The sequence below is a fragment of the Halichoeres trimaculatus genome, unplaced genomic scaffold (assembly GCF_033239565.1).
Source record: "Halichoeres trimaculatus isolate MK-OKI-2021-1 unplaced genomic scaffold, fHalTri1.1 fHalTri1_scaffold_22, whole genome shotgun sequence".
Lineage (NCBI taxonomy): Eukaryota > Metazoa > Chordata > Actinopteri > Labriformes > Labridae > Halichoeres > Halichoeres trimaculatus.
In genome coordinates this window covers 17062880-17190500 of record NW_027437200.1, presented here as the reverse complement: position 1 = coordinate 17190500, position 127621 = coordinate 17062880, and the positions used below count along the sequence as shown (strand labels likewise).

Sequence of the window (127621 nt, the reverse complement as noted above, 5' to 3'; positions counted from 1 at the left end):
CTTCTTAGCTTCCCGATTGGGTCAGGCACATAGACTGTAAAAAAAATGGACGTCCGCTTGCTCGACTCGACATAAGGTCTCCACAAAAACTGCTCCCCCTGGTGGCTGGCTGCAGTAGAGGTTAAAAAATCCGTCTCTCCAGCCATTCCAGATGGGCTGTGGTCAAACTTTAAAAATTAATACTCCTTGTAGAAATGTTTCTCACATCCGATTGTTGTGGTGATTTGAAGATATAATGGGCTGCCTTGCATTCAAGTCCTCTTTTTTCTGAAAAGTTTGGTTTTCATTGGTTATAAGAGGTTAAAAACGAGGCTGTACGTCACATTTAACGATGATTGACAGCTGCCGTTCTCATGTATTTTTTTGGGGGATAGTAAAATATGTCAGGAGGTAGAATCAAGAAGTGATTAGACTCCGAGAATCCCTCAGTGTCTCGACTGCTCAGACTCTGGCTGCACAACTGCTACAATGGCTACGCCTGTGACGGGGCTCTTTACACAGTCTATGGTTAAGCAGAACTGGATTGATCTGTGGCATGTCCAGGTCTCTATGACAACACCACGTGGGCTGACCAATGTTAATGGTGAGAAGAGAGATCTGTTTTTCTCTGCTTAAACAATTTCTGTGACTAATTTTGTTGTGATGGTGGACACGAGAGCCTATCTGCCAAACAGAAAAAGGAAGAGCAGAAGAAAGCTAAACAGGGGAGTGATACAGCCCGAGCTAAGGGCTAATTAGCCTGTAGCTGTATCACTCTATAACACAGGGGCTAAGTCCTCAAACCCTCTTTAAGCCAGTTAATACAGTCAGAATGTTTACGTGCATCTTAAGAAATTGGACTATGAGCGTAGTCAGACTGAGATCGAACTGAGCACAGCTCGATCGACATATGTAGGTAATGCGATTGCTATAAGACTGAGGAAGAAGATGACCATGATAAATTAATAGGGTTGCTGCCCTGCGACATAAAAAACAAACACAAATATTAAGAGTCATGGTGGACCCAGTTTTTAATCGAATGAACACACATAGTATGTATAGCCTTGAGATACGGAGACAATTAGTGGCCAAATGAAAGACTGAATTTGTTTAATATTTGTCTTGTTGTAGAAGTTAGAATGATAAGAGGCATCAAAGAGTGTTTTGATATGTCCTGACTCATTAAATCCACATATACAAACCTCTTGCAGGCAGCAGGGACACCAGCAGGAGTTGCATTGAAGAGGTCGGATGAGGCGGATCACCTCCCTGTCGTTGTTGTCCTTAATTGTGATTTCAAGGGGACGGAGGGCGTAGCAGCAGGTCTTGGAGCATTCATCACTCATCTCTATGGCTTGGAAGACTTTTTGACCGGAGGAGTTTTTTATCTCATACTGACTGTTAACCCTGGCTCCCAAGAATGCTGGGTGTGGTCAGGAGATGAGGAAAAAAGGAAAAAGGGTGGAAAGGCAAAAAACAACATGTGGATAAAAGGGAAATGATAGGGGTAAATGTCATTTTATCACCTGATTTACGTTGAGAAGTTAGAAAGTTCAAGGATGCGGTGGAAACTGACAGCGTGTCACAACTTACTTCTACCGACTTCCATTATGTGGTGAACAAGGACCTGGTCAACCTGAAACCAGCAGAGAGAGTTTACGGTAAAAAGGCTTCAACAAAGTTCAAAATATTTATAGATTCTGCTTTTTAAGGTCAATGACTTATCAGGGTGACACTTCTTTCATAAAACAGCATTTCTTCCGAACACGGTGGGTTAATCATCAGTATGAAATGTAAGTGTAGAGGGACCATCCACAAAGTGATGTACCAAAAATATGAAAAAGGTATCACATTATTAAGTTTCAACATGTCTCTCTGTGTCCTACCTGTAAGAGGTACTCCAATCCCGGTGCGACCCCGACAGCACTGAAGGGTGCCGGGGTCATCCCTCCTGGAGGAGCACCGTATTGTTCTGAGTATGGTCCAGATCCCTCCTGACCAGGCTGATATGTTACGGGAGGTGTGCTCTGGTTGAAGCCATATGCTTCTGGAGCAAGAGGATAAGGGGCTAAGGAGTAATCGCCCTGCTCTGGCATGGGGTACTGTGGCTGGTTGTGAACACCTGAATAACCTGGAAGAAAGATTTAGTCAAAATTTCAACATCAAAGCAGAAAACATTCAGATAAAACTTAACTTCATTTTCACCATGAAACACATAAAATAGCAAGAAGACATTCGCAAAGTACAAAAATGTGTCAGTAAAATACCATTTCCAAAGTTTGATAACGTTAAAATCCCTCATTTCATCCTCTCACCTTTCAACAAAGTCAGCAGTGACAGTGCAGCACGATGTGCTCGGGACACTGCTCTTCTGATGTAACTTGAGCTGGGTGAGCCAGCGTGTGTGTGTGTGTGTGTGTGTGTGTGTGTGTGTGTGTGTGTGTGTGTGTGTGTGTGTGTGTGTGTATGTGTGAAGCTGAAGGCAGTGCTTAACAGTATGAGTGCATTTGGTGTGTATCAACGTCATCATCAGGGGTTGGCACAGCCATTAACCTACTTATTTACCCAGCCACAGCCTGAGAGCTTTCAGAGGGGCGGAAACGTGGAGGCAACAATGGACTTGAGTAAATAATGACAAACGTTTGTTTGTTAGGCTTCTATTAAACATCTTCACAAATAATGAGTCCAACTTTCCACAGCCGGGACTTATAATTAGTTTTGTTTTGTTTTCTGAAGTCGTTTCTCCTTGCATTCTGAATTTAATAACAGAAATCTGAGACAAAAAGTCATAATTCTGCCTTGCTTTTTCAAAACCTGAAATTCTATGAAAATTCACCAGAAAATTTCAAGAACTGTAAACAGAAAAATTTTCATATATTGTTTAAGTATGAACTGAAAGTTTTTCTTGAGGAGTTTTAAAAGGTTTTTATTTATTTATTTATTTATCTATCTATCTATTTATTATACAAAATGTTTCCACTATAAAAGTTTTCAATACTTTTTTTAAAGAACGTATGGATTTTTACAGGAAACCAATTAACTACAGAATTTTTTTTGTAACTTTAAATAAAAGATAAAAGGAAACAATATGTTTTATTAAAAAATATCTCGACAAGAAAAAAATTTAAAGCCTTTAAAATTTTCTTAAACTTATAGAAACCTTCATACAGTTTAATTTACAAAGTTTTTTCAAGACCTCAAAATTTTGACTGAAGTTGTTTCTGAAAAATATTGAGCAGATCAATTTTGCAGATTTTTTCGTAAACTATCAAGTTGCTGCAGTGGGAACTATCTGTGTATTATAGTTATTACAGCTGCAGCTTGACAAATTTCTCGACTAAAACAAAAGTCAAAACTCTTTCCTATCTGAACTCTGAAAAAGTTAAAGCATCTGGAGATTGAATCAGAGTTCTCTACAAAAATGCAGAATTCTGATTTTAAATAAAGAATTATCATTTTCAAATTGTTTACATCTGTCATAATGTTATTTATATTGGGTTAGAAACCACCTTGGATATCCAAAGCTGGAAACCTGGAGGATCTCAGACCAAAGGAGCCCAGTATGGCTACAGCTAGAAGCTTCCACTGCTGGGAACTCTTCACTTTGGACCCTTTTGTTTTGTGGCTTTACTTTAGCTAAAAAATAAAATAAAAATGGAACTTTATCTTGCAAAAATTCCCTACAAATAAAATTTTCCAATGTTTTTATAGATTCCCCCTTGTGTCAGAATCATGAATCATTACAGCCTAGACAGCTTGATGGGGTGTATTCCAAGATCAAACTTTTTTTGACACCTGCAAGTTAGACATTACGTAGGGAATAAATAGCCACAATTTCAATCCACCCCCCAAAATATCTTCACTCCACTTTTGAAAGTTCCTCTTGTGCTGGCTTCAAAACATGCTTTATGTTTTACTGATGGAAAAACTGTGTTTGCACAAACCCATTACACAGAATAAATCAGAGAGTATGGAGACCTTTATCGGCATCGAGACATTTACGCGCTTTCATGGGATGGGTTTGGTGATCTCAGAGTTGTACGTCTTTCAACCATATGTTCATGTCACTTACCTCACACCTGGTTACTCTTGTGATAACAACTTTGAAATACTATGTAGTTTTCCCACTAACAAAGAATGGAGGTTTTGGGGCTGTCGTTAGGCAATGCAGAGTTTCAGCTCCCTCTAAAGATTTTCTATTGGGTTCAGGTCTGGGGCCTGGCTAGGACACTCCAGCTCCTTGAAATGCTTCTTATGCTAATGCTACAGTGCAGCTGTCCTGTCCCTTTTGCAGAAAAACACTCCCAAAGTATGATGTTCCACGGTTGGGATAGTGTAGAGTTTATTACCAAAAAGATCCGTTTGGGTCTCATTAGACCACATGACCGTCTCCCATGCCTCTTCTGGATCACCCAGATGGTCCCTGGCAAACTTCAGACGGGCCTGGACAAGTGCTGGCTTGAGTAGAGGGATTTGAGGGCACTGCAGGATTTTAATCCATTTTTAATCCAGCGTGTTACCAATGGTAGCCTTTGAGACTGTGTTCCCAGCTCTCTTCAGGTCATTACCCAGGTCCTAGTAGTAGTAGTTGTTCAGGGTTGATCCCTCACCTTTCTCAAGATCACTGATGCTCCACTAGATGAGATCTTGCATGGAGCCTCGGACCGACTTTCTTCCATTTTCAATGATTGCGCCAACAGTTGTTGCCTTCTCACCAAACTGCTGGCCTATTCTCCTGTAGCCCATCCCAGCTTTGTGCAGGTCTGTAATTTTGTCCCTGATGTCCTTAGACAGCTCCTTGGTCTTGCCCATGGTGGACAGGTTGGAGTCTGGGTGATTTAGTGTTTAAACAAGTGTCTTTTATTCAGATAACAAGTTCAAACAAGTGCAGTTAATACAGGTAACGAGTGGCGGGTAGATGAGCCCCTTGAGGACAACCTAACAGATTGGTGAGAGCTAGGATTCTTACTGGTAGGTAGGTGGTCACACCCTTATGTAATGCATGCAAATTAATAATTCAAAATCCGTCAATATGCTTTTCTGGATTTTTTTAGATTCTTTTTCTCACAATAAAAGTGTAAATAGGATTAAAATTAGACTCCTCTATTCTTTGTGAGTGGGAAAACTCATAAAATCTGCGGCGTATCATACTTTCCCAGCAGCATATCCCTATATGAACTAGCAGCACTGATGGTTGTGTGTGTGTGTATGTGTGTGTGACAGAGGGGGAGAGATATAGAGAGAAGAGTCAAAGCAGGACATGATTAATTTCTTTGCCCCTCCTCCTCCCCCATTTGCAGGAAATGTAAACACACATTTACTGGAAAGCTCCCCTCAAGTTCACAAGCAGCTGTGCCAAAACAAGGACACTTTTCACCTCCCTAACTGCTCCTTTTCCATCCTGAAGGAATCGTGTGTTGGAAAAACAAGGGAAATCAGATTTCATGCAGGAGTTTGAGCAATTTCCTCCCGAAACAGGATAACATTCATGATGAGTGCTGACAGAAGGCTCAGAATTACTCCAAAACAATTCTCAAATAATCCAGCATGTATCGAGTTATATATAGCTTCACCTTAGTTACTCAGTTTTATCAACTTACTGGGAGCAGAAACCTCCAGAAGGAAGCTGAAGCTTTTCTTGATGCTTCTCCTGAGTGCAGAGTCACACTGCAGCCAAGCCAGACCACACCCTGAAAAAGATATTAAAGCCAGCTCCCACTTGTTTTGCAGTGCGTGTGTATTCTTGGTATTACAGTAACAGGGTGAGACAGAGTAAAATTCAAAATAAAAGCCACATACAAGACCTTTTAATCAGTAAGTCTTTGAGTCACAAAGTAATTGAAGTAGCATTTACAGTGCATAGGAGCCAATTCTGTACGTAGCATTTCAAAATAAAAGCCTCTTAAAATCTTGAGAGGGGCTCATTTCAATCACTCATTTAGATCAAATTAAAAAGGCTAACACAAATAACCAATGAATCCACTTTAGACTGATAGTACACCATCTCAGGATGACACTCAGCAAGTATGAGCCAATTCTGATGCGACATTCCAAAATAATCTTGAAAAGGAGATATTTTGCTCACCAATTCAGGTCAGGATAAAAAGACTAATACAAATAAAAAATGCTTAGTTTTCACTCTAGGTTTTTCGGGTTCTCCTTTTTATTCTTATCTGAAATCAAGAGCAAAATTTGCTCCTGTTCAAGATTTCAAGAGGCTTTTATTTTGAAATGATGCATCAGCATTAGCTCATATTCACTGAGCGTCATAGGAAAGTGGTCCATCAGCCTGAATTGGGTTCGTGATTGATTATTTTTCGAATCCATTTTTATCTATTTTTCTTAATTTGTGAGCAAAATCATCCCCTTTCAAGTTTTTAAGAGGCTTTTTATTTTTTATTTTATTTATTTTTTATTTTGTTGATCGGAACCGGCTCGTCGTATTCACTGCTACTTACGCCAGAATTTAATAATTACTGTGTGACTTAATGACTGTCTTAATGTCAATCCTGTACGTGGCTTTTATTTTGAATTTTGGTCAGTCTCAACCTGTTACCGTAATGCCTATAATGTGTGCACCGCTAAAAACAAGTTAGGGCTGCTTGACTATCTTTTTTCGAAGTGAAGGTTGGCTTAACGGATTTAAGTAAAGTGAGGCAGGGTGAGCAACAAGACCTTTTTTTGTTTTTTGTTTTGTTTTGAGAAGCCAAATTTTCATTTGGTCAGGGATTCATTCTTAGAATTTCCACTGACAGGAAACATCCTTAAACAAAGGTCGACTTTTTTGTTAGTATCACTTACCTTGTCTAACGGACAGCATAAGTAGAAATGGCCCAATTTACAAGACTCTATCCCACATATTGCTGTGAGCATGTAAAAGTATACATATATTATTATTATTATTATTATTATTATTATTATTATTATTATTATTATTAGTGTACTTTTGTGTATCTGACAGCTGGATGCGCCCAACATCAGCTAATCGCCCCCTGCAGTACATTAGCTCTTTCAAAATGCTAAATGAAGGCCTACACTTTGCCCACTGGGTGTCACTATGAGATCGTCATATTTACGGCATCAGAAGCTGATCAACCTTAAAAATAAATCCTTTAAATTCACCTGTGTTTTAAAAGTAACCCAAAAGTTCAGTTTAATTCCCAGTTTAAGAGTCTAACTGCGTCATCTGCCAAACCTTCTTGCTAATAAGCTAACAGGTGAGTTCAATCAAGATGGCGACTTTTTCGACAGCTTTAACATCAAAAAAGTGGTCTTTGCGCTTGAAGACCAAAGATACTTTACCCTACTTTTTGTAAGTGAGTTTTTACATTAAATTTAGTGAACTTCTGTGCCAAGACCTGACAGACGTTTTTGTTTTAGGGTGACGTTTCTCCTTATTTTACCTGTTGTTGGTGGCAGCTCGACGTCGACAGGTAAGACCAAACACTGTGTGGTACCAAAGGTCCACATTTCTACCATAGTCACGTTTTGGGAGGATTAAACGAGGTGCAGTGAGAGGTTCTGTCAAACAGAAAATACCAATGTTGCCTTGCTAATAAGATGTTCAATGTGTCACCTGCAGAGTTCTGTAAAGCAGTAGAAGTATAGTTGTACACCTGATGGAAATAAAGCTTCTTATTGTGAAAATGACCTTTGCTAGAACAAAATATAAATTGAAACAATTTGTTGAAGAAATACTTTTTTTTTTTTTTTTTAAATAAGGTGTCTTCATTTTGGATTTAAGGAACTGATAGTTTTAGCAGGGTTTTTTTATTTTTTTATTTTTCCTGTGAGTTTGTTTAAGATATTTGGATCATAAAAACTAAACACTGCTTCTCCATGTTTGGTTCAGACTGGTGACAGAAAGTAGACCTGTTCCAGATGACCTTAGTGGTCTTGATGGGTCATACTGAGTTAGGAGATCACTGATATAATTTGGCCCTAAACCAAGTTTTTTGTGACCATACACATGGATTAATTAGCACATTCTGATAAAATTATTGTGCCATGAAAAGAATCTTTACGTCGAATAAGACTGTTTAATTTTTTGTTTAAGTGTTAAAAAAAGGCTATTGTAAAACACATGACTTATGTGACTTTAGTTTAAATTGAATACACTCTATACAAAATGTACTTGAGTTTGTGTGTAAATTAAAGCCATTCTTAATATTTTCAGGAGCATTTCAGACCAGATGTCTTGAACGACATTTTTTGCTTACTGTCAAGTCCAGCATCCTCGGGTCAAAGACTCGTTTTGACATAGAAGGTATGTTTCTTTCAGTAAAAGTATCTGCTGTAGGTATTACTCCTCCTTACCTTCTTCTGCCATCCTTCAGACCAGTACGGACTCCACTTCCTGTCACATCAGGAAGCCTCACTCTGTGGTTACACTGTCTTACTCAATGATGCTGGAGACCTGGTGTTTCGGGCCTCTTTCCTGGCCTGTCATGTCCAAAGCAAGGTGTGCTTTTTTTTTTTTTTTAGTTCTTATGCTTTCATGTGTTTTGTTTATAACAATATGACACTTCCTTTTCCCTCTTCTGCAGACAGGCGCAGAGTATTGGCTGCATTTATGGTTTGTAAACCTGCAGGCTGATGGGAAGGTTGTAGCATATCCTTTCCAGCTTTCTTGTCCCCTTCAGGGTCGGTGGAGTCCTAGAGAGATTGTGTGTGAGGAAAACTACATGGAGGTGAGTTAAATTCTAGTTTTTCCTGCTTTTCTAACTGAAAATACAAATGTCAAGATTCAGACGAGGGTAAAAGATGGTTAAGAGATGTTAAAGTCTGTGCTATTTGTGGAAAATGAAGACATAACTATTTCTAACCTTAAAAATCCTGACAAATTAAGCAGTATAGTATCACCTTTTTGTAAAATGTTTGTTTTTGAAGACATGGCAGGACTTGCACTTCTCTGAACACATGCAATGGTTGGTGATTTGAATAACAAATGTTTTTTCCCCTTTAGGTTTCAGTACAGGATACTATCCTGCATCATTTACCATCCAGAAATAAGAAGCAGGTGAGGAACAGATATTTTTTTATCTGATTTTAGTCAACCTCTTGGGTAGCAAAAACATCCCAATGCCATCGTTTTATGTTATTGGTAATAAATTAGGCAGGGAAATGTTTCAACTTCACCTTAAAGTGTAGCTGCTGCTAGCTAGTAGCAGGCTAGTTAGCAGGATAATGTGTGGTGAATGGGTCAAGACCAAGGGGCAGCATCCAGTTTAGACCACCTGCTCGCCCTGTCAGGGTTCTTACTTGAACAATCACCCATTCATGATACACTAGCCATCTCAAAGTTATTCAGGTCGTAAAAACGGATAACCCTCATCTGTATCCTCGCAGGGAGCTGTCAACGCAAACCTGGCGGTGAGATTTCACAAAGCAAACCAACCCCAAGAGGAAGCCAGAGTCTTGTCCCTGACCGAAGCTGCTGCTCTGGGGTACCATGTCTCAGTGCATGGCTCACGTGTCATTCTGCGCTCTCCCTACTCCTCTGCCTTCTCATACTTTCTCCAGGTACTCAAAGAAAGTTTTGTTTACGATGATCAGGAGCCGCTGTATGTGCTGGGTGTTTCTTTTTCTGCTGCTCCCAGGAGAAGGGAGCACATTTAGAAGTTGTCAGAGCAACAATCTTGCACCGAGTCCAGAGCAACTTCCAGGCTGTTGATGTCACTGTTGCCTGTCCTCACAGTGAGTATGGTTCACTTGTGCAGCCTATTATTTGTTTGGCACCAGTAAAAGTGATTTCACCTCTCCCTGTCTCTCTTCCCTAGACGAAGCTACAGTTAATGGGTCCAACCTGCTGTGGACGCTCCCTTATAACCTGTCTGTGTTAGTCCACGGTCAGTTCAGGGACCGAGGTGTGAGGATGGAGGTGAACAGCCAGGGTCTGAGGGAATCTGACTTTAAAGAGAGGGGATTTAAGTTGGGTCTGCAGGATGGGAGAGCGGAGCTAGGGATCCCGTTGGGAACCCACGGACGACACATCAAGGTATGAAAGCATCATACTCACTGTTATCTACCATCGAGCAAATCTAAGGGGCTGCATGATGTGTCTGTGGTGATTCCTTCAGAGTGGCGTTTTCAGAGGACAGTACAGCCAGTCTATGTCAGTGGATCTGTACGTTTTGAGTCAGTGGGAGGACGAGCGCTGGCCTCTAACACGGCACTCCTCCTTCAGGCTTCTCAAGACCCCTCTAATCCCACAAATCCCCCTTTTCACTCAAAGTAAGGCTTATTTTGAGGGCATTTGTAAGTTAAAGTGGACAAGATATTCTCTCATCTTTTTTTTTCTCTCCACACAGAAACGGTCTCATCTGATGGATTATTTTCCATCACTTTAGGCGTCTTTGCAGCTGACGTTTCCCTCCAGAAGGTGACAGTCGACGGCGGGGGCGACCTTTTAACCTGGGTTCACCGCAGCATAACTTTAAACAACACGGACATCAGCGTGTCCAAACTCCCACACCCCAATGGGAGCCACTCCTACCAGCTGTATTTCTGGCTGTCACACCCAAAAATCATCCCAGAGGTGAGATGAATTTGACAGTGTTGTTGTGTTTAGCTGCAGAAAAACTTCCAAAGTAAAGATCCTCTCTGATGTCAGCATATAGGAGGGGGCGTTATGACGTACGGCTTCTCATTTGTGTTCACCTTCATCATCCTGCCAAGTGGAGACGTTTTTTACCACCAGGCCGCCGCAGAGCAAAGTGTTGAGCATGAAGGTGAGCATTTTGAGTCCTTGAATCACACTTAGATTGGATTCCATCCTGATGGAGTTGAAAACTGGCATGTGGTGCGACAAGTCAAAATTTGATATTTGTTTTGTGTCCATAAAAAATTTGCCAAACCTTTTCTTAAGATGCAGAAGCTCTTGTTTTGAGACTGTGATACCCCCAGTGCTGACAACCAGGTGCCTGATTGGCTCCTGTTTGTTAAATGAATGTCTTGCTTGCAGCGTGAATGCAGACCGATATCAGATTTTTTCGGTGGGAGTCCGTTTATTTGTGTTTTTGGTCAAGTAAAATATGGCCCCGTCTGAGTGCAGAGGAAACCAGCAGAGGAGCAGGGAGGGGGTGTTTGGTGCGTGCGCCCTGGGCTTCTGCTGCACAAAAACACTGCTGTAGGGGTAATTTCTGCCCTAAACCTTGTGGTAGGACCCAACTTGTTCCATCCCGGAGTATCACTTTAAGTTCACAAGCCTCACTAATGTACCCTCCCTATCTCCTTGCAGCTCCAGCTTCTCCTAAACTTGAAGGAAAGTGCACAGAGAGCAGCCTCCTGGTGCTGCTGCACCACGGGGCCCAGCCTGAGCTGCAGTGGGAGCTCTATCTCGGTGCCAGGAAGCTGGACTGGGACTTGGTGGAGATGGGAGGGTGCGTGATGGATGCAGAGGAGGACTACTTGTCAGTGGAGATCCCTTTGAACAGCCCTGTGATGAAGTTTCTGGTAACAAGTCATTATTATTAAATCATATGTGAGGGAATATTTTGGCATCTGTAGTTTATACTGAACCCTTATAAACTTACAGGATATGTTAATTTTTCCATTTTTTATTCCCACCCAGGAGCTGACTTTGCAGGGTCTTGTGGCTGAAGTAGAAGTCTCAGTTGTTGATGCAGAGTCTCTGAAATCAGAGGATCACCTCATCCATAGATGCACCTTCCCTGTTCGAGAGATGCTCTGTACGCATCAAAAACTACAAACTGAAGCCAGAAAACATTTTTTTGAGATAATTTAACATAGCTCTAACACTCACAGTGCTTCTTTGTCAGTATGTTTGCCAGAAGGGAGGATGGTAGCAATAGTTGACACCACCCACACAATCCCGCCCATTCACCCCAACCAGACCGCCTTGTCAGACTCCAGCTGTGTTCCTAAGGAAACAGACAGCTCCAGAGCCCTGTTCAGCTTCATCCTGGACTCCTGTGGGACAACTGTGACTGTGAGAAGCTTTTGTTGTTTGAAATTACTCGAGTGTCTTCACCTGTTCTCTGACTTCCTCTCATTTCCCCAGACGGAGGGGAATTTCCTCGTCTATGAAAATCAGATCAGCTACGCTCAAGATCTTCTGCCGTTGGAGGATCCACTCATACACAGAGATTCTTCATACAGGTGAGAAACAATGACGCTCAGTCTGCCCTCCAACACAATAACGAAGTTGAATCTTTGTGTTGCAGGCTGACTGTGCAGTGTCGCTATCCAGTGAATGAAAGTCGCACTGTGGATTTCATTACCTCCCCATATCCAGTGAGGCCTGAACCACAGGTGTGTCTAACTTGTGATTTTAATAAGTCCTTCTAAACCAATGCTTAAGATTCCCTCCTTTGTATGTGAAAATGATCAAACTGAAAGGAGGGCAAACTCCTAATTCAGATGTCGTTTTGAAGTCTCTTTTCTTCCCAGTTTCAGCCTGGATCTCTCAAACATTTGTCTCCCTGAAACTTCCCCTGATGCTGCAAACTCAATTTTTCTCCAGACTTTGCTTGTATATTGAATAAATAAATGTTGGCTGGTGTATTTCATGACTTATTGTGATTTATCTGTGAACAATTTATGAATATGAAGTATACTTGTCTACCACAAGTACATAATACAAACATATTTTTGGCATTATAAAAATATTTTACTTAAATAACAAGACCGTTGGTAATATGTTAGAAAATGTGAAATAGAGAAAGCCCATCTCAGCTGGTCAGACTGAAACACCTTATCATTTACATATACAACAGGTTTTAACTGTAAACCCTGATAAACAACCCTGGCTATGACCATAGACTGGCTGCAGTATAGGTCAAAAAAATCTGATTTTCCAGTCATTCCAGATGGGCTGTGGTCAAACTTTGAAAAATTAGTACACCCCTCTAGAAATGTTTCTCTCGTCCGATTGTTGTGGTGATTTGAAGATATCATTTGGCTGTCTTGCATTCAAGTCCTCTTTTTTCTGAAAAGTTTTGTTTTCGTTAGTTATACAAGGTTGAAAACAAGGCTTTATGTAACATTTAATGATGATTGATAGATGCTGTTCATATGTGTTTTTTTCTGGGATAGTAAAATGTGTCGGGAGGTAGAGTCAAGAAGTGATTAGACTCTCGAAAGAAAAATATATATATATATATTATTTTTGTCACCCAGCTCCACTCAGATTCTCCCAGACTCCCTCATCGTCTCTAATGCGCAGACTCTGGCTCCAAACTGCTACAATGGTGGCGCCTGTGACGGGGGTATTTTGGGTTCAAAACCGTACAATGATAAATGGTGGAACCATGCTGTCCACTCTTAATACAGTCTATAGCTATGACCAAACTGAATCAGTCGACAAAAGCTCTCCCTCCCCCTGAGGTTTGAGGGGGTTGAGGTACTGAGTCCATTTGTGGAAAAACACATATATTTTTAGATGTTTACGCTTGTCATTCACCCAAAACTGAAGTTTTAAATCACTAAAAACTTTGTTTTCTGAAAATTCCAGTCAAAGTAAAGAAGATTTTTGAAAAATTTGTTTTCATGGTTTTATGTAGACCCCAGGAATCAAAGTTTACGGTTATCACACGTCATGGATGGGACTCATTTATCTGAAAAACACTAGCCTGCTTTGTATGGACGAAAGTATTTTTAAAGAAATGTTTAGCTACATGTGTATAAAGCCTCAGTGAGAAATACCATGAAACTTCTTGTATACGTGAAATTAAACACTTACATGATGATTCATAATGTTCCCTAATGTAAGCAATTGAATTGTTAATCTCTGCCATAGCCCATAGTAGAGCCGTATTATGACGCACCAATCCTCCATTTCCACCACCAAACTGTCTTTTACTCATTCATGGTTTCTTAAATTACGATTTTCTGTACATTTTCCCTTCGAGCTAAATAAAGGTTAGCTTCAAAATGTGTTATGTGCTGTCAGTTTTTGGTATCCACTGTAGAAATCCACTGCCAAAAAATGTCAGTTACAACTTTCCAAATGGCGCGCTTTGACGACCCGTTCAAGCTAGCTTGATTGCTAATTAGCTGCACCTGCGGCTCTACAGCTTGAACGCTCCTCCTGTTAGCTACTGGTTAAAGCGACTCATCAAAGCTGGCGTAGCACACAGGCGTAGCAAACAGCAGCACTCAGTCGGTGCCAGTTTTGCCAGAACAGACCAAGGAGGTGGTTCAGTTTAGCTTGTGTTGGTTAGCAGGTGTAGTTTTTAGCTAGCATTTAGCTGGCTCTAGACACTACCAGCACATCAGTAGCAATGGATTTGAGGTTATATCTCAGGTAAGATGGGAGTTATTTTCTAACTTTTGATGTTGATGCTAGTTTCCTGCATCTTGTGTTTGTATACTTTTGTCTTCCAGTGTGGGCTTCCTCTTGTCCATTTGGGCTGCAGCTAAATGTGATCCAGTTCCTGATGGTAAGGGTCAAAGGTAGTGCCTAACAGCATACAAAGACCCCCTTAGTTCTCCTTTGTTTGACATTTGTTTTTCTCTATGCAGGAGTTCTTCATATGGAGTGTCATGATCGCTTCCTCATGATAGCTGTTGATCTCTCCTTCACTGGGAATGAACCTCGCTTTGAGGCTGTAGGTAAGTTGCACAAGGCTCCAGTAAAGCTAAGAACCATAAGAATCATGCATTTTATTTGTGAACAGCGCCTGATATGTTAATGTTTAATTCTTTGGATGGAATGTGATTGTTTTCAGATGAGACAGGCGTGCATCCGATCACGACTCGCTATGCGTCAGAGTGTGGATACTGCATTAGAGTTCTTCCTTTGCCGGACCGCATGGAGCTCCGTGCTTCTTATTTCAGCTGCCACACTGACAACAGAGTATGCACATCCTCCAAATAGAGCTGAACGCATGCAGGTTGCTCTATTCTGACGTGTTTCTTATCTTAAATTTTGTTTGTCAGGATGACAAAGTGTTCACATTCAACTTTAACCTGGTAGCAACACAAAATGAAAAGGAGGTTACCTATGCGTTGAACAAGACCTGTTCTCCCTCTCTGCCCTGGGCTCCCAGAGAGGCTACTTGTGAGCTCAACTACATGGAGGTAAATCCAAGGGGAGGGGTTTCAAATTTCAACATCTACGAATTGTGTAGTAACCACTTGTTTTCCGTGTAGGTGTCTGTGAAGAGTGAAGTCACCTGTCCATCCGAGACAAAAAAAGACGACTGGAATGCTGCGCTACGTCCTGTAGGGGTTAATTTCAGTACTACTTTTATTTCAAGGAATATCGCTCAAACTTGAGTTGCCACAACTTTGTCTAAAACTTCTTGCATTTAGGACTCTACCTCAGCAACGTCTGACTGGCAGGTGATGCTGCATAGAAATGGCGAGCAGTTGATACCGATGAGCCTTGCTGAAGCTCACAAGCAGGGCTATGTGTTTGATCTGACGGATGGAAGGCTTGTGTTTCGTGTACCGTTTGGACAACCTGACTCTTTCAGCACTGAGGTGAACAATAGGCTGAAAATTACAGGATGGTATTGAAAGCGCTAAAGCCCTGAAAAGTCTATGTAAAAACTCAATCTGAAGTAGAGTCTCTCCTCAGGTGAATGGTGTCCCAGTAGAGGTCGTCCATGCGACCCTGTTCTCCAGACAAAGCTGGGTCGTCCTCATGGTTGACATGGTGGCTGCTTGCCCAACGGGTCAGTTCATCAAACTCTCTCATTGTAATCATTTCATGGTAATCACAAAGATTGTAATTCTGTTGTACCGTCAATAGATGAAGGTGCATATGACGACAGTGGCTACATGATGTGGACAACCCCTGAGGTGCTGCACCCACTGGTATCTGGTCAACATAAGATGCAAGTCAGCATTGGAGTCAATGGGAAACTTGTGGAACAGCCAGTTGCAGAGGAGAGAGGCTACATCATGGAGAAGCACGACACCACAATCCAGATCAACATTCCCTACAATGCCGAAGGAGGATACAGGAAGGTCTGACTTCACTTGTATGGAGTCTTTATGGTAAAATAAAGATCAAACTGTGAGAAACTTAAAGCACTTCCTTCACATGTGTTTCAGAGCTACGTGTCAGGTGGTCTCTTCGAGTACTACGTCTTTGATCTGTACATGGAGAAGATCTCTGGAGATGAGGATCATGTGGACACCAGACTTCGTGTTCAGCGGACGCTGTCAACTCCCCTGCTGTCTCGTCCTCTTTACACAGAAAACAGTAAGTTTGATGATTCACAGTCCGACAAGTAGACCAGTTACATAATCTGACTGTTTAAATTCCAGGAACCGTTCAAGAGGAGCTCACCTTCACAGTCTACCTTGGAGATGTCCCTGAGGATGTTGTGTTGGCTTCTGTCCATTTGAACGGCCAAGAATTCACAGTGCCGTTTCCTAACACGAGCAACCACACCATCATGCAAGTTGTTCATCCCAACAACACTCATGGCTACACTTTGAAGGTGCCTTTTGATGACCCTGTTGTCCTCAAACAGGTAAAGACTTTGTTCAGATGCAGCTTTATAAGACTTTGTTTCTATATCCTGCTCAACTGAACCCTGTAAATTTGTTCCCCAGATCTCAAAAGAAGATGGTTTGATGCAGCACAGGCTGGACATCAACTACACACTGGTTGTGCTTCCTGAAAATGAGCCGTTCTCCCACCTGGACTCAGTTAATGTACTAACAGACATCTGTAAGTATACGAGCAGATTTGAGGGTTAAGCATTCCTACTAGAAAATAAAGCTACATCACTCTTTTGTTTTGTATTCAACAGCTCCTCCAGTCTTCGACATTGTCTGTTCTGAGACTGGGATCACCTTCAGACGGGACCACCGGCCTATTGACCACATGTGGGCGCTCTGTATCGGCACAGACCTGCTGACACCAGAGCTGGCAGCTCAGCACGGCTACATCATGAGCAACAACAGCCAGAGTCTGCAGCTGGAGGTGCCACTCTTCACTCATGGCTACGAGTATAAGGTGAGGAGAGGACAACACAGTGGAAGCGTCAACTCAGTGTGTAAAAGTTGTCTTCTGGATCAATGACTGAGCTGCCTGTGTGTTCCAGGATGTTACCTTGAAGGGATTCTTAGGCACTTTTGAGATCCTGATTCAAGATCGTGAAACGTCTGAGGTTCAGGGCTCTGCCGCTAAGACCTGTCCCTTCACAACTCCTGAATTCATCAGTGAGAACATCTTTGATTTTACTTCATCATGATCAGGTGTTTTGATCAGACTTGACATGTCCTGAAACCTCTGCAGTGTGTTCAACTGATGGGAGGATGACTGTGGTGGCTGATTTGTCTCTGGCCATCCCAAGTGGAGGAAATCCAGCGAGAACCAACCTCATTGACAAATACTGTGGCCCCAAAGAGACGGACGGCACCAGGGCCCTCTTCTCTTTCCCACTTAACAGCTGTGGATCCACTGTCAAGGTACTGCTGCTCACTCCTTGCTAAAATGTGATCATAATGTCTTTTTATTTATTTTCTTTTTCCCCCTCAGCTTGGTAAGGAGTTTGTGACCTATGAGAATGAGATTTTCTTCAGTAAGAAGCAGCATGCTCTGAAAAATCCAGCAGATTCAAGCAGTGATGTAGAGAGGTGAGTGTTTACAGCCACAACGACTAAAATTCATGGTACTACAGGGAATTCAAGGCCAAACTGCTCCGTCTTGTCTTGCAGGGTGTCGATGCAGTGCACATATCCTCTGGCTGGACTGCATCGCCTCTTCTCAGTGTACAGGTTTGAGTCAGACGCTGAAGGTGTTGGCCATATCGTGCATTCTTCGCAATCCACTGAAAGTCCCACCATGAAGCCCTTCACGGTGTCCACGACCACCAGACGTACTAGAAGACCTGTCTCAGTACGACCTGGTTACTATCCTCCAGCTCAGCACATCAAAGTTTCTGGCTTCCTGAAGAATCTTCCCAAAAAAGGTTTGTTGCTCATTGAAGTTGGACAAAATAAAGTTTTCACCTTATAACTTCTCGAATTCTTTATGCAGGAACCAGCGGACCATCACAAACCAAAGGGCTTTATTTTTGATCAAATATGTACATTTAAATAAAGTTGAATTTTGTCTAGAACTCCTGTTGAGTAATTATTCAGACTGGGATGAATGGACTGTAAATTTTAGACACCTGAGTTAGTGCATCTACGAAAGCACAAAAAGTTGGTCACAGGTATCTGGAATTGCACAGTAACATATTTTACTTTGATTGTCACAACTTCTCAAGATTTAAAGCCATTCATGTAAACATTATCTCTCTTTATTCTAAGTGTATAGGTTAAAAAAAAAAAAACTGTTGTGTCAATGCATAAACGGTGGGATTTCCCCAAACCTCTTATGTGTAGTTTTGGTCTGCCAGCCATATGTTTGACACCTCTGCACTACAGCCTTTTGGCTAACCTGGTTGCATAAAGGGAAATTGTTCAAAGTCTGAAGGTACCGTACAGGTGACCTCTAGTGTGTCTTTAAGAATGGTAAAATGTAAAAGCTTCGTAGCATAATGTTAGCCCACTCAAAATCAGTGGAGTAAAGCCCCACTGCCAAACTGTTCAGTTCCGTACGTCTCAGTTTGGCATGCATTTTGTGATGTTTCCTTTTACAAAAAGCAGAACAGGTCAATTTACCAACCCTTACTGTCCCACTATTTGGTTCCCTTCTGTTGGCGTGCTGGCACCACGATCCAGCCCCAGAAGGTGAAGCTAGAAACACTGCAGTCCATCGATTGGTTGAAAGAAAAGCCATTGCCCGTGCATCAGTGGCAATAAAGAACACATAACCCTGCCATGTTTGAAGCTCAGGTTGACTTTGTCTTCAACTGGCTGAATGTCTTCCATCATTGCTCTTCGTTTGCTGTGTTTTCCCCTTCATTCATTTGTCATGCTACGGCCACACCGGATGCGAATTGGCAAATTTAAACGCACATCACGCCTGAGGCTTGAAGCTGGACTATTTTGACAAGCTAAGGGGCAACTCGTGATGCTTTATCTGTGTGCATATTCATCTCTCAACAAACCTCTACACTCAATCCCTGAGGGGCCTACTGCCTTTCCCTGGTAATCCACCTCCACTGGCCCTGCCTGGCTGTTCCCTGCAACCTAATCCTTGACCCCCCAACCCATGTTCCCGGAGGTCACCCTGGGGATAATGAAGGGGTCGAGGAAAGAGAGGACCCCAGAGAACTTCCATCTTTTCCCTGGCTCTGCCCCTGCCCTGCTTCTCTTTACCTGCTCCATCCTCCTCTCTTTCAGGATGATTGCGCTGACTGTTCAATATTTTCAACTTGAGCGTAGAGCTGTTTGACGCCCCAAATGCATTAGGTGCTGCACCGAACGTGTCCAACACGCCGGCTAGTGCAAATCTGCAAACGCGTCTTTGCATTGACTTTGTATATAATCTTGATGCACATCTTTGCGAATTTGCGTCTGTGGCATTGGAGGGGTACACTGTGTAGCGCTGCTATGGCGTCACATTGTTACATAGCTGATGGGGCTATTGGCATCCTGCTAACATGCAGCCTACTGAGAAGGCCATGGTTCAGGGTGGAAATGCAGTGAACTGTACTGATCCATACTGGCCCACTTGGTGGAAAAGGGCTCAAGTATCAAGAGCCTTAATTGTCCTAACTGTACATCTGCAATTGCATTAAATTTTGACAACTTGTAGATGAAAAACGGATTTTCTTGCATGTCAAGTACACAGTGAGCAGTCCTGGAATATGTCAGTTTATCTTCACTGACAAAACTACTATGGAGTTACCTATCCATGCTTTTCTTATGACCCAACAAGCAGGTTTTGTTCTGTGGGAGGAAGATTGAACACCCGCAAGGAACTGTAACATGCTAATCCACACAGAAAGGCAGCCAGAAACTGTACTAAGAACTGTCTTGGTATTGACTTTACCATGTTAGATCTATACCTGGACTGAAATAGAGCTATGCAATCCAAAATGATACACATTTGGGAAGTAAAGAGGTGGCATTCATATTTAAAGACAATCATTTATTTAGATTTCCACTTAAAAGTTACAGATTTTTCAAATTACAGCATTCACTTTGATTTGTGGTGATCCTCTCACCCCTGTGAAGAGAAAAGACTTTGTTAGAGATACTTTGCTGTCAAAGCTGAATAAGTTTCAATTTTATACCAACCTTTTTTAGGAAGATTCTTCAGGAAGCCAGAAACTTTGATGTGCTGAGCTGGAGGATAGTAACCAGGTCGTACTGAGACAGGTCTTCTGGAGCGTCTGGTGGTCGTGGACACAGTGAAGGGCTCCATGGTGGGACTTTGTAGGCCTGTAGTAGGAACCATGACTGTTTTAGTATACAGTGACATTTCTGGTATGTTAGTTTCAGGTAATCCTCTGACCTTCAGTGGAGTGCGAAGAATGCACGATACGGCCAACACCTTCAGTGTCTGACTCAAACCTGTACACCGAGAAGAGGCGATGCAGTCCAGCCAGAGGATATGTGCACTGCATCGACACCCTGCAAGACAAGACGGAGCAGTTTGGCCTCTAATTCTCCAAAACCCATGAATTTTAGTCATAATTGTGGCTGAGAACACTCACCTCTCTACATCACTGCTTGAATCTGTTGGACTTTTCAGAGCATGCTGCTTCTTACTGAAGAAAATCTCGTTCTCATAGGTCACAAACTCCTTACCAAGCTGAGGGGGGAAAAAGAAAATTAATACAAAGACAGTATGATCACATTTTAGCAAGGAGTGGGGAGCAGTACCTTGACAGTGGATCCACAGCTGTTAAGTGGGAAAGAGAAGAGGGCCCTGGTGCCGTCCGTCTCTTTGGGGCCACAGTATTTGTCAATGAGGTTAGTTCTCGCTGGGTTTCCTCCACTTGGGATGGCCAGAGACAAATCGGCCACCACAGTCATCCTCCCATCAGTTGAACACACTGCAGAGAGGTTCCAGGACATGTCAAGTCTGATTGAAACATCTGATCCTGAAGAAGTAAAATCAAAGATGTTCTCACTGATGAATTCAGGAGTTGAGAAGGGACAGGTCTTGGCGGCAGAGCCCTGAACCTCAGACGTCTCACGATCTTGAATCAGGATCTCAAAAGTGCCTGAGAATCCCTTCAAGGTAACATCCTGGAACAAACAGGCAGCTCAGTCATTGATCCAGAAAACAACCTTTACACATTGAGTTGATGCTTCCACTGTTTTGTCCTCTCCTCACCTTATACTCGTAGCCATGAGTGAAGAGTGGCACCTCCAGCTGCAGACTCTGGCTGTTGTTGCTCATGATGTAGCCGTGCTGAGCCGCCAGCTCTGGTGTCAGCAGGTCTGTGCCGATACAAAGCGCCCACATGTGGTCAATAGGCCGGTGGTCCCGTCTGAAGGTGATCCCAGTCTCAGAACAGACGATGTCGAAGACTGGAGGAGCTGTTAAATACAAAACAAGAGTGAAGTAGCTTTATTTTCTAGTAGGAATGCTTAACCCTCAAATATGCTCGTAGACTTACAGATGTCTGTTAGTACATTAACTGACTCCAGGTGGGAGAACGGCTCATTTTCAGGAAGCACAACCAGTGTGTAGTTGATGTCGAGCCTGTGCTGCATCAAACCATCTTCTTTTGAGAGCTGGGAAACAAATTTACAGGGTTCAGTTGAGCAGGATATAGAAACAAAGTCTTATAAATCTGCACCTGAAACAAGTCTTTACCTGTTTGAGGACAACAGGGTCATCAAAAGGCACCTTCAAAGTGTAGCCATGAGTGTTGTTGGGATGAACAACTTGCGTGATGGTGTGGTTGCTCGTGTTTGGAAACGGCACTGTGAATTCTTGGCCGTTCAAATGAACAGAAGCCAACACAACATCCTCAGGGACATCTCCAAGGTAGACTGTGAAGGTGAGCTCCTCTTGAACAGTTCCTGGAATTGAAACAGTCAGATTATGTAACTGGTCTACTTGTCGGACTGTGAATCATCAAACTTACTGTTTTCTGTGTAAAGAGGACGAGACAGCAGGGGAGTTGCCAGCGTCCGCTGAACACGAAGTCTGGTGTCCACATGATCCTCATCCACAGAGAGTTTCTCCAGGTACAGATCAAAGACATAGTACTCGAAGAGACCATCTGACACATAGCTCTGAAACACATGTGAAGGAAGTGCTTTAAGTTTCTCACAGTTTGATCTTGATTTTACCATCAAGACTTCATAGAGGTGAAGTCAGACCTTCCTGTATCCTCCTTCGGCATTGTAGGGAATGTTGATCTGGATTGTGGTGTCGTGCTTCTCCATGATGTAGCCTCTCTCCTCTGCAACTGGCTGCTCCACAAGTTTCCCATTGACTCCAATGCTGACTTGCATCTCATGTTGACCAGATACCAGTGGGTGCAGCACCTCAGGGATCGCCCACATCATGTAGCCACTGTCGTCATATGCTCCTTCATCTGTTGACGGTACAACAGTATTACAATCTTTGTGATCACCATGAAATGATTATAATGAGAGAGTTTGATGAACTGACCCGTTGGGCAAGCAGCCACCAGGTCAACCATGAGGACGACCCAGCTTTGTCTGGAGAACAGAGTCGCATGGACGACCTCTACTGGGACACCATTCATCTGAAAAGAGACGTTAAATCAGAACCTGCTACGGATATAATGTACCAGATAATGTTTCCAAGTTTACCTCATCGGTGAATGAGTCAGGTTGTCCATACGGTGTACGAAAAACAAGTCTTCCATCTGTCAGGTCAAACACATAGCCCTTTTTGTGAGCCTCTGTGAGGTTTAATGGTCTTGGATACTCCCCCTGAAACATCACCTGCCAATCTGATGTAGCTGAAGTGTAGGCCTAGGGAAAGATGTGAAAGCTTTTGTACCTTATACCCTTTTGATTAAAGGTTTGGGCACAGAAACCCACTTTTAGTGGAACATACAGTTTGGACGGTTGAATCCCAGTCATCGCTCTTTGTTCCAGTCGGACAAGCCACGTCACTTCTCACAGACACCTGCCAAGAAACATATGTTACCAAGTATCCTCAAGCATCATTATTAATAATTGAATTAAAAGTCGTTTACCTCCATGTAGTTAAGCTCACAAGTAACTTCTCTTGGAGACCAGGGCAGAGATGGAGAACAAGTTTTGTTCAAAGCATAAGTGACCTCCTTTCCATCTTGTGTTGCAACCAGGTTAAAGTTGAACGTGAACATGTCGTCATCCTAAAGGTACCAATGCCATGATCTCAGAAAACATTGACAGGACGTAGTCATTCAGACTGATGGGTGACTTAAACCTCATTGTTTGAAAGTTTTGCCTACTTTGTTGTCAGTATGACAGCTGAAGTACGAGGCTCGGAGCTGCACTTGTCCAGGTACAGGAAGAACTCGAACACAGTATCCACACTCTGCTGCGTACTGAGTTGTGATAGGGAACACACCCGACTCATCTGGAAAACAGTGTAAAAATTGTTAAGACTTTCAGATTATTAGATATTTCTAGGTATTTATGATGCTTACCAACAGCCTCAAAGCGAAGATCATTCCCAGTGAAGGAGAGATCAACAGCTATCATGAGGAAGCGATCATGACACTCCATATGAAGAACTCCTGCATAAAGAAAAATGCTCATATCTTAACAAATGCAACACAATTTGCATGTGTTACAGAAGATATTTCAAGTCTTACCATTGGGGATTTGATCACACTTTAAAGTTATCCACATGGATGCTAGCAAAGTCGCACTGTAAGATAAAATATTACATCTTCAGAAATGCAACTGAGCATCAAGATAATAAAGTGTTACATTGAGCCAAAGCATTGTACCTGAAGTAAAACTTGAAATCCATAGCTAGTGGTGTGCTAGTAGTGTCTAAAGCTAGCTTAAATGCTAGCAAACTACACCTGCTTACCAACACAGGCTAAAGAGACCCACTTGTTTGTTGGTCCTGACTGAACTGGTACCTTGAGGTGTGTCCTGCTCTACCTGCTTATATAAATCACCTCCCTGACTGGCTCATCTTGGCCTCACTGGATGTTACAGCCACATGTGTGGCTCATTAGCAATCAAGCTAGCTTGAATCAGTTACAGCTGATGAGGTTTGAGTTTCAGGGAGGAAGAAATGGTCCATAAAAGCTGGTGTAGCCGAGAGCACATGCAAGTGCTGGTGTGACCAGGAAAAACCAACAAATTGGTTTGTTTTAGTTTGTGTTGGTTTGCAAGTGTAGTTTGCTAGCATTTAAGCTAGCTTTAGACACTTACAGCACATTGGTGGCTATGGAGCTTAGCTTTTGCCTTAGGTAGGTTTTTATCATTGTTACTCGAAGGCACCTGAGCTTCATTTTTATCAACATAATTTAGAAGTAGCTGGTTTTTGTCTTACAGGTTGGCTTTGCTGGTTTTTGTGTGGTCCAGGACACGTAGTGCCAACATTCCAGATGGTAACGTTAATATTGGACTGCATATTTTTTAAAAAATTCAAACCACATTTTTTTGCAGATATCTTGCTCTTAATGTGTGTGTTCATGCAGGAGTTCTTCAGATGGAGTGTCATGATCGTTACCTCATGATAGCTGTTGATCTCTCATTCAGTGAGGAGGAACCTCGCTTTGAGGCAGTAGGTCAGTGTTTCACGATGGCAAGTTGCACTTATTCAAGAAAGGATTTGGTGTACTTGTGCTTTGAGAAACTTCTTTGGAAATCTCCTTTATGACATTTTTGTCTTCCAGATGAAAATGGCGTGAACCCCATCACTGAGAAGTATGCCGCAGAGTGCGGTTACAGCATCAGTGTTCTCCCTTTACCGAACCTTATCAAGCTCAGGGCCTCATTTCTCAGCTGTCACACTGACAATAAAGTATGTTTAATTTTTATTTTTTAACAGCACAATGAAAATCAGCTTGGTGTGCTTCTCATACAACTCTTACTCATTTCAGGATGACGAAGTGTTCACATTCAACTTCAACTTGATTGTGACACACGATGGCAAAGAGGTCACACATGCCCTGAACAAAACCTGTTCTCCTTTGCTGCCCTGGTCTCCAAGAGAGGTGACGTGTGAGCTCAACTACATGGAGGTAAGCTTGCTCACATCTTGAACTAGCTTTTCTCTGTGGATTTTTCAGATAACTTGGTTTTGTTTCTCTGCAGGTGTCTGTGAGGAGTGAAGTCCCCTGTCCATCAGGAGCAAAGAAAGAAGACTGGGATAACATCAAACGTGTAACTTGCATCTGGAAAATTACTTGTGTTTCTATTTGAAAGTACTTTTTTAAAGTCTTGTATCCCTTTGCAGGCTCATAACGCCACCACTTCAGACTGGCAAGTAATGTTTCAAAAGGGAAATGAGCAACTACCACCCCTTAATCTCTCCGAAGCTCGCAAGCAGGGTTACGTATTTGATGTGACGGATGGAAGACTTATTTTTCGTACGTCGTATGGACAACCTGACGCATTCAGCACTGAGGTAAACTTGGGGACATTATCTTCATTATATCCAAAGCAGGTTTTAATTGCATGTCTCTCTTCAGGTGAATGGTGTCCCAGTAGAGGTCGTCCATGCGACTCTGTTCTCCAGACTAAGCTGGGTCGTCCTCATGGTTGACCTGGTGACTGCTTGTTCAAAAGGTCCGTAGACCCTTTCTTTCTTCATTGTGATTCTGAATTCACGTCATCACACAAGTATCTCCAACAGATGAAGGATCCTATGAAGACAGTGGCTATATGATGTGGGCCACTCCTGAGGAGCTGTACCCCAGTACTCGCAGCCAACATCTCCGTTTCGGACTTGGTGGTAAACTAGTACAGCAACAAGTTGCAGAGGATAAAGGCTACATTGTGGAAAAGCACAACAACACAGTCTACGTCGGCATTCCTTACAATGCTGATGGCGCATACAGGAAGGTCAGGAGATTCAAGCCTTGCGTCTCTAAATCATTTGGCAGGCGAAACCAAACACTGAAATATCTTGTGTCTTTCAGAGCTTTGTTTCTGAAGATCTCTTCGAGTTCTACGTCTTCCACCTGTACCTGGAACAGATCCTGGTGGATGAGGATCTTGTCGAGACCAGGCTAAGGTCCCACAGGACATTAGCCACACCTTTGCTGTCACGCTCTCCTGTCACTGAAAACCAAACCGTTCTTGAAGATAAAGTGTTCACAATCTTCCTCGGAGATGTCCCTGAAGATGTAGAACTGACTGCTGTAACTCTGAATGGGCAAGAATTCACATTACCATTTGCAAATACCAGCAGCACCATCAAAAGAGTAGGTCATCACAACAACACTCATGGCTACACTTTGATGGTGCCTTTTGATGATCCTGTTGTCAGACATCAGGTAAGAGGACTTTTTAATGAGGGCTTTGGATTTTATTTTCACCTTTTCTGAGCTCTTTTTTTTTTTTTTCTTTTTTCTAGTTCTCAAAAGAAGATGCAGTTCTTCAATACAGACTGGACATCAACTACACACTGACAGTGCAGCCTGAAAACGAGACTTTTTACCACCTGGCATCAATTGAGGCAGTTTTCACTGATGTCTGTAAGTTATGTCTCATGAACTGCAGGCATAAGTTGCTTTTCAACATTTAGTTCCTGGAACTTTTTAAATGTTTTTGTGGCCTCTCGTTTTTTACTTCTAAAGCCTATTTCCTGCTGGAAAAATCTCAGTTTGTCAGCAGGCTGGGGTAATGTCTATTTATAATAGACAAGTCTTCAGAAAGGCTAATGCCATTCTGAATTGTCCCAGTCATCCACTTGGGGACGAGTTTGAGCTTTTCAGGCTGTCGTTTTAGGGCTCCTATGAAGAGGATTAAAAGACTTCAGGTCTCTTTTATCCCCAGTGCTATTCATTTACTTAATGGCAGTTAAACCTTAGGTTGCTCTTATTCTTGCACTTTTACGGCTCCTTTGCACATCTGCACATTTCACTTTTAAATTACTTGGTAGTAAATTTCCATTTTGGTATGAGCTCTGAACTAAACTTTTAATGTTTTTGTGTATTTGTATGTTTCATAACTTATGTTTTTTAACCATGTTGTTGTTACCTTGTCTTTTATGTGCATTGCTGCAAAACTAATTTCCCTCCACAGGACAATAGAGATTCTGATTCTGGTCTTGTTCAACAGCTCCTCCAGTCTTTGATGCTGTCTGTTCTGAGTCTGGGATCAGCTTCAGACTGGACCACCGGCCTTTTGACTACATGTGGGCGCTCTGCATTGGCACAGACCCGCTGACGCCAGAGTTCGCAGCTCAGCATGGCTATATCATGAGCAATGACAGCCAGAGTCTGCAGCTGGAGGTGCCACTCTTCACTCATGGCTACGAGTACAAGGTGAGATTTCATTACACTCTACTTCAGTACCAGGGCTGCCTTGACGCTAAATACCAATAACTAAATTGCTTTTGTTTCATAGGAAATTACTCTGAAGGGATTCTCTGGCACTTTTGAGATCCTAGTGCAGGATCGTGAAACACTGGAGGTCCAGGGCTCGACTGTCAAAACTTGTCCTTTCTCTCCTTCTGAATTCATCTGTAAGAAATCTGTTGTACTGTATTCAAAGTGCTTATATGGTGAAATTACATATGGTGACTTAAATACTTTAATGCATGTGTCTGCAGTTTGTTCAACTGATGGGAGGATGACGGCTGTGGTTGACTTGACGATGGCTATGCCAAGTGGAGGAAATCCTGCAAGGACCAACCTTGTTGACGGATCCTGTGGCCCTAAAGAGACGGACAGCACCAGGGCTCTCTTCTCTTTGCCACTCAACAGCTGTGGATCCACAGTCAAGGTACTGTGGGTAAATCAAAGTCTTCCCAACATGAGGCTTTAAACAGTTTTTGGACTTGGCTTTTCTTTTTGTTTCTCCAGCTTGAGAAGGAAAATGTGACGTATCAGAATGAAATCTTCTACAGATGGAAGAACCTTGATAAGAAAAATCCAGTTTCTACCAAAGGGTTTGTATCAAATTATTTTCAATGATACACACCTGGGCTGATATCTGGAATCTTCAGTTTGACATTTTTTCTTGCAGAGTGCTGATCCAGTGCACGTATCCTCTGGCTGGTCTCCATCGCCTCTTCTCAGTCTATAGATTTGAGTCTGACACAGTTGGTGTTGGCAGCGTCATTCACACTGAGCAGCCATCTGCAGGTACAGTTGCTCCTTAACCTGTTTGACATTACAACTTGTGTATTTTTTTCCCTTTTTTTAATAATTCCTGTGATCTGTGTGCTCCAGTTATGCACAGCCCTCTCATTGAGCCAACCACACCTGCAACTAGAAGACCCTTTAGACGGCCTGTCCCATACAGACCAGCTGTCCACCCTCCTGCCCACTATGTCAAAGTCTCGCTGTCTCACAATTTTCCAAGTGTCGTAAGAAAAGGTGAGAACATCACATTTTAAAGTCGACATTAAAAAGCTATGTCATACTAACTACTTTTCCTGTGTTTTCTTTACAGGTGCAGAAAGAAATTCGCAAGAAAAAGTTGATGTTTCCCAAATTTAATGGGAATAAAATTTTAAAAGAAATGGAAATTTAATAAAGTGGTTTCTTAAATGTTATGCATGTCTTTCTCTTTTCTTGCTACAGTCAAGATTTTTTTTTTTTTAGCATTTTCACTGCTAAAGGGTTGTAAGGTGTTAACTCTGGGTATGCTGTAGACCACTCATTCTCAAAGGATATAAATGGAAACTTCTGGAAAAGATATAAATATCCAGCTAAACAGCTTTAGTCTATCAATACAATATGAAAATGGAAAAATTCCTGCTCCAAATCTGAACAAATTGTTCCAAACTGTTTCTTTTGCAGGGTTATTGGATTTGACTTGATAAAATAACTTGTTCCAGCGACAAAGTAGTAGCGTTACTAGTGAATAGCATTTCTATCTTTTACAGACAAATATGTCTGTTCAAGAACCTGGTAGAGCGCCGAGGTCCTCACACCAACTTTTGCTAGAAGTGCCCAGGTCAAAATACAAACACTGGAGTGATCAAGCCTTTTCTGTCGCTGCTCCCAGGCTTTAGAATAAACTCCCTGTTGAAATGCTTCTAATTTCTGACCTTTTCAAATCCAGACTGAAGACATATTTATTTAGGATGGCTTTTAATACTCAGTAGTGTGGTGACACTTTTACTTTTAGTCTGCTTTTAATTTTTTTTAATTGTATTTTATTGCTCTTATTGCGTTTATTATTTTCATTGCTTTTATTGTTTTTATTGCTGTTATTGCTTCTATTTGTTTTTAGTTGTTATTTATTGCTTTTTTCTCCCAACTATTGTAAAGCACTTTGGTTCACTGAAAGGGTTGTTGTAAAGGGTTGTATAAGTAAAGAACATTTACATTTAAGTTTACAAATACAGTTAAGCTAATCAATAGGTAGCAAGTACGCATTGGCCCATTAATATGGCGTTCTGTTTATTCTCCAAAGTTCAAGAAGTACAAGACACACAGCCTAAATAAAAACGTTGAATGTATTTTACCTGATTCTTATCTCATCTTAAATTATCCTGGAAAAACCACATATTTCAAGCAGAAATATGTCATTTTTTTTGTGATAACGAGTCATTTTTGCGGCGGGGGCTAGCTTAACGTTCACAAAACAATCGACTGTCAGTTTAATCAATGCTAAGAGGCGAACATACGGGGTCTCCCAAGGCGACCAGTAAGGGGCGCTAATTTCCCGCTCGCTCAAACAGGAATCAGAACCAACTGTTTGTTTTTCTCATAACTCAAGAATTTAGTCCGACAGAGCTAATTTTTTCCTACCAGAATTCAATTATGAGCTTCAAAGAAAAACTCCGTGCCGTGAGTTGATAGTTATCCAAGAGTTAAACGAAAAAATGGCGGAGATATTTGTGTGCAGCAGATTAATCTCGACGTTTCTTCTCAACCAGGTGTCCAGACAGTCCACCTTGCTCCCTATCTCTAACAGGACCCTGTATCACCCCTCTGTCCACCCTCTGTACATGATTTCAGGCTTTGAACACCAACAGAGCAACAACCAAACAGGTGAGTTAGTTTCAGCAGCCTTAGTTTAATTTAAAAGCCCTTCACAGCCTCTATGATGGAGTTAATCATTGTCATTTCTCCAGGTTATCCCGTCCTCACCCCGGCTGAGTTGTTCTACACTGATCCCACTTTGGGATGTGGGGGAAGGATCCCCAACTTAGTCAGTGAGTTGGAGGTAAGTGGAAGCAGGCTGTCATAGGTTCCCCAATTCATTAATCAGCCATACGTCAAAAGCTACTGGCAAATTATATTCTCAACAAATCTTATCATACTCTATTACGGAAGCGTATTGGATTCACTTGAAGAAAAAAAAAACAACTCAGGTTTTTCAGAGTAATTTATTCTTCAGTTTGTTTTTTGTGGTAATTAATTTTGTTTTTCTGATTAATATTTTTTTATTGGTTTTTTTTGTGATAACTTTTTCTGTTTTTATGAGTAAATTTTTTTTGTGGTAATTAATTTTGTTTTTCTGATTAATAATTTTTATTGGTTTGTTTTTTTTTTTATATTTTTTCTGTTTTTATGAGTAATTTTTTTTGTGGTAATTAATTTTTTCTGATTAATATTTTTTATTGGTTTGTTTTTTGTTATAATTTTTTTCTGTTTTTCGTGGTAATTTTTTCCTCCTGTTTTTAGGAGTAATTTTTTTCCTGAAGTATCGAACTTCTTCGAAATGCCGCGAGAACCTCCAACCTGCTGTTTTTTGTGGTAATTTTTTCCTCCTGTTTTAAGGAGTATTTTTTTTTTTTCCTGAAGTATTGAGCTACTTCGAAATCCCATGAGAACCTCCAACCTGCAGACACTCCCGTGGATGTGTGGTGGCTCCTGTGTCCCGCACATAGGCTATATGCCTTATCCTTAATTTTCTACCGGTCTGTACTGGGTCAATAAAAGTAAGGTATTAGCCACACACAGGGTAAAATACCCTTGTTATGTTTTCGGCTTTATCCTTATATTTTATATAAGCCTATTGTTTAATGTAATACTTAAGGAATAGATGAAGATGTGGCATTAAAAAATGCACTGCTTCTAGACTGGAAAGCCGGTAGAAAGTTAAGGATGAGGCAAATGTGTCAAACAGGATCTCTGATCCGTGCGGGACACAGGAGACACCACGCATCCACAGGAGTCGTCTGCTGGTTGGAGGTTCTCACGGGATTTTTAAGTAGCTCAATACTTCGGGAAAAAAAATTACTCCTAAAAACAGGAGGAAAAAATTACCACGAAAAACAGCAGGTTGGAGGTTCTCGCGGGATTTCAAAGTAGCCCGATACTTCAGGAAAAAAATTACTCATAAAAACAGGAGGAAAAAAAATACTCATAAAAACAGAAAAAAATATAGCAAAAAACAAACCAATAAAAAAATATTAATCAGAAAAACAAAATTAATTACCACAAAAAACAAGAATAAATTACTCTGAAAAACATGAGTTGTTTTTTTTTTTTCTTCAAGTGAATGCAATACGCTTCCGTACTCTATAGATGTAAACATGATAGATAATTTGTTAAAAGATGTCCTTCAAATTTGTGTAAAGATAGTTAAACTCAAGGAGAGGCTGAGTTGCGTGTGTCCTCAGGGGTTGCAGAGTTTAAGGAGAGGCCCAGACAAGGGAAGTCATTTTAATAAGATCGGCTCAGTCCTGTCAGACAGAGCTAAGACCCTGACCAGGGGGGCAAAAGGAAATTGAGACTCAGGAGGAGTTTATTTTGATTTGATATTCAAAAATTACTCTTGCATTAATCATAGACTTTTAATTCAAAATGAAAGCTATGATGGGAAATTCAGAGCAGTAGCGTAAAACAGGACACACATAGCTTTTTAAAAAATGACCATGACAGTCTCCCCATCAGGTGTTAGACTGCTTCCAGCTCAACACTCCTCAACCTCGTATGTCAGCCTGCCAGGCCCCACCGGCACGCCCAGACCCGTTCAGATCCAGACCCCATCCCATCACTGATCTCGGCGGCCTCACTTTGCAAATCAGCAGCCCTCACCCTTCACTGCAACAGAGCCTGTTCGTCCTCCAACTCACCCAGGAGGAAGACGACACCGTGACCAACCTACTGAAACTGCACTACCAAGAGCCTGCTGCGCTCAAGCCTCTGCTTCTGAGTGATGAGGGGAGATGTTGGTCAGAATCAGAGCTGGAGGCAGCGAACACGCTCTTAAATGGCTTTAGCCTGATGGAGGATGATGAAATGTGGGGTGAAAATGAACAAAAATCTGACCTCCCTGTGGGATCAAAGACAGTCCCTGGATTCAACACCCCTGGTTGTGATCAAAGTGGGGCCAGTTCTCGTGGTGTAGAAGAGGATGGAGGTTGTGGGGATTTTTTGTCACAGAGCAGGTCAAGTGTTTCAAAAGATTTGCTCTCTGATTCGGAGGGAGATGCTGTGAATGTTCTCCTGAGCCTCTCCGACCTTCCAGTATTACAATAATTTTCTTTCACTTCCAGGGCGTTCTTGCCCCTGGGTGCGTTCTTACAGGCTTTTACTTCCACTTTCTAATTATGTAATCTACATTTTGATGGTTCATCTATCAGGTTGCTTGAAAAGTTTGAACATAATGTAATTAAAAACCTTGTCGTTGTAAAACTAGAATGTTTGGAATACTGCATTTTGTTTATTATGGTACAATGTTCAATAAAAAAGTTTGTCGCTAGAAAGAGTCCATTTCTTTATTAAAAGCACCATCACTGTTTGAGGGAAACCTCCTATTATTATTTACAACTTATTTTACATTTTCAGCATATCCACAAACATCCCATCATCTGTGACAGCAAACAGCAGGGGGCGCTACAGCTTTATTCCACAAGCTGGCTCAAAACTAATTTCCATGCACTTTCAAAGTCTCATGAAGTTTTAAATATTCATTCTGGGTTTTGAGTTTATTCAAGGCACTTCCTGATTAGATTTGTTGTCTTTTGATAAAATTAATGTGAAAACAGGAACTCTTGATTTTCAGTCGAGATATTTTAAGTCTCTAAAAGGTAGTTATATAATTCATTGCACCACGTCTTGCGTCCTGGATTCCTGTATTGTCGTCAGTAATGATAGGATTTCACTCAGGTGACAATTATTATGTAAGAAGTGTTAGCAGGAACAACGTTTCTCATTCCTTGGCAGCATATCTGACATTTCTGCAGCTGGAATGTGTTAATACGCAGCTCCTCGGAGGAGGTGACTTCTGTAGGTGTGGCGTGTAAAATGTTGATGCTTATTACTTAACGCACATGCAGGAGTTCTTGAAGTGTCAGTTAATGATCAACCTCACTCTTCCAGCTGCTTACTGGAAGTACACGACCAGGCGCTCCTGTTGTAAAGATAAGGTGATGATCACAACGTCTCATGATTGTCCACCTTTAGTTTTTTGTCTTTCATTTCCTGGTTGACAGAGGCTTACATCCTCGTCGAGTCCACCTGTAAACAAAATATATAACCGTCCTGGATTCGCTGATCCTAGTTGGTGCTCGCTTTGCTGTTTGTCACAAGGCTCGCCGCCTGCATGACTCTGTAGCGCTCTCGAAGGTTCCTCCGCCTCACGTGCTCGTTGGTGATCTCGATGACGTTGCTAACAGGAAACCAGCCCTTCTGACCGTCTGACAGGCGGATCCCTTCGTAGCAGCCTGAGAGGGAAAGAAAGGAGAGGACGAGGGTAGGGGGGGGCAAACAAAGGGGAGATTGGAGGTTTCTGTGTCGTTCATGCAAGAGAAGTCAGACGAAATTAATAAACTGCTGAGGTAGAGTGGGGAGGATGGAGGCAGTTATGAGGATCAGGGTTTGTATACAGGCGGAGTCGAAGGAGGGGTGGGTTAATTATACAGAGGCAAGTCAGGAAATTAGACCTTAAAACTCTAGAGTCTACGTTTAAAATCAAGTTTTATCTGGGATTCCCTCCTTATTCTTACCCTCGTTGGTTTTACGGATGACGTTGATGATCTCAGTGGGCTCCAGGGTGAGCTCATCAGCCTGCTGGGCGATGTACGGCTCCACACACTGCACCTGAGGACAATCTGACACACACATACACACACTGCTATAAGAAATGTCCCATTATGAAACACACAGCACTATCGGTATGTGTGTGATGTCCTCACCCCAGTCCTCGTAGATCACTTCATCGTCGTCTCTGTCGGGGTTGGTGGGGTTGGGGAAAGCTGCCATCCACCTGTGCATGTCTGACCTGTTCATGAGAGCACATTCAGAGGGTGAATCCTCATGTGGTCCATCAGGAGTTGGTCTTTCACACAGTACTGCAGAGTTACTCACTGAGACGGAGCTTTGATCAGCCGCTCTATCATGCGTCCCTGGTGGTTTTCCAGCAGTGTGATGTTGAAGCAGTTCTCCAGGGGGCTTCCACTGCTCCCACTTTCCTCTACTGGCTGCACCTGCACCAGAGAGCGGTGGGCGTGGTCGAGTACCACAAAACGCTCCGTCCTATTCAACAAAAATATAAAGTTAACTTACATTTTTATCTGAAGCATCAATCGTTATCTGGTTTCTACATATTAAACCTGACTTCTTATTGTAAATGATCTGATGTCAGTAAGAATGTCCACCACTCTTAAAGAGAGGGTATGTTGCTTTCCCATACATTAAAGAGGAGTTATGTCACTTTCTACTAAACATGGATACAAAGTAACAATGCTGGATTTTCAGACTAACTTCTGCAGATTATCAAAGCAATATATATTCATAAATAGTAGAAATCCCCAAATCTGTCTGTAAACTGATCAGATCAGTTGGTTGTGAAAATTGCACGAGATCTACACAAGATCATTACAAGATCTTCACGAGACTTGCTGAAATGATGGCACATGATAATGGCACAAGGATCTTCTAACTGACTAATGACACATTGAAAGAGCGGGCCTCAAAAACACCAAGGTCTGCCCATAGCTCTGTAGACAGCTGGCCAATCAGAGGGAAGGGGTTTTAGAGTGGCCTTAAAGAGACAGCTCCTAAAATGTTTCAGACAGAGGCTGAAATAAAGGTTTTTGAAATCTGTATGAGACAAACAACTGTAAAAAAAAAGTGGACGTCATCTTGCTCGGCTTGAAGTGAGGTCCCAATAAAAAAACTGCTCCCCCTGGTGGCTGGCTGCGGTATAGGTAAAAAAATCTGTCCCTCCGGTCATTCCAGATAGGCTGTGGTCAAACTTTAAAAAAATTATACACCTCATAGAAATGTTTCTCACGTCTGATTGTTGTGGTGGTTTGAAGATATTATTTAGCTGTCTTGTATTCAAGTCCTCTTTTTTCGGAAGAGTTTAGTTATACGAGGTTAAAAACAAGGCTTTACGTCACATTTAACGATGACTGACAGCTGCAGTTCTTGTGTATTTTTTTTTCCGAGATTGTAAAATATGTTTTGAGGTAGAGTCAAGAAGTGATCAGACTCTCGAAAGAAGAAAAAATAATTATTCCTCACACCTTCAAAGCCATACAATGGTAAATGGCAGAGCCACGCTGTCCACGCTATATACAGTCTTTGAGACAAATATGGATCTTTCTGAGCTATAAATCATGTAAGGGCACCAGAGGAACAGTGTGACACTGGGAAACAGCATAATTCCCCCTCTTTAAAGAGAAAGTGAGCAAAGGAAAGCTGTTCATTTTTCAAAATTGAATCCTGTTTCTCAAAGTAAGTTTTAGTTTATATTCCTCCCAACCAAAATTTTACTTCCATTCAGAAGAGTTGATATTAAATATCGCTTTTCTCCTCACCCTTTCTTGGCTGTGATGATGAGCAGATCGTTGAAGAGGAAGAGGTAGATGGGTGTGAATTTTCCTCTCATGTTGAACAGAGTCGCTCCTTTGGACATTTCCTGCAGCTCTCCTTTCTTCTCCAGATATCGGTTCTGGGAGATGATGGGGATGGCCTGGATGGGATGAAAACAAACACACACACACACATTCATCCCTACTGTTTTTAGAATGAGAAAAAACAGGCAGTCGTTGTGTTTCTTTACTGAATTTACCTTCAGCTTGTCAAACTCCAGTGTTTGAGAGACGTGGATCAGCTCCTCCATCTGCCTCATCTTTCCAACCTGCGTGTTGCACTCGTCAATGATCTGTGTGGGGTTCAAAGAGATGTAGAAATATCATTATAAACCTGTTTGACAGTGGAGGGTAAGAAACCTTGTGTTCCCTTTTAGCAGTGGGTATAAAACTCTCACTGAGAGTATTAGGTTCACTCCATCAGTTATTTCCTTTTTTGTGCAAACTCTGCCTCACTCTGCTTTGTCCTCAGTGACACCAATGACTCACTGTCGTCGCTGCTCAATCAATAGAAAAGCCTTCACCCAAACAATGGCTGACGTCAAATTTCCAGAGGCATGCAAGGCACTCGAGGCTCAAATTATCTGGATTTGTTGGCTGAGAGGAGGGTGAGGAGTGAGGAGGGTTTACCTTCGAGACCGAGGCCAAAGCCTTGGAAGCTGTCTGCTCCTCGGCCGTCCCTTCCTTTGTCCTCTTCAGGATGTTCTGAAACAGACAAACAACAAATTTCCATTTCTGCAGCAGACAAACATTTTTCCATCTGTAAGCAAACAGGGTCATGGGCCGAGAAGTGGCTGTTTGGTCAAGATGCAATGACAAGAGATTAAGTAGGAATGAGGATGTTTCACTCAAGCTATCTGCTTTCAATCTGTCAATATCTCGCCGCAGGAGGTCAGATTTAGAAAATGTAGAGCAGTGTTCAGTTCAAACACCAGAGGAACTAGACTCAACGGCATTTTAGTCACGCACCAGTAGCAGAGCTTTCACTCTGACCCTCTGAAGTTTTTCTCTCGCGGGGTTAAAAAAAACACAACAAACATTTCTAATGAGCCGTGACACCTGCAGACCGTCTCAAACCACTTTTAACTTAAAGTAGAACTCTGCTCTCAGTCTGGGTTTGTGGTTTGTGCATTACAAAGACTAAATGAAGACAAAAATATCAATGGTTAGTATCACAGTGCTTGAAATAATTATTCACCAATTTCCATTCTGAAACGTGCACAAGAAAAATGACGTATTTTTCAATCAATGAGGGATTTAGAGGTGAGGGTCTCGATCACGTAGAAAAGGTTGGTACCACATTTTTCATACCTATCAACCCAAAGGCAGAAAGTGAGAAGTTTAACTTAAGATCTTTCTTTAACAAGCTAGGCTAATCAACACTGGGCTACTTTAAATGAACAAGTGTTCAGAGTTGACTGTGAAAAGAAGCTGCACAACTATAGTCTTAATATCTAGTAATGTAGCCAACTCAGCTGCATTGTGTCTGGATGTACAATAATCTACTGTATTACATCCCAGTATCCAAACATGTTATGTACTGAAACATAGTGTATTACCTGCAACATCTTATTTTAAGATATCATATTGAGTTGTATCCCATCACACTGTATTATGTAGTACAGGGGTGGCCAACCAGTCAGAAACCAAGAGCTACAAAAACTACCGTGGTACAACAAAGAGCCACATCACACACTTGGTCTTAGACACACTTCCTCTCACACATAAACGAAATCACATAATAAGGAGAATCAATACATTTCCATCTATGTATGTATGTATGTATGTATGTATGTATGTATGTATGTATGTATCTATCTATCTATCTATCTATCTATCTATCTATCTATCTATCTATCTATCTATCTATCTATCTATCTATCTATGGTAGATAGCTATGAGCACATGAGAGATTGAGAGGAGCACATGTAGAGAAGAGAAACCGAAACTTAAGTATCAACCTCATCACCCAAGTATTGATCAATCAACCTAATTGTAATGTAACAAAACAAGTTGTATTGTGACACAAATTGTTTAGTGACATATCTAATTGTAGTGTAACAGGTCCAAATGTATGAGACGTTTGTTGTATGCAGTTGGATCTAACATGCTGTAATGTGCTCAAAATGAGTGCACTATCTTACTGTAACGTATCATATTGCATTTAATTGCAAAGAACTTTCATACTGTATTGTTTTGTAACATATTGGATTACATCATCACATACTCTGTTCTGTATCGTATTGTAGAGTGCAAAATCTTTCTGTAAAGTATCATGTTTTATTAAATCATATTTCATTGTATAATTATATATTGAACTGTAGTAAACAAATCACGTTTTGTATTGTTACATATTATCTATTAAAGCATAAGAAATTACATCCTAACATTGTTTAATGCCTTGAAAAATGTTACTCAAGATGTTGTATTTGGGGATGGGTATCGAATTAGGTACTTTTATAGGTACCGACCGAGTTCTGTCAAAAGTACCGGGTACCGATTCAGGTGAAAACAAAAGGTACCATGTTTGGGTACCTAAAACGTCCTTGTGACTGTGAGGGAGTGAAGAGTAGGTGATTTTTTTATGCTGGACATGAACACAGCATTGCAAGGTGATATATTAAAGAATAAATATGTTCAATTGAAAATAATTTACATTTTATTATTAAACAAATTGCTATTTTTTACCACATACACACACAAAAGTACCGGAAGTTGGTACCTTTGAGTACCAATACCAATTGCCAGGTACCGGGAATCGGTACCGTATTGTTTCAAATGTGAGGGGTACCCATCTCTAGTTGTATTATAAATGAAATGTAGCGTATCGTATCATATTACGTTGCATTGTCTTGCATCACAGTGTGCCCAGTTTGTTTCACATCATGTGGAACTGTATTGAAACACATTAACACATATTAGACTGAATCCAATTGTACAGTAACATGTTTCCCCGTAGCATATCGTACTGTACTATACTTAATCATAGTGGTTTGTACTGTATCATGTGGAATGTTATTATGACCTTTTTGGTATTGTGTCATATCATGTCATATTGTATCCTATTGTAGTGTAATGAATCATCCTGTGCTGTATCATATACTACTTAGGGGCTAACATTTTGTGGGACACAGGATTCCCGTGGGATTCCCGCAGGATGGGAGTCAACTTTACTATTAATCACAGGATTGGGACGATACAGGATAAAAAGTTAATGGGAGCAGACGGGAGCAGGAACCAATCAGGAAGATTAAAATAAATTACATGCGCTGCCATTTGTAGTTTATTTACAATAAGCCCACACTCTAACGCATGTGAAAAGAACTACACTTCCCAGAAGCCAACAGTAATCTAAAAAAGAATGGAGAGAAAATCTAATCAAATTCAATGTATTGCCAAAAAATTTAAAGAAGGTGGAAAAATGGGAGCAGTACAGGAGTGGGATGGGACAGGAGAGAAAAACCACTCGTGTCACTCTCTAATGCTACTACTGTACCCCGTTACAAGATTCAACTTCTGTTTACAACTTTTCTCACCTCAATGAGCATCTTGATGCGTGTAATCCTCTGGAAGGGCAGCAGCAGAAAGGACATGAAAGGCAGCCGCTGGCACTGAGGCGACTCCTGTAGACGACTGATCACTGTAGCAAACTGTACATTGTTTTTCCTGGAGACACACAGAAATGTTGGCGCTAAAATATTTACAGAAGCCAAAATAAATGTTCTGGATTATGTTTTAGTTTTGTGTGTGAAGGCATAAAGTAGGATGGATGTTCCTTACATTAATGTAGTGTAGGTCTTTTCCTGGTAGATCTGGTTGCGGACGTAGTCGATGTAGGCAGGGAAGTTGTGCTGGGCGTGATAGTGGATAATGTCACAGATATCAGGGAAGACTAAGTCCTTGAAAATTCGGTCCTCCAGGTCTCTTGAGAACCTATAAAGCCAGACAAAGACTTCATTGATAAACACACACACACACACACATTCTTTTGACCCAGAAAGAAGTGATCCAGGCCTGAAAATGACTCAGAGAATGACTCAGAGCATTTCTGCTCTTCCTTCCTATCTCTGGGTCTTCCTATCTCTCAACCTTGTTGTAGCTGCGCTCATAAATCACCGTCCTATTTCCCTTTTTCCCTTTATCTCCCCTTTCCCCTGCTGAGGCTTCTCACCTCTCGCTGACCTCCCTGACCCGCAGGATGTTGGAGAAGAGGGTTTTCTTATCTCTGATGATCATCGTCTCCTCCAGGTCCCGGCTGTCCAGGAAGTGTTCGGTCAGAACTCGCAGCGATCGGAGGTAAGAGGTCTCTGATGTCAAAACCTCAAACATGCTCTGCCATGGAAAAAAACACAGTAAATGACTTCAGTGTTTGGATGAAACATGAAAAGTTGTGCTTGGTGTTGTAAAGTTTGAGCAGTGACTGTAAAAGCTTTGGATCAATATGTTACAGCATCAGTTTGTGATGCAGAGACGGTGAGTGGATCCTGATTTATATAAAACCCTCACATTATGACTTCAGATGTAATTTAAAATACATGACGCAGCCTCTCTCCTCTCTGCTCCTCTCTTCATTGATTTTCCTCGCTGCATTAGCCTCTCACCTCCTGGTACTTGCACTGCTCAGGAGTGAGCTGCTCCAGCACTCCGCTGTCCCGGACGCTCTGGAGGTCTTGCCACAGGGTGCTCTGACCCGGCGTGGGCACGGGGCTGCTCCTCAGCGTTCCATTTCCTGTCCCGGCCCCAGTCCCAGTCCCAGTCCCAGTGCCAGAGCGACGGGCTGTCCAGTCCACAGCAAAGTCTGCGCTGGTTTTGCTAATGTTACGGCAAACTGTCTGGCGTCGGATCTCCTTGGTGATGACAGTGGCGCGGTACGTTTGGTACAGAGGCTCTGAGGGGACACAAGGCACAGGGATTACTAAGAGCACAAAACTGCTCTCACAAAGTATTTTATTTTGAAGTCAATCACATCTGAGCGGTCAGCCCAGCTTCAATCCAGTGTTTCCTCTCTAAATAAAGATATATAACTAAAACTGGTGCAGTGCAGTCATTTTTTAGAAAAAAGCCAACATTGATTGTGGTTAGAAATATTCACTTTCAAAAAGGTACCAGGGAAACTCCATATGCCATTAGGAAGCAGTCCATTATATGATGTAAACATGAGTTATTAACTGTAAAGAGCAGATTAAAGATTTGACTAGCTGCTCCTCATGTGTTTATTATTTATCCTCACCATCCTGCAGCCGAGACTCCCAGCTGAAAGACGCCTGCCTCCTGAAGGAGCTACTTCTGTCTGGGTGTCTGAGACAGAAAGTAGAGAAGGAAGAAAACAAAAATGAAACAAAAATGTTGAACAAAGGATTTAATTTTACAGTTTCATTCTTACTGTGTGCTCAAAAAGTCAGTTTGATAATGAAACATGAGATTTAGAGAGTTGGAAAGAAGACTCACGTTTCTTCTGCAGCGTCGTCTTTATCTCCTTCATTCCACCCGTTCTCCCCTCCCTCTGCAGATATGAGATGACCCTGTTATTTCTTTTGATCACACTGAAGATTAAAACTCCTGCATCGTTTTGTTCAGTTACCTTTCCTCTGAGTGAGTGACTGCAGCGAGGCGCTGCTCAGCCTCTTCGGGTCGGTCTTTGGTGGTGGAGGCGGCGGCCTGTGAGGGCTGGCAGGGGGCGGAGTGATGGCTCGATGGGGGCTCAGGCCGCTGCCGGTGGAGCTGTTGGGAGATGACGGCCGCAGGTTGCGCCACTCCTCCACTGTGGGCTGAGGGAGAGGAATCCCCGCGCGGTGAATGGGCGTGAGGCTGCGGCTGTCCTGATTCAGCGGCATCCTGGGCGGGATGGCAGGCGGAGCATCCTCCGGGCTTGAGACCGGTTTGAGGTCGTTCTGAAACTCTGACGTGGGGTCTGAGGTGCTGTAGGACAGTTTGGAGCGACGGGCTGGTTTTCGTACCGTGATAAGCGGGATGTCCAGCTCCTTACACGCAGAAGGAGTCTTTTTCAGAGGAACTTCAAGCACAGGGAGCGTGGCCTCGTAAATACCCTCCTCCTCCTCCTCCTGTGCGGATCTGTGGAGGGTGGACTGAGTCTGTTTTGGGGGGACAGGTGGAGACTGAGAGCGGGTGACAGCGAGTGAGGCCAGAACAGAGTGAGGGCCCGGGTCTGATCGTCTCCTGTGACCATCCGCCAACAAGACCCCCAGAGAATGATGAAACTTTGCTTTCTCCTGTTTTAACAGTTGGCTGTCATCAGCCACAGAAGTCCTGTCCACCTCGTCCTCTGCCCTGCTGTCCTCTTCCTCCTCCTCCTCCTCCTCTTCTACCTCCTCATCCCAGACCTCCTCCCTAAGCTCCTCCTCATAGAGATCCTCCTCTTCTCCACCTCCTTCTTCCTCTGCAGCATCCACGGGCACCCATACTAGTTTCATGCCCGGCCACTGGAGGTGACACACGCAGGTGCAGCTTGGGTCGCAGGACGGGCTCAGAGGCGTGTTCGGGCTGAGCTCCACCTCTGCTTCATCTGCTCCTGTGGACTGAACCTCCACCTCCTTCCCATCTGGTGCTGCATGGAAAGAGGACACAAAATCTATGAAAAATGGACGACAATAAATCTCAAAAAAACTTCTGAATAGTTTATAAGTTCCCCTTTTAAAAGGAAGTTGTTAAAACTCTCAACACCTCTGAGATCTGGGGCCAAAAGTGTCGGCTGTCAATCTGCTCAGCTACAGAACACAGAGGGGGGATAAGGGGCATTGATTATTTAAATTTTCCCCTGATCTGATTTTGAAGTTGCTATTCCATAAACAGTTTATCAATACTTTTGTTATTGCGAAAAGAAATGCCCGTCAGATGTTGCCTTAGCCGTAGTGAATCCACCATCCACCAGCAACCAGTCTGGCTACTGACTGGCCACTGCCATTAAGCTACATAGCTGTGTGTGTGAGAAATCAGTTTTTTTCTCTAGAATTCTGAGTAAAACTTGGAATTAGAAAAGAAAATTTTCAGATGTGAAGAGATGTTTTGTTGGCCTGAGCCCTCTTTCATCTATGACAGATACCAAAGTATAAGTGTGGCTAGAGCTAGCAGAGCTAGCACCACCTGTGCTTGTTTGTTGTTAACATCTGGGAACCCAGTACTTTAATCTAAGAAAACTAGTGCCACTGATTTTTTTTCTTTCCAAAGGTTTGACCCCCTTCATTTTTTAAAGGTCCGTTATTATGCAAAAATCACTTGATTAAGTCTTTTAGTGAAATTTGTGGGTCTTTGGCTTTCCTCCCAGCCCACAAATTGTGATATTTAATGACAAAACCTGTTACTACCATTTCATGAAGACATCAATGATCCATATTAAACTGCAGAAAAGGAGCATAATATGGAACCTTTACATTTCATCTTTATTGTCTGTTAGAAGTCTGAAAAAAGTCAGAACAAAAAAGTAAATCATCAGACCTTGAAAAAGTTATGTCACTGGCCCATGGGAAAATAAAATCTGATCTTGAAGTTAACAAATAGAGGAGATGGGGGAGGAATGATGACGGCTGGGCCTCTTGCTGCTTGTTATCAGCTCTGTTATTCAGTACAAATGGTTTTAGATTTCAGAGTGGGTATCACTGATATTGATAGTGCACATGCTCTTGTGATTTCAAAGAACTATAATTTCCTCAATAATGGTTCCTGTTTCTGACAGGGAACCAAAACACAGAAGTAAGAGCACTGTAGGTGTGCAACACAGGCCAACACAAATATTTTTCTATCAACTGAATGTCAAGAATTTGGATATCCCTTTCACCATGTCATGAGGAAACTGAGCTCCATGGTAAAGCAGAAAAAACAGCCGGTCCATGAGCTCTACTTTATCTCTACCAGGAGCCTACGAGCAGAGATTGATACAGAGGCTGGTCTTTGATTACTGTAAGGATCACCGCTTCCTGATTTCATGTTACTTTCAGAAGCGTGCACACACAAGTACTTTCTGTTTAACACACACACGCGTGCAAACAGGTGATCAGCTGACTGACTAAACCTGTTTATGTCTGTTGGTTCAGATTAGCCAGCGGCACCACACCTGTGTGCTTTATGATTCAACTGCAAAGTGGATAAACTTCATACCAATCCATGCACACACTCACACACACAGACAAAATCACTACATGCACACACATGCAATTTTTCTTTCAGTTTTAAGTTGATTAACATTTGATATAAAACTGCTCTGAGCCCAGAGTGTGTGATGATCTTTCTAAAATTATCCACTGTGTAACTTAGCTGCTAATGTTAGCATGCTGTTCATCAGTCACTTTAAAGCTACTCTGATGATTTTTAAACTGGTTATGTAACAGACTGAAATTAACACTGTAGCTTTTGTAAGAGCTACAAAGGCAAACAAGAACATTAGCATTTAGCTTTACTATTTCTAAATTACTTTTTGAAGCCAAAAGCTAATGGCAGGGGGTAGGTGTCAGATGGAGTGATTAACAGTATGTTTTCCTTATCAAATATTTTCAACGATTAAGACATTTGACTCTCAGGAAAAAACATTACCAACACATAAAAACAGCAAAGCAAGAGGTGCAGTATTGACTTAAGGGGGTGCCACACAGAGAGAAAAATCCCTCACAGGAGCTTTAATTTAACATATTTTAAAATTTGCAGTGTACGCTCAATTTAAACACTTTTAAACTTTGGTTTAAAAAAACGTTTGGTTGAAAAATATCAAAAGATTAAAAAATGAATGTTTAAAGATCCAGTATTGACGATAACTGGTGTACCTGATCTTCCTCCCTCCACTGTGATGCTGTCCCCCTCCTCTCCTCCCTCGCTCTCCTTCTGCTTATACAGGAAGCGGCTCCTCTTCATCGGCAGCGGCGGCGCCTGCTCTCGTCCAATCTGAAGCTGCAGACTGGCCCGGTTTGGTTTGGGCTTTATCGTCGGCGGCCTTTTGAACCGCCTGCATGACTGAACTTCTCCCGTACCATTGATGGGACGCTCCCCCAGCTCACTGGAGTCTTGTTTGGTGAACTTGTCCACAATCCTCTTGACTTTCCCTCCTGAGACACTGCTGCTCCTGTCTCCCTGAGGAGGGGAGCCGGGCTGTGTCGAGGGTTTCGGGGGGATCTCTGGTCTGGGTTTGGGATCGGGTTTAAGGGGTAAAGGGGAGAGGGGTCGCTGAGGTGCTTCTGGGGTAGACATGTTGGCTGGAGTCTCTCCTGTTGGTGTGTTCACTGCCAACCCTGACCAATCAGAGGTCAGGACAGGGGAAGGTGTGTGAGCATTTCACCATCACCTGACGGGCAAAGAAGAGGGAGAAGACAGTTAAAAAGATCACACTCACAAAACACTTTAAACTTATAATTAATAGTTAAAATGAAAGTTACAAGAAGATGAACTAGAAATAATTTGATTTTATTGTCAAAACCTTACAGCTACAATACCCACAATGCAACACTGACCTACAGCTAAAAATTACACAATTGTTTTCAGCAACTGAAGAAACAATCTGTTGCTGTAATTAGTAAAATTTCTCTTTAACACTTCTAAAACGTTGCTCAGCGTTCCCACTCTGGGGGCTTAGATCCCTCATTGGGTCTTATGATGAGCCTGAAAAGTCCAGCACATTTTAACAAGATGAGAAAAACACTTTGCTGTGTAGCATACTTCTCTATCCACAAGGCACATTGCTAACAAGGACATTATTAGTTAGCAGGACACAGGGGCGTAGCTACAATTAGGCAAACATGGGCAGTTGCCTGGGGCCCCAAGATTCCCAGGGGCCCACAAAGCATCTCTTAAAGACTGATTTATGAAGTTCTCTTCAAATGAAAGCATTTCTTTTTTCTAAATCTTACTTCACTTGTTTCAAAATACATCAAAAGGCTTAATCTTTAATGATCGTTTTGGTTGCTCCCCCTCCCTTCTTATTCAATGGGCTATTCCATGTTACAACACATCTGAAAATTTGATTCAGGAAGAAAGTGTTTTTTTCCATTTTTTTCTTACTTTCAACCAAGTCAGAAATAAAAAACAATGTTGCTCTGAGATCTGAGATAAACATATCAGACTTTTAGGATTTTAAGGACTTCATCTAGCCCAGGAAACAGGATAGTTTTCTCAAAATCAAACTTTTTGAGTTGGTGATAAACATTATTGTACAAAATCTCTTTTTTGGATACATAACTCACTGGACAGGGGGTCAAATAAAAATACATTAACTTTAAAATAATAGTACCAAAAAGTCTGGTAAGTGTAAATATCACCTCTTCCAGTTTTTTATTGTGCTTGATATTTATATATTTTTTCTTTATTAAATTATTTTTTTCAATATTTACCTATTGTAATGTTTTTCACTTCATACTTTCTTGTTTGTTACTGTTACTCTGTAAATTCCCCACTGTGGGACAAATAAGCTGTCAATTGACCATAAAAGATTTCAAATCCAGGACAAAGTGGACTAAATTATGTATTCACTTTTTTCAAAATCAAAGTAAAGTACAGAACTTAAGGAAACACATTTAGGTGCGTTGAGTTACCATGTACAAGATTAGCGCTGTCTCATGCCTTGATTCTCTGAAAGAGACAGTGGACCCAGGGAAAACCAGTGTAGCTCTGAAGAAGATGAGTTACAAGGACATGGAGGGCCCCATTGACTGGGTTTGCCTTGGGCCCCCAAACGACTTAATACGCCCCTGGCAGGACATTAAAGAAGTCAAAAGAAGACTCTTATTTTTTTCCTAATCCTCTTTTATGCCAGGTAAGACTTGAACCGGTGGCGGTGCAACAGTAAACCCAGCCTCTCCCCAGCAGGGTTAGCTGCTCCCTGTGACCCTTTCACTGAAAAGCATGATTCAGCATAATAACAGTGATCGTCTGAGGCTGAAACAAACATTTCCACTCTGCTATAAACACCACTGTACCTTCAAATGAGACTTTGAGGCCTGAGTTTACAGATCCCCCTTTGAAGCAAGGTATCATGGGAATGAACTTTGTACGGCTGGATTCCAATCACTCGAGAAAGAACACATTCTTAAGAGTGTTTACGGGACGACGCACAGACGGTGAAACAAGCTACGGCTCCAGATCATTGATTTTTCCAGAGCGAGGTTCCTTTAGATCTGTGCACAACTTGAAGAGCTTTTGTTTTTTAAAGCTTTAATGGCTTTAATGAAATAAAACAAACATGGATGCTGGTCAAAACTTGTAAATAGTTCAAAACTAACATATCAATGTGTCATTAAAGTTTGAACTTCTGAATGAGGGCACACTGAAGTAGCAAACATTTAATTAATGACTAAACCTGTGTATCCAACCATCATATTATTCATGACAAACTGCAGAAGTTAACTAATAACTTCTGTTTCTTTACAGTCACTATCAGTCCACTCTGAGCACCACTCTGTGTTCAAAGCTTTGCAGTTGTTCAAATGAAGCAGTCAAACGTGGCAGTCTGCCTCTCAGCCTCTATAAAAAGAAACATGATGACCATAATAAGAAATTCAATTTCCATTCTGGTCGAGCAAATGTTCATGCTGCAGATTCTCCTCGCTGAGCAGGTTTTCTTTTTTCTGATGTGTGTAACAGCTGATGCAACAGCACACCAAACCAAACCAGTGTAAGTCATCTTCTGAGTGAGTCATGCAGGAGAAGATGTCACCGCTGTTCTGTGAGACTCTGTGAAGTTAGCCCATGGTAACATTCATTTAATTGGCAATAATTACAGCGTAAACCATCAATTAATTAAATATATATTAAAACATCTAATTTAACACTGAACAATTACTTTATTGATCCTGTGGGAAAGTGAAGAAAATAGATTTAAAAACAAAATATCTTTTCGCTGATATGTTATAAAGATAGATTTGAGCACATCATTTTTATCTTGTGCGCACAAGAATACTGCCTTGTGAGGTTATTTTTTATGTGTGCATAAGTTGTTTCCTGTTGGAACAATTTTTTTCTTGACCCTACAATAAAACTAATTTGTGATCAACAAGATAACTCAATTCACAAGATACCTATCTTGGACTAACAAGGTATAAACTGGTGCGCACAAGATAATTTCTGGTCAAAAAGATATCACCTTAAGCTTACAGGATAACTGTCTTTTGCAAAACAAAAAACAAAAAAAAAAACGCTTGTGTACAAGAAAAAAATCTTGCGCAAACAAGATATCTACTTGTGAGTACAAGATCTTTTTTCTTGTGTGAATAAGGTATACATTTGTGAACAAGATATCAATAAATGCACACATGATTATGTGTGTGCGTTGGATAATTTCGTCGTACAAACAAGATATCACCTTGTGCACACAGGATTAGTGTCTTATAACAGCAAAGTACTATATTGTGTGTATGAATTAAATATCTTGTGCACACATGAAACTTGAAACAAACATGAAACAAAATATCTACTTGTGAGATTCAGGTAATTTTTTGGTGTGTAAATGATCATAACTTGTGCACCTTGAAAACAAGACATTAACTAAAGCAAGATAAGGATTTTGTGCATAGCATTCTACTTTTGAGCACAAGATCATAACTTGTTAGTCAAGGATCATTTTGTTTGTCTTGCTGATGAGTAAAAACATTTTTCCACATCATTATTTTTAAGATAAACAATAATAAGAACAAGATGGTTATTCATTCAAACATCTGGAAAGGTTCAGTGGTGAAATTTTAAATCTCAGTTTTGTTTTTTACATTAAAGATCTTTATGTGTGTGCAGAAAAAAACATCCGACATCATGTTTTCAAGTCCCAAACTTCACAAAGAGCTTCACAAAGAGGTCACTTGTAAAAGGTGACTAACTCCACATGAAGTCCAGCCCGCTCCAGACAACAATTCAGAGAAATGAATCAACAGTGGTGCCCAGTACCAGCAGGTAAACAAAAGCATCAAACACAACAATGTGCTATTTTTGGGCTGTGAAGCTGTCTTTTCCACCCAGCTCCAAAGAGTCAACAAATGATGGCTGTTTGTCACTCTGAGAAAGCACACCAGCTAGTCGGACCAGTTTGGAGGGATGTGCACGCTGCACAGTCAGACAGCGTATAATAAAGAGACAGACAGTTTCATGTTTCAGTCTGACAGATTTAACTGTTAAATTAGCCACAGAGGGGGTAATAGTGTGAGAAGAAAGGAGGATTTCAGATTTTTGTTGTATGGTTGCAAATGACTGGAGGTATGATGTCACCAGAGCTGTGTACGAGTGTGGGTGGGTGTAGGTCTCTCCTGGTTTCAGTTTTGGCCCCTCGGCTGTTTTTATTGTCCACAGGGTGACATAAAAACAAGAGGAGGGTGTGTTCGCTCACAAAGCACGCACATACAGACTACATCCTGAAAGTGTTTCAAAGCACAAAGACGCTGAACAAGAGGTCAGACTTAACTTTAATTCAATCAGTCCCCTACTAGACTTCATTCACCTTTTGTCTCATTTTGCTCCTTTGACCTGGTTAGTTCAATAGATACCTCTCAAAGTCTGGTGGACACACACTCTGGCTGGGTCAGTGGGCCACTCATTCATTCCTGTGAGTGTATTTGTCTCAGTAAATCCAATACATATCAGAACTAGTGTGGTCCCTTAAATCAGAGCAGAGCAGTCCTTAAGTGCTGAAAGGGGGTGTCCATTAACACAATGCTTTGTGTGTGTGTGTGTGTGTGTGTGTGTGTGTACAGTAAGCCATCTGCTCCAGAGACTAATGGATCAGTGTGTGTGTGTGCAAATAAATGGGTAGGGGGGCTTTAAGAGAGGAACCATTACATTTCATGAGATGTGTTTGGAAGCTCCACGTTGGACAGGAAGAGTGGGCGGAAAAGGTGTGTCGAGACGGAGAATACACACACACACACAAACACACACAAACTAGGGGTGGGAAAACAGGAGAGAGTTTGTATCACAGCTGGAGGTCCAGCAAAGCGAAAGTCAATATTAAATGATACAAACCTCAAAATTAAATAACCGTAATCTCAATAATGGGTCATTCATAATGCGTTGAAAGTCAAGTTTGCCTGTGACGTACATTTATAGCCCTCAATTGCACAATTCTGTTACACACCTGCCTGACAAATTTGGAAAATATGTAGAAATACTCAACTGTAAAATATTTTTTCAGTATCAAACTACAAGTTAATTATTTTCGTTTAAGTATGACAACATTTCGTTTAAGTATGACGTTTTGAAGTACAGCGACGGTTGTCCATTCAGGGACAGGTGCCTTTAACGGCTAAACCGTCATAACTAACCCGAACCTCGCCTGCTTTTCCACAAATAACAAATTAAACTCACTTAAAACTCATTTAAAAGATGAAGAAAACTCACCATTTTACTCAGATGTGCCTGTCTCTGTCTCTTCTGTCATTCGGCTTCACTCCTGGCACTCCAACATAGTTAGCTGTAGCAGGAGAAAACCGTATTTGAGTTAAAATCGCTCCGGGCGCAGCTCCGTCAGTGTTCTTCAAACTGAACCAAGTCAGAGAAAAACGTCCTTCAACGTAAAAATGTGGGGAAAAAATCAGAAATTTCAAGCGTACGGATTTAGTTTCTTATTGTTTCTGTGACAGGCTTGTTGTCTGAGGAACCATCAGCCCTTCTGTTGTTGTCTCCTTTGTTAACAGCATGAATGAGAGGAGAAGACGGGAGGTAGGAGACACAACCCCCCTGAGGACAAAACCTGACAAGTAGCCGATAAAGAATGGAGAAGCTTCCGGAGAAAAACTTCAAAATAAGAGCCCCACAACTTCAGGTGGGAGCTTGACAGGTAGGGAGTTAATTTTTGAATTATAACTTTAAAGTTAAAAATGTCCATGCTGTGTGGCATGAATGGACAAAAAAAATAAAAATAAAATAAAATAAAATAAAATAAAAAAATAGTTGTTGACAGTAATATGTTGGGCCTACTGTAATTTTACTGACCATCTGGTGTTAATTATTTGCTGCCATTTCATGAATTTATATACATTTGAAAAAATACTTAGAGGCCCTTTTGTTTTTAATTTCAGAATTAAGCATTTTCTGTTCAAGTCTGTATATGATTTTTGTTTTCTCCTTACCATAATTTTTTATCCCACAGAATAGAAAGGTTGAATTTTATTCAAACGGATCAAAACTATTTAAAATGAAAATATTTAGTGAACTCTTCATTACTAATATTGGAAGTATTATTAATATTAGTAGAATGGTAGTGGTAGAAGAATATTGAAATGTTATTGTTTTTGTTTATTAATAGTCAGATGTTAAAACAGCATATATATAAAAAAGTTGCATTATGGTCTTTGAACCAACTTGATATTTATTCTACACACTAACAATGTTTTAACTGGCAAAAAGTATAATATTGTTATTATTTTGCCCATTTAATATTGTTTTTAGGGCCTGGCCACATTGGCTAAGACTTTTTACTTATCATTAAAAAAATACTGCTTGTTGAATAAAAGTATTTTAGAAATTAACTAACTCTTTGTCCTGGATCCTGGAAGTGAACTCAATTTAAAATGGTTTATTAACTAAATCCAACTTTATGTTCCATTTTTGGTCCATTTGTAATTTATTGATTTGTTTGTTGAATGATTCACCCTGTTGTCTTGTTTCATGAGCTTTTCTTATTTCTTCATGTGATATTCAATGCTCTGTCGTCACTGATTTTATTTTGAAAGTCCGAGATGTCTATTTCCGGCAATTCCTAACAACTGCTTGCATGCTTGACGAATTCTTGGTCCGTCAAAAACTCTTTTAAATGTACAGTAATAGGCATTATGACTATTGTTTTTACTCTTTTTTGATAGTTTAGATGTAGGTGCAGGGTTTTTTATTTTTGTGAGCAAGTTTACAGTAAAAACCATTGAACTCTTTTGTAATAAACTAAATCCGAATCATCTGGGGAAAATGACCTCACCAAGTCTCTCATTACACATTATAGTGTCAAGCACTGCTTTAACAGGTGCACAGAAGGAGGTGCTTGGATAGTCGAGGTTCCTCCCCTTACCTCTGTCTCCTCACTCCTGTCTCCTACTTCCACCTAGCGCCTGTACTGTGAAAGAGACACGAAATGAGTTCATTTTGTAGGAATACTTTAATCCCTTTATATCCATGTCGTTATTTATTTATTTTTTAAATTATTTTTATGACTACTTTATGATAGTTTCAAGTTTTAAGCCCAATGTTTGACTCACATTTTACTTATTTAACTTCACGTAAGCATTTTTTAGTCAGGTGCGCTGATTCCTTCAGAGCAGACGGAGCACCATGAATGAGAAGTAGACCCGGTCAGCACGATGGACGTCAGACATTGTGAGAGTCCGCAGTTTCATAAATTAATTTCCTCTTATCGGTTTCCATTGAGATAACCACGTTAGAGCGTTTCACTCCTACATGTGACACCAGAGTGAAACGAACAGAAGGAAATTTACGCAGATCTATTTAACGTGGATGCTCCTGTTGCGCATAGATACTGCGGCATTTCCTTTATACTCGGTGAGTCGCAGTGCATGTATGTATACCTCCGCCAGCAGAGGAAATGCTCCTAGACCAATCACATCTGTGTTTACACCATCACCTGTCAAACATACACCCTCTGCTACATTTTCTCTCTGAAAGGTAGGCTTTCTGCGTTTATGTTATCTTTGCTTTGTGTCTATAATGAGCAGAGTAGAGGATGGCTCAGTCTGGGTATGGCTGCATCAAAAAGCCGGTTCGAGTGTGAGGTGAAGCAGCCAGGGTTAGCGAGGTTAGCGCCCCCGGAGCCTGCGAGCTGGAGCTGGTGATCTGCCCGCCTGGCTTGCTTTTTTAGCCGATTATCAGAAAGTCCTTGCACCTAATCATCCTCGAGCTGAGGTCGGAGCACAGCGATGTGTGTTAGCTTAGCAAACCAGGCTAACTTGCGTTTAAAAGCCTTCGCATTTGTTCGCCATCCGCTCGGTTATCATAGCCTTGAAGCTAACAGGAGCAGCCATGCAGCGCATCCTGAAGCGATTAGCGGTTTGAGAGAGCTAGCAGGGATGGATTAATCTCTTCGACTATAGTCCCCCTTATTTATATTCACAGATTTGGTTACAACGTGCTAATCATAGTCAGAGTCGACGCCAAGTGAGCATTTATCTGTATCGCACTGTGTCTTGAATTGCAGACTTGCTTCCTTTTCTTCCTATCTCGCATAATAACATTGTGGAAGCTGGTGATGATACTGGCTCCAGAAGCAGACCAATGGGAAATGCTATTTAACTGCAACATATGAAACAATAGACCTGTACAAGGATTGTAAGTGAAAGCATCTCAGCATCATCTGCAAAGTATCCAACAATTTGACTTTCTAAATAGATAAAACGCACACAGTGCCACAGAATGATCCCAATTGGTATCTTTTTAACAATATGATCAACCAGCCCTGCCACAGTAATGTAACCTTATATTCAACTTCAGATTACTTAAAAGATGATTTGAACATATTTGATTAACCTGTCTTTTGCAAACTAACTATTGCTGTCTTTTTATAATAGAGAACAGAAACATATTCACTTAAAAAGTAGTGAGATTCAAAATAAAGCAGTGTGAAATAAAGATATAGTTCCCACAATAATTGAGCGATATATATTGTAAACATTGGTTGTCTAATTTCTACCACTCAGCTAAATAAAGCTTTCGCTCTTTTCACCTTTTTGAGTGGATGGTCTGATGGGCCTTTGCAGTTTATGTGAAAACATGCTTCTTAGTTTTGATTTGTTTCATAACTTACTGAAAACTCCTCATAAGAGCTTGAATGTTGTTAAAGTCAGCTGCCATATGGTTTTCTTGCTTTTTACACTACTTATTTTATCTATGAGAGGCATTTGATATATTCACATGTAGTTATATATGGATAAATACCAAAAATATTTTTGGCACAGTAGTTCGTCAAACACAACAGTATGGGCTAATTTTATGCTACTTATCCCAGGGAAGGGTTATGATTATTGAATATTTGAATATTCATTTTTTAGTGTAATTTGAAGAGTTATTGCGAATATTTTCTTAATTGTTCATATTTTTTACTGGTTGCTAGTGCGCCTTTAAGCTGTTTTCTAACCAACAGGAAAATAACAGCCAAACTGCGTAACGTATTAAAAGAAACATTAGCGACACCAGCTGGAAATTCGAGTGTAGTGCTGTGAGATTCTGAAACTGAGAAATCAGAGCATAAATGTCCAAGCAGACTGTAGCTTGAATATTAAGACAGACGCTAGCTTAAATGTCAAGACAAATGCTAGCTTAAATGTTGGGACAAACCATAGACTGTATAAAGAGTGGACAATATGGCTCCACCATTTTCCATTGTACAGTTTTGAAGCCAAAATACCGCCGTACGCAGGCGCAGCCATCGGCTGTATGAATGGTCGCAATTGCAACCAGAGTCTGCGCAGTAGGGAATCTAGGTGGAGCCGGCGGTTGCCACGGTAACAAAGCTCTGCCCATTTAGCGTATCGCAACGTATTTTTTTTTTTTTACAGTCTATGGGACAAACGTTAGCTCAGATGCTAACTGTAATGTGGAGACAGGTGCTAGCTTAGATGCCTGCTCAAAGTTGAGACAGATGCTAGCTTAAATGTTGACACTGATGCTGGCTCAAATATCAAAACAGATACTAGCCTTAATATAAAGACTCATGAATGCTAAAATTTATTTCATTGTTTTAACTGAGTAAAAAAAAAAAAGAGACTTTGTATTACTTTACTTTCATATTTGATCCATTTACCTCTGGCATATGTTCTATATGTTCTTCCTTTGTCTTATGAAATGTTATAATTCTGAAAATGTATACTTTCAATGATATTGTTTGACATTAATATTAACAATAAAAAATAAATGAATTTAAAAAAAAAAAAAAAGATACTAGCCTTAATACCCAGACCAAGCGGCAATTACTTTTAGTCTTAAAAATATGAGGCAATGCACAAGTGCTTTAATCTGTCATTCGTCAAGTGTTCGCTTGATAACCACTTACACGCTACTTACTTACTACTTAAGCCAAAAAAAAACAAAAAAAAAAAACAATTTTCATGGCAGAAATTAACAGCCTGGTCCAAAATTGTCTCTTGCCTCAAATGGTAATTTATCTAATAGCACACACTGGTGGTCAAAAACAGCTAGCCCAGGTGTTGAGACAGACGCTATCAGTTCCTGTCACACATATTGACCGTTAACTCCTATTAGCTGCACGGTGAAGTTTTGTGTTCATAGATATTGTTTGTGCTTCACCGTTAAAACTTGAAACAACAACTTGAAACTTGAAATGCTAAAACCTTATTTTATACTAAGTTTATCTGGGCATATTTGCCAAACTCTGGTGGGGAGCTGAGCCATTTTTGGCGACACAGATGAGTTAAACAATCTAGTTTTAGCTGAAATGTTGTTGTTTTTTCACCTAAGTCAAGAATATGGCATCATTTTTATTATTTCCCCTCTGCACTCTTAATGATTTCCAGCGTTTCAAAGTGTAAAAGTGTAAAGAGGGTCCACAGGCAGAGGGATGTGCAGAGGGGGAGGAGGGGGTGAGAGAAAGGGAGGAGAGTGAATCACATTCAGACAGTGTAAGGTGCAGTGCAGTGTGGGTGCTTACAGTATTAATCCAGCCTCTGTGCTGTACAGCTTTTTGATTTACAGTGTTTACTCTCACTCTTATGTTTTTTTCCCTTACTCTCTTGTGAATACAGGAGCTGAAACACACACTCACACTGAAGCGCTTACGGTAGCCGCTAACTGGACGGACTCTCTGGCAATCGACCTTTTGCAGGTAAGCTTGGACTCACTTTGAATATGAGTGAAGAAGCTTTAACTTTCTTTATCTTATCTTTCTTATTTTGAGTGATTTCCCAGGAGACATGATTCTTCCTCTTTAGGAGCTGCATGTGTTTGATTTTAAAGGGTTTGACGCCAGCAGCTCTGATTTAACACACACAGGGAGGTCATAGATACATGTGTGATACCAGAGATGTGTTGAGCTGCGAGCATGACAGCGAGGGGCCTGTTAGTAAGCTACAGAAACAACCTGATACCCTGCATCTACGCGTCATTATGAAACAATGTCACGATGCTCCTTTGTTTTCACAAAACATGCACATTCAGAGCAACGCAACGATGGCAACAAACGCTCAGAGAAGATCCCATGATTCTCTTTCACAAGGAATGTCATGAGCAGAAGTTGTTTTTAGTCCCACACAGTCTTGCGTGTGTGTGCGACACTTGTTAAAACCCGGTCCCTGAGGCTTTGTGGCACCCCGTGTTTGTCTGAGCCAGCCTGAGTGTTAATTGGAGCATCTCAGGTGTAACTTGCAGCATGGGTGCGATGTAGCAAAGCCGCAGAGGTGGTTTGAATCCTCGGGGGCTTTTGAGGAGAAAATATACAGCAGAGCATCGAGGGAACAGGATGGTGGAGACTGTCTTAAACATGTGTCCATATGTCTTCAGCTAATGATTCCTCCTCCTCCAACAACATGTTGATATATCTCTTTATGTCTCTGTGTCTCAGTGGAATAGCGGAATAACTCTTGAACCATGAGCTCAGTGGCAGTGTTGACCCCGGAGAGCTTTGCGGAGCATCGCAGCGGCCTGAAGGACCAGGAGATTACAGGTAACATCAGTGGACAGGTTTCACCTCGCCGGCCTGAGCTGGTTAGTCACGGACGGGCCTGAGAGGTCATGTTTAGAGGGCAGGATTTCCTTTACCTGTCTGAGCCATGCATGGTCTCTCTGTACTCCATGTTTGATTTCATTTTCTGATGATGATGTCCTTTTACCCTGAGAGGCTTTGAGAAATCTGTTCCTGGTAGTTTGGATTATTCCTCAAATTATTTAACATTTTAAACCATCGGTTTGTAATAATCATTTCCCCCACCATGGTCAAAGAAATACCTCAGCTTTTGCTGATATCGTCCTAAAAGCAACAAAAGTTGTGTTTATCAGAAACCTGGCAACTTCCTGTCTCTTTACTGTTAAATGTGTCAGCCTTTGAGAGTATTTAATGTCTACGCCATCATCTTCTTTTCATGTTCAGACTTTATATAATCAGTCTTAATGCTGGTGGTCTGTGGAAATATATTTGTATCAATGGAATTCAGACAAAACTTTGCCAGTATGAAACAAAAGTAATTACAAAAGGGAAAAACACCAACAGAAGAACAAAAACAAATTTCATCTTAAAAGTGAAGTCTTTAACTTAACCTTTTTTGATCCTGGTGCTACGGTTTGCGTATTAAGTTATGATTGGCGGGAGAATTGAAGCCAGATAAAATAGATCTATCATTCTTTTTGTGTATGAAGTTGGTGAAATTACACTTTTTATCACATTTTCAACATGTCCTAGAGCGCTGTTCCCTTCCACAATTAGCCTTAACTCTAGCCATTAGAGTGCAAACGTTATGAACAAGTCAACAGTTGTTGACATCACTTACTATGTTGGATACACATTAATCGAGTTTTTACTTTTACATTTTTAAAGGGATATTGCCATTACATTTCTGTTTTGAAAATGAATGTGTAAAATTTTTATTTTTTAGTGTTTATTGCACTACCATTTACCAATTTATTAAGGTTATCCTGACATAAATCTATACTTTTTAGTTAAGTTTGGGATATAAGGGTTGTATGAATGTATAGTGAAAGATTTTTTTTTTTTTCGCAAAAAATGGTACTACAGCATGTAAACATGTACAGCTATGCTCTGGCACAGTGGTTCTTTAACTTTTATCAGTGATATGCACCTGTGAAATGTGTTTTTTTCTGCCAAGTACCTCCTACCAAACACAAAACAGTTTGGATTGAAAAAAAGGCATAAAACACAGCGCTGTACTATTAGTGTCTATTGGATATGATGTTCAGTTTATTAACATTAACATTGATTAGATAAGTGGTGTTAAAGGAATTTTGCTTGGGAGCTATTTCTTTAAAGGTGAAATATTACACTTTTAAAGAAACTTAAAAGTCAATAGATTTATAAATTTGATTTCCCCAAATTACATATGTGTCGTATTCCCCAAAAAACAATATAATCATATATTCAGGCCTGCTAAAAATCCCTCTATTTCACTGCATTTCTCAATGAGCTGTTTCATCCTGTGGAACAGAATATGCAAATGAGCTTGAGTTAACTCCGCCCCTTCATGAAGTAACCTGCAACCCAAGCGTTCCGTTACCATGGCAACTTTACTATAAACAAACTGCCAGATGTGATAGCACCATTCCAGGAGAGATTTTCAGAAAAGAGGAGCCAGCAAAGAAGGGGGTGGGCGGATCTTTGTCATACTCGGCGGGGCTGTAGACACGCCAGTGACACATATTTCTATCAGTAAACCATATAAAAGCGGATTTTGCGTAATATGTCCACTTTAATACACACTTTTGAATCTTGCATACCCTTAGGGGTACACATACCCCATTTTGGAACCACTGCTCCAGCAGACACATTATTTGTGTCACAAACTTTACTTCTAACTTCATACACACAAAAAACTCTGGTACACCACAGACAACAAGATTTTTTTAACATTGCTTTCCAGGAACTCATCAGTAGTTCGGATAAATCTAAATGAGCAGTTCAGGGTTGTTGTAGTTCATGTCAGTTCAGCAACAATTGGAGCACTAAGCTGTCACTCAAAAACGCTTTGGCAAACGGTGATACACCCCTGAAAAAAGTTACTTTTAAGATGCTTTATTTTTTTGCTGACTCAAGTTATTTACTCGCATGTTGTTTTCATTTAAAACTGACAAAGTTTTGATAGAACTACATGAATACAAATATAATTACAGAGAAGACTCATTAATTTTTTTCTAAAGAGGCATCGTTATCATCATATTAAAACTCCTTAGAGAAGCTTTGTATTTCAGAATTGTGGCCTTTGTTTTTCAGCTTAAGAGAGACAGGAAACATGAGGTTAGAATGGATATAAATTCTGTGATTTTTGTGCTAAAAACATGCCAATATTTTACATTTCAAACAGAAGTGCAACTATTTTTTGGTGCTTAAATCCTTTTTGTTTTGTTGGTGTTTTGATCAGCTGACTTTGGCCAGATGACTTAACGATGAGCTGAATGGTTGTTGTTCTGCAGAATTCACCCAAAATGTGTTTTATCAAAAAAGTTTGGTGGCATTGCAAAGTTTCATTCTGGACTAACAATAAACAATAAAAAATATTAATTTAAATACTTATTTCTCTCAACCTTTAGATCAAACTGCTTTTAATTGTTGAATCTATCCTCGTAGTTCTCTCCTTACTCTAAACTCGCCTTTTTAAACCATGCGTGCTGCTCTCTGCCTCCACCCGTCTTACTTATCCCCGTCTCTCCGGTCCAGGCTGTGTCCCCGAGGATGAGGCCTACATCCCCACCTACCTGGAGGCCTTCCCTCCGCTGCCGGAGAAGGGAGCACCAGGAGACAAGGCGGGGGAGCCGGCCCCAGCGTGGGGGAGCAAGATCAGGCCCATCAAAGCCTCCGTCATCACCCAGGTCAGCGGGAACAAATGTAGTCTTACATCATGAGTTCAAGCAGGCGTAGCTTTAAAACTATAAAAGCGAAACTTGCCGGCTCATTAGTGAGAGCAAATAAGCAAATGAAGGTGTTGTTGAAATCTGAGCCCTCTCCTCTGTGCTGGTCTGTGTGCTCAGGTGTTCCACGTGCCCCTGGAGGAGCGTCGCTACAAGGACAACAGCCAGTTCGGGGAGGGCGAGGAGGCCAAAGTGTGCCTGGACATCATGCAGCGGACAGGGGCTCACATCGAGCTGTCTCTGGCTAAAGACCAGGGCCTGTCCATCATGGTCACTGGGAAACTGGACTCTGTGATGAAGGCTCGCAAGGAGATCGTAGCTCGGCTGCAGACGCAGGTACATTTACCTTCATCATTTGAGTGTATCGATTCAAGACTTTGATTTAAAGTTTTTCCAGACTGAGGCAATCTGGGCACATTTATGAAGCACGTCTACAGACAACAGAAGTCGATTAAAATCTGAAAAGAAATCCATAGAAGTTATTTTTCTTTAACTTGAATCTGGTTGATGAAAAAAACCTGATGAACTGAGGATCACCTGTTTCGCTGAGCTGCAGTCAAAGATACAAAAATGCAGAACTCTTCTTCCTCTGTGCAAGGACGAATGTTTTTGTTATTGTTTACTTTGTATTTTCTCAGAACTCTTTTATTCGATCAGTGTCCTTGCTTAGCTTGAGTCTTACAAATATGGAGACTGAAGTGGATCTGCTCATCGAGCGTTCTTCTTTCTTCTTCTCAACCTTTTCCCAGGCTTCAGCTACGGTCGCCATCCCTAAGGAGCACCATCGTTTTGTCATCGGTAAGAACGGCGAGAAGCTGCAGGAGCTGGAGCTGAAGACCGCCACCAAGATCGCTATTCCACGACCCGACGACCCGAGCGCGAATATCCGCATCACTGGCACTAAGGAGGGCATCGAAAAGGCTCGCCATGAAATCCTTCTGATCTCTGCTGAACAGGTGAGTGGCCTGTGAAGTCTCTGCACTGCAGGCGCTAAAGACTGCTGCTCTGCATGCTGACTGGGTGACCAGGTGCTTACAAGCCACATGTGGGACAAGGAGTGAATGGAGTAGAAGCGAGGGACTGACACAAGGAAGATAGGAAGAGAAAGAAAAAAAGAGATGAGAGAAGAGAAGACGAAGAGACAAGTGAGCAGGAGTTAAGGAAGGAACAATTTCCACATGTGGCGCTGTCTAAGACAAGAGAAGCGGACCGACTCATTCATGTTCATTATTCCCCCTGGGAACACAAAACCACGGTCTCAACGCATGGATCATAGAATAGAGCAGAAAATACTTTATCTATCCTCGAGGGGAAATTCAGGAGAAGTCACAGCAGCAATCAAAAAAACAAAAGTAAGAAAGTGTATAGAAAGTGCAAAAAGGTCCATAAGAAAATAGATGCTGACAGCTTGTCCATCGTTGTCCAGTTCAGCCAGCCTCCACCTCCACAGGGTCCAGGACTGAGCTTCTTCAGGAGTCTGTTCTCTCTAAAGTTCTTCCAATGTGGCGTAGGTGTCCAGTGCTAGCTGAGTTAGCCATGTCTGTGAATAGCATGATGCTACTCTGCCCTCTGGTATTCCCTCTGTTGCTGGATTAGCACGGCTAGCTCATCCATCTTATAAGAGATAGATCTTACGTTCCCAATAACGATGGATGGAAGGACAGATCAATGTCGTCACTTCTTAGCTCACACCTGAGGACCAGCACATCGTCCTCACCTCCTTCTCCTCACCTTGTGGGGAAACATACGGCCTTGCACCAGTTAGCATTGACATGCTACAGGCTGCTAACAGCTGATTTCACATGTAAACAATGCAGCCATGGTTACATGTAGGATCTCCAGACAAACACAAGAACCAAAACAGTAAAAATATCACTGAGGACAAGTAATTTCTTTGGTCTTATTTTTAATACAGCTTCTTATACTTAACGAATAGCAGCTGTCTCTGAAAGCTCACTGACAGCAAACAGCTGTTTACATTCTCTATTCCTCGATCTCCTACTCTGTCACTGATCTCCAGGACAAGCGTGCAGTGGAGCGCCTCTCCCTGGAGAAAGCCTTCCACCCCTTCATCGCCGGCGCCCACAACCGCCTGGTGCAGGAGCTGAGCCAGGAGACGGGCGCCCGCATCAGCATCCCGCCGCCCAGCCTGCCCAAAGACGAGATCGTCATCACCGGGGAGAAGGAGGCCGTGGCCATGGCTTTGAACCGCATCCGAGCTATCTACGAAGACAAGGTGCGTTCACAGACACAATCACAAACATTTAAAGTTCAAACTCAAAAAATGAAACAGTAACACCAGCATAGATCACAGACAGAAAAAGGAAACAAATTAAATCCCAAAGAAAAAAAAAACATTTCTTTTGACTTTGTTCTTCTGCTGATTTTGGACATTTTGTGAATTTTCTTTGAGTTCAGTAAACTCAGCTTCTCCTCACAGTCTGTAGAGACGAGCCTCTATATCGTTGTTGTTGAAACTTCTTCTGCACACAAATTTGCATTCCCAACACAAGCGCACAACCCAAGATGGATGTGAGGATGAAAGATGGAGAGGAAGAGCGTGTTCGCGTGTGTTTACCAGATGAAGCTGGTGATAGACAGGTCGAAGATAACGTGGAGAGAAAATTGGATTTCCCTGGAGAACAACAGGATGAGAATGCTAATGTCATTTAGGAGGAGGCTGAGTTTTTTTCTGTTTGTCTTTTTGTTGCCTTCACTCCGTCTCCCTTAAACCTGCTTCCTCTCCCCTCCCTCATCGTTTCTTATCTCCCCCTCGCAGAAGAGAAAGACCACCACCATCTCAGTGGAGGTGAAGAAGTCTCAGCATAAGTACATCATAGGACCAAAGGGAAACACCCTGCAGGAGATCCTGGAGACCACAGGAGTGTCTGTGGAAATGCCTCCTCTGGACTCCGGCTCGGAGACCATCATCCTCAGGGGGGAGCCGGACAAGCTGGGGCCGGCGCTTACACAGGTGTACGCAAAGGTGAGTCTCATCTTCAGAATGCTCTGACTGTCATATCCAAATTACTCAAAGCTCCTGTGTTTATTTTTAGCCAAATATCTGACCTTTGAGAAGCTGAATGCTCCACTTTAATAAAACTCTCTTTTTATTGTGGCAGGACGTCGAACAACTGTCGGTGTAATGTTTGTTGTGCATTCTTCTTATCTTTATTAACACCTTCAAAAAAGAGAGGATAAAGGGAAAAAACACAAACAACTGTTTATTAATAGCAACATGCTAATCAGGCACCTGATTGTTGCAACAGCAGAATAAGTTGTTTGGTATTAGCACAGAGGGTTTGGTACATTTTCATGGGTGCTTCCAATAAATTCATCTCTGTATGTTTCTTAAAAATGTGGCAACATTTGAAAGTGAAATAATCGGGTTTTTCTAGCAGTGTGAAGGCTGTGACAGATGGATGAGCAGAGACACGCACGCACAGGCTGGAGGAGGCGTCACTTTAAAAGCAACTCATCAAGCTATGGCTACTTCATTTTTTCAGATTTTCAGACTTAAGGACATAAACTGGGCCGCACATTTTTAGCGGTAAAGCTAAGCTGCTGTGGTCGTCTCCTGAGCTATGCCACTCTGCTTTATCGTAGCAGAGCTCTGGTTGTATGACACGGTCAAACTCTGAATTTTAGCCGACCTCTCATCAGATTCCCCGGGAAAATTTGTCTGAAATGCCCCATGTTTTTCAGTGTGGTGTGTTTGGACTTTATAATCTTTCAGCACTGCCACTTTCGTTGCTGAGCAAACACATTGGTTTGGTTTTTAGACTTGGTAGAAAACTAAACTTGACTGATTTTTTTTGCAGATTTTTTGTTTTCAGGGAGAAGGAGACATACTGTTCTCACCTGTGCAGGACTGCTAATGTTAACTTTTCAGACACACCTGCTCAATGACACAATGCATTGTGGGCAACCAGCACAGTTGCGAGGTTAGGATAAGTGTTGCAGTCAATACTTGCAATGATGTTTGAATTTTTGTAAGAACTTGTCAGATGTTTTTCTCATTGGGCCCGAATCCCAATCTCAAAAAATTTGAGATTTCAAAAAAAAAAAAAAAAAAAAAAAAAAAGTCATAACCCCCCCCCCCCCCCCCCCCCCCCAAAAAAAAAAAAAGAAATTTCAAAAATTTGCTAAATTTTTTAAAAAAAAGTAAATTTAATTAAGAAATAAATAAATTAAATTACAAAAAGATGGAAAAAAGAAATTTTTTGACATTCACAAAAATGTCAAAAATTTGCAAAAAAATTGATTTTCTTTTGAAAAATTGTCCCAAAAATTTCGGAAAAAATATTACAAATTGAAATTTTTATTGTAAGAGACGGTGCATGCATATTCACTTTACCAAAATGTTATGCATGAATTTATTTATAGTGAATGTGGTTCATCATTTACACATTCTTTAAGAAAAATTAAAAAAGCTTTTACTTTAATCATTTTTTTTTCAAAGCTACAAGGAGCAACTGCAAAGAAGTCAAAGAGCAGCATGAGGCTCCAGAGGCACACGTTGCAGACCCTTTCTTTTTTTTAACAATTAACTCCTTGTTACTCTATGACTTTATAAAGTCTGTAAGAGGTATGTGCAATTACCCTGATCTTCTTTCAAATGTAGGGTAATTAATTAACATATTTTCAAAGGGGAGGGTGAAAAAGAACACATAATAAAATACAAGGAAAGAAAAACACACAAAAAGCACAAAACAAAACAAAAAAACAAACATAAAACCAGCTGTTAATTTACCAATTCCCGGAAGCTTGGTCACACTACTTTTGGTTTTTCATCCTCTTCGTTGAACTTCGTCTCTCTGCAGGCGAAGAGCGTGATGGTGGTGGAGGTGACTGCTCCGGCCTGGCTGCATCGCTTCATCATCGGAAAGAAAGGACAGAACATCGGACGGATCACGCAGCAGCTTCCTCGGGTGAGAGGAAAATAAATAATGTAACACAAAATAATAAAACAAAGTCAGCGAACAGAAAAGTACAGTTAGAGAAAAGAAGAAAAGGAGGGAAAACTGAGTGACTGGAGCTGGGACATGATGTTTGTGATGATCAGTGGAGTTTGTGTGTGTTCAGGTTCACATCGAGTTTACGGACGGGGAGGAGCGCATCAGTCTGGAGGGGCCGACTGAGGAGGTGGAGCAGGCTCAGGCCCAGATACAAGAGATCATCAAGGACCTGGTGAGTGCTGTCTCTCTTTCAGTCACACACTTACAACTGAACGTCTCCGATATTAGATTAAAATTACAGATTAAGATCTCTGAATAGTTAATCGACCTCTCCTGCAAACCACAGAGGATATTCTTCAACCACTGGAGGACGAATCTGTGTTAATCATGAGTTTAATCAGCGATTTCCAAACCCTGAAAGTCTCTCTGCCTCTCTGTGTGCAGCTGGTGAGGATGGACTACACTGAAGTGATCATAGATCAGCGTTTCCACAGACACCTCATCGGAAAGAACGGAGCCAACAGTGAGTGCACTTCCTGCTCTGCTGAGCTCAACAGAAATAAACACACTCTCAGTTATTATGGCTACTATTTTTGTTTGTGCTGCTCGATGCGCTCTCATCCTGTAGCAATATGCTGCGTTTTTGGATGTGTGCTCTGCTCTGTTAGTCAGACCTTGGCTGATAAACCTGTTTTCATCTTTATGATTATACATTCAAAAAGGCTGAAAAAGTAACCAGAGACAAAAGTGGTGGAACCGAGGTCTACATTTGGATCTGGGGTAACTGATCCATCTGGGGAAGTGCTTTTTGGGTCAGGGCCTTTAGTCTGATTGTCAGTGTTTTAACTTCCCTCCTGTGTTCACAGTAACATCACACCCAGCTGTGATTGACTTGTTTTAATGCCTTTAAGGACTCCAAACAGTGAAACTTCTCCAACTTTTTATATATCCCTCTCTCCAGTTAATCGGATCAAGGAGCAGTACAAAGTCTCCGTACGAATCCCACAGGACTCTGAGAGGAGTGGCCTGGTCCGGATTGAGGGGGACCCTAAAGGAGTCCAGCTGGCGCGCAGAGAGCTCATCGAGATGGTTCAGAGGATGGTGAGGTCATAGATCATGTTATTTCATTTGTTCATAAAAAGCTCAGGATCATCGACTGACGGGAGCCATATTGGAAAGGCTGAGCTCAACCGAGCAGAGTTCAAGTTAGGATGAGGCAGAGGCTTTGTGTTTTCTTCCGTTTTAGAGCCAGCCTCTAGTGGACACTAGAAGAACTGCAGTTTTTCAGCACTTACACTTCAGCTTTTTGTTTTTAGACCAGAAGTTGCTGCTTTAACTGTTCAGATCTGAAAGTTGGTTGATCGTATTTGTTTTCTGTGTTCACAGGAAAACGAGCGCACCAAAGACCTGATCGTTGAGCAGAAGTTTCATCGGACAATCATCGGACAGAAAGGAGAAAAGATCAAGGAAGTTCGGGACAAGTTCCCTGAGGTGAACCTTTTCTCTGCCACACACCGTTTTATTTAAATAGACTTTCATCTTCTTAAACTTGCTGCTTTCTCGTCTATGTCCAGGTCATTATAAATTTCCCTGACCCGGCTCAGAAGAGCGACATCGTCCAGCTGAGAGGACCGAAGAACGAGGTGGAGAAATGTGCTAAATTCCTGCAAAAAATAATCGCTGACTTGGTAAGATCAAATTTCCTGTCGATTCCTCTTTGTTCGTCTGTTCTTCTACATTCAGTCTTACGGCAGCTTTTCTCTTCTTGCAGATTGAGAACAGCTTCTCGCTCTCCGTGCCTATCTTCAAACAGTTTCACAAAAACATCATCGGAAAAGGCGGTGCGAACATTAAAAAGGTACGCTGATTCTCACATTTATGTGTAAACCTTTCTTCTGAGTTACGTGCAGTGATGGATGATTTTGTTTCCTTCAGATCCGTGAAGAGACCAACACTAAGATAGACCTGCCGACGGAGAACAGTAACTCAGAGATGATCGTCATCACAGGGAAGAAAAGCAACTGTGAGGCGGCGAAAGATCGAATCCTCGCCATCCAGAGAGAGCTGGTGAGATACAGACATTATCGTAAAGCAGCTGGTCTCTTAGCGACGGCTCAGTTTGAATCTACTTCATAGATCTCCAGCTGGGAGAAGGTCAAGTGAAGGTTGATTGTATCTCCTTTTCTCCCCCTCAGGCCAACATTAAAGAGGTGGAGGTCGCCATCCCCGCTAAACTGCACAACTCCCTGATCGGCTCCAAAGGCTGCCTGGTGCGCTCCATCATGGAGGACTGTGGCGGCGTCCACATCCATTTCCCCTCCGAGGGCTCTGGGTCAGACAAAGTCACCATCAGAGGACCAGCGGGGGAGGTGGAGAAAGCCAAGAAACAGCTTCTGCAGCTCGCCGAAGAGAAGGTGAGAGGAAACACCGTTGGTAAAGCATCTGAAGAAGACTGAAGGAAATACTTACATCCACTTCCTGTCTCCATCTTTCTCGTCTTCAGCAAGTCAACAACTTCACAGCTGAGCTGCTGGCAAAACCAGAGTACCATAAGTTCCTGATTGGCAGAGGCGGGGCGAATATTCGCCGGGTACGGGACAGGACAGGGGCTCGCATCATTTTCCCGTCACCAGACGACACGGAGCAGGAGCTGATCACCATCGTAGGGAAGGAGGAAGCTGTTCGTCAGGCTCAGAAGGAGCTGGAGAGTCTGGTCAAAAACCTGGTGAGTACAACACTTCTTCCAAATCAGGTTTTGGCTTCTTTCTCCTTCTTCCTCAGTTTGAATCATTTCAACAAAGTAACCACACAAAAACCAATAAATGATAAAAATATCAAACAGGAATGAATTATATGAAGAAAAACCTCACTGAGCCCTTGAAGGAACATATGGGGGTGATGATTTATTGTTGTCATTTTTGGTGAGAGGTTAACAAATTTTTGGTCAGGAAACAAATGTTTCTCTGTATGTTTCAAAAGCTTCCAAGAACCTTGCAATAATTTCTGGGAAACTAGCAAAAGTCTTCAAGAATCTTAAGAAAATGTCTTGAGATCTGGCTGTTTTTTTTTTAATGTGGCATAAGTTTCTTCATAACCTTAACAAAAGTTTTAGAAACCAACCAGTTTTTCCTAGAATATCTTAAAAGTTTATAAAACTCTTATAAAATTTATTGGATCTTACAAAAAACCTGGAGAGCTTGCAGGAGCCTCCTAGATCTTGTAAAATATCTACAGGGTCCTCCTAGAAAAAATTCTGTACCTGGACGTCTTTCCAATAATCTTTTAAAGATTATTAGAATCGTTTAAAAATAAAAAAATAAAAAATCTTGTAAAAAAACTGGGATCTTGCAAAAATTTTTTGCATTTTTTCCAAAGTTTCTCTGGGATTATAGAAAAAGTTTGACTGGACACAGAAGTGTTTTAAAGAATCTTGCAAAAGTTTTCTGGGTCTTGGAAAATGGTCTAAGGATCTCTTGAACATTTTTTTAGATTTTAAAATCGCTCAGCAGGACTCAGCAATGAGAGAGTTTTGCAAAAGTTTTTGAAGATCTTCACAATTTTCTGCAAGATCCCAAAACATTTTAGAAGATCTTGCTGGAGTTTCTTAGGACGCTGGGAAATTTCCTCCTCGATCCTCCGTAGAAATTTAGCTCGACTCATAAATATCTAAAAAAAAATCTATCAACAGTTTTTAAAGAGCTTGCAAACCTGCAAAGAATTTTTTTAGATTGTCTTTGGATCTTGCAAAACTTCTTAATCTCTTCATAATCTGGCGAAAGTCTTTTTCAAGATCTTATAAAAGTTTCGCCAAACTTAGCAATGTTTCCAAGAAACTTGCAAAAATTTCTGGAGGTCTGGCAAATATCTACAAAGATCTTTCAAGAGTTTCTCAAAATATTCAATATTTTTTTTGCAGAGTCTTTAAAAAGTTTGTTGGACCTGAACATGTTTCAAATCACTTTGAAAATCTTGCAAAAGTTTCAAGGAATCTTGAAATCTTCAGGATCTTTCCAAAGTTTTGCTGGACCCCAAACTTTTCCCTCACAAGATATTGCAAAAGTTTCTGGAGATCTTGCAGAAATGTTTCGGTATCTTACAAAAATTTCACTGGACCTTGTAATGTTTCCAAAAACCTGGTGTAAATGTCTGGTGTCTGGAGATCTTTGAAGAGTGCCTTTGCGAACGTTTTTTAGAATCTATGGAAAGTTATCAGGATATTGTTTAAGCTTCCTCTGGATCTAATAAAAGTATTTTTTAAGAAAAGTCTTAAAGGATATTTCAGATTTTCTTGGTTTCTCCTCTCCAGGACGATGTGGTCGAGGACAGCATGGTTGTAGACGTTCGCCACCACCGCCACTTCGTGTGTCGAAGAGGTCAGGTGCTGCGGGAGCTGGCTGAGGAGTACGGAGGTGTCGCTGTGAGCTTCCCTCGTACAGGAGCCAACAGCCAGCGGGTCACTCTGAAGGGGGCGAAGGATTGTGTCGAGGCAGCCAAGAAACGCATCCAGGAGATCATCGAGGACCTGGTAAGAAACAACGCAGAGTTTGGTGCTTTAACTTAATTAGGAATGTGTGTTTTCTGTCAGTGGCGTTGTTACCCAGCAGCCCCCTCTTTCTCTCTTGTGCAGGAATCCCAAGTGAGCGTGGAGGTGGCGATCCCTCAGCGCTACCATCGCGCCATCATGGGGCCCAAAGGCTGCCGCATCCAGCACATCACCCGGGAGCACGAGGTGCAGATCAAGTTCCCTGAGAGGGAGGACAACACTGCAGGTGAACAAAACACTCACGTCAGGATTATTTATGTCATCAAACGATTGCAACAATAATCATGAGGCTATAATCTGTGGTGCATTCACAGGTCAGGAGGCTCCTCCTCAGGAAAACGGTGACGTCAGCCCAGAGGCAGAGTTCGTACCCCGCAAATGTGACATCATCATCATCTCTGGGCGTGCAGAGAAGTGTGAAATGGCTAAAGTTGCTCTTCTGGTAGGCAGCGTTTTTAATCAAACGACTGAAAACTTCTCCTTTTTCTCTTTAGTGATGTTTCTTGTTTCCTCTTTCAGGCGTTGGTCCCGATAACGGAGGATGTTGAGGTCTCCTACGAGCTCCATCGCTACATCATCGGCCAGAAAGGCAGCGGCATTCGCAAGATGATGGAGGAGTACGAGGTGATCTCTGGTTCTCTGCTGCCATCTTCTGGCCAAAAGATAAACGACGCCTTTTATTATGATTCTTCTGTGATTAATTGTTTGCGTGTCGTGCAGGTGAACATCTGGGTGCCACAGCCAGAGAAGCAGCTGGATGTGATCAAGGTGACAGGCCTCGCAGCTAACGTGGAGCGAGCCAAACAGGGTCTGCTCGAGAGGGTCAAAGAACTGCAGGCTGAGCAGGAGGACAGGGTGATCATCCTTTTTCTTTTCTTCGATCCAGGAAGTGTGCAAATGAATAACAATTTGACCCTAGACTGCTTACTCTCTGACGTACTGTTTCTGTTTTAGGCTCTGCGCAGTTTCAAGGTGACCATGTCCGTAGATCCAAAGTTTCACCCCAAGATTATTGGACGAAAGGGAGCGGTCATCTCTCAGATCAGGAAAGATCACGATGTCAGCATCCAGTTTCCAGACAAAGGAGATGAGCAGCAGGTAAGTCTTTCCTCCTTGATGTCTGTATTTTGTGATATTTTCTGAATCCTCCTCCTCTGTTGCCCTTTTCTCCCTAACTGTGTCTTGCGTCTCCCCTCTCCCAGGATCTGATCGTGATCTCAGGGTATGAGCGCAATGTGGAGGAGGCGCGTCAGGCCATCCAGCAGCTGGTGGCTGAGCTGCAGGAGATGGTGAGCCAAGACGTTCACCTGGACCCGAGGACCCATGCTCGCATCATCGGAGCGCGAGGAAAAGCCATTCGCAAGCTGATGGAGGAGTTCAAGGCAAGATGTCAATGCTAAACACCATTCTTTAAGATTACCTGTTGTTTCTGATAACTCTTTAATTCGTTTTTGTTTTCAGGTGGACATCCGGTTCCCTCAGCCAGGTTCAGACGAGCCCGACAAAGTGACAGTTATGGGTCTTCCAGAGACTGTGGACAACGCCATCGACCACCTGCTGAACCTGGAGGAGGAATATGTGAGTTAACAAAGACAAAGTGGCGGGAGAACGTTTCCATCATAGACAGAAATTGAATATCAAAGAGGGGGTATTGAGTTTTCCGTAGTTTATCGTGGAGATAAACTAACGTGTGAAGATTTTCAAACTGCTACATTTTCATATGTTGTAGAAATCCCCAAAAATCATTCTGATCAAAATGATGTGTTCTAAAAATAGCACGAGATCTTCACAGGACTTTACGAGGTTATAGCATTAGGGCTGCAACTAACGATTGATGTTGACTAATCTATTGGTTATTTTTTCGATTAATCGATTAATCAAGATTATTTTGTGTTTTAACCTGATTTGGCCTTCAAAATGTGCAGACCTTTAAAATTCAACCTGTGTGTTGCATTTACACTGCATTTACCCAGAGTTAGGTTCTCACCTCTGATTGGTCAGCCCTGTGCCAGGTTTGTTTGTTTGTTTGTCTTTTTTTCATTCATGATGACATAAAAATAAAATCTTTAATCTTAAAATGAATGAAGCAGGTAACAAGAAAACTAAGTTGTTGTTCGCAGTGTTGGACAGACCGCTTATTAGTGACTTTGAGCTTGTTTTCTAATGTTTATTTGCTCTTTGGGGCTTGCTTTTCTCTCTGTATGATCCCGATGATAAAAAGTTAGGGGTTTTGACTCTAGTTTGTGGCTCAGATCCTGAAAAACTGTTTAAAACAGAGAGCGAATGAGACTCTCATAATCATGTTATCAGGCACTTAACACCAGGGAGTAGTCAGGCTGTCCAAACTGGAGATGCAGAGCCTCCATCAGCGCGTCGGGGCGCGGAGATTTTTCCTCATGTATGAACTTAGTGATGTTTTCCCATAGAAGTATCTGTTAACGTGGAGCCTCATGCAGTGAACTGAAGTTACAGCCCTGGTATTTCGTTCCACCACATGACAACAATAAAAAAAATAACACGACGTGTCGACTATTGAAAATTATGTCAATTAATTTCTTATAGTCAACGAGTCGATTATGTCGACTAATCATTGCAGCCTTAGTTAAAGGATCAAAAGGCCTCCAGAGAGCTGGCCAATTAAAGAGAAAGGGGTTTGAGGAGAGGGGAGCCTTAAAGAGAGAACAAAACATGGACAAAAGAGGCTGAAATAAGGGATTTCTAAAACCCCAGTGTGAGAAAAAGATTTTTTTTCTTTAGATTTAATTCATGAAATGCCATTATAGGGGTACAAGAGGGACAGTATAAAGCATAAAAATGCACTATAACCTCTCTTTAAAACAAATCAGATTAGACTCTGACAAAATCCTTTAATCTCATTGTATTTAAAGGGACTGTGAGGAGTTTCTAAGTGATCTTGATAAAGTCTCCCTCCTAGATATATGCTTGATGGTAATCCACACCTAAAAATGAGATTTAAATTCTGTTTCTCAGCTTGAGACAGAGCAGAGACTTCATTTTTCTTAAAGTGTTTTTTTTTTATCTCCACCCCTGACAGATGCTCAGTGTGACAGAGACAGAAACTTTGGCAGCGTACATGAAGCCTCCATCTCGATACGGAGGAGGAGGTGGAGCTGGAGGACTTGATGATTGCAGTGGGGGTCCGGCTAAGGGATTTGTGGTCCGGGATGCCCCCTGGAACGCTTCTGGGAACAAGGTTTGCTCAGTTGATTCTCACTTTTTACTTTCAACACTTAACTGTTGGCTTCTGATACATTTGGTTTCTGTTTTCCCTTTCCAGGCTCCTGACATGAGCAGCGCCGAGGATTTCCCCACCTTCGGGACAGGTGTTGCGCCGAAGCAGGCGTCTGCTTGGGGTCCCAAAAAGTTCTGAAGCCGCTTATCGAGAGGAGAAAAAAAAACTTCTGTAAAGTAGACGAGAGATGAAAAACATCTCTAATCAAATTGCTGCTCGCCTTCTTCCCTCCTCCTCCTCCTCTTCTCTTTAGTGACCTCCCTTTGTCTCTTCTCCTCCCAAAACCAGCCGCAATGAATTCTGGGAGAACAATCCCTTTTTTAAAATCTTGTCTGTCTGACCTCTTAGTCCCCTCTCCTTTATTTCTAAGAGGAAAAAAAGGAACATTTGAGTGCTCTATAGTTCTGCTGCCCTGCTCTGCCTCTTGGTTGCATCTTCACCTGCTGGTCCCGGTCAAAAACCGTCCACCGTTTACACCTCAGACCACAAAAATCTCCACATAACAGTTAAACTATCGCTTCACTGCAATACATTAGGAATGAGGAAGTCACATAAAATGATGGGGGGTTGAATCATAAGCTATAAAAATGTGATTTTGTCGTCAAAGAAACGTTTTTAAATGAGTTTTCAAAGATTTCTTTTCTGCTCATTAGTCCAGTTGGTGATGTGGGGCAGCAGGTGAGGCAACAAGCTCTATGTGTGTGAGTGTGAGTGTGTGTGAGTATGTTTGTGTGCGTCGGTGGGTTCAGAGGAGTGTTTCACCCACAGTTGTTATTTATGTCGGAGCAGGGAGCAAAAACAGCTGCTGTAGTCGACTATCTGGACGTTTTCTTTTTTAAACCATAATGAAGCAAAAGAAGTTTGTAATGAAGGTTGTATAACTGTTTTATTTATTTTGAAAAAAGGAGCCATTTTCTTTGAACTACTGTGACCATGCGTTTTTACAAAAGCACCCACTGTAGCTTGATGCTTTCCACGTTATGTTTGGGAGTGAATGCTGTACGACAGGGTTTGGGCACATGTCAGCAGTTATTATGTGTACGTGTACAAAGAACTTTTCGCTATTTTTTTAAAACTGTGTCTGATTCTTTTTTTTGTTGTTGTTGGTTTCTGGGATTGTGCATGTGTGTGTGTGTGCGTGTGTGGGAGGTAAAATGTTTGAATGAAGCTGAACCAAACTTTTACGTTGTCTCTCAGTGCTCATTGAGCAGATGTTAGCTTCTCAGCCTGATGTAAAAATTAGATTATTTCTTCCAACACTCACTCTATGCTGCTCAAACCTGACAGACCCTTCCTTAAAAGACTCCTTTATCAACAGCTGCACTTTGATTTTGCTCGGGTAAAAGTGCTACATATTTTGTAGCAAAAGCCTATCGTGCGCCATATTCTCTTTCCCTCCCTTCTTTAAAGCTACATGCGTCCTTTAGCCAAGCTGTAAATTTGGCCTGGATTTCAGTCAGTTTGATAAAATTTCTCTAGCTAGGAGTCTTAACTAATAGCCCAAATGCTTTGCTTTCTTTCCAAAACTTTGGAGATAGATTTAATTTTTTGCTAATTAGTAACATGCTTAAGGCAGGAGGAAATTAGCTAGCTTAGGCTACTCATTAACAGCTTGTCTTACCCTGTAGTTTCGTTTTTTTTAATTTCATTTGTAGAAAAAAAGTGAACTTAACCTATAGTATGAACAGAATTTACATGCTCTAAGTATGGCTAATGATAGCAAGTTAGCAAGGCGTGCTATGTCAGAGATCCACACAAGGCTAACTCTTCATCTAGTTGAAGTTCCAGCTTCAGTTTCAACAACAAATTATAATTTTAGCATTTAGGTGTGTGTGTGTGGATGTAAAATTTCATACAACAAAGTTTGTTAGCTTTACAGTCACTCAAAGATGTTTTATACCAGTAAATTCAAAAAGTTAAGCTAGCACTTCTGTTAGCTACATTTGCATAGTTTTAGCACCTAATTTCATCACTTCCTCCTGGTTAGCTAACTTCCTCCTGGCTCAGGCACTTTTCGAATTACATAAAACAAAAGGAAAGCAATTTTTATCAATTTAATATGGCTATATATAGAGAGCTCTGGATTAGACTGACAGCTCTAAATTAGGACATTTTTAAAAATTTAAAACTCAGGGTCCAATCTAAAAGTCAAACTGGTGCGAAATTGCTCAAAAGATTAGAAATCAATATCAACTATGCAACCCACCTGCAGATCAATTCTAATGTATTTTGTCAGTGTCATGGCATGGTATAGGTTTTAGAAAAGAAAACTAGTACCTGTTTTTAGTTCTTTTTATCGTTGGTTAGCCAAGTCTCCCAAGTTGTCGGTTATCTTGTGTCTGTTCTTCAGAGGCAGTTCAGAGCTGCTCCGAAGCAGCCACCACTGCTGTTAAAAAGCTACGAATAAGACTCACTATTGGCCTTAATGAGTAATTAGTCTACAGCATTTTGGAAAAGGTGTGAATGAGTAAGTATGCAACACTGCAATAATATGTCAGTGACCAGACTTTTTTCCTACTCCAAATAAAACTTGAAAAAGAAAGGAAACAAAAGCACTAGTAGATTTTGTCTTTTTTTCATTGCATTTTTCTTTGACAGCCCTCCACCACAAAAGAAAAAAACAATGCATCCATCTTTCTGTGCATACTGTCTGTCAGTTTATTTTCATTTTTTATAAATCAGGAAGATATGATTTGTTATGTAACAGCCTGTACAACGCAACATACAGAAAACAAAAGAATTAAAACAATAAAAATTAAATTGTACAAAGCAGCAAAGGGCCGTAAACAACCCATATTATATTTTTCACATTTTTGAAGTGGGAGTTTTTCCTCAGCCAAACCCCTAAATCTTCCATCACAGCTGCTCTTAGAAGGTGACGAAGCTTCGTAATCTTAATTTTAGAGTTTGACTCATCAAAACTGTGCCTTTAAAATATGTCATGGGCCTTTTTGTTCTTAGCATATTAAACTGATTGGCAACAGGATTGAGAGAAATGTAAAAATTCAAGAAAAAAAAGAGGGAAAAACTTTGGAAAGCTGTTTCACTTACAATCAACATCAGGTGGATGTTTTGGATTAAATAAAACACTGTATAAATGACAAATGTAAGTAATGATATAAATTTGAAATTAAAAGAACTGCAGAGCCCTAATTAATAACATTCACGATGTAAACACCAGCATGGAAATGCAGATCTCCGGAGGTCCTACCTGTACAAGTAAACGATGGATAGATTGATCATAGTGAGGGTGGACGTGGGTTTGGGGTAAATGACGTTGAGGGAGTGATGTAAGAAAATATTGAAAAGTTGTTGTCTAGAAGTTTACCGGGTAGTCATGCTGAAGTATACTAGAAGAGACATTTGTTGCTAAAGTCAGGGGACTTTTGGCTAACAAAACCAGCATAACTTTAAATGGTATGTGAATTATTTCTTTATGTAAAACGCAGCGATAAAACGCTTTTCCAGAGGTTTGGTCGGTTCGAATTCTCACAAGGCTTATTGTTGCCAGGCAACCCACGACGTTCTAACGGTAAATAATTTGAATTCTCGGCGCGTGACACCGCGAAAGACGTTGAAACGTAGTTTTTAAAGCCTCGGCTGTATCACTAGCTAAAAATAATACGATATAATGTCGACGAGTACACTCATATTATCCGTTCGTCTTATTGTCCAGTCTGTGAGCAAAGTCGTGCTAGCTGTAGCTTCATATTTACTGTACGTACATGAAAGTGGCACCGATATTAGCATTTGGCTAGCCCGAACTGGAAAAATAACAGGAATCTCCCAAATTGTACGTCTTTTCCCTCTCCCAAAATCTGCAAGAAGGTGTTTCTTGTATTTAAATACCTTATGATGGAACATATCAGTTGTTAGGCCAGCACGCACTCCTACATTCATTATCTCAAAATAGTTTTTTTTTTTAGCTTTTAGAAATGTCGTAAATTAGTGTCTGCAGCAGTCAATATTGCTTAATTCTTCCAGTTCTCTCCACAGTGTAGAGCACATGACTAGTTGTCATCACACAGGACATGACAGAAGTGATGCTGGGCCAAAACAGAAACGCAAACAGGACTGAGACAGTAGTCAGCCCTCTAACGTTGATACACACCAAGGACAGCAACATACAGCACATGTGTAAACAGTTTTTCTTCCTCCAGTTTTAAAATCTTCCCCTCTTAAAAAAGTCACAATCACAGGACACTCTTGGGTTCATTCTCAGATTCAAGTGTCTCTAGATTTCTTTTTAAATATCTATTTTTTGGAAAACATTGTCACTCTTTTTTCTATCTTTTTTCCTTTTTTTTTCTCCACGTCTCAGTCATTTTAAGATGACGATCCGTTAACGTGCAGGTTGGCAGGGGACAGCTCCTCCCAAATATAACACTGACCAGAGCAGAGGTGAGAAGAATTGGAGTAAGCGCCACAAATAATGGGGAAAAGTAGCTTGTGTCTGTGATTAAAAAAAAGAAAAAGTGGGGGGTGAGAACCTAAACATGGCAATAAAAAAGTAACTTTAGCTAATCAGTTGATGCGTTGCGATGTGTAAGTTTAAAAATCGCCCACGAGTGTCCAAAACATAAAGTGCAGGCAGTGTCTGTTCTTCTTTGAAACCGCCGTAGCCCCCGTCCATTAAAAGAGTCCAAGAGCAAACAACTGAGAGAAAAATCGAACAAACCAATAACGCTGAATTGTCAACAACCCACAGTAGGAACAGCTGGATTCCAGAGGAGTCTCTTACTCAAGGCAGGGGTTGGATTTGGTTGTCAGTTTTAAATAAGTACAAGAAGGACCTTCACAGATCCTCCCTACCCCCACCCAATTGCCTTTCCCTCGCCGCCCTGTTCACTCGACCCTTATAAGCAGTCCGTAGAGGAGTGTGCCACCCTGCTCCTTTGTGATCCACTCGATCTCTGAGTTGCTGAAGCGAGGGTCCAGAGGCTCAGTGTTTCCGAGTGTCTGGGGTCCCACCTTGTACGAGCCGGGACGCACACACACCTGGAATCCCACCTGAGCGTGATGGCACCGGTGAGAACGGGGGTCCTGAAATCTGGAGGAAGAACTATCAGTAAGCAGGCTCTTTATTTTATTTTACGTTAGCAACACATAAAAAAGCCAAACTTACTGCACTTTGGGAGCAAAGATCTCCATGCCAGAGTAGCGCATTGTTGGGGAGAGGCGCACTCTGGGAACCTCCCTGCCAGGTGCGCTGTTCTCCTCAGGCTCACTGTAGCCGTTAGGTCCTTCTGCCTTGACTGGGGACACTGAGAAGATGGATGATGTTCCTGAAACAACAAAATCACGTAAATTCAGAGAATTCTCGTAAAACGGCATTGTTAAAAAACTAAATTTACATATCAGTGTTTAAAGCAGAAGCATGTTTCCTTGGATAACTGTTTTTCTTGGATACAATGTTTGGTCAGCAGGTTTTCCTACCAGGCAGCAGTTGGCTGTGATCAAGTGTGCGTCGCAGGGCTCCTACACTGGTGCCGTGGTAAGCTATATGCCACTTCTTCAGTGCATTGGAAACCTCACAGTGGGGTTTGATCCTGCAGAGACGACACATTTGTGAGACGTCAGGAAAATCACTGTTCCAATCTCCTTCCTTGTCTCGATGTGCTGCTCTGTATAACTGACTGAGTTAGTCTTACCTGAGGGCAAAGCGGCACCAGCCGAAGGGCAGGGCGTAGTCCCGGGGTGGCTCTCCCCTCTTGTAATAAGCTTCATCACCCCGGAGCTTGTGGCAGGACTCACAGTAGCACAGGTTGTACTTTGCGTCTTCATTAAAGTAGCCATCTGAAGGACAGCAGTGGGACAACAGAGACCACATTACGTTACATCTGATACTAAAATTTAACAAGACCATAAATCCAGAGTAGAGAGCAGGGGTAACACTCACCTGGTAATGTGAGGAGGTCTTTAAAGCGCGAGCACAGTGCCTGGTACTCACAGGTCTTGTTGGGGTTGACCTCTGGAGGGGGCGTCCAACACACACTCTCTTTGATTCCTATTGAAGAGGAATTAGATGATAGAAACTGATTAAAATAAAGATTTCACAAATAAAAACTAGGTAAAATGATTTACAGAAAGTAAACTTTAAGGTCTTACCATCAACCATATCTGCCTTCTCCATGTCACCCTGACACCTGGGTTCACCACTTTCACCCCCCACAGCTGGCATGTTGTTAGTAACTATCGTAACCTGACAGAACAAAACAGCAATGCAAAATATTTGAAAAGGGTCTGATGTGTGGTGCTGTGGTCAACCTTAAAGGCGCTGTATAATAATAATAATAATAACATTTACTGAACAGTATTTTATTGTTCCTGAGCTCACCTGTTCACACTGGCCATAGAGGTCTATAAAGGGGTAGCAGGGTGAAGGGATGTCCTGTGCAGCCACACCCTGGTCCATGCCGTTGACGTACAGGTGGAGACAACTGTTGGTGTCCACCAGCAGACCCAACACCGTCCCCTCTGGACAAGTATCCAGATTAGGACCATAGTTCTCACATATCTAAGGAAGGAGGAAGGAAGACTTGAATCAGACAAGGATCTATCTAGGAGTCTGTGAAGTCAGAGAGTTTGTCAGGTAATACGAATTGAAAAGATGATGTGTGTATTCGTACCTTCAGGGAGTTGTGGAATACCGAGTCCCTCTGCAACAGCCAGGCCGAGCGTTTCAGACAACACGCTGTGGACGGGAAGTTGAGCCGGTCAGGGGAGTGGCCTATGACCCCTAAAGACAACGACGACGTCCACGAGGGGTTCAGACGGTCTATCTGAAACTGAAAGAGAGGCAGTTTACAGATGGCAGTCATCACAACTCAGGAATTTGCATGTAAGCAATGGGTTTCAGGCAGAGTGACAAGTCTGCTTGGTGCTGTTTTGTTAAAGTTATCTGGCAAACAGATTTCCTGGTTTCAGAAATGATCAATACAATCCTCGTTTAACTGGACTCCCCACAAAAAAAAACTGTTTCTTTTTCAGATCCAGATCGTGGAAATAAACTGAAATGAAGCCTCTGTGGGACCTACAGTTAACTGTGAAACTAAGACTCAGTAGAAATGGATGAACAGGCCTCACTATAATTAAATGAGAAATAGGGAGCATTTTTTTTTGGATTCGCATAACGCACCATTTCAGTTTTTTAAACTGTGTTCAGCTATAAACAATCCCACACAGAGGACAAGACAGGTTTGACGAGCTATTTGCTAGTTAAACTGAAAGGCCTGAATAGTCACTTAACGTTCCAGGAAGCATACATCATTCCTTCCCTTCTCAATAATTAAATAAAAACTTACCTGGAACAGCTGCTGGCGTGCGAGTGGCTGTGCTGTGACCAGAAGGCCCTGATTGTAGCTGGACACTCTGGCTGCTGTCAGGTTCTGATTGGACAGCTGGATGTTTTTGCCGTGATTCTCCAGGAACGCCATGACAGTGGGCACCAGCACACACGGCTCAGCCTCAACCTGGAAGGGGGAAAAAAAAAACAGGACTTTGAGTTTCAGGCTGATCAAACTGATGCTGTTCTCTATAGCTTTAAGTCGTCTACCTCTCTGATGGGAGTGCTGTCTTCCTCTCCTTCGCTGCAGCTGTCTGAGGAAAGTGAGGGCGCTTTGATGCTCTCCATGTCCTCCATTAATGAGGAGCTAACGATGGACACAGCTGTTATCCGCCCATACAGGTCCAAGACTGCGTAGACATTCTGCAGAGAGCCACAGAAGATGCTCAGTGGAAGCAATGAGGGACACCACGTTACTGAATACACTTGCCACAAAAAGTTAGGAAATCAGTGTTTGGTAAATTATGTCTTTCTTGTAAAATGCTTTTTGGTAATACATATTTTATCACTGAAAATCCTGTTTATTTCCCTTTAGATGGAGCCACATTTGTTAGGAACATGCATTGTGGGATGAAAAAATCTCCTCTGCCAATGCCAAACAGCATATTCTGCTGTAGCTATAGTTTGGAACCGATCTCTACCCTCCAAGATGATGGCGCAAAGTTTCTGGTTTACTGTCACAAGATTTATTACAATTAAGTATATTTATTAAAGAAGAAATAATCTACCAAGCCCAAACTTTACTTCTTTTTGTGTTAAGTTTATATGTGTATACCTTAGCCACTGCAGTGGCTGCAGGCCCCATGTCCTCTCCGTCAATGAAGATGTGCATTGTGTCGTCACTGCACCTCTTCACGCCCACACGGTTCCCAACCTAACAAGGAGATTAGAGAGAAGTTCACTCAATTATGAGCTATTTCAGTGCCATCCTATTCCTGGCAGCTGCAGAATATTAAATTGTGAGTCGAACAGGTTCCCCTGAAGTGTTTTCTGTCTGTTTTGGAGCCGAGCCCACAGCTCACAGAGCAGCGGGGAAGGCTGCAGCTCACCGTCAGCCGGTCCAGTGAGCAGCAGTAGTTCTGGCGCTGCAGCACGCCGTTGCGACGGACCTCGGAGCCGCAGAGCAGCCAGGTGACCTTGGTGCGAAGCTGTGGGAGGGAGGGGGAGAGACCTGACAGCGGGCAGGACGGGAGCTCCGGGGGTGACAGTGTGGTCAGGCCGATGTGCAGCGAGCCGCACCACTGCTCGTCCACCTCATCGATCCTCACCTGCAGAGGGGAGGAGAGAGAAATTACGAGGAGAATACCAAAAGAAATGTAGCAGCTGGGGATGGAAAACACACTGTGTCAGTTGCTGAAACAATCTCAGAGGTTAAAACAATCATAATTACCTCAAACAGCTCGTCTGCTTTGAGTTCCTTTGCACTGAACACAATTCCATGAGCATAACCTCCAACTCTGACAGCCTGGCAGCCCTCTCCAAGCAAAACCACATTTTTACCGTGTTTACTGTGGAGCCGATGGGCAACACCTGCTACTATAAACACAGACACACAGAGAACAGAGGGACAGAAAGATTAGGACGGTTAATCTCACATTTCTTTCTTTTTATGCTTCTTTTCTTTACTTTTATTCACATTTTGAATGTTACAAAAACAGTGCAGTGAGAAAGTATTTGACAGATTTTGTTTTTGCAGACCTGAGCGGGGACCCTGGTGTGTACCTGGAGAGTGTATAGGGAAGCTCTTCTCAGTGATGTTGCTGGTACAGAGGCTGTTGTCCAGCGGGCCTGAGGAGCTGGTGATGGACACTTGGACACACTGACCATACAGGTCAATAACGGCGAACACATCTAAGAGAGACGGAGAAAAAGAGAGGAACTTAATCCAGAGAAATTCAAACCAAACTTGGCTTCAGGGTAGATTTCTAACTGTTGTGGACTCCGACGTCACCTGGTGGCAGACCAGAGCAGGCAACACCTTGGTCCACGCCGTTAATGTAGTAGTGGAGATCTCCACTGGCTGAGCGCATCATGCCGATCCTTGAGGCGGTGGTCAGGGAGTCCAGGTCACAACCGTAATTGTTGCGCATTGTGTTGCCATCCTGCATGATGGCTGTCCCACTGTAGAGGAATCCAGTTAATGAGTGTCTTAGTTTTTAAGAGTCTTCACTGCAAACATAGCAATAGTTGACAACCCAGTCCTACCTGAGCATCCACGTGTCATAATCAATGTCAGTCATAGTGTTTGGAAACTCGAGCTCCTCTGGCCTGATCGCTGTCACTCCTGCACACAGGAAATCCATACATGAGTCCACATGTACCGTTTCAAATGACGCTAAAAATAAATTCTGAGTAACAGAAAACACAAGCTGTGGTTTTTCAGTAGAAACACGTCACCTGCTTCTATTGAGCCCGACCAGCGGTCCACCATCTTCTGAATAATGATTTCAAACAGCTCTCCATCTCGAAGGCACCTACAGAGAGGTGAGAAGTTCAAAACAAGACACAACTGTGACAACTTCTTTGAATGTGGTTTGGTTGTGTTACGGAAGAAAACAGCTTCACAGAGTCCATCATAAAGATGTACATGGATGTTGGCAATGAAAGTGGTGTTTGGCCAACTTCAGATGAGTAAGTGCTCTTTAAACTCTAAATCAAAACTATAAGTGGCATAAAAGACTCGGGTTGTTCTGTGGCTGGTTTTCAACAGCGATACTCCACTGTGGAGTCAACTTATTTTGAGTTTAGACAGGAAGCAACTGTTATTGTGTGAACTGAGCTGCTCGGCTGATAGTCACCGGTTTTTAGGGTCACACTTTACACTGAAACACCAGTGAGGTCTGCTTTCACAGGTTTGCAAAAAAGTAAAGCCTGGCTCACAATACAGGATTTTAAAATTCTTAAAAGATTCTGAAATCGGGCTGTATCTCACACATAAGGAGAATCTTCACAGATCATCTTCTCTTAAATCTTAAGCACGCACTACAAGATTTGAAAATACTGACTAGCACACACTACAAGATTTTAACAAGATTATTTGACCAGAGAGAGTGATGCAACATGTGCTCAGTTGTTTGATCTGAGGTTTTTAGCGCACTGGTGGGACAGGAGGAGAGAAAAGCGGAGCTGTCTGCAGCGGTGCCTTTCATCCATTACGCGCACGCAGAGGGACAGAGGTGAAACTGTTGCTGTATCAGCCAATAATGGCATGATCTCACACCGATCACTGATAAAACAACAGTTTGCTACTGTATGAAAATGGCGTGGTTATGTGTTATTTTTAAAGAGATTATTGAACTAGCTCGAGTGGGCCAGTGGAGCGCGCAGTCAGCTGACCAAGAGCCTTTCAGTTTCACTTTGAGCCTGCGTGTGTTGTCTGTTGTCCGGTCTCTGGGGCTCTTTCTAATTGTCTGTTGTCATCCTCAGTGAGAATGAATGTTGTAATCATCCAGATAAATATCAAACATATTTGAAAATTATCGGGGCAGCTCCAACGAGTCTGTGAGATGATCATGGGGCTAAAGATTCATCTGTCAACCGCTCACACTACAAGATAATCTCGGGACCGATTTTAGTCAGGTTTCTTCCCCGATTGTCGGGAGGACCAAATCGGGGTTAAATCGCGGCGAGAATCCTGTAGTGTGAGCCAGGTATCTAAGTACCACTATCTAAATTCTAAATCCAGTTTTTACTTTAATGAAAAATAAGTGAAAAATTTGATTTAGGTTGAGGTGACGACCATATATCAAACTTATGACTCAATGTGGAGAGTAGGTGAACATTTCAGTTACCATTAACGTAAACAGAACTCACATGACCAGTAAAACTTCAGTATATTGTCAAGCTATGAACTCTGCTACTTACAATCCCAAAATACAAAATCCTTATTAATATGATATTTGATGCAGTTCTCTGTGGTACAGACTGGATTTCTAACAAAAACGACTGTCGTCTTCACACACAGGCGGTCATTTATATCATGTATAAAGGTGATGTTTCAAAGGTAAAACTGCAGTTTTAGGTGGTGAACTAACTGCTATTGTATTCAGCAGTGTTTGTGTTACCAAAATGCATGCAGCGGTAACTGTTATTAACTCTACAGGGGTCTTTTATCAAATGTGTTATCACCTGTTGGAAATTACGATAGCATCATTGAACTCGCTGCGGCAATTCTGACGCAGAGCAGTGCGCCCCCCGTTGGTGATGACAGCATTGGTGCCATGTAGCTGGTGGAAACGCAGGTCGTTGGTTGTACTGGCACCGCCCACTGAGCAGGGGCTCCCAGGAGACATGGCTGTGGGGCCTTCAGAGCTGTCCTCTGGGAGAGGGGGGAGATCAACTGAGGAGGAGAGACACAGAAGAGAAGGAGTTACAGTGGCTAACATCTCGTTTTAGAGCTTAGTGACTCAAAAGTTCTCTCCCTCGCTAACTCACCCATGTCGTCCATGATGGTGGCCTGAGCGGCTTGGCCATAGAGATCAACTACGGCGTACACGCTGGGAGGGACGTTCCAGGCTGCAGGGCCTTGAGCCACACCGTTTACAAAAAAGTGCAGGCTCCCATCTTCTTTCCGAACTACACCGACTGTGTCACCTGCCTGTGAGAGCAGAAACGGTTAGAAACACAGCAAAGCCCGAGGTCATAGGTGTTACCACTCAGCTGAGAAGCAGAGATCAAACGTTATTCACTTTGAGTCGGTCCAGGTTGTGTCCGTACTCGTCCAGTATTGTCGTTCCATTGTGCATGACACCATTCCCGGTCATCATCCACGTCCCTGGAGAATAACATCATCAAACTTTAATGAGCATCTCAGACAGAAAGGAGAAAAAAAAGGATTTAATGCAACGCACCAGAGCGCAGGTTCGTCATGGTGGAGGGCAGCTGCAGGTATGCAGGATTGTGCGTCGTGACACCGATTTCAATGGATCCGGCCCATTTGTCCACCATCTTGTCGATGCGAACTTGAAACACCTCATTGGAGCGCAGCGGGCGGCTGCTCAGGACCACGCCATGGTTGAAGTCATCGGTTGCACTGTGAAGGAAGTTTGTTGTATCTTTTAGATCAGGGGTTGCCAACCAGTCAGAGACCAAGAGCCACAAAAATGACGGTGGTACTACAGAGAGCCATGTCACACACGTGGTCTTACAAACACACTTCCTCTCACACAAAAACAAAGTGACATAAAATGAAAATCAATACATTTCCAATTTTCAAAGCGAGGTTTATTGTGCTTGTGTGTTTAAATTCGTACTAGAGAAGAGAAACTGAAACTTAAGTATCAATCCCAACTGATCCCAACATTGGCATCCATATATATATAGTTTAGATCAGGGGTCTTCAACCTGTGGCTCTTTGACGCCTTCGCAGTGTCTCTTTGTAGCTTAAAAAAAATATAAATAAAATAAAGAGCTTTAACTATCTAAATGATAACAACACAGACACCAAGTCAAATCATAATATAAAATTTGGACTTAAAATGCATCTCCTCCTGAAACAGAGCTTTAATTTTTTGTGATTTTTTGTAGTTCTTTAATTTAAAAAACAAAAAAACATTTTTTTTTGACATTTTTGCAAATTAAGAAATAGATTTTGCAAATTTTTGATTTTTTTTAATATAAATCCCTCTTTTTTGCAATTTTAGAAAGTTTTTACAATTTTTGGAAATTAAGCAAAATTTTGAAATTGCATTATTAAGGGTTCTTTTGCAAATTTATAACATTTCATCAATTTCTTTGAAATTTTGCACATTTTTTAAAATTATTTCTTATTTTGCAAATTTTTGATCTTTTTTTCAATTTCCAAATTTTGCTAAATTTATAAAATCTATGACACTACAAATTCCTTTTTTTCTTAAATTTCAAATTTATTAAAAAATAAATTAAATAAATCAATTATTAAAAATTAAAAACTGAGAAATCACATGTACCAATTTATAAACACTAAAACTTTTTGTTTAGATAATTATTCACCTGATTTTACACTTTTTTTGTCTTAATCTGAAGATAAAGTAGATTTTGCGGCTCCCGAATGACTTTCATCCAGTTGAGCTGAGGCAAAACGGCTCTTGAAAGTAAAGGTTCCAGACCTCTGGTTTAGATTGATAGGCACACCACTACTCATAACTATATACTATGAATGGATCGAAGCGTCACACACCGAAAGGCAAAGAGCCACATGCAGCTCGCGAGCCACAGGTTGGTGGAATAAATCATCTTCAATGTGTCTTTGCAACATGGCTTCCCCCTGTTACTGGTGTTAAATAACTTATCCAGAAGCATTATGGGAAATGGACTCACTGTGGCCGCAGTGCTGTCCTCCCATCACCAATGATTGCCGCCTTCTGTCCACAGTTGGGGTGAAAGAGCAGCCGGTCAGGTCCCTCTGGGTCTGGGGTGAGTGAAAGGGCTGGCCTGGGCCTGCCTACATCGGGGGATAGAGCCCTCATGATGGCGTTGTTCCGTCTGAGGCGGTCACTGTGGTTGTGGTTGTGGACTATGGTGACTTTTACAGCCATGCCGTAAAGATCGACCACGCCGTAAACTACGCCGGGGGTCTGAGCTGCTGCAACGCCTTGAGGAAAGAAATACTTGAATTTTAGTCACAGTATCGGTCTAAACTGTCGCCTCTATGGTTTCATGCTCCCCCAGCTGTGAGTGTCTCTCCTTCTCCTGTAAATGGTCTCACCTTGGTCGATTCCATTGATGTAGAAATGAAGTGCTCCGCTGGCTTTGCGCATCAACCCGATATGATCTCCCTCCTGAACGTGGATCAGAAAATGTTACAGTAATTATTTACAGACATGCTGGCACAGGAGGTGGCGGACTGAGGTTTGGTTTTGTGCGTGTGTGTGTGAGTGTGTGAGAGCCCAAACCTGAAGTTCATCAAGGCTGAATTCACAGTATTCTCTGCGGGTTCCTTTTCCATTCGTCAGTATCCCACAGCCACTCATCATGATTGTACCTGACATAAACAACCACAGTGTTATCATTAAATCCACAAGATACAACTCCTGTGTAGTATCATGATGTCTGTTTCTTCCTGTTACCTGAGCGCAGATTGGTCATAGTAGCAGGATAGTCCAGATTGTTGGGATTGTGTGTGGTAACACCGATCTCTATTGATCCAGACCATTTGTCCACTAGCTTATCAATACGGATCTGTAAGTATAAAAGAAATAATGGTGTCCGCTAGGCCTGTCACAATAATCAATAAATCAATTAACCGAACGATAAATAAAAACGTCCTCGGTAAGTTTGCCAGCCTCAATAAACTGACACGTGCGTGCATGTTTGTTTTCCTCCTTTCTTTCGACCAAAGAGGCAGAATGAGAAGATGGCTCACTACGTCTATCTTTCCTGTCAGCGAAAGATACGGTTCTTAAGCCGCCTGCCACAGTCCCAGTGTGGGAATATTTTGTTTTTTATCAGAATGAACAAAGCGTGAGCTCATGAACACCAAGGAGCTGATATGTCGCATTTGTTTGAAAATAGTGGCGACGAAGAAGAAGAAGGGGAGCTGCAGCGGAGCCTTGTTCTTTGACAATCCGCTCTTACTGAGGCTTTTGGTCGGCAAAGTATTGTTGTTGTTTTTTTTTGGAGTTTCGTTTTTTCTTTAGAGACAGGGTCTATGTTTTATTGTTTTTGATAAGTATTAATTATTTTCCTTGACATGTATTTTTTTCTAAAAGAGTCCATTTCATTTTCATTGTATTTTTTTCTCTTTGTTTGCTAAATTTATTTTTTTATTTTTTTTATTTATTTTATTTAAAAGATCCTGACCTTTTAATTACAGTTAAATACTCTTAAGAAATTAAAGTTTCTTGCTTTTTGTATGGTGTACTCACTTTATTATCCCATTTATCATAATTACATCAATGAAAAAAATGGAAAAAACAAAAACAAAATGATATTGACAATAATATCGTTTGTCGGCAATAATATTTTGGAAAATTATCTTCTAGCAGAATGTGTTATCGTGACAGGCCTAGTGTCAGTTCGTGATACCCAAAAATGAGCTCCCCAGGACTAAGTTGTGTGATTGTAATCACCTCGAACATCTCGTTGTGCCGGAGTGGTCGGTTAGTCATCACCACGCCATTGTTGAACTCGTCCAGTGGTCTCCTCCTCTCGGCCGTCTTGTTGTTGTTGCTCAGTTTGATCAGCGTGCCGCACTTTTCGTGGAAAAGCAACGCATCATTCGTGGTCATCCCACCTGATATCACCCCTTGCCCGCTCCCTCCGTTGCTAGCAGGGCTGCTGTTGGTGTTTCCGCTGTCTCCACTTCCACTGCCTCCTCCGCCTGTCGTTCCCGTACCACTATCGCTGTTCGCCGCACCTCCTCCGCTGCTGTTGCTCCCCCGGTCATTTCTGGAGGAAGTGTCAGTCCCTGCGTTCCCTCCTCCACTGCCACCATCTGCTGCTCCTCCTCCGCCTCCTCCATCCTCTCCCCCACCCTCGTCCTCGGAGCGATAAAAAGAAACTATTGCGTTGTTGAAGACGTCGAAGAGCTGGTGCTCTGTGAGAACTGAAGGGGAAGGAAGAGGAGGTTTTTATGACGTCAATGATACAAAACAGCTGTGGAGTGATCTGAGGAGGATCTCTTACCTGTGTCGGGCTCCAGGTTGTTGGGGAATTTGTCAGGTCTGCTGTGACTGCAGCTAAGCTCAGGCACTGACAGGAAGAAGAGAGAAAGAGGTAAAAACTACAAATCTCAGATTACAGGTAGGAGAAGGAGCAACAGTGGTGAAAAAGACGGTGCCCACCTTCGTCTCCGTTCATCATTCCATTCATTGCTGCCACATTCATGAGCGCCGTGATCCCCGCATCCTCCCGCACCCCGCACACAACCACCTCTTCCTCCTCCTCCTCCTCATCATCCACCTCCTCGTCCCTCTCTATTGTCTCTTTCTCCGCCGAGGGAGGCGGCGGCTCACAGCTCACCACCGTCACTTGAGTGCACTTGCCGTAAAGGTCCACCACTGCCCAAAGCTTCGGCGGCAAGCCGCTCGCCGCGGCGCCACAGTCCTGCCCGTTCACCCAGAGGTGGAGCTCGCCACGGGAGCTGCGCTGGATGCCCACGCGGTCGCCCTCGGCTAGCTGGTCGAGGTCGCGGCCGTACTCCTCCAGGACGGAGCGGCCATCGCGGAGCACCGAGCAGCCGGATACAATCCAGGAGCCGCCTTTGAGGCCTGTGGCGCTGCTGGGGAAGTCCAGCGCGGCGGGGTCCAGTGCTGTGACGCCAATTTCAATGGAACCGCTCCACGAGTTTACCTGGAGAAGAAACGCACAAAAAATAAATATCTTATTGAGGGGGACCAGATTTGTCACACCATCTAACCGCAACATAAATTAGCTTGTTATCTCTACCCCAAATATTCTACATGATCAATCATTTTTTGTCCTTAGTTTGAGTTAAATTAAACATCATGACAGCAAAATGTCACAAAACTGGCCCAAAATTACAGCCGCTTGGTTCAACATCCAATTTTTTTACACTGAGAGACAGAAAAGTAGTGAGAGAGGAGTTGTCAGCAGCTGTTACTGTGATGTTCAAAGAGTCGAGCCTGAGCTAAAAACTGCAGGACGACATCTATGGGAAACAAAGTGCGCCTTGTTGTATGATCCATCTTGTTATTTTTAGGCTTTCTGTCAGCAAAGAACGTAGCTCAGGGAGGGCTCCTTTGAAATGATGCAGGATGGTTGAACGCGCAGTGACACACAAGAAAAAACAAGCTAACGGTTTGTGAGTGTGACTATTATTAACCGGCGGTACAGTGTGAAAAAATGAAGCCAGGGTCAAACATTTCTGTTTCTCTTTAACAGTAAAAGAGCAAAGTGTGCAGCTTTGTAGAGTCTCATCTGAAACTCGTCTCATTTTGAACTTGTGCACACAAAACAAACAGCAAGTATCACCTTCAAGACGAGTGTTTCGCAGAATAAATCCTCTTGTTTTTGCACAACACTGCGCTCATATCCCATAACACACAGCCCAATATATCCATCCCGTCTTTGAAACTCAAAACTCCACATAAGCTCAGAATGATGTGATACTTTATTGATCTCTGGGGGCTGAATTCAGTCGTAGCTGCGCTGCAGAGCTCATGGAGCACAGTCGGTCTGCTCGGCTAGAGGAGAGTCACAGTCCTGCTCAGAGACACTTCAGCCCGGCAGATGCTTTTCCAACATGGGGGCACGAACCCACGTCATCCTGCTGAGCAGTGATGTCCTGGCTCGCTGCACTCCACCTGCTGCCCCTCAGGGGACGTCCAACTAAAAGCCATGCAGTTATTTTTTTCCTTAGGAGGAGGTAAATGAGTCAGAGGTGGTCTGAAACTTCAAAATGAATCCTCAGCCAGCCTCCTTTCGTTCTCCGGATACTCCACAGGACTCTGGTTAAGTTGGCAGGAATCCACCCTGATGAAGTGACCTTGAGCATAGCATTGAAGCAGAGCCAGCTCCAGGAATGTTTTTCTGCAGCTCACCTCAGGTACAAAGAAGGAAAGAGCAGAAAACCTCGAGAGATTGTTGGTGTTTTATAAAAATACTGCCCCATTTGTCTCCTCTCCTTCGTGTGCTCTCGCGGTGTCCTCCTCACTCGACTCTCTGGCAGGTGCTATGTAAGTCAGTGTGCTACAAACGCGGGTATCTGGGTTAACAGATTTAGTAGGAACTCAGCCTGACCGGGTCGCTGTGCGGAGGAGACAGACATCTCTTTCCCTCACTCATTCACTTATGTAACTGCAGCCTGTGGGTGTCTGCTTCTCTCCCTCTCCTCTCTCTTCTCTCTCTCTGTTTAAAGGAGCGATAACTGCAGGATACTGTCATGTGTGCCAACTAGGAGCAGTGGACAGCTTTTGGAAATAATTAAAAATTAATTGCATCAAAAAGCAGGGCATGGGAAGCACTGCTGAGGAAACTGAGGGAGAGCTTTTCCTCTCACAGAACTCAGACAAATGTAAAAGCAGTCTGAATAAGAGACAGGTGAACTGAAAAACGTTTACATGCTAACAGACAGGTTCCCAACCAAACATTACAAACTTTATGTGAAGAAACTAATTTCAACTTTAGGAATTCAACAACTGGAAGATGGGCCGAGTCATACAACAAGACCTGACTAAACAATATGTAATTAACTCATCAAGGACAGCAAGTTAACTAGGGATGCACTGATCCAACTTTTGTGGTTCCAATATGGATACCAATACCTGGGCTTTTGGGATAAGACTGGTAATGTTTTGGGTAAAAGGCAAAAAGTGAGTGTATGGAATTACTGGAGTTAATATTCATTTAGCTATGAAATATTTAATTTTTTACCATCAAAACAATTCTTCAGAATGTACACAAGTTCTTTTCAAATGTAAACTTTTAGATCCTGTTGGCTGGTGATGCAGCAAAAAAAGCAATTGCATCAAAAGCAACACTTCAAATCAAGTAGCAAAAAAGGGTAAGGGAAAAAAAAGCATAGGGCTGTTTGCCTGGATCAGCACCATGGATGTCCTCCCACCAACACCCATCCAGCTTTAAGGGGCACCAATACACCGATAACCTTAACCACAGATCTGTATCAGTTAGGGATGGGTACAAAATTATGTACTTTTATAGATACTGACCGAATTTTGTCAAAAGTACTAGGTACCTATTCAGGTAAAATCAAAAAGTACCATGTTTAGGAATGCTGGACATGGACAGAGCATTGCAAGTTAAGAAACTGAAGAATAAATATGTTAAACTGAAGAATAAATATGTTAAACTGAAAAAAGTCAATATCTCATTATTAAGCAAATTGATATTTTTACCACATTAACACAAAAAAGTACCAAAAACTGATACCGTTGAGTACCAGTTCCGATTGCCAGGTACCGGGCATTGGTACCGTATCGTTTCGAATGTGAAAGGTACCCATCCTTAGTATCCCTCAAGTAAACTGTAAAGCAAAAGACATAACAATCTCTTTCAAACAAACTCTCAACATGTGAACACACTTTAGGGTATTTTTGTTTGGGTTTGTTTTTGCTGAAAACCTGCCAATATCTTGAAATCATTGCAAATTCTAAGTACACTGTATAATGGCAGAACCCCTTATTATGTTGTTTTTAAAAAAGCAAAATATATGGCTGATGTACAAAAAAACCCCTTTGTTTTCCTCTCTTTTGTAACTTATTTTAGGCTTTTTAAGCCTTTATTCCAGGGGTGGCCAAACTGTGTATTGATCAATACTTAAGATATAAGATTGATACTTAAGTTTCAGTTTCTTTCCTCGACTTGCACATGTGCTCTTAGCTATCTAGATAGATAGATGGATGGAACTTTGTCTCTACTGCAGTAAAAACAGAAACTTATCTTAGACACGGCTCCAAGTACAAATCAAAGCGAGAGGAAATGAGTTTTTGATGTGGCTCTTTGTAGTACCACGGTAATTTTTGTGGCTCTTGGTCTGTGACTGGTTGGCCACCCCTGCTTTATTTAAAGGACAGGATATCAGCAGTGCACAAAACAGGGTGAGAGTAGGGACTGACAGATGGGAAAGAAGCCGCAGGCAAGACTCAAAACCAGGCCGACCGCTCGAGGGCGCGTGACCAACTGCTAACAGCCAACATCCACCAGTTGCATTTCCAATCGGGGTTCACTCCTTCAAAGCACTAGATATGATAGGTTTCTATTCAAGTCAATGAGTCCGCTCCGAGTCAGCTCCGGCAGGTCGGGGCCCTACGGATCAGATACACAAGCCTTCCATTTTTGCCAATGCCAGAGTCAGTTTCACAAAGCAAGGACACAAGTTTGAGGTTTAAGTTTTTGGCTAACTGCTATCGCTACAGTGCTCTAGCGATGTTGCAAATCAGTAAATTCAGAAGCTGGAACTAGATCATGTTTATTTGTACAGCGTATTAAAAACAGCTTAAGTGAAGAGACACAACAAAACACAGCAACAAAAAAAATGAAACAATAATTCTGTCTGAACGCTAATATCTCTATCACTGCAGTGAGGGCAGTAGAAAGGATGGGCAGCCATGCCAATCAGTGATGGAAAAGTATTGATTTTCAGAAAGGCAATGCATGTCACAACAGAGCATGAGGCTGTTTATGGGAGCTCTCATCAGGCCAAAAGTGCTGTAGAGGATGGGAAATCGTTCACGTGTAGTAGGTGCTGTTAAACCCCATGTGTGGGCTAACATGTGGATTCCTATCATCATGGCAGGTCCACGAAGTCATGTCTTGGTCAGTCAACATGGAAGAAAACTACATAGCTTGAGGTCAGGACAACAGACATGCTTCTCTTTGACACTGATAACAAAGAAGTAAACAAGTGTGTGCACAGGCATTGATACGGTGAGAAGAGAGCGGTGTCACAAAGCATACGCCACAGATAAGCACTTTGACAAAGTCTTTCAAAAACTACAAATTCAAGGATAAGTGAGAAGACAGTTCCCTAAAGTAAATATCTTTTCAGCCACATGTGTTTAACCATATCGCTGCTCACCAGTCGATGGGCGGTGATATGAGGTACAACACCCTCTGATATTGAAGGAATATGACAGTTTGACACAGACTGGTGATCTATGGAAAGTCTTCAGTGGATAGATTTGTGGTGATGGGATTACACTAACTCGAGTTAAGGCATGCAAAATGTGCGCATAGTATATTTTTTTTTAAGTGTTGTGGTTCTAGTAATTTCTCTCACACATTTTTTCAAATACTTTAGGTTTGTAATTTCCTTTGATCCACCCACAGAAATGTTATACACAAAGAAACAAACAGCTGACAGTTTACTTTGAGAGTGCAAATAGCCCAACAATAAGACATTAAGGGGAAGATAACTTTTAATCTGATGATATTCATTACTTGCTATTGCTCTCCAAAAATAATGCAATCGATAACGACTGGACTAGAAAGGAAGATCAAGAATCGATCAAATTGAACCGATACCCGTCCCTTTAAGAACAGGAGCTCCATTTACTCTCTTACTTTAGCTCATTTTGGTATAAATGACCACATCACGTCCTCAACAACACAGTAATTAGCCGTTGAGAAAAGCTAGCCCCGGCTGATTAGCATGGCTGCCTGGCGCTACCAAGGCAACACAGGCAGGTTATCATTAGCCCGGTGATGGTTAAACATGTCTGCACATAGGAACGTGTTTATTAACCCCAGCTGTCCCTGTCTAATCACAGACCGCTTTTGTAATCCCTCCACGATCACTCGCGACAACAGTGGTCGCTGTCAACAGAGTGAGCTGCACTGGCTGACAGAAGCCCCTCACTGCGGATGGAGACGGACCACCAGCCCGTCCACCCAGCGCTGCTCCCCGCAGCTCTCAGCCCAGCTCAGGCCTGTTGTTGTTGTTGCTTACCTTCTTGTCAATGCGGACGGTGAAGACATCCCGGTCCCGCAGCGGCTCCTTACTGAGCACCAGGCCGTGGTTGAACTCCTGGACCGGCTGGTTGCGCCGGGCGGTTCGGTTGGAATTGGACAGGCCGATCAGCTTTCCGCTCCGCGGATGCAGCTCCGCCGCCATCTTCAGTGGGCGGCCAGTGTTCACGACAGTCGGGCTTTGCGACAGTGACGTCAGGGTGGACGACAGATTTCTGCAAACTGCACCGCACCCTTTTTCTGTGACAGATCCACCGGCGCAAATTTAAGATGAACACTTTTCAGCTAATTATGAAACAACTTTGGTAACATTTGAACATTAATTCATCTTTTGTAATTGGAGAATTCTACAAGAAACATATACTACATTATCTATACTGGAGTTTTAAAAAATTAGCATATCCAAAAATGTTTCAAATTAGCTAAATGACCGATTTTGACTTGTAGCCTACAATAAAAGAGTACATCAAATTCTACATTCTTAGATGCTATTTTCTTTGTTAAAATATTTATTGTAATAATATTGTTGATAAATATATAAAAGGGTCTGTCCCCAACAAAACTTGACTTGCATATTTGCATTTTTTTCTAAAATTAATTTTACATTTTTACATTCTGATATAAATTATCTTTATATCGAGTTCAGGTTATCTTTCAAGTAAACTGACCTAAAACTTGACGTTGTACATAAACTATAAAAAATATTGAGGTATCTCCAACTGGCCTGAAGTTTCCTGTCAGTCCTTTTACATTTACAAAAAAATAGTTTCTTGAATTAAAACTTCAAGCTGGACCAGATTTTAGTTTTTGCAGCATGTGACACCATGACCACACAGATGTTTGCATGTTACCGTAGTTGCTGTTTGTTGGTTATGTTATAAATAACATAAAATCAGGGAAACAATCAATTTCATTAACCCTGGGTTTAAATGTTTTTTGAGCAGTCCAGCTAAAAAGTTTTAGCTCCTTTTTAACTTTTTTTTTTTGTTTGAATTGATATTTAATTTTCATTCAAGGATAAAAACATGCTAAGATGGAAAACTATGTAAGTATTACTGTTTAAAATTCTTTAAATATGCATGAATCCTCATATTTCCAAAAACTGAAGAAAACAAATTCCAAACATTTCCAGTGAAAATGTCATTTTTAGTGGAATGATCCTTAACACTGCCCTTCCAGAGGTGTTTATAGTTTTTGACTGCATTTTTAATAATGTTGCATTCATGTAAGTATTTGTTATTAGTGTTATTATCAAGTTATTAGCTATATACTAGTTTTTAGCGTAATTGTACAGAAATATACTGTATTTTTCACTGGGTTTAATATTGTAATACCACCACAAGATGACGCGGGCAGTGTCCCTAAATGTGGATCATAGGTCAAATATATAAAAAATGAAGTATTGTATACATCTTAGGGGCAGATGTGCAATGTCAACATATGTCAGTGCAGGGTCTTAGAAGGATTTATTGTGTTAGCTTTTATTTTAAGTAGAATAGTAATCAAAATATGTCTTCAGATTGTCTTAAAGTGTGTAAAAAAAATTTTTTTCTTTTGCAATTTTTTTTGTAATATTCTTACTTTAGGGACACATTTTCATGTAAATTTTTGTAACAACCCATTTTTTCTGGTCAGCCATAGACGTATACTACATTGGTCTTTACTGTTTAATGAAGTCAGTCCAGAGGCTTGAGGTCTGCAGTCAGACCCCTCTCCACTGTAACAGTGCCCCTGAGAATCCACTAGAGGGAGCAATATCCACGTGTTAACCCTGTTTTACCTATCCTGCTTAGTTTCATCATCTTCAAACCACACTGTTTTGCAGAAGACCATTTTAATTAAAATTTCTTTTTATTTAGAAACATACAAGCACAAAAAATCCCAAAAGTAGAACATCTCTCAACTTTATAGGCAAAATCGGAGAATGCCATTTGTTGCTTGTAAAGGGAAACTTTTGCTTAAATGGGTAAACTTTTTGACATTTTTTTAACGGAACAAAAAAAATATTCTTAAAGTCATCCTTGGAGGAAGCATACTCCGCATAACGTGTATGTATACTTCTTTAAGTAGGGCAGCTGTGAGAGGAGATTGACTGGCGTTTGATGGCTAAATCCAAGTCCAAATCCTGCCCCTGAACCTGGATCTTCTCTAGACAGCCTGTCAGAAACTGGGGGTCGTGGGCATTGTCCTCATCGTTACCTAAAAAGAGAAAAACAGCATTGAGGGGACACTAGTAGCCAGGATTTGCTAAAATACTCATATTTTTATGACTCTGTTGTGACTTTGTAACACTGCCTGTGAAACTAATCCCTCAATAAAAGGAGCTTTAATTCCAAAAAGAAACATTGAAAATGATTTTTGTTTTTCTCACCCAAGAGTCCACCAAAAGCAATCTGAGCCTCCGTCCAGAAAGTTGAAAAGGCAGATTCTGAGTCTCCCCAACTCACATTGAACGAAGTACTCAAAGACATATCAACACGGCTGCAATTTACAGACACCATATCAGGCAGAAAAGTCACCCCCATTCTATCAAAGGTAGTCTTTTCTGTGATCCCCATTGGATAATGAAACACTCTTAACTCCTGCAAAGAGAAACAGAAGAAAAAGATTTTCATATAAATCAGTGGATGAATTCAAAGTGACCTCCCTCACAGTGCCATGGGCAGTTTTTTTGTGTGTGTGTGCACACCTTTGCCGTTTTATTAAACGAAGCGGAAGAAATCTCGCCCTTAGGAGACTTGATGCTGAAAATGGTCCCGTCTATGTTGGAGAAATCTGCCCAAACCTCAAATGTAACCCCACCGTCTGCCTTAATGGGGAAAACTGAAGGACAAAAGAAGAACTCACAAATGTTTCTGAGAAATGTGAATAAAGTAATTCTAGCTGCAGACCAAGAATGCATCATCATTGATCAAGCCCAGTGTCCTCACCTGAAGTGTTGAAAAGGGCCAACCCTGTGCCAGGGAAGTAGCTGCCAGGTTTCACATCTTGGTAACAGGGCCAGAGCTCCTCTACCTCAGTCTCCCAAGGCTCAGTAAGGTCCAGCCAGCTGCCATCCCGCACACAGCCATCCAACTGGGGCTGGAACTGGAGAATGCATTATTAAGAAAAAAGGGTTAAAGAGCAGCAACAAATTGTTTGGACAGAAACTTTTTATGGTGTTTTTACTACACATTCTATCACTGTGTCGCTGTTCTGTTTGTGCTGTACAGTCCCCGGCTGTTGAACCTACTATCTCCCCTGTTACTAAAAATAACTGATCAAATGTTGACATGAAGTCAAGCTGCAAAAGTATTTCTGATCATAGTGACCAGAGTGCAAAGCATGGTGAGTCAAAACACAATAAAGACTAAACATCCACCAACATTAACAGTCAGAGTTGCTAAAGTCAGGACCTTTAAAATCTTTAAAGAGAGAGCCATTAATCTTTTCAACATGATTTGAATTGGGGTAGTATTTTAATGTTTAGTTTTTTTAACTTGGTGTGATATGCAATGCAGTAGATGTGATATGACACAAAAACATGTAACAATACATGACGAAACACGATAAAATGTGATGCACTGCATTATGAGGAAGTGCTAAAAGTTGCTGATCCATGAGAATCCACTTGAGGCTGGCTGCAGAAAAGACCGGGAAACCATGTACACAGCAAGTCAGAAAAAACAACAACAGACTATTACGGCATTAAAAAGAATATTTACAGTCTAAAATTTTAGTTTTGCTATCAGCACACACTGTACAGTGAGTGTTTTTTTTAACTCAGCGGTTAAGATAATGACAGGACTGTCTGATTGTCCAATCAGAGACATAGCTCAGCTCATGTGACCGACAGGAGCCCTATAACAGCTGTAAAGGAAGCTCAAAGCCTGCGTCATATCCAGTATGGCACCATTACTCTGCATCAAGAACAGACGGGTTACGTCACGGAGACTACATCCATATTTTATACAGTATATCCACCATAGACTGTCTATAGAGTGGACAGCGTGGCTCGGCCATTTATCTTTGTACGGTTTTGAAGCCAAAATACCCCGTCACAGGCGCCGTCACAGATGGGACTAATCTCTTCTTGGCTCTCCATCTCAACATATTTTACAATCCCTGAAAAAATACTCAAGAACAGCAGCTGTCTATCATCGTTAAACGTGACATAAAACCTTGTTTTTAACCTCTGATAACAAATGAAATCGAACCTTTTCAGAAAAAAAGAGGACTTGAATACTAGGCAGTCAAATGATATCTTCAAATCACCACAACAATCGAACGTGAGAAACATTTCTAACAGGTGTATTAATTTTTTGAAGTTTGACCACAGCCCATCTGGAATGGCTGGGGAGATGGTTTTTTGACCTATACTGCCACCAGCCACCAGGGGGAGCAGTTTTTGTGGTGACCTCACTTTGAGCCGAGCAAGCGGACCTCCATTTTTTTCACAGTCTATGATATCTGGATGAGATGTGCTGGGGTATAATGCAGTATAATGTGATTAGACGCAATAGGATGTGATAGAATGGGATACGATGGGATACGATGGGATACAATGAGATGGAATATGAAGTCAGGAGGACAAATCATCACTTTGCTTTGTAAATCACTCCAACTCAAAACAATTCAGTCAGAAAGAGGATAATTTTTAAGGTCCAAGGGTGGCACACTTTACCTGAACTATCAACTTTTCTGTGTCGATCAGCACCCCACCCAGGGCCAGACGCAGTTCACCTGAAAGAGCCTCCTCTGTCTTGGACAGCATACCCACCACCAGTCCACCAGAGTCATCCACGTCTAGGATCACAAACTTCCCTTCGTTGCTCACCTCCAGCTTGGTGACACCAGGAGCACAAGAAGAAATTTACAGTTTCCAAGTTGATACATGATTTCCACCAAACTATACAACAGTAAAAAGATTCTTCCTCTTATGTTTCCCCAAATAACATTTCTGAGGGGAACCAGAAACACTTTAGGAAACTATCCCTTGACTGAAACTATACAGGGGACTCACTGTGTGCCATTTCCCATCATCAAGCTTCGGGCCTCCTGTCACGCTGACCACCATGTCTTCTTTGCTGATCTGCATCAAAGGAAACCCGTCCTTCAGGGACAAAACAAACCAGTCCTGTCCCTTTTTGGTGTCTCCATAGAAAATTACACCTTCTGGGTCAAAGGTCCGTAACTGAAAGGATGATTTGATGCTGCAAAAACAAAAAAACAGACCAGTCTGATTCTCTAAGTCTTAATTGTAGAGATGGAGGTCAAAAAGAGACGAAAAGGTTCCTGTTTTTTAATCCTTTTCTCTGGGCTCACGTGTGAAGTCTTAACACTGAGCTACAATAATTAGCATCTGACAGAGGGTTAGAGAACAGTGTGTTCCAGGGAAAAAGGCTGAGTAATGAGGGGTTACATGACATGTGTGAATAAAAACACAGAAACCAGAGGAAACAAGTCTTCAAACCTAAATTTTGAAACGTGTCAGAGTCTTTTTTTAGCCTCATTTTCTGCTGGATATTCAGCGAGCAGCTGATGCTTAGCCTACATAATGCATCAGCTCCTGCTGACGTACCTTCTGATCTCACTGAGGTTGATTGTTGTGTGGATCAGCGGCCTCCAGATGTCTCTCTCCTGGCCCAGATTGACGGTGGCGCTACCTGATACTTCTTTCTAAAAGACACAGTGTTGATAAATGACTCATTCAGCACTGAATTGAATTTAAGGTCTTCATTCTGCATGTTTCACATTCATTAAACACCTGATTTGGAGTTTTATGACGGTGATTTAAACCATTTAAACGGTGAAGTCATTGAAAGGAGAGATATTTGGCATCTTGTTGCAGTGAATGGTTTGATAATCAGGGAACTAAATAGGGAAGAAGTTAGTCAGTCTGGTCAAAACGTCTGGCGGTGGTGGGATTATTTGTCCGCCCACAAACAGAACAAAGTTCCAAGTCTGGACAAATGATCAGACGAGTCTGGTAACTCATCTCTAGGAAACCTGCACAGGGGCTGTTGGCCTGAACCATTTTCTAATAAGCTAAGTTTTATCTATTCTATAGATACAAAAAACTTCACCCACATGAATTCTGAATTGACTAAATCCAAAATAGTCTTTAAAATAAATCTAGAGGTTTTTATATTAACTGTAACATTACTGTTTTTGTAACATTACATTATTGTCTTATTTATAGATTGATCTTATTCATCTAAATCAGTCAAATTTATGCTTTATAGTTATTATTTTTTTTATTGCTTCGGTCTACCTTTCCTTTGTATGAATGGGAGTTGTTTTCTTTCATTCATATAAAAAGTAAGAAAACAAAAAACAAACATAGGAAAACATTCAGCATCATAAAGTGCCTTAATGTGACCTCTTTTTTTCAGAGATTTTTCTCCGCTTCACATTTTTAAATAGCAAAGAGTTTCCAAATTAGTTCATGTTTTTGTACCAAAATTTTAGGCAGCACTGTAGAACTTTCTGAAAATTCAGAAGTTAAATAAACAAACAAAAAAACACTGACCATTTTTTCTATTTATGTCCAATGAGTTAATAACTATAATGTGGCACTCAAAAAGTAAAACCATGCTTTACATTATTTTTTCTGTGTGTTGATATACTACTGCTCCATTGATCATTGATCCAAATACAATTAAATCATGTTTATGGAACCCTCCTCTTCTTAAAGGTACAGCGCTATTTTTAACATGCTGCTGGTTACACAGATGTTAAGAAGAGCTTTTTAACACAACATGAAACACATATGTGTTACAGTGACTTCACAGGTGAACATACCTTACCGGCACTGTTTCCCTGAATCTCAGCCCCCCATCCGAGCAGAGCGAGCAGCACTCCACCTGTTAATGCTCTCCAGAACACAGCCATCCTTCAGTGCCTCAGTCCACCCAGGCCTCCCAGTGAGCAGTCTCTCGAGCCCTTGGGTGGTCTCAGACTCCAGGCTACTTTTAGGTGTCGAGGACAGCTTTGAAACAGTGTTGGTGTGTGCTGGCATACTGTCCTGGGGTCCAGAGGGCAGGTCGTTGATCCCCAGCCAAGAGTGAGGAAGAGGACTGTGGTTGTGAATGAAGACACAGGAGTGGGCAGCAGGAGGACAAAAGAAACACTTTAGAGGTTAAAATGTAATTAAAAACATCACTTAGAAGCAATTTTAATAAATTAAACTCAGCAGATAACACTGAGTCACTTCGATCAGTCTGCCAGTGTCAGTCTTTGTGATGATTCATGAAGGGAGGACACGACCAGACTGGGTGAGCGACCCCGTTCAGGCCACTGATGTGTGTTTACCCATTAGACAGGAACCTTGCTTCACCACTGCTGGATATGACTCACTGTGTGTACACACACGTGTGTGTGTGCGTGTGTGTAGAGAGGACACAGAGAGATAAGAAGTGAACACTACTTCCAGTCACCAAACATCTTTCTTTTCTGCGCTGCTGTCTGAACTCCAACCATACAGGCTCATTCGGGGAACTCTGCGACATCCAGGGTCATACTGGGAAAAGTGCAACACACAAACACACTCAGAAAGTAAACAACATGTCACTCAGCTGATTCAGAGTATTTATGAATAGTGATTTTTTTTTTCCTCCAATGGGTTTTGAGATCTAATTTTTTGGTGTCACAAACGAATAGCAGCAGTATGAACATCAACACTATCTACAGCTGCTTTCCATTTCGCAAGGAACAGTCTGTTCTGTTCGCCAAGCTTTGAAGTCTATTTGAAATAGTGGTAAAACCGTGTAACTACAACTCTCTGGTCTGCAACAATATATGCGACTGTTATTTCAACGACCACTAGGGGGAGATGCACTTAGTGAATTCAAAACAAAACAAACCAGAAGACACCACAGAAGAAGAACAATCCTCTTCTTAACACTTTTAGCAATACAGAAAATAATGTTGAAATCCTCCGAAAATTACACATATGACGTCACAATACTAATCCTTTTTTAAGCTTAAATAACATTTCGCGCGCTTTCATTATTTGCATTCTGGAACGTATAACCGTTATTTTTCATTTTCGCGGTAAAAGACGGAGATATAACGGTAGGCCTAAATCTATTTCCGGGGAGGGAAACTTTATTGACTCTTAATACTGGTTCTCTCCTCGAAAAAAGCGGCTAACCGAACATTATTCCTTTGCTAAGCTAGCTGCCAGAGAGCCCGGCGCTGTGGACAGATGTGACCCCGGTATGACTCACCCAACCCCGCCGACGAAGGAGGCTCCACCCTTTGCAAAGACGTTACGATGTATTGTCTGTTCTCCAGGGATGACAAAACTAACTGACTGCAAGGTATGGCCCTCATAGCACCAGTTAACTTTTCTAAATTCTGATGCTAGTCAGCAAAATAACAGTTTGCTAATCTGTACTTATTCATTTTATACCTAGACGGCGTTAGAATAACTGTTTTAATATGGATATTTTTAATTTCATTTGTTTATCTTGTCATTTATAGTATCTAACATAGTATTTTTTTATGATTTATTGGACATATTTTATTTATTTTCCTTTTTTTCGTCACCACTATCTTCTATATTGTTTTTGCCTTTTAGTGTTTTGCCCATCTTTGTCTGCTTTTCAAGTTGAGGATCCACTTTTTTCCAACAGCTTTGATCAAACTGAAAATAACTCATGAGTTTTTTTAAAAAAAAGATTGTCTCAACCAAGATAGAATAATCAGAATATAAACACAAAGTAATTTGTTATTGTAATAGCACTTTAAATGAGTAATTCATTTTAGATAGTTGTAACTATTTTAATTAAAACATTTTGTGTAACTTGCCATACACTGTTTATCACTGTAACAGTCTTGGTCTGTGTACCTTCCGCTCATTCAGTTTTCAATTCTGAAACGAAAATCAGAAAACAAATTTAGTGCAACTTTTTCCATTTTGATTTCTGAATCAAATATCCAACAATTATTCAATGATGCTTCTTAAAAATCACAGTAGAATTTTCTGTCTTAAATTAAAAGCCTTACATTTTAATTTGTCCATTTTTAACTTTTAATATTTACACTTTTCAGTCTGAGGCCCAGAAATAGATGAATTACCGCACAGACTGGTCCACATGTCAGGAAGGTCGCGGTGCTCGACTTGCTGTTGGTAAGGCATTAATTCCTCGTGCAATGGATTCAAACAGCTATATCCTTTTTAAAGGCAACAAAAGGCTAACGCTTAAAGAGGATGACATGATTGGAGATAAAGATTAAATCGCCAGAATATTCCAGGTAGGGAACTGCTTCCGGTTCACCCTTATCATATGGAGCGGGTATTGACATCTCCGCATTTTTACATTTTTGATACACATACATTTGATTTTTCTTTTGTATTGAGGATTTAAAAAAACACAGTAAAAGGAAAACAACACAAAATACATTTTTATGGCTTTATTTTAATGAAAAACAACCCTTTGTTTGTTTGTTTTAAATCTGCCACATTTCTTGAGAAAGGAACAATGTCTGTTCTTTCGATTTTCGTTTCAAAATTGAAAATAGACTGAACGGAAAGTACACGGACCAGTCTTGAACTACAGTTCACAGGTGCCTTAACCTGAACAGGATTTACATTATATGATCACTAGTCACAACTGGATTTGATAGACAGTGAAGTATGGATTCTTTAGGGTGAAGTGATCTGAGTGCGGTCCCTTCTTAAAAAACAAGAAGATGGCTAAAATGACAAGATTGCAGCTTCAGTTGAAGGTTACAGGAGCTTATACACAATCTATGTACACGGCTTGACTACCTTTATGAACGCCCCCAGCCCTGTGTCCTGTTGTCCTTTTACATCCATGGTGTTGCACAAGTTAATCATAGCTTACAGCCACACTGGATCAAAACAGAGCCATGGTTAATGCTATTAGTGGTGCTTGTGTTCCTTATTATGACAAGACAAAATGTCTGCTGTGAAAAAGACCCATTGAGGTTCACCAATTCAGTGCTTTACTACAGCGAAACACTGAATTAATTATTGGCAAGAGAGCACTGTGGCTTTCAGAAACAACCATCCCTGAGGCACTGAGTGTTTTCTTTTTTTAATTTTGACATTTCACGATGAATGGTTTGTGAAATGTATTCAGTTTCTGAAATTCCTTTATTTTAATTTAATTTTGTCAGAAGTAATTCATCCCTGACATCATGTTTTTTTTTTGTAAATCACAGACGAGTGAGTCACCAGGCTGACTGTTTCAGTTTACACCACTGAGCGTCACTAGAGGGAGGAGGAAGCTGTAACAAGCGATCACATGGCAGGAACCAGTGTTTTCATGACCATAAACTTAGTGAGAGGTGAATTTCCTGCTGTGAATATCACCTTCAGTAACACAACATACCAACAATTATTGAGGACGACACTTAAATCACTCTTATTACATGCAAATTATATCAAACAATGCATCATGTGCTTAAAAGATGTGCAAAACATCCCCTCGATTGGTTCTGCTGCACCACTTCACTAAATTTCCCATGCATATTCATCAAATAAAGAGATCAAACAATGTGGAACCACACGGCCGCTAACTTCGAGCACATGGTCCACACTAACAATTCTGCATCAATTTATGAAGATTAAAGGGGGCATTAAAAAACATGAGACCAGAGAAGGGCTGATTTCATTGGGTCATCAGGTTAATACTTTATTTTGTTTGATTGCAGCAAAGAGAAAGAAAGGGAGACGGAAACAAGGGGAGAGATAACAAGAAGAAAAGGAGACTACAGACTTTGGGAGAGCTGTGGCTACAAGCCTTTGTATCAAATCTAAAGACAAAGTCATCAGGCAACATTAAAACATCTTTTAAAAATAACATTAACATAGTTTGTGGGCTCTATATGGCACAGTATTATCCTAGACATTTACACAATACCAAAACAGTTTAGCCACACCCCTACATCTATGAACAGCTTCATAGCAAATAAAGCCATGAAATCTATCTCCAAATTATACCGTCGTCTCTCAAGAAAATGTTCATCACGTCTCAAATTTCTTATGCCATAACAAGGCACCTCAACAGCTGAAATCTGGCAGATCCACATCTTACTATAGATAATTATTTAAATATCAAAGCAGAGGCACATTCATTTAAACTAAAACATACAGTAAATAGTTGTATATCACCACCAGATTCCAGTCCAGTCACTACAATACGTTGATTTGCATGCTTTTGGTCTGTGTGATTACAGTGATGGCAAACTATGGCATAAGAAATGGTCCATAAACACAAACATGTCCATCTACAGGAATGGCTTGAGATATTGTATTGGAGACGGCGAGGCTTTTTTACACTGAAACTAACCCACAGAAAACTGTCAAAGAACAAAAATAACAGGTGGCCCATATACTGCCATGTGATATGCTGCTCAGGCAGATTTACAGTATTTTGGTTTTCTTATTCACACAGTCACTCTCTCTCGTACACAGAAACATGTACGCCTGTGCGCTAAAGGCTTGTAACCACACCCCAAGGGGATGCTTCTGTGCCCCTATGGTTGGTCACGCTGTGTCTTTGACACTCCCGCCTAAACCAAAAGGCGACCCTGTACCATCACACACGCACGCATGCACACACACACATACACACTGAAACATACTTCACTCAGAGGAGGTGCAGTGTGCAAGTGGAGGAGGAAAAAAGGTCCTTGATAGTGACTGTGAGGCTTAAATGTGGCAGCTAGTTTTTAAAGAAACAAACTTTGAATAAAAAAAAAAAACAACTAAAACAGAGAAATGGAAGATGAAGAGGCCAGAAAATTCAGAAGGAAACAAAGGCTGTGCGCACAATGCCAGATTTGCTGAGGATATAAACGGTTAGGAAGCAAGTGTTGCTCATGCTTTGTGGATACAGAACCCAAGTTTACTGACATGTTCCTAGGACTACTGTATATATGCATACCAGACGTTATACGGTTCTTTAACAGGTTATTTGTGTCAAAACAGAAAAAAAGGAACTGAAACCAACTCTATCATTAATGCAGCTGTACTTCATTAACCTCATGACTAAAATTACATTCATATTTTTAAGTTTACTCCCCCCTTTTCACCGAAGCCTTTTCCATCTGGTAAGAGGGCTAAACAACATAAACAACAACAACATAGCTGAACAAAACAAACACATAGAGATAACATTACATGTAACAAAAAGGCCCCAGGAGGGGGACTGGGGAGTTCTGGGCCACCACTTCCTACCTCTTATTAATGACACAGAGCAGGAGGGGAAATAGATCAGGCTATTTCCAGTCTCCGTTCTGCTGGAAAGCAGGACAACGTCTGTGTACCTGAAGTCACTTCTGTGGGGCCTTTCCACTCAGAGTCCAACAGTTTTGGGCCCATATATTTCTTTTCCTATTCAGAAATAACTCATTACCCTGAATCCTTTTTTATTTCCTTCTTTTGCTGTCACTATCTTCTTGCTGGCTTAGGAGATGAAGCCTTTTTTCTCTCCATTTCAAAGAGGCAAAGGCAACACAAGATGAAGGCTGATTTTATTCTTATATGTGGAGGAAATGAGATGAAAAACAGAAGTGCAATGGTCTACCAGCCTTTTATTCTTACCCAGTGGCCAGCTACATATCCAAAGCAGCTACAAGTGTCCCCTTTATCGAGTGACCACGACTTTTCTATTTTGTGCACATAAGGTATAAACTATGGTGATTTCTGTACAGATCCTACAGTGCCATCCGGCCACATTGCCGCCATGTTAGTTGAGACATTAGAAGCTCTGATGATCTCATTGTCATAGACTCACGTCAAACCCAGCCATAGCACTGACTTCCTAATGATTTAACGTCATTTCTTGATGCACTTCTACGCATTGACCTACATCGGCTAGGAATGCTATGTGCCTCTCACGCGGAATGATCTACCCATTCGCACACTCAAACACACATCACACATACACAGTTGAACCTGCTCAAGCCCAGCCCTGCATGCACAAATCTCTAGAAAGTTAACTTTCATGGATAGTTTAGCAACAGGATACACCTTCATTGTCTTTCACAGATACAAACATAGGCAAGTTTTGCTCCTTTCTGTGCAGAAAAAGGACTTCTCTGTCTCGTCCCTTATTCTTGCCCACACAAGCCTTCCCTGAAGAGCGCTTATCCTCGTTATGCAGTGACTATAAAGGGAAGCAGACTGAACTAATTTTTCACACAACACACACCCTGTTAGCAGTTCTTATTCTTATAGATAATATTATGAGTCAGGAAGATTAATCAAGCTCTAGAACTACGACACACTACAGCAAGACATGAGAGACACAGAAAGTGAGCTAGAGTAAAGAGAGGGGTGTACTGATGTCTCTTATATTGACCCCTCTCCCTATTTCTTTGCTCCTTCCTCCCTCTTCAACCTACTCCTGATGTAAACCTAGCTCTGATCTCTACTTAAAAAAGAGAGGCAAGGGTTCTGTGCGAGTGAACTCATTGACTCGGTGTGCACACACCCCTCCTACTCCCATCCCAAACAGTCCTGGCGATCCCCAACAAAATATATTCCTCACAGTGCCTCTGTGTCCTAAGGTTTGCTGCTGCTGCTGTCTCGTTGCTTCTTGCTGCTGCCGCTGCTGCTGCTATAAAGGCTGGGATTTGTCACAAGGGGGTGAGGAGCTGCTCCCATGTAGGGCCCAGCAGTGGCGGCGTAGTTGAAGATGGCGGGGAGAAAAGGGAGAGGCTCCACCTTGTCCCCTGCAGGTGCCATCATGTTCAGAGCCACAGGAAGAGCGGCCAGGTTGTAGGGGTAGGCAAGCAGCTGGGGCCCATAGAGCAGCTGGTAAGGGTCTGGATAAAATGGGAGCTTAGCAAGGTCCCCGCCATTAGGGACCATCATTTTCCCCAGGGGGCCAAAAGGAAGAGCTCCAGCAGGATATGAAGACATTAGCAGGTTTTCCTCCTGCTTCTTACTGGAGCGGTAGCCATCCGGCACAATGAGGGGTAGGGGATAATTCTGGGCAGGGTAGCCAACTGGGGTGGTGTCCTCCTGCTGGGAGTCTCTGGAAGAAGCAGTGTCCTGGTGCTCTGGCTCAGGTGGCTGGGGCGCTCGGGGGAGAAGCAGAGCGTGGGCAGAGGGGCGGTCACAGGCACCAGCTGCTCCAGTGGGCAGTGTGAGCCTGTCGAGTCCTTGTGAACTGGAGTGAACCTGGCGGTTTGATTGAGCCAAGAGTCCAATAGTTGAGGGGGACCGGCATGGGGACTTGGGAGTGTGCCTGTGTAAGGAGGGGCCATTCATAGTGGTCTGAGTGGGGATGTGCTGGGGGGACGGTACAGGGCTCAAGGGCTCCTCTTTGGGGACCAGCAGTGAAATCTGGTCCTCTGGGGTGTGAACTACTCGACTCATTTGCTGGACCTTCTCTATTTCTTTCTCTGTTTCTTTCAACACTTCTCTGTCCCTCTCCCTTTCTTTTTGCCTCTCAAGCTCCCTCTCTTTCTCTCTTTGCCTCTCCATCTCTCTTTCTCTGGCTAAGATAGAAGACATGGTCAGGTCTTGTGCTTCATTAGGAGAGGGACTCCTGGACAGGGACTGAACTCTGAGATCTTGGACCAGAGGGGGTTCCTCGTAACCTGCATGCAGAAATATCCCGCTCCCACCCTGCCTCTCTCTGTCCATAATGACCCCATCCCGTTTCATGAATACCCCTTCGGAGCTGAGAGCTGTTGTCATGGAAACAGGAGGAGCAGCAGTGGTTATTCTGGTCTGTGACGTCATGGGCACATTTGGAGAGGGGTTGGCGGATGCCACGATTTGTGCAGGGCTGGGTATTCTGTGCATCTGGCTGTCTAGGCTCTTTTTGCTGGGGGTGCGGTAGTCCAGACATTCTGGTCCATTCATGACAAGCACACTGTGGAGAGTGGAGGGTGTGGCAGGCGTGAATTTGTGTTTAGTGGGTGTGAGGTTGACTGGGCTTTCTAATGGAGGGTCGAGTATTTGTGGGCTCGGCTCTCTCTCTGGAGCAGGTTGTGTGAGCTCTGTCAGTTCAGGTCTGTCACTTGATTCTGACAGTTGATGTTCATTCATCAGTTCACCAGGCCGGTCTTCATGATGCTGTGATGTTGTTAAGTCACTAGTGCTGGGTGGATCTGGAGTTGAATAGCTGATTACAGACACAGAGAGTCCACTGGGTACCTGTCCTGTCATAGTCTCCGGGTCTCTGCTAATGCTGTTAACATCTGTCTCTGTCTTTTTTGGCTTTGAGTCATTATCCTCCGTTTCTCTCTCTGGGGAACTGCTTAACTCATGGCGTCGAATATGGCGAGTCAGTGCTGAGGATGTCTTGCAAACCTTATGGCACTGTGGACAGGTGTGTCTTGACAGTGCTCTTCTGCTGAGGCGACCTGTGCTCAAAGTACTCCCAACTGAGCCTGCTTGCCCTCCTTTATCTTCATCATACTTTGAAACCTCTGGCAGAGATTTACCCCCCAGCCCCTCAACCTGTTCACCAAGGGCCACTTTGGGGGGAGCAGAGGGTCCCTCAGTAGGTTTGGGATGCTGGGCCCTCTGGTGGTCTTCCAATTTATCCCTTGAGGGGAAAGTGGCTCGGCAGAAGAGGCAAACAAACTCCAGCAGATGGCTCAGTTCATGTTTGTCTCTCTTCCTGGGGCTTGAGAACCAGCGACCACATGTACCACACTCTGCTGCGTTCCCATTAGTCCATGGCCGCCTCTTTATTCCCAAAGGAGCTACTGAGGTAGACACAGGAGGCTTTGGGGAGTTCAGAGGAGGAGGAGTAGCAGTCTCACAGCAGGCCTCCTTAACTTCTTCTTCTGCAACTTTGTTTTTCTCCTTTAAAGGGACTGAAAGATAATCCTCTGCATGCCCCTCTCGCTTGTCTCTGTTGGCTTTTGACAGATTTTCAGTCTTCTCACTCTTCCCCTCCTCCTCCTCATCCTGTGATTTGTCTGTGTCCTTATTCACACGGTTTTTCAGCCGTTCTGTCCTCCTCTTCAGCCTGATGGAGCGCTTGAACTTCAATTTCCTCTGCCAGCTCTTGACCCTTTGCAGATGCGCTTGGGCTTTTCTCTTGGGTTTGTAGGAGTAGTAGGGCCGCCATAAGTTATCCTCCCCATCTTGGTCACTTTCCTGCTCACGCACCCCCTGGCGGAAGTAGTATTCTCTCACCCTGTCTGGAGACTTGGAGCTCTTTTTCCTGCCCTCCTTCTCACAGTCTTCTTCTTTGTCATCCTCTGCTTCTAGGCTCGCTCTGCGGTGGAGGCGGTGTTTGTGCTGATGGTGGTGAGAGTGAGGATGGCGAGGTTCCTTGGCGTCCTTCACCAGGGATGTTTCACTTCGTTTGTTTTTTGGGGGAGAAAGGCTCTTGTCTCTCCTAAGGTCTGTCTCGGAAATGCTGCGCTTCACTATGGCCTCCTCACCAATTCGTACAGTAATCTGACACAGGGGCCCTGTCTCTTTGACCTGTGACCCCACAGATGCTGACAGCTGCTTTGAATTAGAGATGTCACTCTTACTATGGGACTTGCGTGATTTGTGAATGAATTTGCCTGTCTCTGCACCCTGTCTACCCCTTGACTGCTCCTCAGTTGTATCTGAACTGTCTCTTGACCTCTTTCTGTGGTTGTCTGCACCCTCTCTTAGCTTCTTGATCGGCCTCAGACCTCCCTTGAATGAAGACTCATTGTTGCTGGTATCGGGGGATGAGCTATTTGTTTGGCTTTTCTCACTTCCAGAGCTGACCTGATTGCTATGCACAATGACTGAGGACGACACTGCAGTCCCATGAACTATTACAGAGGGTTTTGTATGGCCATATGTTATTACAGAAGGCATGCTTGTTTCTGTGCCTCGACCAGTTTTGGGAGTTTTGGTTTTGCTGCTACTTGACATTTTGAAGCTGCCACTGCATCTCCCTTGCTCTAACTCTTGGGCCTCACTGTCATGTTTTCTAACTTGGGGTAAATGGGTTTGGGGGAGGGGTGTTAGTGCTGAGAGGTCACTTTGCTCACCAGCCACAGACACAGGGAAACCATTGGGGAAGGCATCTGGGTCAGGCTTTACAGTCTGATGGTGTGCTCCGTTGATGAGATCTTGTAGATCCTCGGGGCCCAGCGCACAGCCCAGGCCAGGCAGTGAGAGGGAAGGTGTTTCAGAGGGGGGCAGAAGAAGGCCGTTATGCAAACCATCATTGTAGGTTTTGTAGGGTCTTTTCTGGGAGCGCATTGGGAGAAGGCGGTAGAGTTTGAGTGCGTTAGCTTTCTGCTTGTAGCCACCATTGGCTGTTTTTTCACTGGAAATAAGGCTGGGATTAATCCCATGAATGGTCTTTTGGTGCGTCTTCAGATTGTAGTAGGTGGCGAAGGCATCCCAGCAAAAGATGCACTGATAGCGCCGCTCTCCCGTGTGCCACACCTCGTGTTTTGTGCGATATTCAGCCAGGGCAAAGACCTTGTCACAGTAATGGCAGGGATATCTGCGGCGCCACGAGTGAACATTAGAATGACGCTTCAAGCTGGACAGGGTCATGTAGGAACGCTCGCACACAGAGCAGAAGTAAATGACATTGCCGTCCACTACCTTCACAAAATGGTGCTCATCACCCTCTAGTAGCTCTGTGGTTGCTGCATCATCACCTTGGATACGAGCCAGGAGGCTCCGTGCTTTCTTCCCTGGCCGCGCCTTACTGATGTCTGTTTCTCTCATAATCACTCCCCCCTCCACTCTCACCTCACCCTCTTCCAGTGGCTCCTCCTTTGGCTGCACAGTCAGAGGAGGGGGGCCCAGGCTACTGGAGGGTAGGCCCGGCACCCTGCAGGATGCCTCATGGGATTGCAGTCTCTTGCTGTGGATGAAGACTTTGCCACAGTAGCGGCAACTGAGGGCGCGGCTGCCACGATGCAGCCGCATGTGGACTGTGAGGGAGGAGGCTGAACTGAAAAGCCGATGGCACACCCCACAGATCAGCTCAGGCTTGAGGCTATCAGTTGGGGGGTAGGAGGATGAATGAGGTGGAGCAGTCAGACCCTCAGAAGGGGGAGGAGGAGGTGGTGGTAAAGGGGGAGGAAGTTGGAGGGTGGGTGGGTGAAGACTTGGTCCATGAGGGCTGCCCACTTTCCCAGCAGGTCTTCCTGTTATTTTCTCTCTCCTCTCTGCATCCCCACCTCTCTGATAGGCCGATGAGCCCAGACTGAAGAGGATCTGAGCAGTTCGAGAAGGAGACGCCGTGCCATTGGCCAGTCTGTGCCTTTCATCCCATCCGTCACCACCGAAACAGCCCCCTATTGACCCGCTCGAGGATCTTGGGGGTGACCTGGGAAACTGAGTCTCTGGGTTGAGTTTGGAACACTTGAGAGGAGGCGGAGATTTTATATCCTTTCTCATAAGTGCGTGAACAATCATGGGAGATGAAGAGGAAGATGGAGAAGAGGACGGAGAGCTGTCGTGCCTTGAGGGCTTAAAAGGTCTGTGCTTTACATCCGTGGTGGCGTCCAGCTTCCACAGAGACCCCTCGTCCGAGCTCTTAGAGGATGGCCTCCTTCGATGAGGGGAAGGGGAGGATGAGGAGGAGCTACGACAGTGACTTGGTGATGTTAGAGAGGCTGGAAGGGGGGCAGCACTAAGTGGGAAGCTTAAGGTGATTTTTGCATTTTTAGGTCCATCAGCCATTTCCTCCAGCCTGTCCTCTACCATGGCCTCTCCCCGGCCTCCATGTCTTTTGCCCTTCATCTCCAAGAGCTCAACTCCCCCCCACTCCTCCTCCTCTTCTTCAGGCTTTGAAAAAACCCTTATGCTGTGGGCTGGTTTTTGTTGCCCTTCGATCTTGCCTGAACTGCAAAAGCTCAAAGGTGCAGGCAAAGGCAAGGAGACCTTAGCTTGGTGACGAGTGTCCAGAGCCACCAATGACAGCGGTGGTGAAGACAACTGCTGACTCAGGTGCCTTGTAGAGTTGCTTTTTGCAGTTAATGTGGGGTTGCAGAGGGGACTGAGCCCTGCAGCCAGGTGTCGATCACTCAGATGTGGCTGAATGAGGCCCGCATGGAGGGGGTCCAACACTTTCTCACCGGACACCATGACCAGCCCTCAAAATCTGAAAGAGACATCAGACAGAAGGTGTTTCAGTCATAAACATCGAAGATTACTGTGAAAACATAAAGTATACAATGACATAAAGAGAGGAATTCACGCTACACCTACAGCTTTGCTGTAGCAGACATGACGCTTGTGGAGCGCTGCTGAAAACGGAAAAGAAAACTGAATGCCCCAGAAATGCTGAGCTCCAACAACTCAGCCAGGGCTGGTGAGTGAGAGAAGGGAGAGGGTAGGGGGAAGGAATGAATCTGCGGCAGTGCTGGTTTAGATTTCAGCGTGCCACAACCAAGCCTTCAAAAAGGCATTCCAGTGATCCATCTCTCTGCAGTGACAAAACATTCCCTGTGCATAATTGGTTCATTCAGATTTCATCAAGATTCCCTGATAATAGTGCGCAGATCTATGGCCATAATACACATAAAAATAGCTCAACCCTCTTGAGCAGAAACCTTGTTAGCCATTCCTGGCAGTGGCCTGTATTTGCCGGGCATGACTCTAACCATTTATTTGTGAAGGCGAAGGCAGCAGGGTAGAGGAGAGAGGAAGAGGAGAAGGGAGGGAGATTGCATGCATGTGCTCAGAGAAGGGGTGTTTTTCCGCCCTCTGCATCCGGTACAATCTGAGCTAAGCTGTAGGAGATGAGCGACAGCCTAGTCTCATTTCCATTCTAATTCCACTGCCATGGTGGTGCGTGTGCTCCTCCTGCAATCTCCTCAAACGTCAGATAGCTGCAGATTCATGTGTTATTACTTATTCAAAATAGGCCTATTTGTTTTGGGTCTGCAGATTGAGGAGAACCGAGACAGCATAAGGCTATAATGATGGGACCAGGAGAAAAACCCTCAGTCATGCTTTTCTGCCTGCGTTTTCAAGCAGCAAAGCAGCCAGGAAGGCAGGCCGCTGTAAAATTCCACAGGCAGCTCTGAACAGGCAGAAACTAGGTCAGCACTGTTATTGCAGAGGGAAGAGGAGGGAGAGAGGGAGAGGGTGAGGATGAGGGAGAGTGAAAGGTTGATAGAAAGAGGGGAGAGAGAAAGACAGTCAGGGTGAGAGAGAGCAGGAGACAGAGAGAAAGAGGGAGGAGGAACTGGAGCAGTCAGACTCACTGCACTGTAAGACAGACAGAGGCCCAGCAAACACCAACACACACACTCAATACCAAGCAGCACAAACAAGCATGTGTGTGTACACAGCACCAAACATACACGCACACATGCCTACAGGCAGGACGGACTGGTTTAAACAAATCTCTTCAAAAAGGATGAGTTAATTTGTAAATGACATTCAAACCAAAAGGTAAATCTGAGAGCGACTTGGCTTTAAGCTGAGGGTACAGGTGGAACTGAGTCAACATGAAGAAAACAGAAACCCCTCTTGATGACGTACTTTTGTTAAAGCACTGACCAACTCATCCCTTCCCAAGGATGCACGATTCTGTCTCGACAGGCTCGTCATCTTCTCCTGCTCTGAACTGAATCAGGCCTTCGCTGTCAGCCATATTTGCTGAGCGATAGATGTTATGCAGGAAATCCCTGATGGGAAGCGGCAGCATGCTACAAGTGGGTGGACACACTGAGAGACGGGGCTCAGGCTAAAAATTTCACCATCCCATCTGATGCTCGCGCCGCGGACAGGAAAATGTGTATGACGCCCCCTCGCTCTTTTCTTTATCTCCCTGTGACGCACGCAGCCGCTGCACAAGCGGAGCAGGCACGACACGCTGTCTGACTGTGACAGACAGCCTTTAACGCTTTGAATGTTCTGGATTTACGTACACACACAAAGTCACAAACACATTGAACACGCAGAAATTCGCCCTTAGTTTTTCTCTGTGCAGACAAATTGACACATATACAGAGCTTGTTGTGGCTTTCAATATGGCAAGGACTTTCAGCAGGTTCAAAATAAACAACTGTTCCCACACCTCTCTGAAACAGGATGTTCAGTGCAAATAAACAAGTTGGTTCATCTATTTATGCACATGGCACCTCAAAACCGCACGACATGAACAAGTTCTCAGCCAGTGCAGAATGAAGTTTACTTTTGTAAACGTCAAAAACTTATACCACATTATCTTAACTCGAAACACTGAGCACTTTTTGTTCTGGGACTTTCATGTCCAATCTCAATCTGGAAGCAGCTCAAACTTATAGATCAGCCCCCACTTAAACTTTTAAAACATTTAACCTTATCACTAAAAGTCCCATTTGGCTCGGTAACCCTGACATATTGTCTGCTTAGATTTTGGGACCAATTCAAAAACAACAGAAGCTTTACAGTTCCACTCTCAGATACATCACCACTCCCTCCTGAAAAAATTATAAATGACTTCATGACCTTGGCAACCTCGGTTTGAAGCCGCTAACTATTAAACGGAAAATCAGTCACTAGGAACATTACCGCTGAAGTGGCCTTGCATAACATGAAGCAGGACGGCAGAGGAGTTTGGCTGGTGCACCAGCAGAAGGCCTTGAACCAGCCGTTAAGCAATCTGTTAATCCACACTGAAACTGGTACTTGTGCTGACAGACTAATAACTGTTAGGCTTCAATTCTTGTCTTTTTTTCTCTTTTTCCTCTGTCGTCCATCTCGAAGGAAATCCCCCTAAAATAACACTAAAGATTTGAAAAAGTCTTAAGTTCAAATGGAGTGCAAGCAAAATAGAATTTAACAGTCCAGTCTTTTTTCGAATTTAGGATCAAAACTCTGATAGTTGGAAAAAGATGATTGATTTTGTTTTATTGCTTTATCATTATGTAAACAACTCTCAAAATTCTGTCAAAACTCTTAAAAGTTTTTACGCTTTCAAGTAATCCTAACAATAGCAGGCAATTTTTGCAAATTTTAAGTCAATTCTTGTTAAACGAAGACTATACAGATGTGGTAGTGGTTTTCCGAGACAGAGACCCCATTTCCTATGACAACTTTTTGCAGGAGACAAAGTGACAAAGTAATTAATAGTTACTCGGAGCTATTGTTTGAGACGCAACAACAGACAAACTGGGCCATATTTGGCACTACTCACAGCCCAGAGCTCTGAGACGTGTCCATAACGTGCAACGTCGGGGAATCCCTTTCATGTGCTACCTGTGGTCATCTACCAACTCCATCCTCACCAGAGCAAACATCACCTTGCTCTTCATTTTTTCTATGGCAGTCCAGCTCCAGTGCACGCCATCACTACTAAATAATCCAATAAATCCTTTTCTTCAAAAAAAATAAAAAGTCTAGATCTTGTTCTTTAACACCGAACTTTGCTGGATCTGCCTAAACTTGAGTTGTCAATGTGCCATAAATGAGAGAATTCCGACCTAACCGCCAACAGTGCAATGTAACATTTAAAAATAACCAACAGTGGTGCTGATAATCTTATTTTAAATAATGGATTATAAACCGGAAAGTATATATAAGTGAGACTATTTCAAGATTATTTTTAAAGCCCTCACAGGGCCTTTAAATAGTCTTGGACAACATTGTATTCACCTCAGTGGATGCCAAGGTCACTCAGACACAACATCAAGAAGCACAGGAGGTCAGACGAGAGGCTGTAAATAAGCTAACTGTTAAGAAATGACCTGGATAATTGTGTTGTCATAAACGTAACCTAAATGCTAGTTAAAACAAGAGACCTGTCTTTTTACAAAGCTAAAGTCACCTGATAGAATAAAGTCACAGCTGCCAGTCAAAGCAGAATTTATTATCTTTAGGAAAAAAGATCCTCAAAACCAAGATTTAATGAAACCAGGATTAAACCTTCAATTTGCTCTTTAGCAATGATTTGCCGTCATCCTGTCAGTGTGTGCGTTTGAGTTGGTGTGTGTGTAAGGGGGTTGAGGGGAGTGCCTGCGAGGCAGAATGTGGGGGGCCTCGGTGTTCCAGCCGGTGAGCCAGCGGCGAAGACCATGAGGGAAGAGGAAGGTGTCGGTTGGGCTATTTCCCTGGTGAGGGGCAGCCAGAGGGCCCCAGCTATTGGAGCAGCAGTTGGTCTGTGAAGAAAAGGGTGTATGTGTGCTCATGAGGGTGTGTGTGGGTGGGTGGGTGGGGGAGCATCGTTAGCAAGAACAGCTACTGAACTCTCCACAACCCCCCGGCCAAGAGAGCGTGGTGGAGCCAGCCAGATGGGATGGAGGGAGGGAAGGAGGGAGGGTAAGAGAAGCTGGTACGGGTCAGGGAGTGGTTGAGTGGAGGTGGTAGTGGTGGGGTAGCGGAAACTTCAAACATGTTCCTCCTATGTTCACATTTCATGGTTTCCTTGTCTTTCAGATCTCCCTCAGCATGCCCCTTCATCTCTCCCCCCTGTCCAGGCGTGTAAAGTGTCGTATTGTAGTGTTTTCGAACACTGCTCCACGCACCAGCGAACCTGCCCTAAAACGCGACTCTCTCCACGCTCTGTTAGCTCTCAGCCCAGCACGTAATTCCCATAATTCTGCTCGGTCCAACAGAATCTTGGTTGGCATTAGGAAACGGTAACAGGAGAAGTAACAAGACATCAGTGAGCACTTTGAGGTTATTTCTCCAAAACCATTTGAGCTTTCCCTTAAGGGGAGTAGGCCCTGTTGGATTTGCTAGTCTCAAATCTACCAAGAAACATTTAAGCATTAGCAAGGCTAAGCCCGAGCACAAACCATAAACTGCAAGAACAAGTCAGGTTAGAGTAGATAAAGTGCTGCACCAGTGTCCTTCATTTGTGACTCGAGCCCCAAAAGTCTGTCAACTTGGTCCTGCAATTCACAAAACTGTATGTTGGCTCTTCCATGCTAGGACTAAAAAAAGGGTCCAATAGAAACATGTGACATTAATGACAGAAACAAAAACTCTGCCACCACTGTGACAACACCATTTGTGTGACACCACAGCGAGAAACTACACTTCCTATTCCCTGACCTATGACCTCTGCTCCGCTGGCAGTGTGGATCATGTGCTCCATACGTTGAGCACGGAGGGGGCTTGGCTTGGCATCCATGAAAAGCAGGAATGTGAAGTAGTTGGCAGCAGATGCTCTGTTGTTTTGGAAAAAGAGAAAGAGCAAGGCTTCGGACAGCAACGACAGGGTTCGGTGACATGACGATGCCCTCTGCTGCTCCACAAGAGACAACTTCAAGCTAAACAAGAGGCTGGTAAAATGGAGGACAAACGGGGCGGCCCATAACCGAAATAAGAGACAGGACCAGCCAGTGGGACTGGAGATGTTTACTGTGGCCTACATGCCATTTTTCTCTGAACACTTCCTCTAATGCAGGTGGGAAGTTCATGGGCAGTCGTGAGGGACCGGCCCACCGTGTTAAGACCCCAACAACAAAGCTAACATCTGTTATGGCATGTCCCAGCCGCCCCACGTCTGTGGACGACCAAAGAGATGCGAGAGGCCTGATAAATTAAAAGTTTCATCACAATCTTAGAGCGAGTCATCGCTCTTGAAAAAGAACTGCGTGGTGCGCCAGCAACAGAGGGGAGGATGAGGGAGACGAGGCCTTTTACTGGCACACACATACACAGACAGACCTTGCGCGGACACACACAAATACGCTTCCACAAACACGCTGCATAAATACGCACACCCACCACTGCTCACGCCCCAACACACGCACAGTAAAATAAAAACCTTTTCCTCCTCTTCATGCGCGGAGCAAGCAGCGCCACAGCAGCGGAGTGAAGCAGAAAAACAAGCAGGAAAACAACAGAATTCAGCCTCTCTTCCTCTTATTCTCTCTGGCTGTCTCTCAGGAAGGCAAGCATACAAGAGAACGTACCTCGGAAAACCTCCTGCTGCATCTCTGCTGCGATGTGTTCGCTCCCCTCACACTCCCTCTCTCCCTCTCCCTCTCTCTCTCCCCCTTGGTCTGTGTATGCGCACGTCTGAGAGTGTGTGAGGGAGAGAGAGAGTGCAGGGAGAGGCGGTGCGCACACACACACATACAGGCAGCAGTGTGTGAAGACAGAGGGCAGGAGCGATTCTCACACTCGAACTTGCTTGCTCTCTCACTCACTCCCCCTTTTCTTCCTCCCTCCTCTCTTTTCTCCCCCTCTACAGGTTTTGCCTCTGACACACGATTCTTAGTGTTTTTGCTCTTTTTTTCCTGCAAGTGAATCCCCCCTTCTCTCCACCGACACCCCCCCACTGAATCCAATCTTCTTTTTATTTGGAAGTGTTGTTCCCTTACTCCACATGCACACGCACACACACGCACACACACTACTTTATATACACAAAGCCCAGCGATAGGGAGAGGGAGGGAGAGGCAGAGGGAGACAGAGTGGGAGAGCAAGCAAGCAAGAGGACGCCATTTAAGCAGTTTGTTACGAGCACTGCAAGTCCCCAAAATGGCTGAAAACAAACAGGAACCACGCCAACTCCAAAAACCTGGGCACAAGGACAGACAGACAAACACACAGACAGGGAGAGAGCGGAGAGAGGGTGAGGGAGACAGCAGGAGAGTGAGACAGAGAGAGGACTGAGTGGTGGTAGTCAAATGGCCGACGGGAACAGTTTGTGAAAAAAGTGAAGTTGAGGGAAAAATGGAGGCGTTAAAGGGGTACGACAACAACTTCACATCGCACACCAATAAAGTTGAAGACGTCCTAAGTTAGACATCAGCTGAGACCTCGACCTACGGCCCTTTTTTTGGGTGAGGCTCATTGGTTCCCAATATTTCCCATGGTGCAACCTGATAGGGTCCTCTCCCTATCTGGCAAAGGCCCGAATCTTTAACCTCAACACCCTAAGTTTCAGACTTTGAAGGGCACTCGGCCTAAAATAGCTCTGTGCTAACACAAAGCAGCAGGCGAAGTGTGTTGGGCCGTGTTCCTGCAGGTACAGGTGAACCAAACCCAAGAGGATCCCGGAGGCTTTTCAAAGTTACATAATCATGAGAGCCCTGTGATCTTAAAGCAGTCTCACTTTTATGTATTTGCCTGTTCATAATCCACATTTCAAATGAGACTATCAGCGCCTAGATCTGCCTTTTCTCAGTATCTGTGTTTGACTCGACCAATCCATTTACAGCACAAAGCCTGACCACCCAGACAACACTTAGACGGCCGGCAAAGTTTAGCGTCAAGAAGCAAAAAAAAGATTTCCTGGATTGATTTAGTGAGGTAACATTAGCTCTGCTTGGTGAGGTTGTAGTTGGTAGATGAGCACTGGTTGGACATAACCAGAACTTACTGAGGCAACACATTACTGACACATCTTAGAGCAGGGTGATGATGCTCATGGGAAATGAAGTCCTTATCCCTGAAAAACATTAGCTTTTAAGAATAATCTTCTCAGTGTCTATAACTTCTTCTCTGTGCACCCACATAGAGGGCCCTAATCAAAGCTCTCCAACTTATGATATTTGCTCCAGACATTGTTTATCTGTTTTCACAGACTGGATAGATCTCCCCATGACAAGCAAAGGGGTTTCCATTCAAAACCAGTAAAGTGCCTCTTAAAAAGCGCAAAGGGGATAAAAGTGGACTGACAAGGACAAAAACTAGGGCAGGGAGACTCCTCTTTTGTCCGCGCTCCCAGTTAAAAGCGCTCAAGTGCTATCAGTTGCACTGCTGGTCATGTCAATTAACCACTTTAAGGTCAGCGTGTGTTTGTTTTTTAACATGGCTAATCTAAAAGTAATGCGGACAAGTGCAGTTTTGTTTTCCAGCTGATTTATTGGTGCTGCACCGCCACCATCAAGGCCTGCAGCTGGAAACCCCTCCACAATCATCCGTAACCAACAACAACCCTCTTCATTCTGGAAACGCACATCATGGCCTGTGGAAATTCCACAAATCTCTTTTTGTCGCCTATGAGGTACTACGCGGCCTTCGACCAGGTGGTTTTCAATCAGCTGGAACAGGACGGCAGAGAAACGAGCAGAGGGGTCAAAGAATGTTCCAGTTCTGTTTTTCTACAACGCCATCATACTTCTCACTGTCCTTTTGAGTGGAGCTGCTACCCCGACTCCCCCAACCCACCCCAGAGTACCCACCAACTGAACCTTGACGCCAACAACCCGCCCTCCTCCTGCCCTTTCCCTCTCCCTCTCTTTCATCACTCTCTCCCACCCTCATTGTACGCTGCCACTCTCGTCTCCATGGGAACCGCTCTGGGATTGGGTGTTGTGCCTGTGACCTCTCTGGCTCTTGGAGTTGGACTAACTTTTTTTTCCTTTGCTTCCCCTCCCCGTCCTCTCTCATGCACGTTTTTAAAGCATGCTGGGTGTGTTTGGACGGGACGCATGACAGCAGTTGTGAGTCGATTCAGGACAGGACAGCAAAACTAAACCCAGGAGTAACTTTACGCCTGTGTGAAAAGACGGGTAAAAGAAGCGACAGAAAGCGAGAGAGAGGGTGTGAGTGAAGCAGATTGCCCGTTGGCAAAGACAATAGTGTGTGTGTGTGTGTGTGTGTGTGCGTGTGTCTGTGTCTGTGTGTGTTCAGGGAGTGTGGCTGTTTGCTCCACACATGTGTGCTGGCATTGTCCCATGGTTTCAGCCAGACACTAACTCTGTATTCAGAGGCTCCTCCGCTGCCCAGCCGTCCCTTTTCATGAACGTTTGGCTAAACGTGATCATAGCTTTCATGCAGTGCTACCAAGCGACACACACATCTGAATATGCAAAGATAGAGGAACCGAGGAGCCATCTCGGTGGAAAAAACTGAATGTTTTGCAAACAGAGACTCTAAATACAGAAGAGCAGAAACTAAAAACAGTTTAACTAAATATTAAGCTCAGATTTTAATCCAGCCCCAGGCCTTCATGATTAAACAGTGTTTAGGTTTATATAAAAGATGTAGTATGAAAACTTTTTTTTCTTTCCAAAAGTAGGTTTAACTTTTTTGTAAGAATAAAACATTTACTACGTTTATTAAATATTTAAGGAACCAAGAGCAAGTCGTTAACTGTAATGTGGAAAGTTGCAGTTGCTTCAAATGGCCACTTGAGGCCAGCTCCAGAAGTGAGTCAAATCCTAATGACCCCTTTACCGTTTGTAAACTGCTATGGCTGCATGCACATTCTGGCAACACATGAACTAGTCGGTACAATGGTTTGTCAGGACTCATAAAAGAAGCCAGTGAACTACATCAAGACAGCAAAGTGAACCAAAAATATCATAAAAATAATTATTTTGTATTTTAGAATTGCTAATTAGCATACAAAGTAGTTTGATGATATACTATGGTTTTAATCTGGATGTGGAATTTGTATCTTTGTTAATTGTAACTTCATCTTTCACTTATTTTTTACTCTACATTTTATGCCCAGAATATTGTTGGTCACAACTCTGGCTGGAAAATGACGTTTTCATCAATTACAAATCTAAAAACTAGATTTAGACCATCCATCCATCCGTTTTCTTAACCGCTTATCCTGTTTAGGGTCGCGTGTGGCTGGAGCCTATCCCAGCTGTCTTTGGGCGAAAGGCGGATACACCCTGGACTGGTCACCAGCCAATCACAGGGCTGACACAGAGACGAACAACCATTAGATTTAGAACATTTGCCGTTAATATTACTTATCCATTGTCAGATCCAGTAAACTGAGGTTGAGAATGGAACCTAGGGATGGAAGAGTACTGATGCCAGGTATCAGTATCAGGCTGATATTAGCCTTATTTCAAGGTATCGGTACTCCCTGACACCAGAAACTGATACTTGTAAAACAATCCTGTGTTGAGTGAGTCCTCCTTGCCAGTAGTTGGCGCTACATTGCTGCGGCAAATGTGCACCCGAGAAAGCTAAAAATTAGACTGTTTTATTTTGCACTTCAGTTTACTTTAAAAAATTCTAGCACTCCAACAGTTTTTAGTTGTTCTTTTTTTCTATTTCTTATACTTTTGTTAATGTATTAAAGAAAATCATAAAATCAAAGAGATTTTTTTGTGTTTTATTTTCAACTTAGTGGCAGAGTTACTGTGCTGTCTTTGTTATAAATTTTTATTATTATTATTATACTAGTGGTATCGGTTCTCAGTATTGGTGCGTATTTAAGAGGGAGTTGTGCTTGTAATGGTCTGAAAAAAGTGGTATCAAACATCCTTAATGGAAACATATTTAATATCTCGCAGCCACAGGCGACAATGGTGTTTTAGCGTCAAGTGTGACTCAAGGGGCAACTTCCGGTAAGTAAAAATGAAGCCTATGGGGAAGTGCTAAAAGTCGCTGTTTGTCGAGAATCCGCTTGAGGCTGGCTGCAGAAAGACTGGAAGTCACGTTCACACCCAGCCATAAAAACAGACCTTTACAGCCTGGTTCGAAGAACGGCTTGGGTCTAAAGCGCTGATTTCAGTATCAGCACACACTGTACGGTGTACGGTGAGTGATTTTTCTTCTATCTCTGTGGTTTAGAAGTTATTAGGATCATTTGATTTTCCAATCAGAGGCACAGCTCAGATCACGTGACTGCCGGGTGCCCTGTAGCTGCTCAAAGAAAAACTCCCAGCCCGCGTTATAACGAATGTGGCCACGTCCACAGATTGGCTTCATTTCACGGGTGACATCGCAGATACTTCTTCCATGTTTTATACAGTCTATGGTGTGACCCTGCTAACTTGTGACTGTCAGCCGACAATCACCGACACCTCCTGCAAAAGTCACACATTTGCATGGTCACTCTTTCCTCTAAAACACAGGTTGCTCTGCAAAAACTGTGACCCTGTCAGAACTTGACCAGACTTGAGTCTAAATTTCACCACAGTCTTGCACCGCTCAGTCACGGCACCCGAGCAAATAGGTTTCTATTTAAGTCAGTGTGTCAGCTCACACTGACCACCATTGTGGTCCGGCTTAGTCCGAGTCAGATGCATCACTACCCTCTTCATTCGCCCAAATGCCTTAGCTTTGATGCATCAATTTACAAAAAGCAGATCAAGCAAGAGAGGAAACCATCATTTATAAAAGTGGCCACAACCAGATAATTCCTGTGGACATACTCTGACAGTCGACAAAATCAGTGTGCAGTTGCAACACACCAGTTATTGAGGAGAATATCTAAAACCAGTGTTTGGAGATAAGAGTGGAACTGCAGCGTCTGGTTATAATTCTCAGTGAACATCAATTATAGCCGCTTAAGGGAGACAAATGAGGAATTTACCAAGACCTCTTTTTTGGCTTTAAATAAGAGTAGGTGTTATATTTTTGACCCATGAAATGCTTTCTGTTCAGCGACACGGCTGAGTGCCATGGTCATCTGATAACTGAAAAGGAAAGGAGTTCACAGAGTTCACCATGCCTTCAGAGCCCAAAATGCAGCGTCACAGAGTCGGTCAGGCTGTTTTAGTTTCACTGCGTCTCGGAACTGAATGTGTAAAATTAGAAACAAGCTGTTTTTGTAATTCACATTGAATAACACGTCTTCATTAAACTGCTTCCAATGAGTTTTGGTGCAGTGGCGATGACAGTAACATGAGTCAACTCTTTGTTTCTTCTTCAGCTGCTGATGAATCTTTAATAATACATGTGTGTGAATGTATCCCGAGGCATGCTCAAGGGTTCGTAAACATCCTCAGTGATCTCGAAAAAAGGGATGACTAACCTGCTCTCCAGCTGACTTGGACTGAGATCAAAGTGGGAAGTCAATCGACGCTCGAGGAGTTCAAATGACAGAGGTTTTCTTAAAGAGGAAGCAGCGGCTTTGTGAGGTCGACGCAGCAGCTCTTGTTTCTGTGGCCTGTGCACAGAAATGTGAGCGCACAGAGGCAGAATGAAACCACAGCACATGAATTTCCTGCATGTAGATGAAGAGATAAGTATGAAAATGTTTACTTTAGTCATCACAGACGGACTTATAAAAGGTTTCCTCAGTATTGTCTTACAGACGGAGGGGCGGCATAGAGGCCAGCTTGCTGAAACCTCCCCTCAAATAGAAAAAGACGAGCGTGCTCGGGCTTGTCCTTAGCTAACACTTCTCAGTTGTTTATAAAAACAAATGCTAGGGCAGCAATCCAAAAATACGGAACAGAACATCTGAACAGCAAACAGCTCCCATATGAAAAGCTCTCATTGCAAAAGTCATTTCATATGAACAGTTCTTCCACCAGACCACTGAGAGCTGCTGCAAAACAACACCTTAGGTGGCGATAAACCACAAAACTGCACTGAAATAAGAAGTTGTGAGTACAAATTGATAGAACTGTAGAAGCTGTGTACTCAAGGCAAAGCTCATTCATAGAGAAGGTTAAATGTCAAGTTTCACTGAGGGTTTTATGATCTGAACTACAGTCTGATACATTAATCAGCTGACATAAAAATTAGTCTCAGTGTTGAGACAGAGTTTTTTTTTCTAAATTATTTTTTGAACAGTAATTGTTGGGATAAAAGGCCTGAAATAGAAGAACAGCTCAGAAATTGGCACTAGTGACTGAAAAAACGTATGGACAAAACAACATCTCCCTCAAAGCGAAGCCAAAATGAAGAGTGAACAGTGCATTTTTGTGGGTCTTAAAGAAGCCTGACCGCTTCTGAATACACTTAGGGACCAATTAAAGCCACCAGCTTTTAGTGATGGGCAACAATACAGTACAGATGCTTGGTACCTGGCTATCTGTATCAGTACTAAAAGGTACCGATTTTCGGTACTTTTGTGTGTTAATGAATATTGATTTTTTAAATGAAAAAAATCTTAAAGTTTTTCAATATAACAAATATATTCTTCAATATTAAACCTTGTAATGCTGTGTTCATGTCCAGCATGGAAAATCACCTACTCTTCCACTCTCTAACTGTACCATGGATGTGTTTAGGTACCTAAACATGGTACCTTTTGATTTAAAGTGAATCATTACTCAGTACTACAGACAGACTTCAGTTGATAACTACCAAAGTACCCATTTTGGTACCCATCCCTACCTGTCCTTGATGTTAGTGTAACAGTGGGAAGAAATGGAGAACCTAGGCAATCAATGGTTGGTACAAAGCGGTCATATGACTTTGCCTACGGTGTCTTTTTACTATTTTGTCAAGTGTTAAACTCTCACCACGCAACATCTTCTAGCCCTGAGAAATAGGGAAGTGCTAAAAACCGGTTGATACTGAAAACCAACTTGAAACTGGTACTCTTTATACTTCAAACTACAGACAACAACTTAAAATCATAATAACAATCGAATAGAATAGAATAGAATAGAATAGAATAGAATAGAATAGAACTTTATTGTCATTGTAACAAGTACTACAAAACTGAAGTCACAGCAGCAATCATGAAAACAAAAGTAAGAAAGTGTATAGAAAGTGCAAAAAGGTCCATAAGAAAATAGATGATGACAGCTTGTCCATCATTCTCCAGTCAGCCAGCCTCCACCTCCACAGGGTCCAGGACTGAGCTTCTTCATCAGTCTGTTCAGTCTCTGTCTCCTGGATCCTGTCTGCTCACAGCAGGTGAAGCTCTTCCAATGTGGTGTTGGTGTCTGATGTCAGCTCTGTTGGCCATGTCTGAGAATAGCATGATGCTACTCTGCCCTCTGGTATTCCCTCTGTTGCTGGGTTAGCATGGCTAGCTTGTCTATCTTATTGGAGACAGATCATATGTTCCCAGTAATGATGGATGGAAGGACAGGTCCATGTCACCTGAGAACATGTCGTCCTCACCTTCTTCTCCTCACCTTGTGGGAAAACATCAGGCCTTGCATCAGTTAGCATTGACATGCTACAGTCTGCTAACAGCTGATTTCACATGTAAACAATGCAGCCATGTTTACATGTAGAATCACCAGACAAACACAGGAGAAAAAGTCGTAAAAATATCACTGAAGCCACAAAAAGTTTGGTGTCCATGACCGACAAATGAGCCATACAAAGTAATGATCCACTACAAATACAAAAATGATGGAAAAGAGAAGAAAAAATTACAAGAAACTGACAAAGAAGAGAGAGCTGCTGCAAAAGGCAGCCATAGCCAACATGGCGGTGCATAAGGTGCAAAAACCGCCTTTAACCTCATGCATGTAACGTATGAACTTCATGTTTTGCTTTCTTATAGTGTTTGCTCTCGATTGGTATCTGTGCAGTTGGAAGGGCAGCAACAAACGTTGCAATTGCTAGTTGTGCAATAGGTCTGGATATACAGCATATTATAGGGATTGGCAGAGTTACCTTGATCGTTGAGACTTGTAAATTACGGGACATGCATTCTCAAACCTTTCTGATTAATACGAGGTAATATTGATGATACGGATGAGAAGTGTTTTTTTAATACATGGAGCCAAAATTTAAGGGAAACAAAACTCTGCCTGCTGAAGCTGAAATGATGTTCAGGCTTGTTTTTTTTTAAGTTAACCTTTCAGTGAGTTCAACACTGTGGCTCCCCGTGCCTTTGAGACGACACTGGAAGATGCTTTAAGACGCATCAGAGATAGCCGTGTGCAGATGACGATAACGTGCAAAATTATGAGAACATGAAAAGAGTGACAAATGATGTGAGACAGGTGTATGACACTGTGCGACTAGTGTGATACACCTGAGAAGGCGGCTCCGTCAGAGTATCAAATGACAGCAACGGGCTTTCATCACGCGCACGTCTGACTTTCCCGTTTCTGTTTCAGATCCCTGAGGCGGACTCACTGAGCTATAACAAGCATGTTTGTGAGAGCGGGGAAACACTGCTGAGTCACACGACCGTCCCTGTGCACACACGAGAAGTGAAATGCAAAAACGAAAAGCGGCGAGAAGAGAGAATGCGATTTAGCGTGCAGCTCACAATAAGTTTGATGTGCAATACACTGCTGGCAGAATTTGGTTGTGTAACATGAAGAAAAAAGTAAAGACGAGGAAGAGAGGGTTCGGAGTGTGGACGTTGCCAAAGGAGACTGGAAAGGATAGGTGGAAAATCATCTGGGAGGGGTGCCTGATACGTTGTGGAGGAGGGAGGGGGGACGGACGGCTGGTTTTTCCACTGCCAGAGCGACACAGGGAAAGAGGGAGAGAGAGGACGGCTAAATC

General features: G+C 42.4%; 8 protein-coding genes across 14 annotated transcripts; 3 read left to right on the top strand and 5 right to left on the bottom strand.

The window, feature by feature from the left end:
* Window positions 1-7202: 7202 nt before the first annotated feature.
* LOC141784512 (uncharacterized) lies at window positions 7203-28468 on the top strand. Its single transcript, XM_074662351.1, has 54 exons — window positions 7203-7291; window positions 7360-7412; window positions 8156-8245; window positions 8316-8440; window positions 8526-8669; window positions 8945-8998; window positions 9328-9501; window positions 9579-9675; window positions 9759-9976; window positions 10059-10212; window positions 10329-10516; window positions 10592-10709; window positions 11219-11433; window positions 11552-11669; window positions 11760-11929; window positions 12002-12099; window positions 12165-12252; window positions 14190-14245; window positions 14326-14381; window positions 14464-14553; window positions 14670-14797; window positions 14881-15021; window positions 15094-15165; window positions 15256-15426; window positions 15524-15620; window positions 15698-15915; window positions 16003-16153; window positions 16219-16427; window positions 16510-16627; window positions 16710-16915; window positions 17004-17121; window positions 17198-17370; window positions 17441-17538; window positions 17620-17873; window positions 21153-21244; window positions 21916-22002; window positions 24112-24206; window positions 24292-24347; window positions 24438-24527; window positions 24636-24763; window positions 24843-24983; window positions 25057-25125; window positions 25199-25369; window positions 25434-25530; window positions 25598-25806; window positions 25884-26240; window positions 26321-26441; window positions 27028-27233; window positions 27316-27433; window positions 27521-27693; window positions 27774-27859; window positions 27937-28055; window positions 28143-28289; window positions 28366-28468. Exons 1-54 carry the CDS (start codon window positions 7212-7214, stop codon window positions 28410-28412), a joined length of 7149 nt encoding a protein of 2382 aa, XP_074518452.1. The 5' UTR covers window positions 7203-7211; the 3' UTR covers window positions 28413-28468.
* LOC141811183 (uncharacterized) lies at window positions 19932-23919 on the bottom strand. Its single transcript, XM_074699134.1, has 19 exons — window positions 23733-23919; window positions 23595-23650; window positions 23427-23516; window positions 23229-23356; window positions 22989-23129; window positions 22847-22918; window positions 22597-22761; window positions 22433-22529; window positions 22138-22355; window positions 21900-22050; window positions 21626-21834; window positions 21426-21543; window positions 21140-21345; window positions 20934-21051; window positions 20683-20855; window positions 20514-20611; window positions 20312-20430; window positions 20095-20238; window positions 19932-20023 (listed from the first exon to the last, which is right to left on the bottom strand). The coding sequence occupies exons 1-19, from the start codon at window positions 23753-23755 to the stop codon at window positions 19980-19982; spliced, it is 2370 nt and encodes a 789-aa protein (XP_074555235.1). The 5' UTR covers window positions 23756-23919; the 3' UTR covers window positions 19932-19979.
* Window positions 28469-29577: 1109 nt separating the features above from the next.
* On the top strand, window positions 29578-32354 carry LOC141784511 (uncharacterized). The gene is made up of 4 exons (XM_074662349.1): window positions 29578-29711; window positions 29801-29915; window positions 29999-30090; window positions 31767-32354. The coding sequence occupies exons 1-4, from the start codon at window positions 29685-29687 to the stop codon at window positions 32352-32354; spliced, it is 822 nt and encodes a 273-aa protein (XP_074518450.1). The 5' UTR covers window positions 29578-29684.
* Window positions 32355-32575: 221 nt separating this feature from the next.
* On the bottom strand, window positions 32576-50347 carry arhgef15b (Rho guanine nucleotide exchange factor 15b). The gene is made up of 16 exons (XM_074662272.1): window positions 50009-50347; window positions 44467-44981; window positions 41277-42260; window positions 41144-41198; window positions 40926-40993; window positions 40297-40583; window positions 39867-40027; window positions 39476-39628; window positions 39232-39361; window positions 36326-36400; window positions 35896-35988; window positions 35642-35796; window positions 34185-34352; window positions 34013-34098; window positions 33824-33928; window positions 32576-33541 (listed from the first exon to the last, which is right to left on the bottom strand). The coding sequence occupies exons 2-16, from the start codon at window positions 44885-44887 to the stop codon at window positions 33375-33377; spliced, it is 3108 nt and encodes a 1035-aa protein (XP_074518373.1). The 5' UTR covers window positions 44888-44981; window positions 50009-50347; the 3' UTR covers window positions 32576-33374.
* A 1803-nt stretch (window positions 50348-52150) lies between these two features.
* Window positions 52151-74513, top strand: hdlbpb (high density lipoprotein binding protein b). Its single transcript, XM_074662154.1, has 28 exons — window positions 52151-52282; window positions 55372-55451; window positions 56187-56288; window positions 59007-59158; window positions 59318-59533; window positions 59947-60153; window positions 61218-61433; window positions 61977-62183; window positions 64021-64128; window positions 64283-64387; window positions 64600-64678; window positions 65117-65256; window positions 65542-65646; window positions 65730-65843; window positions 65927-66013; window positions 66091-66222; window positions 66351-66569; window positions 66659-66880; window positions 68462-68680; window positions 68783-68924; window positions 69013-69140; window positions 69218-69322; window positions 69419-69553; window positions 69653-69796; window positions 69901-70080; window positions 70160-70276; window positions 71754-71912; window positions 71997-74513. The coding sequence occupies exons 3-28, from the start codon at window positions 56213-56215 to the stop codon at window positions 72087-72089; spliced, it is 3807 nt and encodes a 1268-aa protein (XP_074518255.1). The 5' UTR covers window positions 52151-52282; window positions 55372-55451; window positions 56187-56212; the 3' UTR covers window positions 72090-74513.
* A 72-nt stretch (window positions 74514-74585) lies between these two features.
* Window positions 74586-93853, bottom strand: neurl4 (neuralized E3 ubiquitin protein ligase 4). 3 transcript variants are annotated; one of them, XM_074662151.1, is made up of 29 exons: window positions 93644-93853; window positions 88059-88566; window positions 87901-87966; window positions 87345-87820; window positions 86343-86454; window positions 86169-86257; window positions 85982-86054; window positions 85594-85867; window positions 84147-84328; window positions 83985-84070; window positions 83731-83893; window positions 83425-83635; window positions 81694-81770; window positions 81502-81580; window positions 81248-81417; window positions 80995-81147; window positions 80687-80829; window positions 80346-80564; window positions 80072-80170; window positions 79507-79659; window positions 79256-79423; window positions 78581-78739; window positions 78289-78468; window positions 78060-78153; window positions 77851-77958; window positions 77603-77747; window positions 77388-77500; window positions 77077-77236; window positions 74586-77001 (listed from the first exon to the last, which is right to left on the bottom strand). In XM_074662151.1, the coding sequence occupies exons 1-29, from the start codon at window positions 93806-93808 to the stop codon at window positions 76797-76799; spliced, it is 4830 nt and encodes a 1609-aa protein (XP_074518252.1). In that variant the 5' UTR covers window positions 93809-93853; the 3' UTR covers window positions 74586-76796. The 3 variants fall into 3 exon arrangements, with proteins under 3 accessions (XP_074518252.1, XP_074518253.1, XP_074518254.1); XM_074662152.1 differs by having other exon boundaries at window positions 80687-80832; window positions 81019-81147; XM_074662153.1 differs by having other exon boundaries at window positions 81019-81147.
* A 1709-nt stretch (window positions 93854-95562) lies between these two features.
* Window positions 95563-102394, bottom strand: shbg (sex hormone-binding globulin). Of its 2 annotated transcripts, XM_074698950.1 has the most exons (9): window positions 100957-102394; window positions 100447-100721; window positions 99224-99321; window positions 98666-98855; window positions 98327-98485; window positions 96594-96750; window positions 96353-96486; window positions 96035-96245; window positions 95563-95862 (listed from the first exon to the last, which is right to left on the bottom strand). In XM_074698950.1, the coding sequence occupies exons 2-9, from the start codon at window positions 100534-100536 to the stop codon at window positions 95726-95728; spliced, it is 1176 nt and encodes a 391-aa protein (XP_074555051.1). In that variant the 5' UTR covers window positions 100537-100721; window positions 100957-102394; the 3' UTR covers window positions 95563-95725. The 2 variants fall into 2 exon arrangements, with proteins under 2 accessions (XP_074555051.1, XP_074555052.1); XM_074698951.1 differs by having other exon boundaries at window positions 95565-95862; window positions 100447-102392.
* Window positions 102395-104239: 1845 nt separating this feature from the next.
* zbtb4 (zinc finger and BTB domain containing 4) lies at window positions 104240-124237 on the bottom strand. 4 transcript variants are annotated; one of them, XM_074699271.1, is made up of 2 exons: window positions 124221-124237; window positions 104240-112703 (listed from the first exon to the last, which is right to left on the bottom strand). In XM_074699271.1, exon 2 carries the CDS (start codon window positions 112685-112687, stop codon window positions 107186-107188), a length of 5502 nt encoding a protein of 1833 aa, XP_074555372.1. In that variant the 5' UTR covers window positions 112688-112703; window positions 124221-124237; the 3' UTR covers window positions 104240-107185. The 4 variants fall into 4 exon arrangements, with proteins under 4 accessions (XP_074555372.1, XP_074555369.1, XP_074555370.1 ...); XM_074699268.1 differs by lacking the exon at window positions 124221-124237 and adding an exon at window positions 118456-118613; XM_074699269.1 differs by lacking the exon at window positions 124221-124237 and adding an exon at window positions 118308-118449.
* Window positions 124238-127621: the final 3384 nt, after the last annotated feature.

Bases quoted from the DNA above. Each gene is read 5' to 3' on its own strand.
- LOC141784512 (XM_074662351.1), top strand. From the start codon at position 7,212: ATGGCGACTTTTTCGACAGCTTTAACATCAAAAAAGTGGTCTTTGCGC. The intron at 17,122-17,197 runs GTGAGAACATCT...AAACCTCTGCAG, and splicing joins CACAACTCCTGAATTCATCA to TGTGTTCAACTGATGGGAGG. The intron at 25,126-25,198 runs GTAACTTGCATC...ATCCCTTTGCAG, and splicing joins ACTGGGATAACATCAAACGT to GCTCATAACGCCACCACTTC.
- LOC141811183 (XM_074699134.1), bottom strand. From the start codon at position 23,755: ATGGATTTCAAGTTTTACTTCAG. The intron at 22,530-22,596 runs GTAAACTTGGAA...GTCTCTTTTCAG, and splicing joins CTGACTCATTCACCGATGAG to ATGAATGGTGTCCCAGTAGA. The intron at 20,239-20,311 runs GTCAGAGGATTA...TTCCTACTACAG, and splicing joins TTCTTCGCACTCCACTGAAG to GCCTACAAAGTCCCACCATG.
- LOC141784511 (XM_074662349.1), top strand. From the start codon at position 29,685: ATGAGCTTCAAAGAAAAACTCCGTGCC. The intron at 29,712-29,800 runs GTGAGTTGATAG...CTTCTCAACCAG, and splicing joins TCAAAGAAAAACTCCGTGCC to GTGTCCAGACAGTCCACCTT. The intron at 30,091-31,766 runs GTAAGTGGAAGC...TCTCCCCATCAG, and splicing joins ACTTAGTCAGTGAGTTGGAG to GTGTTAGACTGCTTCCAGCT.
- arhgef15b (XM_074662272.1), bottom strand. From the start codon at position 44,887: ATGTCTACCCCAGAAGCACCTCAGCGACCCCTCTCCCCTTTACCCCTT. The intron at 40,028-40,296 runs GTGAGAGGCTAA...TTTCCATGGCAG, and splicing joins AGCAGTGCAAGTACCAGGAG to AGCATGTTTGAGGTTTTGAC. The intron at 35,797-35,895 runs GTAAATTCAGTA...CATCCCATCCAG, and splicing joins TGGAGTTTGACAAGCTGAAG to GCCATCCCCATCATCTCCCA.
- hdlbpb (XM_074662154.1), top strand. From the start codon at position 56,213: ATGAGCTCAGTGGCAGTGTTGACCCCGGAGAGCTTTGCGGAGCATCGC. The intron at 68,925-69,012 runs GTGAACAAAACA...GTGCATTCACAG, and splicing joins GAGGGAGGACAACACTGCAG to GTCAGGAGGCTCCTCCTCAG. The intron at 69,323-69,418 runs GTGATCTCTGGT...CGTGTCGTGCAG, and splicing joins AGATGATGGAGGAGTACGAG to GTGAACATCTGGGTGCCACA.
- neurl4 (XM_074662151.1), bottom strand. From the start codon at position 93,808: ATGGCGGCGGAGCTGCATCCGCGGAGCGGAAAGCTGATCGGCCTGTCC. The intron at 80,830-80,994 runs GTCTGCAAAAAC...TGTTTATAGTAG, and splicing joins ACACCAGGGTCCCCGCTCAG to CAGGTGTTGCCCATCGGCTC. The intron at 77,748-77,850 runs GTGAGTGTTACC...GCTGTCCTTCAG, and splicing joins AGACCTCCTCACATTACCAG to ATGGCTACTTTAATGAAGAC.
- shbg (XM_074698950.1), bottom strand. From the start codon at position 100,536: ATGGCTGTGTTCTGGAGAGCATTAACAGGTGGAGTGCTGCTCGCTCTG. The intron at 96,487-96,593 runs GTGAGGACACTG...TTTGTCCTTCAG, and splicing joins GGCCCTTTTCAACACTTCAG to TTTTCCCCATTAAGGCAGAC. The intron at 96,246-96,352 runs GTGTGCACACAC...TTCTCTTTGCAG, and splicing joins CGTTTAATAAAACGGCAAAG to GAGTTAAGAGTGTTTCATTA.
- zbtb4 (XM_074699271.1), bottom strand. From the start codon at position 112,687: ATGGTGTCCGGTGAGAAAGTGTTGGACCCCCTCCATGCGGGCCTCATT.